Below are 110,350 nucleotides of genomic sequence, written 5' to 3' on the forward strand. Positions count from 1 at the left end.
TTTGGAGATGGAGTCTCACTCTGTCACCTAGGCTGGAGTGCAGTGGTGCGATCTCGGCTCACTGCAACCTCCGCTTCCTGGGTTCAAGCGATTCTCCTGCCTCAACCTCCCAAGTAGCTGGGACTACAGGCGCATGCCACCATGTCTGCTTAATTTTCTTTTTTTTTTTTTTGTATTTTTTTAGTAGAGATGGGGTTTCACCATGTTGGCCAGGGTGGTCTTGATCTCCTGACCTCCTGATCTCCTGATCCACCTGCCTCAGCCTCCCAAAGTGTTAGGATTACAGGCGTGAGCCACTGTGCCCTTGCAAAAAAAATTTTTGTTTAATTAGCTGGGTGTGGTAGCATGTACCTGTAGTCCCAGCTACTCTGGAGGCTGAGGTGGTAGGATTGCTTAGGTAGGAAGATCGCTTGAATCTGATTGAGGCTTCAGTGAGCCCTGATTGTGCCACTGCACTTCAGTCTGGGAGACAGAGTAAAGCCCTGTTTCAAAAATGTAAAAATAAAAGTAAAGTATAGATGCAATTGGGGAAAGAAAACCAACTGATACGAGTAAACAAAAGTTCATCACCATTAACAAAAAATAAAATGAATTTTGTGAATTATATACCATAGTTCTATGTTAATAACTAAAAATTAACCTGGAATATGTTTGGGAAGTTTCTGTGGGATTTCCTTGTTTCTTACTTGTGTAGCCAATAGGCATTATACATTTTTGTCTTTTTCCTACCATTACTTGTAGTTTTTAATATCACAAAAACTGCAGCAGCATGCAGCAGTTAACAGGTTAGCTGTGAAGTTGCAAAAGTTCTTTTCTGCACAAGTTAACCCCTCAATACTTTTCTTTCTTTATTTGTTAAAATAGTTCTTATCTCTAAGGCTGTCGTGAGGAGTAAGTAAGTTAATGAATATAAAATGCTTGAAACAGTGGCTGGCAAATTGTATGAACTCAATAAGTATTAGATGGTGCTTCTGGTTTTGTTGTTCATATTTACTGTGGGACTTTTGGCGGTTACTTAACTTCACCAAACTTCAGTTTCCTTCTCTGTAAAATACTTACATAACTGGTTACTGTAAGGATGAATAGACATGGAGTGTAAAAGGGCACAGAATCCTTGTGTTAACTCATGTTACTACTATGACTAGCATTAGTAACAAAAGTGGTGCTAGAGGTAGTGCCACTGAGGATTCTATGAAATTCTCAGTTCCATAAATTAGAATGAACAAATTGGCAATATTTAATTCTCAGCAACAGAGTAATTAAAAGCATTGTAATTTTTGTTCATTAAATTACACTCCTTTAATTTTCAGACAGTGCTACAACAAGTAATTGAAGATGGCTCAAAATATGGATTAAAAAGTGAACTTTTCTCTGGTCTTCCCCGGAAGAAGATTGTGGTTGAATTCAGGTGAGGGTGCATCCCTTATATGTGTTGCTTAATCAAGTTGACTGGGCGGAGGAGTGTTATTACCATCATCATTTGGGGTCTTAATAAATAACATATGGAAAACTTGAAAACCAGTGCAATTATATTATTTATTGAAATCACAGTGAATCAATCATTGAACTATGAATAAAACATATTTTGGACCTCTAAAAAATGTCTAATAATAAATGTTTATTTTTTTATTTTATTTATTTATTTTTTTTTTTAGTATTAACAGTTCCTTTTTTGGAAGAACTAGTTATTCACTTTAATAGACTCTTAAGGCAGAGGTAATGGTTACTGCCGTATTAGGAATTTTAAAGTGGCCAGGCATGGTGGCTCAGCCTGTAATCCTAGCACTTTGGAAGGCAAGGTGGGAGGATCACTTGAGGCCAAGAGTTCGAGACCAGCCTGGGTAACATAGTGAGACCCCACCTCTTAAAAAAAAAAATAGAAAAAGTAGTTGTACATGGTGTCACACTCCCGTAGTGACAGCTACTTGGGAGGCTGAGGAGGAAAGATGGCTTGAGCCTAGGAATTCAAGGTTACAGTGAGCTGGGATTGTCACTGCACTCTAGCTCTGGTGAGACACACCAAGACCCTGTGTCAAAAAACATTTTTTTAAGTAATTTGATTACCAGAGAAACAAGTCTTTTAGTATTTGTAATAAATGTATTTTTTAATTACCAGAAAAATAGCTTGAAGTTTAATGTGCCTCTAAATAGTCTTCATAGAACTTTCTAACATGCTGTCAGTATAACTGTCTGGTATTTGGACTGTTTGAGGTAACCAAGAGAGAAAAGAGAACACTAAAAACTAATACTTTCATTGTACAGCTGACAGACTGACAACCGTAGGAAATTATCAGAGATGTTGCATTTGTCTTCCTAAAGCTGAAGAACAGTCTTGATGAACTGTTTTTCTACTTAGAAAGATAGAACTTGCTAAGAGCCTTTTGTCTTCTTAAGTATTTATGTCTGTGGAAGATTTTTTTTTTTTTTTTGAGGCGGAGTCTGGCTCTGTCGCCCAGGCTGGGGTGCAGTGGCCAGATCTCAGCTCACTGCAAGCTCCGCCTCCTGGGTTTACGCTATTCTCCTGCCTCAGCCTCCCGAGTAGCTGGAACTATAGGCGCCTGCCACCTCGCCTGGCTAGTTTTTTGTATTTTTTAGTAGAGACGGGGTTTCACTGTGTCCACCAGGATGGTCTCGATCTCCTGACCTCATGATCCGCCCGTCTTGGCCTCCCAAAGTGCTGGGATTACAGGCTTGAGCCACCGCGCCTGGTCGTCTGTGGAAGATTTTTAAAAATCTATATGGGAAGTATTATGTTTACTAACTCATTATTGCAGTTTATGATAATAGCCTTTAAACTTAGTTATGATTAGCACCTGTACAGTCAGTGAAAGAGCGGGTTTTATGCATGTGTACTGTCTCTGCCACTCACTTGTCTTCTTAAAAAAGACAGACCCTCTAAGACCAAACTCATGAATTTATGATAAGGACCAATTACTGAGTAAGCTTCTGCTCCTATGGAGTAGACACTTATGAATGACTCTTGTACTGCAGTACACCACAATTATGATATTTAAAGTTGAGTTTAAATATTTGTTGCATCACAAAGAGTAGAGGGACTTCCTACAGTCATCCTCATACCGCAGAGGAACTACACTAAGGCCATCTCCTAAGGAAATTTGCCTGTTTTATCTCCTCTTGAATAAGAAACCACTGCAAACCTTAATGTAGGGATTGTTAAACCTCAGCCCATAAGCAACATCCAGTTTGCCCCTTGTTTTTGCAAATAAAATTTTGTTGGAACACAGCCATGCACATTTGTTTACATCATCTACATTGGCTGCTTTCATATTGCAATGGCAGTTGAACAGAGTAGAGCTGAGTTGAATAGTTGTGACAGATCAGATGGTCCAAAAGCCTATTAAAATATTTACTATCTGGCTCTTTAAGAAAAAGAATTGTCAGCTTCTGATTAGTGTCTTAAAACAACATCCATGTTGGTACTTATGACACCATGTATGAGGAAATGGGGAGAGAGGAGTATTTCAGGCCAGTGGTTCTTCTGTTTGCCTGAGGTCATTTATGTAACTGTGGTCATCTGGAGACTATTGGAGCTAGAAATCAAAAGTGGCTCATTTACTTCTCTGGCCAGGCATCTCTCTCTCCCACCACATTGTTTCTCCAACAGGGTAGCAAGACCTCTTTACAGAGGTACTCAAGGCTCTAAAAGATAGTGAAAACATCTAATCTTGGAACAGGCATGGCATCATCAGTTTTGTCACTTTCTGCTAATGAAAGCAAGTCACAAGATCACCCCAGATTCAAGGGAAGAAAAATAGAGTACATCTCTTAATGGTGAGAGAAGCAAAGAATTTGTGATCGTCTTTGATTATTTTCATTCATGTCTTTAAATTAATGGACATACTGCTTTCTTCACTGGGGAAGCACTTCATTACCATATTACTCTTAAACCCCTTTCAATTACCTAACCGACAAGTAAAGGAAAATCAATAGGGAGGCAATATATTACCTGTTGCCATACATTCATCCTTTAAGTAATGCCATTATAAGTTTCCTAAAACTTGAAAAGTTGCCACCATTACTTACCTTCTTTTGCATTTTTTTTCCACCTTCACCATCCTTTTACTCCAACTAAGCTCTAGAAATACTGTGGCATCAGTCTTCCTTACTCATTGATTCCCTGGCTTTCCTCTTAAGTTTTGGTTTCCCATATACTGCTCCTTTTTGTTTATGCTTTTAAGAAGTATCTAAAAATAACCTGTTCTATGCAAGTTGTATTCTGTAGGCTTTTTGTATGGCAGTTAATTTGCTTGTGGATTTGCTTCTCTTAGCCTTTTTCTAAAGCAGTTAAGGAAGGCTTTAAATGAGTGTCTGAATGCTGGTGAAGGCAGAGCCTGTCTATCTCCTAGCAGCCATCTTTGCTCTCTGACAGTTTACATGTGGCATTGTTGTGAGACCATTGCTTCTCTCTCCCTCAGAGGTTTTCCAGATGCTGCAGTTCTTGCTGTTGTGATTTCAAAGTAGAGACAAAATAGGTGGAGACAGGATCAAAATTGATAGAGAACATTATTCTTGGATTTCTTCTGAAAATGAGAGAGATAGGAGAAGAGAATTTTTAAAATATGCACACATGTCGTAGGATCAAGTTTTTAAATCGTAGTACTCTGAAGGGTATATAACAAGGCTTTGGAGACAAACCAGAATTAAGCTCTAGTTTTGCCACTTTTAACCAACTATGTTCAATTTTTTTTATAATTGATAATATAAAAGATAATTTATCTTTTTTTAATATTGAGAAACTTACGAAATTTTCAAACATTCACAAAACAGGGAACAGTATACTTAACCCCTATATGTTTGTTACACATATTTAAGAGTCATCAAGATATTGCCACATTTGCTTCATCATCTCTCTTTGTTGTCCCAGTTCCCTCATCTGTAAAATAAAAGTTAAGAGTACCTTACCTCACAGCACATACGAGTATTAAATGAGTTAATACACGTGAAGTATGTGCAGCTGTGCCTGTCAGGTAGTGAGTGCTCTGGAAGCATTTGCTATGTTAAATGATTGATTACAACTTCTTGAGCACACACGGGAGTGATAAATGTGTTGACTGGGAATTTGGAGTGGTGAGTCACATTCCGATTGTTAAAGGTTTTATGCATAATTATTTTTCCTTTTTTTTGTTTTGTTTTTAATTTTACAGAGTCTCACTCTGTCACCCAGGCTGAAGTGCAATCATCATAGTTCACTGTAACTTTGAACTCCTGGACCCAAGCTATCCTCCTGCTTTAGCCTTCCGTGTAGCTAGGACTACAAGCATGCACCACCACACCCTACTAATTTATTTTAATTATTTTTATTTTTATTTTTTTGAGACAGAGTTTTGCTCTTGTCACCCAGGCTAGAGGGCAATGAATGTCGTGATCTCGGCTCACTGCAACCTCCGCCTCCCAGGTTCAAGCCATTCTCCTGCCTCAGCCTCCCAAATAGCTGGGATTACAGTCATGCACCACCACACCCTGCTAATTTTTTGTATTTTTAGTGAAGTAAGGGTTTTACCATGTTGATTAGGATGGTCTAGAACTCCTGGCCTCAAGTGATCCATCCTCCTCGGCCTAAGAAAGTGCTGGGATTACAGGTGTGAGCCACCGCACCCAGCTACCTGACTAGTTTTTTGAAAAAAAATTCTGTAGAGACAGTGTCTTGATATGTTGCCCAGGCTAGTCTCAAACTCCTGGCCTCAAGCAGTCTTCCCACCTCAGCCTCTCAAAGTGCTGAGAGTACAGGCGTGAGCCATTGTGCTGGGGTATTTTACATTTTAAATTTTGATTTCTGATACAGTAAATAGTAGCAGATATTACCTATATGAAAAATATTTCTTTGAGGCCCTCAGTGATTTTTAAGAGGGTAAAGGATTTGCACTAAACTTAGTAATTTGTGTTGGTTTTGTCAATCCTTAAATGTATCTACTTCCTAAGTATACCACTTACGTGAACGCTATTAGTTCAGGAGTCACAGGATCAATTTCATTAACATAATGTCAAAATTTTGAGTTCTAATTTATCTTTGCTGTAAATTTTTGACTTTTAACTTATCTTTGCCCTAATACCAAAGGCTTTACTCCACAGTTTTGTCAAAGTATGGAGGCATGACCTAGTTGATTCTTAGAAGTCTTAATTCTTAGAATAGAGAAATAACTTTTCCCTTTTTTTTTGCAGTTCACCTAATGTTGCCAAAAAATTTCATGTTGGACATTTGCGTTCTACCATCATAGGTAAGTGTTTAGTTTCACATAAAATACTAAATGTGCCTTTGAGGAAGTATTTGATAGTTCAATTTAATGGTTTAATGCTTAAATAACAAAAGAACAAAAAACAAAAAGTTTAAATTTATATGAGCCTCATGCTAATTCAATATTACATGAAATGGACAACATTGTTTAATAACAATAGAAACAGAAAATTCATTTCAAAACCAAAGATTCACTGAGAAACTAATTTTAACTGCTATCTATGTTATGATTTTATTTTATTTATTTATATTATTTATTTTTTATTTTTATTTTTTTTTTTGAGATGTGAGTCTGGGCTCTGCCGCCCAGGCTGGAGTGCAGGCCAGATCTTCAGCTCACTGCAAGCTCTGCCTCCGGGTTCACGCCATTCTCCTGCCTCAGCCTCCGCATAGTAGCTGAGACTACAGCGCCGCCACGCAACGCCCGGCCTAGTTTTTTGTATTTTTTTAGTAAGACAGGTTTCTTTTTTTTTTTTTTTTTTTTTTTTTTGAGCAGAGTCTTCACTCTGTCACCGGGGCTGGAGTGCATGGCCGGATCTCAGCTCACTGCAAGCTCCGTCTCCGGGTTTACGCCATCTCCCTGCCTCAGCCTCAACCGAGTAGTCTGGGATACAGGCGCCCGCCCACCTTCGCCCGGTCTAGTTTTTGGTATTTTTAGTAGAGACGGGGGGTTTTCACCGTGTTAGCCAGGATGGTCTCGATCTCCTGACCTCGTGATCCGCCCGTCTCGCCTCCCAAAGTGCTGGGATTACAGGCTTGGAGCTACCGCGCCCGGCCTATGTTAGGATTTTTAACTTTCTAAAAGTAAGTATAAATATGGAGAAGACCTCAAAGATACAAAAGTAAAAATAGTTATGTGGGGATATATAACCCTTCAAATTTTTTTGCTCATATATTTTGTGGTTTTTTTGTTGCCCAGGCCAGAGTGCAGTGGTACAATCTCAGCTCACTGCAACCTCTGTCTCCCAGGTTCAAAAGATTCTCCTGCCTCAACCTCCCAAGTAGCTGGGATTACAGGCATGCGCCGCCACGCCTGGCTAATTTTTGTATTTTTAGTAGAGACAGGGTTTCACCATGTTGCCCGGGCTGGTCTCGAACTCCTGACCTCAAGTGATCTGCCCACCTTGGCCTCTCAAAGTGCTGGGATTACAGGTGTGAGCCACCACGCTCTGCCTATTCATATATTTTGTTTATATAAAATACATAGCAATTTTTGTCAAAATTATAAAGTGCAAATAACAATTTTTGTTAAAAATTCACTTCAGTCATGTGAGCACTTAGTAGAATGTTCAAGACTGGAAATTAGAACAAGACTATTTCTGGCCAGGCACAGTGGCTCACACCTGTAGTCCCAGCACTTTGGGAGGCTAAAGCAGGCAGATCATTTAAGGTCAGGAGTTCGAGACCAGCCTGGCCAACATGGCGAAACCCCATCTTTACTAAAAATACAAAAAATCAGCCAGTGTGGTGGTGTGCACCTGTAATCCCAGCTACTCAGGAGGCTGAGGTGGGAGAATCGCCTGAACCCGGGAGGCGGAGGTTGCGGCGAGCTGCACACCACTGCGCTGCAGCCTGGGCGACAGCTGGATTTCGTCTCAAAAAACAACAAAAAAAGACTATTTCAATAAATAGAGATTACTATGTAGTACTTCATAGTTGTAATGCTTCAGTGTATAATATACTTAACAATTTTCATTTATTTAACACGTGTCATGCAGCAGGTGAATTTAAAAACTGAAAATAAAATTATATAATATTGGAATTAGAAGGGACTTCGGAGTTTATCTCAATCTAATCTCACTTCCAATGTAGAAATCTGTCCTATTGCATGCTTAAGAGAAAGTTGTTTAACCTGTGCTTCAATACTTTTCAGAATTGGAGAAATTAGTACTTGTGGCATAGATTGTTGTGGGGTCAGCTCTCATTGTTCTTGGGCAGCATTTTAAGAGAAGAAATGACAGGACTTGATGAAAAAGTATAAGAAATATACAATATAAGAAAAGCTATGTGAGTAAGTCAAAAGTATAGGAGTGGGTAAATGATGGGTAGGGTATGATAAAGTTGTTTTCACAGTTGAGGGAAATATTTGGACCAGTTAGAGATAATATTTGAGAACTTACCATGCTATGTCTTCATGTATTATATAATTCAATTTTATAACAACCCAGTTTGGTAAATACTATTAACTCTGGTTTATGGATGAAGAAATTCAGCTACGAAAAGTAACTTTCCCAAGATTCCGAAGTATTGTAGCCAGGATTTGAAATTAGGCAGTCTAATTCCAGAAGTCTAGGTTCAGACATTTAATTGGATTTGTGATATAACAAGGGGCTAAGAAAAAAAAATAAGAATATGCTATCTTTGTACCAGCTGGAAAAACTGGGGTTCCAATTGCTGGGACTTTACAGATTGGGAAAGTCTAGAAGTAGGGAAGCTGGAAAAGAAGATAGCTGCAGTAGTTTAAGACGGGTATGGATATTGGTGAGGGTTTATTTGCAAAAAACTAAATCCATTCTTAGTAAAGGCAGGAGAGGATTTATTATAGGATATTGAATGGTTTACAAAGTTGTTGGGAGGGCTGCAGAAGCTTTGGATTAAGCTGACATAAATAACTCCCAAAACTGCACTATAGAACTTTGTCATCAAGGGAGCTCCTGCCTCTTCTGCAATCACTTCCACTGCTGTAGAACCATGCTGCCACTGCCGTGGTCAAGAAAATGCCACTACTCCTGCCATGCCATCTAGAATCCATACAGTCTTAAGAGGCAGCCCCATATACTTTCAGTTTCTTTGGTGGCCATCATGGAATACTAGGACCTCTGTTCATGGTGTCACATAAAAACAAAGCCTCCACAACTGTGCTTGTCATAAAAAAATAGAAGTAACTCCCCTTCTAAATCTTACACAGACTGTATCTGATTGCCCAAACCTAGAAGACTTATGGAACTCTAATAAAAAGAGACTCTGGGAATTGTACTTTTTAGGTTTTCAGCCTTGGCAGTAGATGAGGGCACACAAGAAGGAAAGTGGAATAGATGTTGAGTGTGAAACCAGCATCAGCAGTATGGGAAAGTGAAGGCTTTAGATTATTACATGCTGTTAGGGAGCAGGCATGCAGAGGGTAGATGTTAGTGATTAAAAGGAGGTAGAATGAGCTATTTAGAAAACACAAAAAGGGAAAATACAGCAGTGAGGCTTCGGTTCTTAGGACACAGACAAATATATTTCTTGTTAATTACTGGGATTTTTTTTTTTTTTCTCTCCTTGAAATTGACTAGAATAGCAATTACTCTAATGTGTTCTAAAATCCTATTAATGATGTTGATGAAAATTCTGTTACTGTGAAATGTGAGATTCTTTGGAATAACTGCCCTACAAGTAATTTCTTACTCCCTTTCCATAACATATATGAAAACACAATGGTGAATATTTTGGTAAAAAACAGTGAGTTGGTAAATTTTGTGAAAAGAATTTTTTACTTATGCTTTGATAATAGAGAAGTACATGGTTCTTATGTCAAAAATGGATAACAAGAATGAGAAACTATACTTTATTGATTACTAGGAAATTTTATAGCAAATCTCAAAGAAGCTTTAGGACATCAAGTAATAAGAATAAATTACCTTGGCGATTGGGGCATGCAGTTTGGTAAGTACGTCTGAGATTTTGTTTTTCATTTCATTGTAAAATTCAATTTTTAAAAGCTTTGATCTTCTGGACAGAATATAGGCAGAATCCTGTTGGATGAAGTAGTATGTCCTACCTATTTTTTTTCCCCTAATGGCTTTTTTGCATAAAATCTGTTTACTTGAGTAATTCTCACCACACAAGTTACCTTTGGGGAAGGTAACTTCACACATTCAAAGAAGACCTGGGCCAGGCATGGTATTTCACTCCTGTAATGGTCAACATTTTGGGAGGCCAAGACGGGTGGATCACTTGAGCCCAGGAGTTTGAGACCAGCGTGAGCAACATGGTGAAACCCTGTCTTTACAAAATACAAAAAAATCAGCCGGACTTGGTGGCATGCCCATGTATTCCTAGCTACATGGAAGGCTGAGGTAAGAGGATCATGTTAGCCCAGGAGGTCAAGGCTGCAGTCCACTGAACTCCAGTGTGGGTGGCAGAGCAGGACCCTGTCTAAAAAAAAAAACCCCAGAGTAAGACCTGATGTAAGCTTTTGTGGTTTTAATAAAGAGGAATTGCCTGCTTTTATTAGTTAAATGTAGAAGTGAGTATACAGGGAAGAAGTAAGTCTAACTGTGTACACCGTTCTCAACCACAGCCCTGCCATTTTTCAATCTAAGGACATCCAGCCTCCCTGGGCCATCCTACATGAAGTAGGATCCACTATTATACCATGGCCAGTGGCCCAGAAGATAAGCAAAGGGTGATACTTTGGCTTCCCCTTTAACTGTACAGTGAGGGGCAGGAGTGGGGTGGGGAAAGTCCAGAAGGAAAAGAGAAAAAGAGAGGAGTGCGATCCAAACAGTTAAGTACTACCACAAATTATCTTTCATATAATGAGTTTACTCAGAACCATTCCTAACTCATGTAAACCAGTAATCAAGGTGTAAGAGGGCAAGGTAAATGAAGTTGTTATGGTAGTGAAGGACGGGGTAGATTGTGAGATACAAACTTTTTTTTTTTATACTTTTTTTTATTATTATTATTATACTTCAAGTTCTAGGGTACATGTGCACAACGTGCAGGTTTGTTACATATGTATGTATACATGTGCCATGTTGATGTGCTGTACCCGTTAACTCGTCATTTACATTAGCTATATCTCCTAATGCTATCCCTCCCCCAACCCCCTCCCCACAATAGGACCTGGTGTGTGATGCTCCCCTTCCTGTGTCCAAGTGATCTCATTGTTCAGTTGCCACCTATGAGTGAGAACATGCGGTATTTGGTTTTCTGTTCTTGCGATAATTTGCTGAGAATGATGGTTTCCAGCTGCATCCATGTCCCTACAAAGGACACGAACTCATCCTTTTTATGGCTGCATAGTATTCCATGGTGTATATGTGCCACATTTTCTTAATCCAGTCTGTCACTGATGGACATTTGGGTTGATTCCAAGTCTTTGCTATTGTGAATAGTGCCACAATAAACATACATGTGCATGTGTCTTTATAGCAACGTGACTTATAATCCTTTGGGTATATCTCCAGTAATGGGATGGCTGGGTCAAATGGTATTTCTAGTTCTAGATCCTTGAGGAATAGCCACACTGTTTTCCACAATGGTTGAACTAGTTTACAGTCCCACCAACAGTGTAAAAGTGTTCCTATTTCTCCACATCCTCTCCAGCACCTGTTGTTTCCTGACTTTTTAATGATTGCCATTCTAACTGGTGTGAGATGGTATCTCATTGTGGTTTTGATTTGCATTTCTCTGATGGCCAGTGATGATGAGCATTTTTTCATGTGTCTGTTGGCTGTATGAATGTCTTCTTTTGAGAAATGTCTGTTCATATCCTTTGCCCACTTTTTGATGGGGTTGTTTGTTTTTTTCTTGTATATTTGTTTGAGTTCTTTGTAGATTCTGGATATTAGCCCTTTGTCAGATGAGTAGATTGCAAAAATTTTCTCCCATTCTGTAGGTTGCCTGTTCACTCTGATGGTAGTTTCTTTTGCTGTGCAGAAGCTCTTTAGTTTAATTAGATCCCATTTGTCAATTTTGGCTTTTGCTGCCGTTGCTTTTGGTGTTTTAGACATGAAGTCCTTGCCCATGCCTATGTCCTGAATGGTACTACCTAGATTTTCTTCTAGGGTTTTTATGGTATTAGGTCTAACATTTAAGTCTCTAATCCATCTTGAATTAATCTTCGTATAAGGAGTAAGGAAAGGATCCAGTTTCAGCTTTCTACTTATGGCTAGCCAATTTTCCCAGCACCATTTATTAAATAGGGAATCCTTTCCCCATTTCTTGTTTCTCTCAGGTTTGTCAAAGATCAGATGGCTGTAGATGTGTGGTATTATTTCTGAGGACTCTGTTCTGTTCCATTGGTCTATATCTCTGTTTTGGTACCAGTACCATGCTGTTTTGGTTACTGTAGCCTTGTAGTATAGTTTGAAGTCAGGTAGCGTGATGCATCCAGCTTTGTTCTTTTGGCTTAGGAAATACAAACTTTAAGAACATCTCTGATGTTACCGCCGTGTATATTTTAAGAAACATCTCTAGTATCATTTCTATAAAGCATTCTCTGACACGCAGACACACCCTTGCCTATCTTCTCACATCACCAGTTTCCTAGTATCCAGCTCTATTCAAATACGGTAAGCCTCCTGTCTTATATTCTTATTTGTGTGCTTCCCTGCCCTACTGAGGCATGTTCCTTGAAGGCGTGAACTTACTTTTATATCTACAATGCTTGGCACGTAAGAAGCACTCTGAGAAGAGTAGACGTTGAATCTGTTAATAGTACCCTTACTGTTCACTGTGGAAGAATCAGAATACTTGCCCTGCATTTAGAAAATCAACCTGTAGTTCACAACAGCTGGTAGTCAGAGGGCTCGGCCCTAGGCTTAACAGTCAGACTTAATGGATGGCACTGATTTTTATTAGTTTGACCAATTTAGACATTTCACAGGCATTAGCAAATATGTGATTAGGGTATTCATTACATTTTAGCTGCAGGATTTCGTTATAGCAGTTTTTCTCTAAAGGACTGCTATGGTTAATGATCTGTCAACATTTCCATTATAACCATAATTGTTAAAGAATAATTTTGCTGTTTCAGCTATTTCCATTTGAAAGTTGGCAGTTTCTAAGCACAGAATTAGTTTTTGAAAATGTATTAGGCTGAATGTTAAATGGAATTGGCCTTTACTTTTCCCATTTTTGTGTTTTGGAACACTGAGCATCTTTCCACACACTGCTTCAGCCACCCTGAATCATAATCACATTTGCTCTTGCTTGAAAGTGAATAGAGCTTCAGTCATCCTTCTTGTTCCTAAGTTCCAAAGTATTGTATATTCCTGTCTCTTGTGTTCAGTCACGTCCTAATTTCTACTGAACCTTGTATAGAAAAATGTGTATCAGTAAAGCCCTTTAGATCTGAAGCTTGGTAATTGATATAGAAATATTTTTTTTTTCTTTCCGAGATGGAGTCTTGCTCTGTCACCCAGGCTGGCATGCAGTGGCACCATCTCAGCTCACTGCAACCTCTGCCTCCCAGGTTCAAGTGATTCTTCTGTCTCAGCCTCCCAAGTAGCTGGGATCACAGGCATGCACCACCATGCCAGGCTAATTTTGTTTTTTTGTTGTTTTGTTTTGTTTTGTTTTTGAGACAAAATTTTGCTTTTGTTGCCCAGGCTGGAGTGCAATGGCACGATCTCAGCTCACCGCAGCCTCCGCCTCCCAGGTTCAAGCGATTCTCCTGTCTCACCCTCCCTAGTAGCTGGGATTACAGGCATGAGCCACTGCACGCAGCCATAAATTGGTGTTTAAAGTAATAAAACTAATGTTCCTCTTACCCCAGACTGCATATATCCTTTCAAACGGAAATTATGATCATCTTTATGCAGAATATCTTGAGTCTACATACTCCCAAACTGTACTAGGAATTTTAATTTGTAGTTTACCAACCTCAGTTTTTGGTGGTTTTTTTTTTTTTTTTTCTTAAGGTACAAATTAACACTATCCCTGAACTCTGAATTTATCATCAAAGACTGAAAAATTATACACGGTCAAATTTAAGATTTTTGTTGCTTGGCTACCTTGAACTTGAGAAATAATCAAGGATGTTCCAAGTTTTACCTTTTGTTGTTTTCCTCCAATTATTTGTTTAAGAACTAATATAACAACAAAACCGTTGCTGTCTTCACCTTAATGCCTACAAGTTTAAAAAGAAAGTTTGAAAACACTTTCCATCAGTTTTTTTATATATATATATAAATTTTGAGTGCCTAGTGTCTAGCATCATGATGTCACTTCAACAGAGTAGCTGCATAATAAATGTTTATTTTTTAATGTCTGCTAGGGTGGTGTTTGGCACTCTTAGTACAAAGATAAATTAGTCCAGACTCTACCTTTGATGAGCTCATAACCTATTGGTTTCTGTGAACTTAATTTCAGTGATCTATTCAGTATGTTGAATTTATGATTAAATATATTTAATTTGACTTGTGTCAGTTTATGGGATCATAGAAGGTAAAAGTGTGTTTTGTAATAGTTCTCAGGATACATAATATGACAGGTTGCTCTTTTTATAGAATTATGCATAGTCCTGTCATGCCTATTCTCTATTGTTCAACTTGATAATTTTTCATTTACGGATTATCATGGTAGGTCTTCTGGGAACTGGCTTCCAACTGTTTGGCTATGAGGAAAAACTGCAGTCCAATCCTCTACAGCATCTCTTTGAAGTAAGTTGGCAAGAAAACGTTTCAAAATTTTTTCAGAGTACTGTGTAGCTTATAACATTTTTAATCCCAGAGGTTTATTTTTATTTATTTTGAGACAGGGTCTTGCTCTGTTGCCCAGGCTGGAGTGCAGTGGTGCAATCTCAGCTCACTGCAACCTCTGCCTCCTGGGTTCAAGAGATTCTCATGCCTCCGCCTCCCAAGTTGCTGGGATTACAGGCGTGTGCCACCATACCCAGCTAATTTTTGTATTTTTAGTAGAGATGGGGTTTCTCCATGTTGGCCAGGCAGGTCTCAAACTCCTGACTCAGGTAATCCACCCACCTTGGACTCCCAAAGTGCTGGGATTACAGGCATGAGTCACCATGCCCAGCCTCCAGAGGTTTAAAAAATATGTTATTTAAAACAAGGAACCAAAACATAGTTGAAAATGTTGCTTTTGGCTGGGCACAGTGACTCACACCTGCATCCCAGCACTTTGGGAGGCCAAGGCAGGAGGATTGCTTGACACCAGGAATTCAAAACCAGTTTGGGCAACATAATGAGACCTGGCCTCCACAAAGTAATAAAATATTAGCCAGGCACAGTGGCCTGTTCCTGTAGTCCTAGTTACTTGGGAGACTGACTGAGGCAGGAGGATTGCTTGACCCCAGGAGTTTAAGGCTACAGTGGTCATGACATTGCACTCCAGCCTGGACAACAGAGCAAGACCCTGTCTCAGAAAGAAAGAAAATGTTGCACTTATTTTACTGGATTATTTTTATTTCCTAATCTAAGATTTTTTAAATGCTCTTTTAGTTGATTTGGGACAGTATTTCTTCGGGTATAGAATCTTTTTAGAATAAACATGTAAGATAATGATTCAACACAGAAATTTCTCAATTTTCTGCCAGTTAATATGTACTACAGCTATTTTCATGGTAATAACTGTATATCAATTAGACTTGAAAAATTAATATTTTTGTTCTTTCTCTGGTGTGGGGAATGGCATGTCTATTTCTCTCTGAAATCGTGTGTGCTTTTCCCATTTACATCTTTCACCTCATTTTCATGGCTTTTGTCCAATGTGAATTTCTGTCTATTTCATTTAGTCCCTTGGATACTTTGCTTCTTTATCTTCAGTTCTTCCTGAAGTTTATTAATAAAGTCCTTCCTGTCCAAACAATCTCCAGGGATGTGTTTCCTTTTCGTTGTCCTTGTTGTTATCTCTGCCATTTCTGGGCCTCGCAGTGGAAACACAGATACGAAGTCAGCCATATTGGTGACAGATCAGGGGATCAGACTAAAGATGTTCTGCTTGTGTGTGAGGAAGAGCACTTGCAAAAATAATGCTTTACTTCTCTAGCTTAAGCCACACAGAGTGCTTCATCATTTTCCTTTCTGTTACGTGATTTCTCCCCTGCAGCTGGCTTTGCAGTTAAATTGAACAAAAACGTACTCCAGTTTTTTGTTTTTTGTTGTTGTTGTTTTTTTTTTTTTCTGAGGAGCCTCACACTGTTGCCCAGGCTGGAGTGCAATGCCGCAATCTTGGCTCACTGAACTTTCACCTCCTGGGTTGAAGCAGTTCTTCTGTCTCAGCCTCACGAGTAGCTGGGATTACAGGTGCCCACCACCACGCCAAGCTAAATTTTTTTTTGTTTTTTAGTAGAGATGATGTTTCACTATGTTGGCCAGGCTGGTATTGAACCCGTGATCTCGTGATCCGCCCGCTTCGGCCTCCCAAACTGCTGGGATTACAGGTGTGAGCCACCGCACCCAGCCCATATTCTAGTTCTTAAAGACCTTTAAAGGTTTGCCATTTTCCCGAGTCCATGCCAATACTGCACTCTAAATGACTGCATTTTGATTTATCATGTTAACCAAAAGATTTCTCCTCTCTTTCCCATTAAGAGTTTTATTGATAGGCAGGAATTTAAAAATTAATAATTCTTCATGGTTGTCTATAAATAAAGCATGTTCCCTTAGTGCCTGGAGTTTTTACTGTATTTATTTATTTATTTTACACTTGAATAATTTTACCTCAAGCTTAACCTTGCATGAGATCCAGGCCCAAAGATGTTATATGTAAAATGTTTATTTAAAATAGAATGCTTGTTCCCCAGTGCCACAAAGAAATAGCCTTGAGCATAAATTTAATTCTCTCAGCAAGGCCATTTTTACTCTGCAGAAAGGGTACACTCGCCAGCAGTTTTGCCACGAGAATACACCGAACAAAGGAGACAGGGTCGTTTATAACTTGATACGTCCACCCTACTGCTGTGTCCAGTTTCCATTGGCTGGAATGGGACCTCACATTCTGTATTTGTCGCGATTGGCTAGCAACTTAGAACTTTTCAAAAGAGGCAAAGGCAGGGGAGAACAAAGGAGGAAGTTACTTGTGGAATGCTGAGAAAGGTAAAAACACCTCCAAATAAGGAAGAGGAACAGGCTGTCACCTAATGCTTGCTTGGACCATTGTAAGCATGCCAGGGTAGATATTTAGACTAAATTGTGGGAGCTAAGAACACAAAGTATATTGATTTCTTTATTACGGCTAGCAGATATTTAAGAATGTTAGCACAGGTGTTTGAATACATTTTACTTCTAAGAGAAGTCACTATTTGTTCTTAAGGGAGGAAAGTGTCTTTGAAGATGAACCCCTACTTCACTTTTTACACAGAGACACCCCATGATGCAGAAAATACACATACCTGCTTGGAGACCTTGTGTCGTTGATTTAAGAGTGCAGCATGACATGTGAGAGTTACTCTTTTTATCTTTCTTCTGCCCCACCTCAAAAGATTTTGTTTAATCTTGCAAATAGTAAACCCTTGTCTTCTATGACATTTTATTTTTATCATTTATTTATTTAAGACAGGATCTTCCTCTGTTGCCCAGCCTGGAATATGGTGGCACAATCACGGCTCACTGCAGCCTTGACCTCCCAGGCTCAGGTGGTTCTCCCAACTCAGCAACCCAAGTAGCTGGGACTACGGGCACACACCAGCACACCCGACTGATTTTTTTATTTTTGATTATTTGTAGAGACAGGGTCTCCCTATGTTGCCCAGGCTGGTCTCAAACTCCTGGGCTCAAGCAATCCTCTACCTCAAACTCCCAAAGTGCTGGGATTATAGGTGTGAGCCACCACATCCAGCCTATTTAATTTTTTAAATAGCAATAGGGTCTTGCCATGTTGTCCAGGCAAGTCTCCAACTCCTGGCTTCAAGTGATCCTCCCACCTCAAACTCCCAAAGTATTGGGATTATAGGCATGAGCCACTGTGCCTGGCCCTATATAGGTAGGTATAGGTTTTGTGGGGATTTTTCGCCATTTTGTGGAGGCGAAGTCTCACTGTGTTGCCGAAGCTGTACAATATTTTAAATATTTCAGGAAAATCTGTTTTCAAACTCCACGGAAACCTAAGAGTATATTTCTTTCTATGCAGTTTAATATAATTTCCTGCCTTTAGAGACTCAAAAATAGTGGAAGATCAACATCTGTGTTAGAGGTTATTTACTGATGAGTACACTTATAGAAGGCCTAAGGGCAACAAGGTACTTCTGTGAATAACTAAAAAGTCGAATAATAATTGTGTTGCTTTCATTAGTGTTCTTTTGCCTAATAGATTCACCAGGAAACTGCATTTAAAGACAAAAGAAGGCAAGTCAGATACACCCACTTTGCTATTTGTAACAGACGACAAGACCATTACTCACTTGCTCTTTTCCTTCTCCTTTTGCAGGACAGAAAACATGCAAAGCCTAAAATGGCAGCCTACAGGTTATTATATCTTTATGCGAATTTTGTAGACTCAGTTTGCATTTTAAAATTACATTTGTCACTTTGGATTACTTTCAAAAACAACTGTTAGCATAAATGAGGAATTTTTTTGAGCTGTAAGCAAATGTTAATAAATGATGTTATTCTCTTTCTAAAAGAAAATAGCGTAGGTGGTAATACAGAGGCTCTGCCACATGATTATTTCTGGTCACCAGAATAGGTGACCAGAAAGTCAGAAATAGTGATTCTAAGCTTGGAAAGTGCTTGGTGTATTGGTAAATAATGTTGGTTGATATTCGAAGGAAAACTTTAAGACGATCTGCATTTACTCTTTCTTATTTGTGAAAATCTGTTTTCTCAAAGCTTTGGTCGAACACTTGTTTTTTTCCTTATCGAGTTATAGTTAGTAGTGAGTTCTCTGAGAGGAAGGACCATGTCTTCGTTATCTTCCTTATCCACAGCCCTAAATACTATGGCTTGCAGTAAATGCCTGAATGAATTTGCTCTTACAGTTCTCTTTTGCCCCCTTCTCTAATTATATGTAAGTTGTGGAATATAAAATGTATTGTTTGTCCAGGAGATAAATAACTATTATAGGATACACTAATTACCATTTGTCAGAATTTAACTTACTTTGTTAACACAGTTTACTGCAGAGGAAACCACGGACCAAACCCAGGATTCTGGCACAGGTAGTCTGGCTCCTGAGTGCTCTATGCGGTGAATGCCCACACACCCCCACTATAGAATGGCTTTATGAGCCTTTGATTTCCATTGGTTTAATTATGTATATAGAATTTTCCTATCTTTCATCCCCTGAGTTGCTATACCGGGGACACAATTTGTAGTTGAGTTTTGGCACTTTCAGCCTTCTGGCATATTTGTTTGACTTTGGCAGAGGCCATCCAGAAGCAGATTTTATGGCCTGCCTTCCTCTAAATTGCACTATGATCAGTATTCTCTAAATTGTACTATAATCACTATTAGTATATTCAGTTTCTCAGCTAGCTTGGAAATGATATGATAGTTGCAGAATTTCTTTGATGAAAATATTTAACACCCACAGTCATTTATTGCATTTCCATTTTGGTGCATATGTTTCACTACTGGTTTTTCTCTGTACCTTATAGCATTTTTTTCCCATGACATCTAGCTGTTTTGTATATGGACCTAGGATTTTGTTGGCCAGCATTTGAAACTTTAATTATTCTAATATTTTTTTTTTCAGTTACAAAGCAGGGAAGTAGTTTTGTTATAGTTCCCTCTTACCTTGTGAATTGGCTGTTAAATAACTAATTTTTTTTAATTTAGAATTCACATTAGTGATTCAGGAAAATATTTGCAGTAAGCTTTAGACAATATGTCAAAAAGCCTTTCCACTTAATTGAAAAGTAATTTCTTTTTTTTTTCGTGATGGAGTCTTGTTCTGTTGCCCAGGCTGGAGTATAGTGGTGCGATCTCAGCTCACTGCAACCTCTGCCTCCCGGGTTCAAATGATTCTCCTGCCTCAGCCTCCCGAGTAGCTGGGATTACAGGCGCGCACCACCATGCCCAGCTAATTTTTTTGTGTTTTTGCTAGAGATGGGGTTTCACCACGTTGGCCAGGCTGGTCTCAAACTCATGACCTTGTGATCTGCCCACCTTGGCCTCCCAAAATGCTGGGATTACAGGTGTGAGCCACCACACCCAGGCAAAAAGTAATTTCTTATGGTGAAAGTTCACAAGTATTAAATCTGAATCATGGATATGTGGGTGTCATCATTTACTTTTACCTATTTTAATAATGCTTTTAAAGGTAACTTATCAGGCTTCCTTTTAGATTTAAATTATTTGAATGGACTTTAATATCTAACCATATCGCTAAGCATATTAACCACTTTTTTTGCTACAGAAGGTTTTATTAATAGAACTTGACTCATTGCATATTGCCTACTAATATGACTTTTGTAACCATAGTCATTCTTATGAAATGTAAGGGCAGCATCTTATAAGAGATAAATGTCATGCCAATAAAATATGCATTAGCCTGTATCCTAGCACTGACATTAAAAAAGGTTACATAGGCCAGGTGCAGTGTGCAATCCTAGCACTTTGGGAGGCTGAGGCGGGTGGATTGCCTGAGCTCAGGAGTTTGAGACCAGCCTGGGCAACATGGCAAACCCCATCTCTACTAAAACAAAAATACAAATAATTAGCTGGGCGTGGTGGTGCATGTTTGTAATCCCAGCTACTCAGGAGGCTGAAGACAAGAATCGCTTGAACCCAAGAGATGGAGGTTGCAGTGAGCTGAGATCACACCACTGCACTCCAGCCTGGACAATAGAGCGAGACTCTGTCTCAAAAAAAAAAAAAAAAAAAAAAAAAAAGTTACATAATAACACAAGTAGTATAAATTTTTTCAGTTCAAAATGGCCTTCAAAGGTTCTATTTCAGTATTTCTACCTTAACCCTTTCTAACAGGATTTAAGGTAATTACAGTGATGGGCATTTAATAAAAGAAAAATAGAAAGTCAGGGGTTAATGTATCACTAGATAATATTACATAATAGTTTTGACCCTGAGCTTCCCCATGTCAGTAGACAAAAAAAGTATTTAAAAAAATAGGACAAGATCAATGTACCAATTCAGTGAGTGATAAAGTTTACTTGCTCTCATTTTTTAAAACGTAGAATTAGTATCTATTCCTCAAGAGACAGTGTTTTTCCTAACTTTAGAGTCTCCAATTTCTCAACTTTAAGTAAATAATTCAAGACTAAATTCTTGTCACATGTAGGGATATTTATGCAGTTGAAGTTTTATTTTATGAAAATTACGTTCAAGATTTCATCATTTAAGTTACATTTCTTTTTCCAGGGAATGTTACTGTTATGGCTAGTATTAATTTTGTTTCTTAATGACATTTATATGCAAGAAATAGTTTTTAAATTATAAGTATAAGAAAATCTGATTCCAGCCATCACTTTTGAGAGTAGTCAGTGTAAGTCATTGTTAAGAATTTCCCATCTCCCAAATCATGCAAAGTTCCCCAGGCTCTTAGGTGCCTCCTAGGACAGTCCTAGAGGACTCTTGTCTTCAGTGCACACTGGTCTCTTATATGTTTAGTATCCCAGCCTATATGATGCTTGGAGGCATGCAGCTCTTCTTGTGTGACAGACATTAGCTGGTTGTCCTTGCCCTGTCCACAGGCCTAGAGACCAGGTTGCTATGTACACACACCGTGAATCATTTCCCACTGTGGGCCTGCCTGCACCATTCTACTTCCTAGCTTCTGCTCCTCCTGGAAGTCTTCCCCATCTCCTCCCCATTCTAGGTAATTCTCCTTTCCTCTATCCTGGCATTTCTCCACTTGGCCATTGTTCCTTGCTGTCCCTTCCCAACACTGCTTGCTTTTCTACCCTCTCTCTGCTTGTTTGGGACAACACTACAGTGTCTCATTGTCCTCTTAGTCTTCCTCTTAGAATGAGTTTTGAAATACCTAGCAAGGACAAAGTACACATGAATAGCTCAGTAAATATCTGACACCATTGAAATGTGCAAAAAATACTTCTGTCAGCATAAGAAATGTTAACGTTTATTAAGGTGCTAGTGTGTGGTGCTCTTCAAGGAGTTAATAATTATCATCCCTTAATAAAGATATAAGATATAATGAATGTGGTTATGTATGTACACAGAGTAAAAGTAAGAGATTCCAAGTATGAAAAGATGAATGGAAGGTGAAATGCAGTTCATGTACTACTAATAATGTATTAAGGAGGAGAAATTTGATAACTCATGAATTAGCTCAAATTAGTTATTTTTTTACCTACCACATTTTGGCTTTATTGTTAACTGTTTGCAATATCGACATATTCAGTTTTAATTATGTGAACTCATTTGAATGTCTTTAATTTTTCATTTCATATTAGGAATCAACTAGCAGCTAAGAAATTTCTGATCAAGGCATGAAACAGCATTAAATAGTGAAGTTGTTTGTTCAAATTATAATCATGATTATTTTTACATACTCTTTTCTAAACAACGAGGTAAAAATTCAATGCATTTTAAGATGACAAATATATTAAAACAGGGTCTGTGGTTTCTAAGTTTTGCTAACCATCCTTAGCAGTTGTCAGTATTTCTAAGACAAGCATGGCTATAAGTGGGGTTAGAGCCCCCATCAAGGAGTTGAACTGTGCCCATGTGGCTAATGGTATTCTAGGATCAAATTTAAAGGGATAAGAAAGGTTTATCCTACTACTTTTAATTTTCGTGCTTAGTTCTTTATATTTGGGCAGATCAGCCCAAGAGTTTACTATAATTATCTCAGTTAAATTCAAAATAAATTTTTATGCTTTGTGGCAGGCCCAATATCTAGAAATAGGGAAAGGGGAATAATTTTTTTTAAAGAAGTCTAAGACATTTAGTTTATTCCCTAATGGAAACCAACTGGTTTTTGTGTTTTTTTTAAAGAAAATTGTGTTTCCATCCTCAAAAACTTTACTAAGACCATGCTGTCCTTATTATCAAAGCCCAAATTAAAATTGCCTTTTAATCTCTTTGTGTCTAAAATCTAGCTTAAAAGGAAGATATCTTCAAAATGCGTAATTTCCTAAGGGTAAAAAAGCTTCATACTAACTGTATAGGTTTTATATTGGGCATTTATAGGTATATTGGGAAAGTGCTTATTAAAGCTCTTCTCTTTGATAGTGTCAGTTGATTTTCACTAATGTTTGTTTATAACTACATATTGGCAGAAATATAAGAATATTCCACATGTTTTTAAGGGCTTTTTGATTTATTATTTTTATTTTTTTAAGAAGAGAGATTCTGGTGAAGTTTTTTCCTAAAATAGTCCTAATCAGTAGCTTGAATGCATAATAGATTTAAATGTTTGGTTATTTGAGTTTAAAGTCCTAGATTTAAAACAAAAAAACTTCACCCTGGAGAAAGGCTTTATGAAAAAAAAAAAAAGTTTTTTGTGAAAATAAGGACATTTTGCATATGTTTGCTTATAACTTGTGTGAGATAGAATCGAAAACCATTTGTGAATATATTTTTATGTTTTTAACATCTGTATACTGGACTGTTAAGCAGTTGGCAATGGCTGGGTCATTCAAAAATCAAGAAGTCTGCAGTTTACTATCTTATGGGGACCCTCTTTGTTTTCCCACACCTTACCAGAATCTTCTTTGTTTTCTAACTGACATTGTACATATTATTCTGGACTTACTAATAGGACTATGCAAACGTCACCTTTTTATGATATGTGTCAGGTATCCCAAGGCCACCCCTCTCCCCGATTCAGTGATTCACTTGGAGGACTCCTAGAACTCAGCATAGTCTTACTTGTGGCTATGATTTATTACAGTGAAGGAATACAAAGCAAAATCGCAGAGGGAAAAGGCACATATGGGGTAAAGTCCAGAGGAAACCAGACTTTCCAAACTCCCAGATTTTCCCAGTGGAGTCACACAAGGTGCACATACTTCTAGCAGCAAATTTTGAGAGTACATGTGAAATGTCCACTGGCAAAGTTCATTAGATACCCTGTGTCCAAGGTTTTTATTGAGAGTTGGTCATGTAGGTACCCTCTGCTTAGAATGTCCTAAATCCCAAACTCCCAGAAGGAAAGCAGAAGTTCAGCCTAAGCTGTATTGTTTGCACACACAGTTTAGGCACAGTGACCACTTTTATCTGTTAAGTTGGTGGAAACATTCCCAAAAATCTAAGTTAATCAATGCCAGCCGGTGGCCAACCTTGCAAGCAGGATGTTTTAAATATAATAGTATCAGGCCTGCTATGTTAACTCTTTTCTAGGGGGAAAAAAAGGTAATTTTAACTTTTATTTAGCAGTATTTATTTATTTAAGTCTGTCATTCGAGTAATTAACATAAATCATCTATGAAAGGTGAAACTTTCTTACCTTGAGAGATGTTTAATGCCCTGTCCCATTTGTTGGTAGTATCTAGTGGGTATAAGCCAGTGTGTCCTCCAGCAGTAAAATCATTTTTTCTATCCAAATACTGCTGTCCGGATATTTTGATAACAACACTGTAAGAGTTTAGAAGCCTTATTTTTTCATAGTTTACTCACCCATTTTTATTGCTTTCATGAGACTTTAATAGCTTTCTGAGAATAATGTGATAGTAAAGTTATTGATGTTTCAACCTGCAAGTGAGTTACAATTTGTAAATAAAATATTTGTAGTCCATATGTATAACTTTAGTACTACTTGAACTGTAATATTAATATTTTAATGTCATTTATTAACATTATATTTTGGAGACTGGAAAATGATTGAAACTACATTGGGAACCCAGATTCCTAGAGCTGGAAGAGTAAGCCTGAACCCTTAATAAACCATCAACTCCACCCTAGTCCTTGGCTGGGTATGGAACTAAACCAGCTAAGACAGGTGATGCAAAATAAAACTCCGGAAGAGGCGCTCCACACAGTTTTTAGGATCCTGAGTTTAGAGTATAATTACACTAACTATCTAAAAGCTGTCTTTTTTACTAAGATCACCTATTTTATTGGTCTTTACATAGTAAGCTGTTTAGAGAACAGTTTAAAAATATTCGATTAAAACAAATGCTAAATCATCCTTTAGCTGTTTTCTTTGCCAGATCGAGCCATCCTACTTTATTCAACCTTTCTCAGTGAAGTTACAGGATAATAATACGGCATTTCGAAAAAAACAGAAGAAATGCCAGCTTAGTCTTAAATAGATATTCTTACCCTGGGGGTCTGTGGATTTGGACGGAAAGAAAAAATTATACTTTATTTTCCCTAACCTGTCTCAGAAATTGAGTATTTTCCTCCATTACTATATCACAAATTAATTTTCGGCTATTTGGTTATTTCAAAGTAATTCTTTTCTTCGTTACCCTGTGTATTTTATTTTATGAATTTAGAAACATTTTGAGAAGGTGTCAATAGGCTTCACCAAGGGCCCATGGCAAAAAAAAGAAAAGTTACACTCTGTAATGTACCCAACTTGGAAAATTTTCAATGAGAATTCTCAGAATGTGCTTTTTTGCTTTCTTTCTGTGTTAGAGATAACAGTGACTGGTTATATACTTCATTTAATGTACTATTGTACCTTTAGGTTTATGTACAAGTTAATAAAGAAGCAGCAGATGATAAAAGTGTAGCAAAATCAGCACGGGAGTTCTTCCAACGATTGGAACTGGGCGATGTGCAAGCACTTTCACTGTGGCAAAGATTTCGGGACTTAAGCATTGAAGAGTACGTTCGGGTTTACAAGGTACTGGTTGACCCTCCCTTCTGCTTTCCCATGATGCGGTGCAGCTCTTGGCTGTAACCTGCATAGTAAAGTTGCTTGTGTTTTAATAATAGATCCATAGATGAATTAAAATTAGGACTCAAATTTTGTTTTTTGGGCTGAAAGAACTGCAAAATAATCCTAAACCAGTATCAGGTGATATTCTCATACTTCATTTTTATCTGGCTTTTCTGTTCTAGCATTCCTTCACTCTTTCGTATTTATTTTTTGTTCTTTCACTTCCTTAAACCGGTATGTGATAGTTAATAAATTGATTCATTTAATAAACATTTGGTGAGTAGGGAATAATACAACAGCAAATAGAAGAGGGAAAACCATTGTTCTCGTGGACCTTACATTCTAGCCTAAAGACAGAGCACAAACTAAACAAATTAAAGATAAAGCAAGAAATAACTATTTTTTTATTAGATGGTGTTAGATGCCAGCTGAGGAGATCAGATATGGAGTCTTTAGGTGGAATGAGGAGAATTTTGTAAAGAAGCCCATGTAACTGGAGTAAGTAAGCAAGATGAACGACAGGAGAAGGTTGAAGAGCTAGTAGCATATGGGGCATAATTCTAGGATTTCTCTAGGGCTATCCATTGCTTTTTGTGGTGATGGGAATCTTCTGTATCTGTGGCCGTCTCCTTCAGTAGCCACCAACCACACGTGGCCTGAAGTGTGAATAGTGTGACAGAACTAAATTCTCAATTTTGCTTAATTCCAGTTTAACAGTTTAGATTGTCACTTGGGCCTAGTGATTACTATATTGCAGAGCATGGTACCACTGTGAGGACTTGACTGGTATAGTGAAAACTATTAGGAGGTTTGAGGAGAGGAGTGATTTTTTTTTTTTTAACAAAAATAAAGAGACAGGTCCTCACCATCTTGTCCAGGCTGGTCTTGAACTCCCGGGTGCAAGTGATCCTCCTGCCTCAGCCTCCTAAAGTGCTGGGGTTATGGGCATGAGCCACCACACTCAGCCCTTAATTTAATTTTTATTGTGTTCATGTGTATGACAGGTGGTAGAGCATCCTTAATTTTGCCTTAGGGTAAGAATAGGAGATTCAATTAACATTTCTTTGTCTTTTTGTTTCTGAACTCTTTTAGCGTCTGGGAGTATATTTTGATGAATATTCAGGAGAATCATTTTATCGTGAAAAATCTCAAGAAGTCTTAAAGTTGCTGGAGAGTAAAGGACTCCTGCTGAAAACAATGTATGATCAGGTTTCTATTCTTTAGTAAAATTATTTGTTCTTTGAAATTGTTATTGATGTATCCTTTGAGTAAGGACAACAGAATGCAATGCGCAGCTTTCTTGGGATTTTTTATAGTGCTTTTTCCTTTTCAGAGTACTTTCCCACATTCTGTATTTTGCTGCCATAGCAAAAGCTGTTAAGGTTTGGAGAAACAATGTTACTTGTTTTTTTATAAAGATGGGAACTGAAGCACAGAAAATATAAGTGACCTTCCTAACGTCATATAACCTAATAATGGTATAACTGAAAAAAAGAAATAAATCTTATTATCTTCTGACTCAGTTTTACCTTTTAAAAGAAATCCCTGCCTTTTCAAAAAATATTTAAGGCAGCATATGAAAATAAGTATACTACAACAGGCTTATAAATGAGGAAAATGATGAAAACAGGAAGTAGAGGCAGGAAAAGTAATATAAAGTCAGAGATGATGTTAGCATATCCCTCCTGGAATTCTGTTTCCTTGCTTATGGTAGATTTTTTTCTTTAAAAAAAAGTTGTGATTGATGAATGACACATTGTATATGTTTATGGTGCACAACATGATTTGATATTTATATGCATACTGTGAAATGTTTAAATCAAGCTAATTAACATATCCGTTACCGTTACCTACTTACCTATGATGAGAACATTTAAAATCTCTGTTAGCAGTTTTCCAATGTACTATGCATTATTGTTAATTATACTCACAATGCTGTACAATAGATCTCCCAAACTTACTCCTGTTTAACTTTGTAGCCTTTAACCAACATCTCCCCATTCCCTGCCCTTGGTAACCTCCATTCTACTTCTCTGCTTCTATGATTGGAATTTTTTAGATTCCACACGTGAGACTATGCAGTATTTGTTTTCTGTGCATCGTTTATTTCACTGAGCATAATGTCCTTTCAGTTTATCCATGTTATCACAAATGACAGGATTTCCTTTTTTTTAAGGCTGCATATTACCTGTTGTATATTACCTGCATATTACCTGTTGTATAACATTGTATAGTTTAAAGTCCACTCATCTGTTAAGGTTAATTCACATCTTGGCTATTGTGAGTAATGTTACAATAACCATGGTAGGGCAGATTTCACTTGGACATACTGATTCCAATTTCTTTGGATGTATACCCAGATGTGAGTTTGCTGGATCATATACATGGAGGTTCTGTTTTCAGTTTTTTGAGGAACCTCCACATTGTTTTCCATAATGGCTATACTAACATTCCCACCACTAGTATACAAGGGTTCCCTTTTATCCACATCATTGCCAACGTTTATCTTTTTTTTTTTTTTTTTTTTTTTTGATAAAAGCCATCTTAACAAGTGTGAAGAAATTTCTTATTGTGGATTGTGGTTTTAATTTTGCGTTTCCCTGATGATTAGTGATGTTCAGCACCTTTTCATATACTTGTTAGTCTTTTGTTTGCCTTCTTTTGAGAAATGTCTGTATGGGTCTTTGGCCCACGTTTTTGTTTTCTTTTTTTTCTTTTTCTTTTTTTAAGTTCCCGGGCATGTGTACAGGATGTGCAGATTTGTTACATAGGTAAATGTGTGCCATGGTGATTTGCTATTTGCTGCACCTATCAACCCATCACCTAAGTATCAAGCCCAGCATCCATTAGCTATTTTTCCTGATGCGCTCCCACCACCCATCCCGCAACAGGCCCCAGTGTGTGTTCTTTCCTTCCTTATGTCTCTGTGTTCACATTGTTCAGCTCCCACTTACAAGTGAGAACATACCGTATTTGGTTTTCTGTTCCTGCATTAGTTTGCTGAGGATAATGGCTTCTTTGGCACACTTTTTAATTGGGTTTTTTTTTGGTGGTGGTGTTGGTTTGGTTTAGTTTTTTGTTTTTGTTTTTCCATTGAGTTGAGTTCCTTATATATTTTCCTATTAACCTCTTATCAGATACATGTTTTCCACATATTTTCTTTCATGCTCTAGGTTGTCTCTTCACTTTGTTGATTGTTTTCTTTGCTGTGCAGAAGCTTTTTTAGTTTTATGCAATCCTATCTGTGTATTTTTGCTTTTGTTGCCTATGCTTTGAGGACTAGCTCCAAGAAATCTTGGTGCCAAGACTTCAGTGTTTTCCTCTAATAGTTTTACAGCTCAGGTCTTAGATTTGTCTTTAATCCACTTTGAGTTGAGTTTTGTACATGGTGAGAGATAAGGATCTAGTTTCATTCTTCTGCATATGGATATCCAGTTTTCCCAATGTCATTTATTGAAGAGACTGTCCTTTTATTTTTTTGAGATGGGGTCTCGCTCTGTTGCCAAACTGGAGTGCAGTGGCATGATCTTGGCTCAGTGCAACCTCTGCCTCCTGGGTTTAAGCGATTCTCCTGCCTCAGTCTCCCAAGTAGCTGGGATTACAAGCACACGCCACCACACTCAGCTAATTTTTGTATTTTCAGTAGAGACAGGGTTTCACCACGTTGGCCAGGATGGTCTCAATTTCCTGACCTTGTGATCTACCTGCCTTCGCCTCGCAAAGTGCTAGGATTACAGGCGTGAGCCGCCGCACCTGGCCAAGACTGTCCCTTTCTTACTGTGTTATTTTGGCACCTTTGTCAAAAATCAGTTGACCTGGCTGGGCACGGTGGCTCACGCCTGTAATCCCAGCAATTTGGGAGGCCGAGGCGGGCAGATCACCTGAGGTCGGGAGTTCGATACCAGCCTGACCAACATGGAGAAACCCCATCTCTACTAAAAATACAAAAATTAGCTGGGTGTGGTGGCACATGCCTATAATCCCAGCTACTTGGGAGGCTCAGGCAGGAGAATCATTTGAACCCAGAAGGCAGAGGTTGCGGTGAACCGAGATCGAGCCATTGCACTCCAGCCTGGGCAATAAGAGCGAAATTCCATGTCAAAAAAAAAAAAAAAATTCAGTTGACCGTGAATTTGTATCTAGGCTCTCTATTCTATTCCATTGATCTCTATGTTTTTGTCTAGTATGATGCTGTTTTGATTACTATAGTTTGTAGTAGATGTTGAGATTAGGTAGTGCAATGCCTCCAGCTTTGTTGTTGTTGTTGTTGGAGACAGGGTCTGGCTTTGTCGTCCTGGCTGTGGTGCATTGGTGCTTTCTTGTCTCACTACAACCTCCACCTCCAGGTTCAAGCTATTCTCCTGCCTTAGCCTCCCAAGTAGCTGGGATTACAGGCATGTGCCACCACACCCAGCTGATTGATTTTTGTATTTGTTAGTAGAGATGGAGTTTCACCATGTTGCCCAGGCTGGTCTTGAACTCTTGGCTTCAAGTGATCCACCTGCCTTGGCCTTCCAAAGTGCTGGGATTATAGACGTGAGCCACTACAGCTGGCCCAGCTTTATTCTTTTTGCTCAATATTGCTTGGGGTATTTGGGGGTTTTTTGTGGTTCCATATAAATTTTATGATTGATTTTCTATTTCTGTGAAAATGCCACTGGAATTTTGGTGGAGATTGCATTGAATCTGTAGATTGCTTTTGGTGGTATGGACATTTTTAAAATATTGATTTTTCCAATCCAGTAATACAGGATATCTTTCCATTTATCTGTGTTTTGATTTCTTTAATCAGTGTTACATAGTTTTCAGTGTACAGATATTTTACCTCCTTGGTTAAATTTATTCCCATTTTGATTTTGTTGACGTTATTATAAATGGAATTTTTTTTTTAATTTCTTTTTCAGATAGTTTGTTGTTGTGTATAGAAATGCTACTGATTTTTGGCCGGGCGCGGTGGCTCACGCCTGTAATCCCAGCACTTTGGGAAGCCGAGGTATGTGGATCACATGAGGTCGGGAGTTCGAGACCAGCCCGGCCAACATAGTGAAAACCTGTCTCTACTAAAAACATAAAAATTAGCTGGATGTGGTGGTGCATGCCTAATTCCAGCTACTTGGGAGGCTGAGGCAGGAGAATTGCTTGAACCTAGGAGGCGGAGGTTGCAATGAGCTGAGATCGTGCCACTGCACCACTCCAGTCTCAGTAACAAAGTGAGACTCTATGTCAAAAAAAAAAAAAAAAAAACTACTGATTTTGTATGTTGATTTTCTATACTGCAGCTTTACAAAATTCATTTATTAATTCTAACAGTTTTTTGGCGGAATCTTCAGGGTTTTCTACTTACAAGATCATATTCAGAGTTTTCTATTTATAAGATCATATTGAAAAAAAAATCATATTACCTGCAGAGACAATTTAACTTCTTTTCCAATTTGGATAAGTTTTATTTTTGTTTCTTGCCTGTTTTCTAATTTAGCTTTTAGCTCCCTGTCAGCTAATCAGAGAAATACCAGTGAAAGAAGCCCAGACGTCTATAATGTAGAGGCAAACCAATTGCTTAAGAGACATGTCACTTTTCATAGTACCAAAGCAAAATTTCTCCTGTCATATTTATAAGGAAGATGTGAAACGTAGTTAATAGCATCCTCAGTAATGTCCCTAAGGAAAATTTTTAGATTGTCATATACAGATGCCAAAGTTTGGTCATACAGGAAAGACAAAAATCTGTAGTTTTAATACTTGGGTACTTTGTGGCATGTTAAAAATTAGCCCAATATTGAATGTTATAATACCGTAGAAGGAGAATGTGTGACATTTCATAGTTACGATGCAGCTGCATCTCATTTTTCAACTGGGTGTATTAAAGATTTTATTTCTGAGTACCTTATCCGGAACTACAGATTTAAAAGCTAAGATAACCAAATATTACATCATACCCATTCGTAAGAGATTCTTGGTCATATTCTTGTTTTTTACCATTGTTGGTCAAAGCTTGAATTGGCATTGCTTATTGCAACGTGGGTAATAAAAATAGCTTCTGGTTTGCTGAAGATAATGTTTTAGATATTACAGTTTTAAAGGTCTGAATTTATTATGTTGCTTCAAAGTTACCTTTTTGCATTTCTAGAAAAGGAACGGCTGTTGTAGATCTCTCTGGGAATGGCGACCCCTCCTCAATTTGTACTGTAATGCGAAGTGATGGTACTTCTCTCTATGCAACCAGGTTTGTAGCCTCTGTGAGGGTAAACATTTGGTTCTAAATCTGTTGCTTTCAGATGAAAAACTATTTACAATTAATTATGCATTATCGAACTCCACAGCTGACGACATTATTCTATAAGCTGTAAAACTGAAGTACTTCATAATCAACTAAAAGTATTTTACAATGGCATGTTGGCAGGAAATGTATACTAAAAGATGACCGTATTAGCTCAGGGGTTTCCTCATGCTGTAAAGAACATCTTACATGCACATAAATACCAGACCTTGTTGGGATTTGGTAAAGCAGGCTGAGGGAGAAGGCAGCCATGTCACATTTTTTTTCCATCCGTCTCCGTGACTGACCTTTGTGGAAGGGCCAATCTCTGTTCATCAGTAAGAAGTGGGTTTATCAAGCACTCTTATTTCTGGGACAAAGCTAATAGGAAAGAGAAGCACTGGTGGCAAAAGTGTCTCCCCAGGCCAGAATTTTATATTAGGTCACAAATCACTTTTGTAACATAAAGTCACAATATTTTGTTGTTGTTATATTAACTACCGTAATTTATTCCAAACAAATTATGTACCTTAACACCTGTACTTTAAGCAACCAATCAAGTCTCTTAATTTCCCCTTAGGAAATTTTTATTACTTTTCGACATTTCCCTTTACCAATTCTATGCAATTGGGATTAGGAAATGAGAAGAGCTTATATATCTAAGAGGTACGTTGTTTTTCTAGATAAGCAAATATGTATATTAGAAAAGTTTTTTGTATCAACTAATTATTGCTAGACAGATTAAATAAATAAACCCTTGCACAGTAGTTATAAGAAGTATCCATTGAGAACAGAGGCTCTGTAAGTATTCGGGTCTGGTTAGTGCCTTTTTTGGGCTATCATTAGGTCTCAATTTTTCAACACCTATATTTTTCTTTGGAAAAAGAAACATCCCGTCAGAAAAGGGGCCCTATGACATGAGATCTCTATAACTATCCTGATTTGGTGTTTTTTCAGGCTGCCATTAGATGTGGACTTTTCTGTGTATTTACCTTAACACCTGTACTTTCTTTTTTTCTTTGAAAATAATTTTCTTTTTGCCACTTACTGAAATGTCAGATTTTTCGCTTTGCTTTAATGTCAGTTGCTTCTGCCTTCTAGTGGGTTTTGTATAGAATACCTTTGTGTGGGGGTTGTAAATCAAAGTTGTTATAGCAGACAAAAGTGCAGGAGAATACTGAAAAGAGCAGAGTGTGAGGCTGGAGACCTGGGACTGTTGTTTAACTCTCTGGGCTATGATTCTCTACTTTGTGAAATGAGAGATCTGGATTAAATGACCTGGCACTTCTTTTGGCTTTGAAATTCAGTTTCTACAAATTCAACCTAGAAATTGTTCTTATTCTTTTGTGTTTTTTCATTGGATCAAAAAGTTTCCCTTTGTTTTGTCCTTGTCTCAAACCAAAAAAATGTAACACAAGTGTCTATTTGTGACATCATTTTTGTGATAATCTGCTATACAAGTTTCTCAACATTTTAAAATTATAATCCCTCCAAGCAACCTTTTCAGCCATATTTTTCCTAATTGCCAATTCTCATGAAATTTTATCCCACAGATATTCTGTATCTGTGTATATATTGTATGTATATCTGTGGTTTATGCATGAAGAATAAGATTTTTTGTTGGCCAACTGTAGTGGCTCACGCCTGTAATCTTAGAACTTTGGGAAGCCAAAGCAGGAGGATCACTTGAGACCAGAAGTTTGAAACTAGCCTAGGCAATATAATGAGACCCATCTCTACAAAAAATATGCAGTGGCTCTTGCCTGTGTTCTCAGCACTTTGGGAGGACGAGGAGGGTGGATCATCTGAGGTCAGGAGTTCAAAACCAGCCTGGCCAACATGATGAGCCCCTGTCTCTACTAAAAACACAAAAATTAGCCAGTTTTGCCTCCATTGAGAACGCATGCTCTTTGCAATGTTAGGATCATGAGATAGGTACTAATGACATTTTGATGATCCCTAACATTTCAAAAGATCGAGGAATTTTTTCAGTCTTTCCAGTATCATGTTGTTAATCAAAAATAGCTCTAATTTAAAACTTCAATATTTCATAATCCTTGACTTGCAATTTTGGTTTATTTTTCATTATTTCGTATGCCAACTAGATACTTGTATCTAATCAGAGATAAAAGAGAAATTCTGTCAAAGGACTTTATGGCCTTTTTTTTTTTTTGGAGACGGAATCTTGCTCTGTCGCTCAGGCTGGAGTGCAGTGGCACGATCTCAGCTCACTGTAGACTCCACCTCCCACTTCCTAGGTTCAAGCGATTCTCCTGCCTCAGCCTCCTGAATAGCTGGGATTACAGGTGTGCGCCACCACGCCCAGCTAATTTTTGTATTTTTAGTAGAGACAGGGTTTCACCTGTTAGTCAGGCTGGTCTCGAACTCCTGACCTCAAGTGATCCTCCCACCTCGGCCTCCCAAATTGCTGGGATTACAGGCATGAGCCACCACACCTGGCTGACTTTATGGTCTTTTAAATGCATTAGAAGGTATCCCCCTGACTGACCCAAGACTTTGAAAGTCCTTAGTAATACTAATAGGAGAGTATCTAGACAATACCTGTTTACTACATCATCTATATTTTAAATATGTTCGTTAAGAGAATATATTGCAGAGAAGTAACGGGTGATTCTTTTTAGTAGAGACTTAATCATAAAACATTTACCTATAAGACACTTCACCCAGAGCTATTTTAGTTGTTATTACTACATGTTGTAGAACTTTTATATATTAATTTTATTTATTTATATTTATTTTAGGTTTTACTTTTGCCAGTGTTTTATTGTTGTTTTCCCCAAACCTATTTTTATCATTTTATATCAAAATGTGGTATTTGAATTGTCTAAGTGTGGTTGGAATTCCTCAGGCTGTGGGATAATTTAAGTTCTTAATTAGAAAATGCTCATTGCTATTAAATAGGTAAAATCAATTATTACCCAGATCTACTTAGTAACTGTTGGTTTATGGCCACTTTTTCAGAGATCTTGCAGCTGCTATAGATCGAATGGACAAGTATAATTTTGATACAATGATATATGTGGTAAGTAATCAGAACAAAAAGTTACGATCTCTAACTCATGAAAATTACAGAGGTAGAAATTGGATGCCATGTTGAAAAACTATGGAAAACTAATTATGTCAAACTACAGAGAGAAGTCAATATTAAGTATGTTTAAAGTGCGCAACTTCTATTTAAAAGTTTAAACACTTAGAAATGAAAAAGTTTACATTGCTTCATAGTAAGAAAAAATTACCTGAATCAGTAAAATGGTTATGTGAAATTAATATATACAGATCACCATAATGCAAGGTTTTTTTTGTTTTTTAGTTTTTAATTCTGAATTGGGGTCAATAGTTGTTTTTAAATAACTTTATTTTGAAGTAATTTAATACTCACAAGAAGTTTCAAAATAGTACAGTGTTTCCCCCCAAAGATAGTATATAACCATAGTACTTTTATCAATATCAGGAAATTAACATTGATAGAGACCTTACTGAAATTTCGCCAGCTTTTACATGTACTCTCCTGTAGATGTTTGTGTGGGTGTGGTTTTATGAGACTTTATCACATGTATAGATTCATGTAACCATCACCACATTCAGAATATAGAACTGTTCCATCACAAAACAAACTCCCTCGTGGTCAACCACTTATCACACCTTCACCCAATCCTAACCCCTGGCAGCCAGTGCTCTGTTCTTCAGCACAATTTTGTCACTTTAAGAATGTTGTATAAATGAAATTATACAATATGTAACTGTTGAGATTGGCTTTTTTCACTCAGTATAATGAATGCCCTGGAGAACTATCCAGGCTGTCCTGTGTGTCAGTAGTTCGTTCCTTTTATTGCTGAGTGGTATTCTAGTATCTTTTTCCCCTTTCCTTACTTACCATGTGAAACCTTCCTTTTCACTTAGAAGAAAAGTTGCCATCAAATATTTATTTAGAGCTGAACTTTGGTCTCAGAGACCAGGGTCATCATAGCCGAGAGGGCAGAAATTTAAATGGAATACTCAGAAGGTTGAAGTTCACATTTCCTACTGACTCGGTGGAGTGCTACGGCTCTTATTCCCCTCCCTTGTAGAGCACTCTACTTAGACACTCTTCTTGTGGCATCCTCTTTGTGTTTACTTAAAACGTATCGATTGACAAAGACTTTAGTCTGTCAAACCTCAAATATCTTAATTTGATTCAAGTCCAACCTATTTTTGTACATTAATTTGTAACTGTTCTTTTATTTTATATATGTTTTCTTTCCAAGACAGATAAAGGACAAAAAAAGCATTTTCAGCAAGTATTCCAAATGCTGAAGATCATGGGATATGACTGGGCAGAAAGGTAATGTCTGCATGGTTCTTAATTGTGCAGGGTCAGCTGAGCCTGAAAATGTACCTAGTGGTTAAAAGTTTTTCATTCAAATTTCAATTCTTTGTTTCAAGATATTAGTATGGAAAAGTAGATTTGATGTTTGTATTATGTCTTGGTTATAATAATTTCCACCTTACAAACATTTAATAACTGTATTTTTATTAGTTATCTGCTCTCCATGGCTTAGTTTTCAAAATTCTTAATCCACATCTCCTTTTTCTCCTAAAGGCAACTAGTAGTTTAATCACATGCTGTTGATTATAAAGTGAAAATGTGCTTAATGTCCTTTGTAGCATACAAATCACATCAATTTCATTTTATTAATTTTTAAAAACTCTGAGGGTTAAAGTTCAAACCACTCTCTGAAAGGTATTATATGCTTTCAGCAGCAGCTCTTGTTTAACTTTCAGTTAACTAGATGCCCACTCTTTTAGGTGCCAGCATGTGCCCTTTGGAGTAGTGCAGGGAATGAAGACTCGAAGAGGAGATGTCACTTTCCTAGAAGATGTTTTAAATGAGATTCAATTAAGGATGCTACAGAACATGGCTTCAATTAAGAGTGAATTCAGTTTTTTCTTATTAAAGTCATAACTTACATGCCACTTTTGTGTTACTCTGGACTTTGGGCAGTGTGATTTATTATGTCTGTCCCTCCGTTGAAGTGTCACTAACTTTGTCAAAAATAGCTTTCACTAATTAGAGGTGCCAGAATTTTTATACTTGCTGCTCGGGAATTGGTCACTTCAATAATCTGAATTGCTATAACCTTGGTCCTCTTTTCATGAACAGCTTGAGCATTGTCATTCTGTTGTCTGGGTGGTCATGTGAAGTTTCTATGTTATAATTTGGATTCAAATCACAAGTCCTTATGACTTTAACCTTCATCCTTGAAAAGCTAAGTATCAGATATCCTACAAGTATCTTTTGAATAAATAAATTTGGATTTCTTTTCCTTTAATGTAGGCAGGGGAAATGTCATTATCAAAGGTAAAATAGCCTAAATTAGGAAAGTAAATTACTCATTCTAAATCTGTTCTTGATTGTCAGCATGCATTTTTGGCAGATATTACCTTCACTTGGATCCATGATTGGCACAGTGTCATGTAGAATAAAGATAGCTGCCTTTGTCTGTTTCAGCAACTAAAGAACTCAAGAACCCACAGGAGACTGCAGAGAGGGTTGGGCTCGCAGCACTCATTATTCAGGTCTGTTAAGACTCCTATCTGTGAGGCCCTTTTGTTTGGTACTAGAGCAAATCCCAGCAGTGAAGATTTCCTCTGTCGTTTTAGGACTTCAAAGGTTTACTCTTATCTGACTACAAGTTCAGCTGGGATCGTGTTTTCCAGAGTCGCGGGGACACAGGAGTCTTCCTACAGTACACACATGCCCGCCTCCACAGGTGAGAAGAGGCTGCAGGGAAACCTTGTACTGCACTGTGCTTCCCTAGGTTGGGTCCTATGATTCTAAGACCAGGGGCCCTGTTTTCTGGGCTTTTCCAATATCTTCTATTCAGATCTGACTAGAGTAGGCCTTCTTTTAGGGAAAAAAAAATTTTTTTATTGAGCATCTATGTTAGAAATACATTTATGTGTATTATGTTAGTCCTCAGAATAACCCTGTTGAAGAATATACTATTACCTCCATTGTGTATGGCTAAAGAAATAGATTTAGGAAAATTAAAGTATCAGATCAAACAGTGTTGGCATCAAAGTCTAGGGCTGTATTAAGGAGACCAAAATTGTGTATTAGAAGGTGATGTTCATCACTTGGAGCTCTGTGCCCTTGTATGACTTTTTAATCTTTTGATGTTTTTAACTTTAAACTTTTGATAACAGTTTGGAAGAGACTTTTGGATGTGGGTACCTGAATGACTTCAACACTGCTTGTTTACAAGAGCCACAGTCTGTTTCAATTCTTCAGCATCTTCTCAGGTACGATGTTTTCTAGGGATCATCAAGTGTGCTTCTGCTTATCAAAATGGCTATTAGCATTTTTGCTGCCCAGTAGAGTCAACAGGCCAGTAGCTGCCTTCTGCCTCTAGACTTTTCCCAAAGGGATACCTAAAACGTGATTATTTGCATTTTGAGGGCAGAGGGCATAGATTAACACAATGCTCAAGGAGGACAGTCTTCAGGTCTTCAGAATATTATCACTGATGAATAGCACACGTGTCTAGCCGCCTCGGGCTCACATAAAGCCTTATAAAAGCATAACCTTTTAGTTTGAGAAAGAGCATCTTCTTGCCCTCTGTGATAAGTGAAGGAAAACACCTGCCTTTGTGCAGCTTCCCAGAGACCGTAAGTCCTTCATTTGCCTCTTGGTTTCGGTTCATAATCTCAAATACATGTATCTGATGCTCCCATGCTAGGCAAGACACCACACATTTTCGCTCTGACGGGCATTGTTGGTGAAGCTAAACATGCCAGAGCTTAATCTCTAGAAGGGATGTGGGTGGTTATGAACAAGGCGGTTTTCTTTGATTGCTAAATAGTAGTTAGTGGTTCTTTCCTGGGATCAGAAAAATTTACTCACATGTACAATAGCTAATGTGAGGAAAAATAAGCCACCTGGGTTTTCTTAGCATTGAGGGTAGACTTTGCTCATTTATATTTTATGTTCCTAAACATGGCTGGAGGCTTTTTACATTCACCAGCCATGATTAAAAGTTTTGCTGTGGACTAGGTCTAGGGAATAGCAAGATGATTTAGAAGTCCCTGCCATCAAAGAATTTGTAAGAAAGAAAAATGTTCCTTTGCCTGCAAATGTACACACAGTTTTTTCATATCCTTCTACTTTTTTTTTTTTTTTTTTTAGACAAAGAGTCTCGCTCTGTTGCCCAGGCTAGAGTACAGTGACTGAATCTCGGCTCACTGAAACCTCTGCTTCCCGGACTCAAGCAATTCTGCCTCAGCCTCCCGGGTAGCTGGGACTACGGGCACTGGCCAACACGCCTGGCTACTTTTTGTATTTTTAGTCGAGGACGGGGTTCACCGTATTGGCCAGGCTGGTCTCAAACTCCTGACCTCGTGATCCACCCACCTCGGTCTCCCAAAGTGCTAGGATTACAGATGTGAGACACTGCGCCTGGCCATACCTTCTACTCTTAATCATGTCAAGTCAATCTTATATTCATGATCTTTTAATGTCTAATGTCTTAGTGTAACATGTACAGTCTTTTCCTGTTCAGTGTTCCTGTCATCTTTTAGGTTCGACGAGGTGCTTTATAAGTCATCTCAGGATCTTCAACCCAGGCATATTGTCAGTTACCTTCTAACTTTAAGGTACTTTATAATCTTCCTGTTTTCAGATGTTTAATGGCATTTGAGACCTTTCTTTCATCTAAAGGTTTCCCATAAACAAATTCCTTGGTCTAAAATTTGATGTGCTTTTAGTTACAGAAATTATTGCTTCATCTATACAAATTAGCAGTTAATGTTCCTTCATTCATTCAGTGATACAAGGTACTGTCACTAAGACTGGAGAATGGGAACTGACAACTCCACAGTTACAGCACAGTGCATGTGTGTTATGTTAGAGTGAACATAAGAAACGGTGTTAGGGCAACCAGCCGAGCCTTGAGAGATCAGAGAGGGCTTCTCAGAGGAAAGGAGATATTAATCAGGAGAAGGAATGTGGCTGGGAAGAAGAAAAAAGCCCAGAGTTGAGCAAGAGCATAATAATACATTTTAAAGGATCCGTAAGCATTGTCCTGGGAGGCTGATAAATGAAGCGTGTATAAACCTGTTTGCCATGTACTGAGGCATTTAAACTTATTTTCAGGGCAGTGGGGTCCATACAGGGATTTTAAGCAGAGGCACAGAAAATAAGCTAGAAAACTTAATTTTCTAATCTTTAATGACAATTTCATGGTGTCTATTTTAGAAACTTGAAATCGAAATTATTGAGTCCACCCTTGTGTAGCAGCAGCTGTATCTTCCATAAAGCTATTTAATAAAAGAAATTTTGCTTTTACTCAATGTTTATTGAAATCAGACACTTATCAGGACTGTTTTCTTGATTATACTTTTTACCTTGTCTTCTCTAGATTTATGTAAGGATTTTTTTCTTCCTTTAAATGACACTTAAGACATATAAAGATGAAGAAGTCTTTTTTTTTTTCTTCTTCTTCTTTGAGACAGCATCTCACTCTGTTATCCAGGCTGGAATGCGATCTTGGCTCACTGCAACCTCCACCTCCTGGATTCAAGTGATTCTCCTCCTGCCTTAGCCTCCCTAGTAGCTGGGATTATAGGCGTGCAACCTCACGCCCAGCTAATGTACAAAATCTTATGAAATGTCATTTTATCATTAAAACTGATATCTTAAGTATCATTTCTTCAACACGTTGTTATACTTGATGCCATACCTAAATTTAAAAAGATACTTTAAAGAAGTGTGGCCAGTGTGTGTGGAGAGTGGATAACTAGTTTCTACCCACCTCACTGTACAGAGGAAAAGGCCATGCTGTGTTATACATTTGATTGTAGGTTGCCTAAATGAGGAAAAATGATTAGAAAAGAATCCTTTATATTTGTAAAATTAACAATGAAATCATAATCTTAAGAATTGCCCACCTCTTAGTAGTAGAATAGGGCCAAGATCTAAAGCTTGAGTTTTGAATTCCAGTTTCAACTTTACAGTTTCGAATACATCCTTTACTGGTTCTTTGCTTTATTTATTAAGTTGAAGGAGTAAGATTAGGTATCAAGCTCATATCTTACAACAGGAAATTACTGCTGGTACCATCGTGATTTCTCTCTTCCTGTTTCAGTCATCTTGCAGCTGTGGCACACAAAACACTACAAATAAAAGATAGTCCTCCTGAAGTGGCTGGGGTATGTTATGTTGAATATTTTCTGTATAATCCCTAGCTCCTCAGACTAATATTACTAAGTCAGTCTTGTAAATTTTTCTAAAATAGCATTCTGTTGTTCAACTGTAGTAGTGTACTTCCTCAGCTAATAATTAGGCTGTAACAATCAATGTTTATATACTTCCCAACATACTAGACTATGAAGCACATTTTCCTACATGAAATATTATAGTGATGTTTCCCTTATCTGAAGGCATACTGTATAATACTGTCACTCCCACTCCATGACACTTTATGTACAGGTCTTACTATAAGGGATGCTAGGAATTTATCTTCTCTTGCCTATAGTAACTCGAGGGCACTTTGACATATTGTTCCTGCTTTAAATTAAGAAGAATTACCTTGAAAACCATTCTCATGTATTGAATACATTCCTGTTATTGAATATTTTAAATCATTCTTTATTTTGTAGGCCAGACTTCATCTTTTCAAAGCTGTCCGTTCTGTCCTAGGCAATGGAATGAAACTTCTTGGAATAACACCTGTATGTAGGATGTAATTTCCATTAAAATGGCTTTTAAAATGTCAAATGAACTCTAGTTATCTATTCTTAGATGCCTTACTGTTCAGAATAATTTTTTTTTTTGAGATGGAGTTTCTGTCGTTGCCCAGGCTGGAGTGCGATGGTGTGATCTTGGCTCACTGTAACCTCTGCCTCCCGGGTTCAAGCGATTCTCCTGCCTCAGCCTCCTGAGTAGCTGGGATTACAGGCATATGCCATCATGCCCGACTAATTTTGTATTTTTAGTAGAGACGGGGGGGGGGGCGGTCTATGTTGGTCAGGCTGGTCTCGAACTCCCAACCTCAGATGATCCGCCCGCCTTGGCCTCCCAAAGTGCTGGGATTACAGGCATGAGCCACCACGTCCAGCCAAAGTTAAACTATTATTCTGTGTCAGAATCTGTATTAAGTGTGACTTGTCAAGTTATTCAGTCTTTATCCTTAAATAAATAAGTCATCTGAATTATCTTATGGTCAGTAGGTATTTAATAGACATTGAGTTTTTTTAAACCCAAAGGTTTGTGGTCTAATGGGGCTAAAGGATTTGAATTTAAACTTTGGCTTGAAATTTCTTACCATGTCATTCTTCCAGAAACTATTCTTATATATGATTCTATAGTAGATTATACATGGTTCAGAAACTATTCTGAAATGATTTAATGTTTTCATGAAATAAAAGAATTGGTGGGGGGGAAAATTATCAGTTTTCTTGTAATTGTGGCTAGTTTGGAATAAACATAGGGAGATCAAAAATAAGCATCTTTCTGTTAATATAGCTGACAGCTACTCCTAGAGACAACAGACCTCATGCTTCCCTTTGAGTTAACATATACAGGTAACTCTTACTGTGTGAATTCAGGAACTAAATACATTTTAATAGCAAGGAATTACTTGTAAAGACATTGAATTAGGATCTTTTTGTAAAATGTAGTCCATTCAACCGTAATTTGAAATGGAGTTTCTTACAGTTTCCTTCATATATCTTCATATTGGTGACATACATTTTGTGTGGCTTCATTAGATAACATGAGCATGGCTTAGGCAACAAGAGTAGGATGTGGTGTGTTTGATCAGTACGGCCATCCTCATCAGCCAGCATTTCCATTCAGGTCTGCTATAATTTATTCTAAATGTTGCTAGTAGTAGTCTTTTGAATATCAGTGACAGTCTATTTTTATGAATAAAGAAGCAAATTAGCATAAACTGAAGCTTCTCTAGAGTGAAAATTATTTCAGATTAGCAATTATGACTTACCTTCTTAGTCCTAGAAAAGATTCAGCCTTGCAGTTCCAATTTAAGTGAAATAACTTCCAGATAATTTTCAACTGTCAAATTTTTCTTAGCATAAACCAGCCAAGGGATAAAAATGTAGAGACATGTTTTACACATCCAATATCCCTCTCTACTTGAAGAAACTTTCCCCTTCCAAGATCAGTAGTGTCTTCCTGAGTATTTGAATCTTGAGTGAAACCATACAGGAACAGTAATGGGTAGAGCCAAATCTTTACAAAAGCTAAAAAGACTTTTCATTAATTCTTAGAACCTAGACGCTTGTAGCCCTGATTGTGGACCTTCTTAAAAATTCTTTTTTGCTTAAGGCTTGCCCAGAGTTGATTTGCAGCCAGCGAACCCTAACCAATACAATTCTACATATAGAAAATAACAGTGCATTATTTTAATGGTCACATGTATAATATAAAAAAGTGATTAAACAGAATTCAGAATTCATATAAATAAAGTTTATTGCTGAATTTCCCCATTAACATTACAGAAAACACTGAAATTTCACAAATTATTGAGAGTCCAACAGTTAAACATACTTTATTTAAAAAAGTACAAAAGTGACATTAGAAATTTTTTTGAAGAAAAGTACATCATCTAACAGCAAAGAAATATGAACCAGATAATGAATGGCACAAATATAGCACTAAAGGGGTACTCAATCACCACTGAGAAATCATCTGAGTTATGAAATAGATTCATTTTGAGAAGTTACACATTCAGTTTGTTGATGAACTAGTCTGTCTTGTTTCTGCCTCTTGTAAGAAAAGGACTAGGTCTTTACTGCTGCTAGGACAAAATACTGTACATGAATTGGAGAATAAGGAGGGGGTCATCCTTCTCCCCTGGTACCTGAACAAGAGAACAGTTAGTACAGAAATGGCTTTGGCACTTTAACCCTTAGACATTGTCCCAAACCTTGTTACTTGAGTATTGTAGCCTCACCATGATTTTTTTTTTAACACCGTATCATCTCCATACTTCTTATGTACAAATTATATATATACACAATAATAAAATTCCTTCATTCTAAAACAATAGTTTGACCCCAAACAGGTCCACATTAAGTTTCTGTATTAGCAGTTCACTCCGATAGCTTTGTTTGTTGTTGTTTCCACATACAGCACTGATCTTAATTCTTATGCCATATAGTTAATTTTTTATTTGTTTATGCTACCTTCTGGAATTGACTTAAGGCTCTAGTTTAATGCAAATGGTTTAGTCTTAACAGGAGTCTCACATGAGGCTAAAATCACACACCAATAACTCTCTCCTTTGAAGCTGTTTCTCCTTGATGGATGGATGTAGTGTCTTGTCTGGGTAATCCATAGAGATATATGGAAACACATACAAGAAGAGTACCCAGGGCAAAGGTGAGTGCTGAAAAGGAAAAAAAAAAACAGCTTTATCTGTATGTGTGTCTTTAAAACTGCCTAATGATCAGTTTAAAATTTTGAAAACTCTTAATTGTGGGTTTATGCTATCAGATCATATTTATATGATGGCAAGGTTTAGAAAGGTCTTCTATTACAGCAAAAAAAAAGGAGGGGGGTGGCAGGGCGGGTAAAATCAAGGCAATGTTGATCACTGATTAGACTTTTTAGAACATGGGTATGCCTAACTGACACCACTCTGACAAAGAACATACTAATTTCCCTATAAAATATATAATTTTTTAAAAATGTAAGTATAAATATATATATAAGTACAAAAGAAAATGTGGTAGAATTGGCGAACCTGTGAAAGTTTAGAGTAAAAGATAGTTGAGCAAAATTCAGTTAGGTGACCATTTAAACAAATCAACAAAATCATAATTTCTTAATAGGAGATGAGGCGATAATTTACTACTAGTCTTAACCCTTTTTTCATCTTTTTTTTTTTGAGACAGAGTTTCGCTCTTGTTGCCCAGGCTGAAGTGCAAAGGTGCAATCTCGGCTCACCGCAACCTCTGCCTCCCGGGTCCAGACGATTCTCCTGCCTCAGTCTCCCAAGTTGCTGGGAGGAGCATGCTCCACCATGCCCAGCCAATTTTGTATTTTTGGTAGAGACAGGGTTTCTCCATATGGATCAGGGTGGTATCGAACTCTCAACCTCAGGTGATCGCCCGCCTTGGCCTCTCAAAGTGCTGGGATTACAGACATGAGCCACTATGCCCGGCCCCTTTTTTCATCTTAATCTTAAAAATCAGGATACAAGAAACCAAAATATAACTTGTCCTGACTTGACAAATACATTTCTATGACATCACGCTTTATTTTAGTTCACTCCTAACTGAAAAAAAAACCAGCTGTGCCTTCAAAAGAGGGGAAGGTAGGACAAAAACTTACATCTAAACAGTTAACTGAAAGATTGCTAAGACATGCTAGTTGACCATCAGTAAGAACATTAAGCAAAAGCATTTTATACTGTTCCTATGTACTTCTTATGAGCAATGCTATAAGGATTTTGTTGAACATAAAGATAGATCAGAATTACAACTAAAAGTTTACCCAAATCGGGTAGAAAAATATCTAAGGGAAACCTTATAAGTACCTGATGACTGAAATGGTAAGTGGTTGGTAAGTAGTGCCAGGCACTACTCTAAAGCACTTCACCTGAAAACAACTCTAGGCAATAGGTGATATTATTCCCATTTTACAGATGAAGAAAGTGTCACCCAGGGTACATAACTTCCCCAAGGTTGCACAGTTAAGAAATGGTACAGGCAAGATTTGCCACACACTATACATGGTTTTCTAAAATTTCTAAAACACTGGCTTTTCCCTATTTCCATTTATAGACAGGAGTCAACTTAAAAATGAAATGTAAATATAAGCCAGGTCTCTTTTACTTGATATATTTAATAGCTATTCTTCATATATTCGTTTGTTATAATAATTGATCAGTAAAGAAAATTATTACTCTATAAAAGCACCCTGAAATGTTAAGTCAGTATCATTGCTTAAATAATTTAGAAGCCAAATTAATGCTGGGTGTGTTATATTAGGACTAGCAAAGCAGTGGTACTGGAATGCCAGCTATATTAGTGAGTTTTATATTAATTACATATTGAATGAAACAAAGATATAAAAGACAAAATCTAGATTTTGATTTTGTTTTCAAAACCATCTCATACCCGAATCCAAACCAGTTGGAAAGTACAAGCTGAGGGAGGAATAAAAGGTGTTTTCTACATTCTTCTAAATAATGAGCCAATCTAGTTTAAACTGACTGCTGCAAATAATTTCCTAAAGTCTTTATATGTATTTCCTTGAGTACCTTCTCACATTCAGTCACTCAAGTTGTCCTATATAATACCTATAAAATACAGGGAGGCCTTGACTGCAAAAAAAGTCCCTTCACTTTCACATAGAACCAGTACCCCTCGTCTTAAGCTCTAAGACCACTTAAACAACCAAAGTACTGCTTAGCCACATCCCATACAACTGTGAACAGCGGTACAGGTAGAATAAACTGTAGTAACAAAACTAGGAATTTCTGTAAACAGTATGGCCAACTGCCACTTTTAAATAAAGGAATACATGAATCAAGGAAATGAGAGGCTTTTCCATGTTAAAACTCAACACAAACTAAGACATACTTATCTGTAATCCAAACAGCATTACTGAAGCAATGGTGGAAAGGACAATGGCCGCCGCTGCAGAAAAGCCTTTCATGATGTTGTCTGTGTACTTAACCACAACAGAAGTGTAGAGGCCACCAACACTTGCAAGAACTTGTATACAGAAAGAAAGAAAATCTTATCACTCAAATAAGTGAAACATTACATAATGGTGAGGCAATTTTCATCCCCAGAGATGCCATACTAATTTACCTAGGAAAAGGAAAACACTGTTTTCCTTAGGAGTCATCTGAGAGTTTGTGCTAAAATTGAGTGGTAGTTCCTATATAATACTGTTTTTCCAAAACAATGCCCAGAGGGCTATGTGGTGCACTAAATTTTACACATTTTTTGCTAATACATTAGATACTTTGGGGCATTGCTATCCCAAAGCAATTTTGCCTTCACAATCAAAACTCAGTCAGTAAAATGAAAATATATTCAAACTGGTATTTACAGTATCAAAGGATTAATTTCAAAATGTTATAACAGCTTAAAATGGACATCTAACTTAAAAAAGAAAATAAAAGATCTACTAAGAACCTTTAATTCCTGGATACTTACAGATGACAAACCAGACATAATATGTGTAACCATAGAAAAATCCTTTTTCTTTAATTTCAGCTCCATCTGACAAGTAGACGCCAACTAATGTCACAATAATCCCTGATAGGTACATTTGAATGTTTCTCACCCAAAGAGAAGTATCTGAACTCTTTAAAACTTTTTCAAAATATACACCTGAAAGAAGAAAATTAGACATGCAAATATTAAAGGTTACTATAAATTAATTTAAAATGTCTTTCCTTTAGAACAATATCCTAGAGATATATAAAGTATATGATTTGGGGAACAAAACATACTTTAATTAAATGTGCACTTATTATGTAGGTTGTGACACATGGCATACTGTACATTATAAATTTATGTTTTTACAAAGTATATAGAATAACAGTGGAAAGTTTATAAGCTACATTTAACAGAGGGCTAAGACAGTTTCTGCCTTTATTATAGCAGTAAGATAGACCACAAAAGCTCTCTGTACTACTTAATGCCAGTAAATTATTTGCTTTGGTCAGCTGAAAAACTACACTATTAAGAGTGAATTATAAACACACCCCTGTAATATCTGCCTACTAATGAATACTCCTAATTCTGCAATATAGTCTATAATCACCACTAGGAATCTTTTCAGAGTAACAACCAAAATGTAAGTAGAATTTGCTGTGTGAAGCCATTTTCCTTTAAAGCAGGGTTCCACAAGCCAAGTTCATACACAAGGTCAGAAGGATCATGAACTCCCCAACTGGATAATAAATTTTGTGTATATGTGCATTTTTCTGGAGTTGAAGGTCCATAGATTTTTTCAGATACTTCAAAGGAGTACATGATACCCCTCCCCCACAAAAGTCCCCTGTCTCTCGGGATTTATACTTAAAATGAATGCATATTTTACAAAGCCATTAAATATTTTAGTTATAAACATCACGTTAGAGACTTAGGAATTGCCAATGAAGTATTTATCAACTAAAAGTCTAACGAAAACAAGATTATTTTGATGAGTCTGTGTTGGAATGGGAACATAAAATAGCTATTCTTATTTTCACCTTTGATTTTACCTTCTGGGAAAAACATTTATCCAGTGCCCAGTTACCCCAAACACAGAGAGATATTAAACCACCCTGTTTCCTCAATTGTGTATTAAGATAGTGAGTTAATAAAATGTTGAACATAATCATTTATTCAAGATATTGCAAAAAATCAAATAGTATATTTTTTAGGTAACTCAATTTTTGTTCCCAATTTGTTGGTTTCTAGAACACAATGCTATCATTAAGTATATTCCTGAATCTATATTTTCCCCTCCTATACAACATCTTTTTTACAAGCAGTATTTTACTTCTGTATTCAGCCTGCTTTCCTAATCAAAAATAGAGTCCTGACTTGAAATAGGTACAAATAAAGATATATAATAAAGATATATAGCCATAACTAATAAATTCCACGAAAAGCTTTAAGCAGAATATATTAAAAACTATCATCTCTGCTGGAACTATTTCTAAAAACTTTTTTTATGTTACACTTAATATTCATACTTTCTTATCTTGATGCATTGCAGGAGTGCTTGTCCCTACACGTACAACTCCAGACTTCCATGGATTTTTGATGTTAGTGATTTTGTGTTGTCTTTCCTCCCTGTTTGGTTGTTAGTTTTATGTTTTATGCTTTCTAAGGTACTCTTGACCCACCTCATCATCCTACTCCATAGCTCCTAACCTGTTAAAGCAGAGAAAGAACTTGAGGTTACAGGGAAAAAAAGATATTTAGGTGGCAATATTAACAACCTAAAGCAGCAGGATCTGACTTGACGATAGTGGCAGTTCCAGAAAAAAGGAAAGGGCTTTCTGAAGGCTAATGTTCTCCATTTTCAGAGGTCTTTTTTCATTTACTTTTGGGTTTTGGGCCAGACTGAGATGGTCAAGGATAGATAACAGAAGTAGTTAACTGCAAGTATGAATAGGGATTAAGTCTGAACTTAGTTGAACGATGCTATACATTTACTGAAAAAACAGCTGACATAAAACTAAATATAAGCAAGAAGATAAAGTTTAATGGGAATAAAACTGAGAAAGTAAGATAAACTAGACTGGTGTCTAAAGTTTGATGTTTTTGAAAAATATGACAAAAGAATAAAACGATGCTTTCATGATTTACCTGCAAATCCTGAGCACAATACAGCAATAGCTATAGCACCAAACCCTAATAATGGATTTTGTTCCACCTGCAATATTAATTTTTAAAGTTATTTTTAGTGACTAATAAACAAGAGTTCATCCAAGAGTCCAAACAAATAAATACAAACACCTGTGTTACAGTCTTACTAAAAGTATATTCCACATCAGACACAGCTATTCTACAGAATAGGACAACTAAACAAACAAAAAGACCATTCCAGAAATTAACCAGGGCACTTGGCTTAAGTGAAAAATGTGTTCCTCAAATCATAGACATAGTATATGCTTAATATATTGTGTGCCCACTGTTTCCTAATATCAATAAGCACTCTAGCATGAACTTTTGAACAGGCCAAGTCAGCATGCTACTTAATTTTAATTTCTACTATCACTCTAACTTAAAAGCTTATACCATCAATCCTGAAAATGATAACAATTTAACTTATTTATTCCTCATCACCTACAGGATAAAGTGCTGCTTCTTAAGACTCCCCAATTTATTGAATTTTTAGTATACCTTCTGTGTACCAGATAAACATTGTCTATACACATAGCTATGGTTTGAATGTCCACTTCAAAATGCGTGTTGAGATTTAATTGCCATTGTAACAGTATTAAGAGGTGGGCATTTAAGAGATGATAAGGTCATGAAGGCTCTGTCCTCAAGAAGGGATTGATGCCATTACTGAAGGAATGAGTTAGTTATCGAGGGAGCAGGTTTCTGATAAAAAGGATGAGTTCAGCCCACTTCCCTCTTTGTCACGTGGGATCGCTTCTGCCTTCTGCCATAGAAATGACCCTCACCAGATGCCAGCACTGTGTTCTGGACTTCCCAGCCTCCAGAACCATGGGCCAAATAAACTTCTGTTCTTTATGAACTACCCACTCTGTGTATTCTGTTATAGCAGCAGAAAATGGATGAAGATACATACTAAATGAATAAAGAAGATTATAATACACAGCTCTGGTTCTTAATGTCTTATGTAGGCAAAATTGACAAGTATATATAACCAAAATAGTGTGAGACTAGTGCTAACAGATCCAAGTATATGGGTCCTAACCCTCTGTTTCACTTTATTTTCTCTTTTCTAAACTGTCAGGATCTTTCATCAGTCTTTCCTGAAAGATAAATACTATCTCAATAGTATCACTGAAATTAGAGGGTTGAGATTCATGACTGTAATATGACAAGTATATACCTTGTTCAAAATAAATAAGCCTGATATAAGAAAAGTACCACTTTATGGTACCTGAGAGAGCAAGCTTGGTCTAAAATGTTTGCATGAAGATAAAAGGAGAAACAGAAGATACTGTAGACCAGTGGTTCTCAAAGTATGGACCCTGGATCAGCAGCAGTGGTACCACCTGGGGGTTTGTTAGAAATAAAAACTGTCAGGCTCTACCCCAGACCTACTGAACCATAAACTATGGGAATGGGCCCAGCAATCTGTTTTAACCAACCTTCCAGTTGATTCTGATGTACACAAAAGTTTGAGAACTACTGCTATAGACTACACATTATTAACAAGGATACCTTCCTAATACAAATTTCAGGACTGACATAGATAGAATAAAATCATACTGAGATATCACCTATCCCAACAATTCTTGACTTTCCTGCCAGTTTAATCTCTCTACGGTTAGGAAAAATAGTGATGGAAACGGCTTATCTGGACTTGATTCTGACAAGAAACTACTGGGTGATGAAGTAGATGTGATGGAAACTTTGGAAGAAAGCAACCATGTGATCTGAGCGTGAGCCAAACACAGCACAGTTAAGAGACATGTGCTCCAGTCCTGAATAAATCAAAATTCAAAAATGTAAAACTTTAAGTTAGAATTCCATGGCTCGTGAGAAGATGATTCAAGAAAGATTAAGAGTTACTGAAGAAGGAGGTTCTGGTGAAGAGTAAAAAAAAGAATACATAAGGAAATCAACATGTTTAAATAAGGGCATCTTCACTGAATTGATTTTACAAGAACAAAACTCAGGTATAGATCACCAAGAGGACTCTAACCAGGAATTTAAGAATAGTATCAAGAAATCGAAAACTCAGAATAAGTTGAGGCTTGCAAAAATACTGTAAGGCATTAAATAAAGCTTTTTTTGAGACAGGATCTTGTGGTACAATCATGGTTCACTGCAGCCTCAACCTCCTCGGCTCAAGTGATCCTTCCACCTTAGCTTCCTAAGTAGCTGGGACTACAGGCATGCATCACCACATCTAGCTAAGTTTTAAATTTTTTTGTGGAGACATGGTCTCACTATGTTACCCAGGCTGATCTTGAACTCCTGGGCTCAAGCAGTTCTCCCTGCCTAGACTACCTAGCTAAATAAATTTAAAAGACTATCAAGAAAAGTAGGTGAGTTGGTATATATAAAGCATTTAGATAATGCTAGTATTTAGTGCCATATAAATGATTACAGCTGTTATTATTACACTGATTACCAACAAAATGTTAGAACAGATTTAGAGATGACTTGTACTTAAAAAGTTTAACGGTCATCAGTGGAAAGTAGCGTGACTTCACTAAGTGTGAAACATACCAGATTTCCTTACTGAAATGACTCCTAATGTTAAGTGATGAGGGGAATTCCATAGGGATAATGTTTGGCAAGAAATCTGACAGACTGCATATTATTATTATTATTTTTTTTTTTTTGAGACAGAGTCTCGCACTGTCACTCAAACTGGTGTGCAGTGGTGCAATCTCGGCTCAGTGCAACCTCTGCCTCCCAGGTTCAAGCAATTCTCCTGCCTTAGCCTCCTGAGTAGCTAGGATTACAGGCGCCCGCCACCATGCCCAGCTAGTTTTTTGTATTTTCAGTAGAGACGGGGTTTCACCATGTTGGCCAGGCTGGTCTCGAACTCCTGACTTCGTGATCTGCGCGCCTCAGCCTCCCAAGGTGCTGAGATTACAGGCGTGAGCCACTGCGCGCAGCCGCATAGTATTTTTATAGACAACACAGAAATGTAAGGATAAAGATACAATCCATAAGTGCATGAATGCTCATACAGAAAAATGCTAGTTAATGGAACAAAATCAAGCTAGACCATCCACCAATACCAACTTGCCAGGCATTAAGATAAGCCACGTTAGAAACAGATCCTCCAGCCGTAGTCAAGCCTTCAGCTGACTGCAGCCCTAGCCAATATCTTGACTGCAACCTGAAGCCAGAACCAGCAAGCTAAGGCACCCTCAAATTCCTGACCCATAAAAACTATGAGAGATGATAAATGTTCAGTAAGCAAGAAAAAGATCAAGTTAGAGACAATTCTAAAGGTACAGCCACAGAGCTCTGGTCCTGTTCTATCTAAAGTTTTCATTAAAGACCTAGAAGGCATATCTTTTTTGACTCTGGAAAGCATAATACCCAAAGGAGAAGCAAATAATGGATAAGAACTGGAAAGAACCCAAGGGGCTGAGCAATGACCCAAGGCTAACAAGATAAGCTTAATAAATACAAACACAACCTGCATTCTGGTTTAGAATGAGCCAGAGTTTGAGTTCTAGTGTCAACGAGAGTCTATTCCAGTCCTGACACTTGGAACCCACTTAACCAGTATTGGAGGAGTGCATAGCAGTGCAGACATATTGAGGAAACAGTGGGGTGAGATGGATACAAGATACATTTGAGACAAACTATTTGGGTGACACATTTACATATAGTGGTTTATGATCAATTGTAAAATAGATTGCCTGCCCCCTAGAAATTAACAGTCATGTACCACATAATGACATTTCAATCCATGATGAACCACATATAAAACTGGTCCTGTAAGATAAAACTGTATTTGTACCTTTTCTATGTTTAGGTACACTAAACTTACCACTGTTACAACTGGCTACAGTATTCAGCACAGTAACATGCTACAGAAGTTTGTAGCCTAGGAACAACAGGCTATACTGTACAGCCTAGATGTGTAGTAAGTAATCTATACCATCTAGATTTGTGTAAGTATACTCCATGATGTCTGCATAACAATGAAATCACCTAATGATGCATCTCTCAGAACGCTGAACTTATATTCTTTGTTAAGTGACGCATGACTGTATAACAAGTCTCCAGTATTCAGAACAAAGGGGTAATTACCAAGTTGTGCCTCATACTACTTAGACAACATCGGGAGACAGAGAAGTTTTAGGATATATTGAGGAATAATTATACATGAATGCATCTAGGAGAGAAATATAAGGAAAAGCGTAGGGGCAGAAGGCAGGGATCAGGAAGTCTCTGTCTAGAAACCATATTATAGAAAGAAACAGTAGGGTTTTAATTGGGGAAGGAGGAGACCTGGAGGGTGGGGATATGATACTGTTCACAAGCACTGTACATCCCAGCCGCCTTCCATTCCTAAGAGAACCATAGTCCGTTTGCTAAAAGTTAAACACAGTAAATATTCAACTGTAGGAAACGCCTGACCTTTACAAACTATTCACTGGCATCCCATTTCCTGTTTCTCTTTGGGGAAATAACTGATTGAGGCATAAAATATAAGAAAAAAAATCATGTATGTATCTTAACATTAACTGTTTAAAAATCAGTTATGTACCTTCACATTAACTCTTAAAAACTAGAGATAATTATCAACTATCAGTAAGAACACTCCTCCCCTTGTCATCCCTATCACTGACAGTAAGGAGATGTGCCAGAGACTGAGAGTTGAGGGAGAAGATGAAAACTAGATGCAGGAAAACCTTGCCCAGTGTTTCTGAGATGTTTGAAAGAGGTCTAGAAGTTCTAAACATATACAGTATGGAAACTGGCACAGTTGTGGTCACAAGTTAGCTATTAACTAATTTAGGACAAGTTCCTTCACCTCTTTGGACTGTCATCCATAAAATGGAGGGGGTGGGATACATTATTTCTAAGGTAGCTTCCATGTCTAACATTTTTTATGCATATTCTCCTCTGAGAAACAACCAATAAGTAGTAGTATCCCTAATAATATGCTAAAGAAAAAAGGCCTATCTATAAGGCAAAAGTTACTTTAAATCAAAGAAATGTAGTCATGCTGCATGCATCAATGTAACTGAAGGGTATAAGACTTAAGGAAGTTTTCTATTTATGGGAAGTTATGGTGTGCATTTTGTTTCTTACCACAACTTTTGTAGCTTGGGCTGGTTTCCACTGTACAAGCGTGACTCCAGCACACAGCATAAAAACTGAAACCCACTGTAATTTGCTGAGTGTCCGGTTTAACATTAAAACAGTGCATAAAGCAGTACACGGAATCTTTAACTGGTAGGTCACCTAAAAACAAAAGAATGAATTAATAAATTCAGTTAATGTTAGTCTCTGATACAATTGTCTTATTTCTGATATCATTGACACAATTATCAATAAAAAATATTTAATAATGGCTGGGCACGGTGGCTCACACCTGAAATCCCAGCACTTTTGGAGGCCGAGGTGGGTGGTGGATCACGAGGTCAGGAGATCAAGACCATCCTGGCCAACATAGTAAAACTTCATCTCTACTAAAAACAAAAAAAATTAACTGGGTGTGGTGGCACATGTCTATAATCCCAGCTACTCAGGAGGCTGAGGCAGGAGAATTGCTTGAACCTGGGCAGCAGAGATTGCAGTGAGCTGAGATCACGTCACTGCACTCCAGCCTGGGCAACAGAGCGAGACTCCATCTCAAAAAAAAAAAAAAAAACTTGACAATATGATAGTTAATAAAAACTCTTTTTACCATCAAAGATTCTGTGCTTTTCATTATCATTAACTCCACTTACCTGGTACACTGCTGCATCCAGATTGCTAAGAGCTAGGAAAGCCATGTTGTTCTGAACAGCATACACTAATGATGGCACACTTAACTTCAACAGTTCCTTGGGGCTCCCCAAGACATTTTCTCTTAAAGATGCTTTGAATCTACCCAGACTACCAGTTTCTCTTTGAAAACAAAAGGGGGAGATGAGAGGATGGTGAGGAAGAAAATTAAAAAGCATTCTTTTAGTAAGACTTCTTCAAACACAGGACAGGCATACTATGTTTGCTGTAATTTAGTAAACTAATAATTTCTAACTAGTTTTAGATTAAAAGAAACATACCAATAATGTATCCTCTTTAAAAAATTATAGTTCTGTTTGGGCAAATATGACAACAACTAGATTTACCACTATCAATCTCTGGTCAAAGCTCTGAGAGATTTTAGTATATTAAATAATGAGATTAGGAAAACAAAATTGCTGATATTACCTATAAAAATATTGCGATATTACCCCTGCTACTTTAACTGTATTTCATCAAGTTCACTCTGATTTCTTAACTGATCAGTTTGCATATCCATTTTATTTTACTTATTTATTTTTGAGACAGTCTCACTCTGTCGCCCAGGCTGGAGTGCAGTGGCGCTATCTCAGCTCACTGCAACCCCCGCCTCCTGGGTTCAAGTGATTCTCCTGCCTCAGCCTCCTGAGTACCTGGGATCACAGGCATCCACCACCATGCCAAGCTAAATTTTTTGTATTTTTAGTAGGGACAGGGTTTCAAACTCCAAACCTCAAGTGATCTGCCCACTTCGGCCTCCCAAAGTGCTGGGATTACAGGCGTGAGCCACTGCACCTGGCCTATTTTTAAAGTTTGTTTTTTTTTTTAATTACAATAGATTTAATTGCAAATAAAGAGGCTTTGATAGTTCGTTAAGTGGGTCAGGAATAGAGTGAGTCAGGTCAGTATTATTTATAAATTAATTTAGTACTTATGAAATATAGTACACAATCCTTATGTAAGAATATTCTCATCATACTTAATGTCTGTATAATTCTGTAGCAGATCTGAAAAATTTACTAACTCCAACAAAAGTAAACTATATCTCTAATGTACATAAAGTTTACTATTTGACTGCATATTGATTATGCATGCTCTTAACTATTATTTTTGCTATTACTATTTCAGGAGGATGTGGCTAATCTGGCCTATATTTCCTGTATTATAAATCAGCTCACTGATTTCCTGAAAATAAAAATAAAACAATGTTTTATAATAAGCACCAATACCCCAAAAAAGTGCTTTATAATAATGGTCCTAACTGCAGCTCACGATATCCTTAAGAAAACCATAATACTTTGCTGGTGAAAGAGCTCTATTCCAACTCAAAGTTTGATAATCACAAGGAGATTCTGTATTTTTGGTTAGAGTATTAGAATCAACAGTTGTGAGTTGAATTTTTTCATTTTTAAATGCTGCAAATATAATTACCTAAGTTCTGAGAGAAAGCAAAAGTTCATTATATTAAATTGACTAACCTGTGCCTATTTATTTGCTGTAGAACATTTAACTCCAAGAAAATGCTTAATTAATAAGACAGGAACTTTGACCTAAGCCACAGAAACAAAAGACATCCTTCTTAGTTACAGATCTTTTTGTGTTACCAAATCCAACACCCACACCACAGTGTTAAATCTATATGCTGAAAAGCAACGCACACAGCCTGGTGGTGGACTACAAACTCTATTCGAAAAGCAAAAGAATACCAAAAATACCACAGATTGTCCACCAAAAAATCTATACAGGAGAGTTTTCCAGGAGTCTGAAGATTGGCTCTTTAATGTTTGGCTTTTTTTTTAAACTGCTTAATGCAATTCTAAGATGCCCCATATACTTTCCTTACATCTTTGTTGTTTTGCTTTGTTTTTTTTGAGACACAGTCTGTCTCTGTCACCCAGCCTGGAGTGCAATGGTGTGATCTTGGCTCACTGCAACCTCCATCTCCCAAGTTCATGGATTCTCCTGCCTCAGCCTCCCGAGTAGCTGGGACTACATGCACAGTCAACTATGTCTGGCTAATTTTTGTATTTTTGGTAGAGACAGGGTTTCGCCATGTTGGCCAGGCTGGTCTCAAACTCCTGACCTTAAGTGATCCTCCCACCTCGGCCTCCCAAAGTGCTAGAATTATAGTCATGAGCCACCGCACCTGGCCAACATCTTAAATAGAGTATAAAGAATAATTGTCAACATGTTTTCTCCTCAATTATAAAATTGATGAAAAATTAGAGATTAAAATGTAAAATAATCACCTTAATAAGGTGATGTATCAGAGAAGATAACTGAATATTATAATTATCTCTAGTATCATGATAGCATAGATACAAATTTTACAGACCGTGTGAAGTGCAAGTTTTAGTGCCCTTCTAAAATGCTGACTCATACGCTGATGATGTGTCTTCAAGGTGATACCCAAAAGGAACTGCTGAGAGGTGGCTGCTTGTGCCCACACTTCACACTCCACCTCCTCCCATACTCATTTATCTCCTGGTGTAAGATTCTTCACGCTAAACATTCAAAAGCTACAATATAATGGCTATTTATCCTTTCCCTAATCCCCAGCTATGGGCAATGCCACTTTACCTCCACCTGTTAAAGATATTATAGCCTTGGTGGGTGTGGTGGCTCACACTTGTATCCCAGTTATTCAGGAGGCTGAGGCAACAGGATCACTTGAGGCCAGGAGTTGGAGACCAGTCCAAGCAACAGAGGAAAACCCCTTCTCATAAATAAATAAATAAATAGCCAGGAGTGGTGGCCTATCATCCCAGCTACGCTTGAGACTGAGGTGGGAGCATCACTTGAGCCCAGGAGTTTGAAGCTACAGTGAACTATGATGCCACCACTGCATTCCAGCCTGGGTGAAAGAGTAAGATACCATCTCTTTAAAAAAAAAGAAGACATTAGAAGCCTTCACTGGTAACAAATAGTGTTTTAGCTCTCCAAGGAACAGGGTTGGTCTCTTTGTCCTGTCAGAATATGGGCTACTTAAGGATCCAACTGCTACTCCAAATAATTACCATACCTGCACCAATAAAGGCTGCTGTGGTCCTTTTCTCCCCTCACTTTTCTTTCTTATCGCTTCTCCCTTTTCAGCTTTCACATAAAAAGAAGGGCTTAGGAAACAAATTAGCAGCCAATCTCGGTACTCCTTTCCTTCAGTGGAGCAAAAAGTAAAGTACAGTGTGTCAGGATTAACCTTCACATCTATCTCTTTTGGCCATATCCTTTTTGTTGGATGCTTAGGAGCTATTTTTTCACTGCCAGGATGGCCAAGGTATATTTTTCTGGTTCCTTCTCTAATGTAGACATTAAAGAAACCAAGGTATACCAGAATGTTAAGTGCTGGAAAGTACAATTATCACTGTAGTACCAAAAGATTATAGCAATGTTACATATTTTGAAATAAGTTACAAAAAAAAGCAGAGGATGCTAAAGGAACGAGTAAAAGAATAACAGGAAAGTATCAGAAAGTAGACAGAGGAGATTTAGGAGGTATTGGAAAGAATATGTGGGAATCTTACCACACAGAAAGTTTTAAAGAAGAGGGTAAATAATTTCAGTATTATCAGGTTAAATCCTGCTTAAGTTAATGTATTTATTAAGAATACAGCCCTTAATCTTATATTTAGCTTTACTCACTGAAGTTATCCCTTAATCTTATATTTAGCTTTACTCACTGAAGTTATATAAAAGTAACAAGAGCAATGTATCTGCTAGGAAACACTAGTAATCATCTGTCTTTTTGTTTTACTATGAGACAGAAACAAATGATCACTCATAAATATACTGTAATATACTGTAAAAGGTTACTTTTCTTCTTTTGTCCTGAACTTATATTTTCTGTTTTTGGGATTTTTTGTTTTTTGTTTTTTTGAGATGGAGTCTCGCTGTGTCACCCAGGCTAGAGTGCAGTAGTGTGATCTTGGCTCACTGTAACCTCCACCTCCTGGGTTCAAGCAATTCTCCGGCCTCAGCCTCCCGAGTAACTGGCAGTACAGATGCACACCACCATGCCTGGCTAATTTTTTGTATTTTTAGTAGAGATGGGGTTTTTCATCATGTTGGCCAGGCTGGTTTTGAACTCCTGACCAAGTGATCCACCCACCTCGGCCTCCCAAAGTGCTGGATTATAGGCATAAGCCACCGCGCCTGGCCCTGAACTTATTTTCTTAGAAATCAAATCACAAGCACCTTAATGAGCACCTCTGTTAAAAACAAATTTATTAATTATATAAATGACATTGCTAGCTAGGAGAAAGAGCATATATAATCAAAAGCATATATTAAATTTCTTTTAGATATAGTCTTCCTTGTTAAGTTTTCTATTTGAACAATTCTTTTTATTTTTATCATTGTAATAAGACTCTGTGCAACCTTTGGTTACCTGAAGAAATTCTGAAGCTCCATGTTGACTGCAGAGATTCTGCTGCTGCCTCTCCCCCTAAATTTCCTATCAACCGACTGAAACCAATTATTTCTGACCTATGTTTGGTCAAAAATAGGCCTCATTCTTCCAGCTACTGATCTAACAAGAGGCATAAAATCCTTGGCTAGGTTACCGACGCACTGTACAAAATGGAACACAGCAGAAGTTACTCATGAGCTTAAGAAAGTTAAATTTTGTTTATAAATTTCTTATCTACAAAGTTAAGTATAATTAACTCACTTAAAAGACTTTGAGGGGCTACGTTAAAAAACCAACAATGAAGTCAACTTGAGGACAAAAATACACTTCATATGAGGGACATGATTTTTATTTCCTCCCCAACACCCTGAACCCATTATAGCATGGGTCCAAAAGGGTACTGAAAATGTAAACCAGAAAGAGAAATAAACAGAGTTGGATAATCTATAATATACGTATTTGACAGATACATTAATTTCTCTAGACAATACTATGAAACAGTAAAAGAATTTTCTCTGGTCTCAATATGGATATGTAGTTCAAAGTTAAGATATACTTGGTTTGTTACTAAACACACCCGAAGTATATGTACATTAACATTTACACATCCTGCTAGGGATAGTCTTTATAAACTATGGTGAACAGCAAACAATAAAAAGTTGTTTGACCTGGCGCAGTGGCTCACACCTATAATCCCAGCACGCTGGGAGGCCATGGCAGGCGGATTGCTTGAGTCCAGGAATTTAAGCCCAGCCTAGACAACATGGTGAAACGCCATCTCTACAAAATTAGCTGGCTGTGGTGGTGTGCACCTATAGTCCCAGCTACTGGGGAGGCTGAGGCAGGATTGCTTGAGCCCAGGAAGCAATGGTTGCAGTAAGTCAACATCATGCTACTGCACTCCAGCCTGGGTGACACAGTGATACCCTGTCTCAAAAAAAAAAAAAAAGTTGACTTTGTTCCTTTGTTCTAAGGCAATATGAAAGTGTTTTCACTTCCTTTTCTTTATACTAACAATGACAGATTTAAATCTCAACTGTTGACAGCTGTGATAGGGTTTAGTAAAGCATTATAACTAACAATTTTCCCGTGAATTGCAGCAGTAATTAATTTTATGAAAAAGTATTTTTAAATGTTGTATTATCTTTCAACCAAATTATAGCTCAGAAATTGGTAACTTAAAATTCAAATACTTGGCCGGGCACAGCGGCTCATGCTTGTAATCCCAGCACTTTGGGAGGTCGAGGCAGGCAGATCACGAGGTCAGGAGATCGAGACCGTTCTGGCTAACACAATGAAACTCATTCTCTACTAAAAAATACAAAAAAATCAGCCAAGAGTGGTGGTGGGCACCTGTAGTCCCAGCTCCTCAGGAGGCTGAGGCAGGAGAATGGCGTGAACCTGGGAGGCGGAACTTGCAGTGATCTGAGATCGTGCCATTGCACTCCAGCCTGGGCGACACAGCGAGACTCCGTCTCAAAAAAAAAAAATTCTAATATTTAAAAAAATCATCTTACTTACATATACAGCTTTCACAATATCCAACTGCTAATCTGCCCCTCCCTCAAAACAGAATTTACTAATTTCTCTTTTAATTTATAAGTTACCTGATATAATCATTCATATGCACAACAGTATATTTACAAAGATAATTACTACATCTTTGTGTTGGAGTAGAAGACTGGAAACAACCCAAATGCCCATCAACACAGACTGGTATATATGGTACCTATATATAATGGAATATCATGCAGCTTTTAAAAAGAATGAGATAGATTTCTATATACTGACATGAAACCACCTCTAAGGTAAAATATTTGTGTTAAAAAAAAAAAAAGAAAGCGGGGTACAGTGTACATCACACACAGTGCCCAGCAATATCTTGCACGTAACATTTACTACTTTGACCATGTCAACCTTATCTATCAAAGTAGCCATCCATTAATTCCTTCCCACACTCCCTTTTTTTCTTCCAGTTCTAACTTCTTATTGAAATAAGTATAATTTCACACGCCAAAACTTCCAGGGTGTTTTAAGTATAATCAACAAGGATGGGGGAGGGGGAGGAATCTCAAGTTAAATACAAATAGAAACCAAAAATCACTGTCAACAAAATTACACTTGCAGAAAAAGAATGTTTTATTGTATGTGTAATGTGCTATGGGCTAAATGTGTTACCCCTTAAAATTCATATGTTGAAGCCCTAATCCCCAAATGTGATTATTATTTGGAGGAGGGTCTTAGGTTTAGTGAGGTGATGAGGGTAGAGTCCTCATGATGGAATTAGTGCCTTATAAGAAGAGAAAGAGGCCAGAGTCATCTCTCTCTCCAACACATGAAGATACAGCAAAAAGGCAGCTCTTGGCAAACTAGGAAGAGGGCCCTCACCAGACACCTAATCTGCCATGAGCATCTTGATCTTGGACTTTCCAGCCTCCAGAACTGTAAGTAATACGTGTTGCTTAAGCCAACTGGTCTATGGTATTTTATTAGAGCCGCCTGAATGAAGACACATGGCAAAGTGTTAACATTTGGAAATAAAACGGTAAGAGAAAAAATTATTGTAAACTACTGAAATGTCTAACAATGCCACTGTGCTTATCTTTGTCTTAATCAAAAATAATTACTTCATTGTTCTGAAAGACTCAGAATTTGAAAATTAGAGTTCAAAAAACTTGTCTTCTAATCCTATCACTGCCAATTACTTTCTAGATTCCTTTGGCAAATTAAAATTTCCCTCAGCCTAAGATTTCTCATCAAAGAAAAGGAAATAATAGTTTCAGCCAAAATGAAAATAAAGGTTGGAGTAGTCCAAATCTGAAAATTCAAAATCTGAAATGTTCCAAAACCTAAAACTTTTTGAGTGCCAACATGACATTCAAAGGAAATGCTCATTAGAGCCCTTTGGATTTCAAGTTTTCAGATTTGGGATGCTAGTATCAAATTAATATTCATGCAAATATTCCAGAATCCTAAATATTCTGAAATCTGAAACACTTCTGGTCCCAACCATTTTGGATGAGGGTTAGTCAACATGTACAAGAATGAAATGAAAATAAACTGCATTTACCAGCTTGTTTCCCTCACTTGTTTCTAAGGCTGGACATCAAAGAGTGTTTCCTTAACACTTTCACTCTCTGGCAGTCTGCCACTCTCAATAGCCACAATTCTGAATAACTGAAGGCAGCAAATATAATCTTAAAGGAGGATGTGTGGCATTTTACATAACACATTATGACAATGATTACTGGTTGGTATTCTACAGAGTATAGTTACCGGCTTTCTAAAGAAGACATCTACTCATGAGGTTTTCAAAAATATTTTTCACAAGTCCCAAAAGGGGGCATTATTCTTTGGCTTTTCTAGGGCATTTTAAATTTATAGCAATAATACACTTTCAGTGATTTCCTCATATTTATTGCCTAGTTTTCTTGCAAACTGCAGCAACATATGCACCTCTGCCTTCTGTTCTTTTACCCCAACATGAAAGAAATTATTTTTTTCCTTTTTTTCTTTTTTTTTTTTTTTTTTTGGAGAACGGACCCCTGTCGCCCAGCGGAGTCAGTGCCGGATCCACTCACTGCCCAAGCCCGCCTTCCCAATTATGCCATTCTCCTGCCTCAGCCCCCGAAGTCTGGACTACAGGTGCCCGCCACCCTCGCCCGCGAGTTTGTATTTTAGAAAAAACAGTTTCACCAGTAGCCAGATGGTCCTCCGATCTCTACCTCATTTTTGATCCGCCCCGTCTCGGCCTCCCAAAGTGCTCGGATTTACAGCTTGAGCCACGGCGCCCGCTTTTCCCTTTTTCAAATAAAAAATTACACTGGGCCAAGCGGTGGTCCAGGGCGTCGAGACACCTGGCCAACAGGTAAACCCCCATCCTCCAAAAAACAAAATTACCTTGGCCCATGTGTGTGCATCTGCTTAGAGGTGCTAGAAGCGAGCAGAGAACACTGCACCCGGGAGACAGAGTTCCAGTGACCGAAATCTGCCATGAGCACCCGCCTGGGGCAACAGAGCAAACCCCATCTCAAAAAAAAGAAAATACAAAATATCAGGCCCTTCACGAAGCAAGTCTTATTTCTTTCAAGAATTAAATATCTAACATTGTTCAAGTAAACTTGCATATATATATATAATTATATATATAGTATTTATTATTTATGTTGTTTTTTTTTTTTTGAGACAGGCTCACTTTGGCCCCCAGCTAGAGTACAGGCAAATCTGGCTCACTGCCCTCCACCTCCCAGGTTCAAGCGATCCTCCTGCCTCAGCCCCTGAAGTAGCTTGAGACTAAAGGTGCACACCACCACAACTGGCTAATTTTTGCATTTTCTGCAGAGATGAGGTTTTGCCATGTTGCCCAGGCTGGTCTTGAACCCCTGGTCTCAAGCATTCCACCCTCCTCTGCCTCCCAAAGTGCTGGGATTATAGGTGTGAGCCACTATACCCAGTGTGCATTTATAATGTTTAATGGAGTTCTCTTTTAAATATTTTAAATACTGTCTTTGTCTGCTTTGTGTTGCTGTAAAAGAATACCTGAGACTGGGTATTAAAAAAAAAAAATTTTTTTGGCCAGGCGCAGTGGCTCACCAGCACTTCGGGAAGCCGAGGCGCACAGATCACAAGGTCAGGAGTTTAAGACCAGTCTGACCAATATGGTGAAACCCTGTCTCTACTAGAAATACAAAAATTAGCCAGGCGTGGTGGCATGTGCCTGTAGTCCCAGCTACTTGGGAGACTGAGGCAGGATAATCGCTTGATCCCTGGAGGCGGAGGTTACAGTAAGCCGAGATTGCACCACTGCACTCCAGCCTGGGTGACAGCGAGAATCTAAATATATATATATATATATACACACACACACATATATATATATTTGGCTTACAGTTCAGCAGGCTGAGAAGTTCAAGGGCATAGCCCTGGCTTCTTCGAGGGCTTTCCTGCTGCATCACATGGCAGAGAAGGTCTAAGGGTAGGCGGACACGTGTGAAGAGAGCAAAACGTGAGGAGCATCCTGGCTTTATAACCCACTCTCGAGAAATAATCAATTCCTGCAAGAAGTAATCCTGTCTCTTGAGAGCCACAGCTCACTACCAGGAAAACAGCACCAAACCATTCATGAGGAATCTGCCCCCACAACCTAAGCACCTTCCACTAGACCCCACCTCCCATCACTACACTGGGGATAGAATTTCAACATAAGCTTTGGTGGAGATAAACCACATCCAAACCACAGCATATAACCAGGACAAGGAAAATATTTGGAATTAGAATTAAGCTATTGTATTCCAGTGTTTTAGCAAACCAGTTATACCCTTCAGCCTACAAAACTTTTACCATACTAATGTGAATGTTAGGATATCCATGCCTCATGGCATGCAACCCATCTACAGGTACCCTAAGGAAGGCATTAAAGGCAAGAGAAAGAACCAAAGACAATGGAGTCTCAGCCATTTGACCTAGATTGCCATCATGGGTTCTGTCCAAATAGGACTACCTGGTTATAGAACCTCTCTACCACCTCAAATTCTGAAAAATAAACTGGCATTTCATTTAAAACATGGATCTGGAACCTTGCTGATCCATTTGGTCACACAAAATTTTTAGTCAGAGATTGCATGAATTAGTCCCTTTCCAGGCTCAAAGTTCTTACATATGAAATAAGTTTGACTAGACTAGATCTCCAAAACCTCACCAAGAACAATGCATGGAGCTACAATTGCCTCTGCTTAAATTCTTGGGACCCGAAGATTCTAATTTGCACACTTGATTGAAGTTATACTTACCCTGGCCTGCTTAATTTAACTCTTACAAAGTTCTAGGGCAATGCCTCAGTACCAGACTGATTCCTTTGTTTTTTGAATATGGAATGCTTTATGAATCTGCATGTCATCCTTGTACAGGGGCCATGCTAATCTCTGTATTGTCCACATTTTTAGTATTATGTGCTGCCAAAGCGAGCACTCCTTTGTTGTTTCTTAAACAAGCTGCCTTCCATTTCTATCATGTATTCCTCTTTATATTAGTCCTGGGGTTTCTAGTTATCCTGTCCAGAAAACAGCAGTCTTTAAGGTATATGGAATCAAATGACATTACAAATAAGATTGTTTTTACAAGATCACTGTTTTTTAACAATGTCTTCCAATCCCATGAGATTAAATGCTTTTATGTGATAAGAACTCCCAAATTTACATCTCTAGCCCCGACCTCTCTTCTGAGTTCCAGACCCATTTAATCCAACTGCCCATTCTCCATGCCCATTTGGATATCTCGAGACACTAAAAACTTTACATTATTCCTACCCAAAGTCAAACTGTTGATATCTTCTTCCCCAGATCTGTTTTCCTGTCTCAGAAAAAAAAAAAAAAAAAACTACCCAATTATTTATACTAGGAAACATAGATATGCTTCCTGATACCTCCCTTTCCTTCACCTACTACAGTTGATCATTATTATTCATGGACTGTATGTGTGACTTCTCTTATTAAAATGTATCTGTAACCCCCAAATCAATGCTTGTAACACTTTCAGTCATTGGCAGACATGCACAGAGTGGCAAAAAATTTGATTCAATTCACCAAGCATGCACATTCCTGGCTGACACCGAACAAGTTAACATTCTGCCTTGTTTCAGCTTTTAGATAATAAACAAGTGCAATCTATTTAGTGCTACATTTTTTGCATTTTTGTGCTTTGTGTTGGCGATTTTGTTTAAATGGCTCCCAAGCATTGTAGGGCTGACGCGCTGTCTGATGTTCCTAAGCATAGGAAGGATATGCTATATGTTATGGAGAAAATACATGTGATAGATAAGCTTTGTTCAGGCATGTTATAGTGCTGCTGGCCATGAGTTCAATGTTAATTAATCACTAATATACATTAAATAAAGTGTCTTTAGACTGAAGCACACATAAAACAAGGTTATTGTATTGAATTAATTGACAAAAATGTGATCAGTTGCTCACAGGAAGCTACCCTATATATCCCCAAAGCAGGGGTTTAGTATTCAGTAGTTTAGTGTTGGTGGTGACTTTATAGAACATAACTACTATGATTAACCAGAACTTACTATGTATCCAAACCCATCACAAAGTCCTACAGATTCTACTGCCAGAGCATAACTCAAATCCATTAACTTCTCTTCGTGACCTGTGCTGTCATCCTAGGTGATTATCTCTTGCCTCTATTAAGCTTCCCTACTTCCAAATCATTCTCAAAGAGGTCAAAGTGACTCTAAACATGGGTTCTATGTTAGTTTGTGATTTAAACCATTTAATGACTTTCTTTTCTTTTTCTTCTTTTTCTTTTGAGATGGAGTCTTGGTCTGTCACCCAGGCTGGAGTGCAGTGGTGCGATCTCAGCTCACTGCAACCTCCGCCTCCTAAATTCAAGCAATTCTCCTGCCTCAGCCTCCAGAATAGCTGGAATTACAGGCATGCGCCACCACGCCTGGCTAATTTTTGTATTTTTAGTAGAGATGGGGTTTCACCATGCTGGCCAGGCTGGTCTCCAACTCCTGACCTCAAGTGATCCACCTGCCTCAGCCTCCCAAAGTGCTGGGATTATAGGCGTGAGCCACCGCTCCTGGCTCCATTCAGTGATTTTTCTAATGCACTTCAGATTAAATTTAAAATCCTTAACAGGCCCATAATACTACTGTGATACCCTGATGACCTCTCCTGCTTCATCTCAGCACCAAAGTCAAGGACTTTTCTGCCTCAGGGATTTCAAACACACAGTTCTCTGCCGCCTCTCTGCTCTTTTCTTGCCTAAAGTCTACTCAATTGACAGGTCTAGGTTTAAATGTAACTTCCTCAAAGAGGAAACCCTCTAATCCAAATGCAGGCCCTCTATTATGTGTGTTTGTAGCACCCTCTACTTTTCCCCCATAACATCACCTATTTATTATTTAATATTTGGTTCTTCAATAGACTATAAGTCCATGAGGGCAGAACTACACCTTTTTAATTTGCAGTGTTCTAGTGAAAACACTAGAACAGTGTTGAGTATATAATTGACATCTGATAGGTATTTTCTAAATAAATAAATGAATGCATGAAACTATCCCATTATATCTTATTAACAATACCTTGAAACGACTTAGAATGACTATTTGCTTCCAATGTTTGGAAGGAATGAAACACAGATTTGAATATGGCAGTGATATGTTATTATATAAGTGAACCATAATTATAACCAAAACACGGTTTCAGGTGCTACTTCGCTAAGTTTCTGCCCCCGCCTCCCACTCCCATATAATATATGTACTTACTTTATATAATATATGTACTTACTTTAACAATTAGCCAAGACTATTCACTAAGCAAAGAACATTACTGAGCAAACAGCATCAGAGACCATACTAAATAAACAAACTCAAATGGACTGCTCTATAATGAGGTTAAGCTTTGCACAGTTCCAATAAAATTGAAGTTCTAGTATATATTTGTATCAACCCTATAAAGTTATTATACTTTATCACAGTGTAAAGAATGGGCAAAAAGGAAGAAGCTTTTACTTCATTTAATCATAGTTTTAAATGAAGTTTAATGGGTTTTTTTCCATTTAAATAGTAAAAATTTATTTTCCTTTCCCTGTATTCATTCTCCAGAAAACTCAAATCAACATTGAGCAAACGTTACTAATTTTACATTAACTGTGCAGTATTTTCTGGAAATATGGGGAAATACATTATTTTAATCATCAAGATTTAAGTTCTTCTAATTTTTTTTTTCTTGTTCTGAGACAGAGTTTTGCTCTGTTGCCCAGGCTAGAGTACAGTGGTACAATCATGGCTCACCGCAGGTCCTTGCAAGCTCAAGCAATCCTCTCACCTCAGCCGCCCAGGTAGCTGTGACTACAGCCACACACCACTACACCCAACTAATTTTTTTATATTTTTGTAGAGATGGAGTCTCACCATGTTGACAGGCTGGTCTCTAACTCCTGGGCTCAAGAAATCCTCCCACCTTGGCCTCCAAACTGCTGGGATTACAGGTGTGAGCCACCACACCTGGCCAAGATCTAAGTTCTTAATTTTTCTCCTCTGAAGAGAAATTTCAAGTTCTAAACCTTTAGTTATTTCTAATGTAATTCTTCCACAGCCTCCCATAATATCCTGAAATTGTCATCCTTTCTGTGAGATGATAAAGTCTTCTCTAACTTGAAAGCAAAGAAAAAAGTCTAATTTCATTTTTTTAGCTCTACACAATTATTTTAACATTATATGGGAAAGAATTTTCAAGCAAATATAAATTCAAACATGAATCAACTTTGGTTTCCTGTGCATATAACAAATTATAACATTTTTGTGTAACAATTATTTTCTGGTATTTAGAAGCCTCTCCATCACAGCACTTACATCCAACCTGTGTTTTCACAGACTACATAACATCCTGTTTGCCTTTCATCTACTTCCTCTTTTTGAATTACTGATTTTAATGTGTGTACAAAGAAATGACAACACTGAGAGTACCTGGAAAATATTTTACTTTTTTGCAAACACTAAATCTAAAAGACCATTATAAAGCTCTAGCCCCTTTCATTTGCGGCTCCTCTTAACTGTTCATATCACTCTTAATGGCCCATAGTCTGGCCATGTATTTTATTCATCTGTTAGATATGAGTTCTAAATTTCTCTTCAAAGAATCAATATGTCAGTATGCTCAATTCTTTGCCTTCTACTTTTAAACTTAACTTCTTCATAAAGCAACCTTTTCCAATTACCCTCTCCACACTGACTCATTCCGATTACCTGCTCCAACCTGACTTATTCCGATTACCTGCTCATTCTCCACCCTGACTCATTCTGATTTCCTGCTCTGCCATAATCATTTTTCCCGCCAAACCACTTACCCCGTCACTCTCTTTAAATTAGCCAATTGGAATTAGTTTAGCCTGTGCAGTCTAACCCTAGCCAATAGGGAATGACACAGCAGCAGGGGCCACGTGTGTCAGGAATAAGACCCCCTTTTCCTCCCTTGTCCAGGTGTGTGCTCACCATTGCTCCATCTGTGAGGGTGCACCCTTCTATAGAAGCAAACTGCCTTGCTGAGAAGAAGAAAATTTTATATTCAAGTGCTATTTCTTTTGTGGCACCAAAACTTTATAACAATTTGGGGGCTCATCTGGGATTACATTCCCCTCCAGGGGCGGTCTCTGGTTCTCTCTCGTGAGAACCAGAGATCTTGTGGCAGCCTCAGGGGTGAGAAATCAGGACCCACCCAGTGTGAGGAATAACCCGAGCTCTCAGCAATGCAGAAACTGGTCCTCAAATCAAGCGGACATGGAGTGCATGGTAGCTCTTTTTCAAGATTCCACTGCCTGGAATAACAAATTGTGCTCTCTTTTTCTCTGCTATTTCCTTAAGTCCAATACCCTGCAGGTCAGCCCAAGGGCTATCCAGCCTCCATCTTCCAAAACCAATTTTACCTCATGTCTCTAATAACGACAAGGGGAAAATTTTGGCATTTCTTGGAGACTTAACAGGATGCAGTGAAGTCTGGCACTTCCAAGAGCTGACCCATCAATCTGCTCTTATGCATCCCTGAGCGGATGTATGGTGGTATTATGGAGGACCTTAACTGGACACTCTGCCAAATAATTAGAGCAGTACTTATGCTCTAGTTCAACTGGCTATCCCTTTTATTCTGGCATTTCATCAACCAGAGGAAGAAAATATGACACTGTAAAGCGACAGAAGCTCCTTATGGGTCTTTCAACTCTCATGTCTATTTAGACGCAATTGGAGTCCCATGGGGAATACCAGATCAATTTAAAGCCCGAAATCAAATAGCTGCAGGATTTGAGTCAATATTTTGGTGGGTGACAATTAATAAAAACAGATTGAATAAACTACATCTATTACAACCAACAGTGATTTATTAACTACACTAGAGATGCTGTTAAAGGAACAGCTGAGCAATTAGGGGCTAACTGCCAGATGGCTTGGGAAAATAGGATAGCCTTAGACATGATATTAGCAGAAAGAGGAGGAGTTTGCATCATGATTAAAACTCAATGTTGTACCTTCATCCCAAACACCACCACCCTTAATGGATGTATAACAAAGGCATTGCAAGGTCTGACTGCTCTGTCCAGTGAGTCAGCCAGCAACTCAGGGGTAAATGACCCCTTTACAGGATGGCTAAAAAAGTGGTTCGGTAAATGGAAAGGAATAACAACCTCAATTCTTACTTCCCTCGCAGCCGTAACGGGTGTACTTATTCTTGTCAGGTGCTGTGTCATACCATGCATCTGTGGGTTGGTGCAGAGGCTCACAGAAATGGCACTTACTAAAACCTCCCTTAACTGTCCTCCACCTTATCGAGAGAAGCTTCTTCTTTTGGAAAATCAAGCAGAACTAAGCCAAGACATGTTAAAGAAGTTTGAAGAGAAAGAGCTGTAAAGAAAATGCAAGAGGAGGGGATTGTTAAGATATGAGTTCTAAATTTCTCTTCAAAGAATCAATATGTTAGTATGTTCGATTCTTTGCCTTCTACTTTTAAAATAACTTTCTGGTAAAGCAACCTTTTACGATTACCCTCTCCACCCTGACTCATTCTGATTACCTGCTCCACCCTGACTCATTCCAATTACCTGCTCCACCCTGGCTCATTCCGATTACCTGCTCCACCCTGGCTCATTCCAATTACCTGCTCCACCCTGACTCATTCCGATTACCTGCTCCACCCTGACTCATTCTGATTACCTGCTCATTTTCCACTCTGACTCATTCCGATTTCCTACTCTGCCATAACCATTTTCCCCACCAAACCACTCACCCTGTCACTCTCTTTAAATTAGCCAACTGGAATTAGTTTAGCCTGTGCAGTGTAACCCTAGCCAATAGGGGAACGACACAGTAGCAGGGGCCACATGCATCAGGAATAAGACCCCCTTTTCCTCCCTTGTCCAGGTGTGCACTCACGATTGCTCCACCTGTGAGGGTGCACCCTTCTATAGAAGCAAACTGCCTTGCTGAGAAGAAAAAAAGAAAATTTTGTATTCAAGTGCTATTTCTTTTGCGGCACTGAAACTTTATTTGTAACACATCTTTTTCATATTCCAACTACTTCAAGTGGATTAGTATAAGCCTTTTCAAGATCTAGAACCAATTTTCAACACTTTCACTGGATAGCTTTCCCAAAATGATAGCCATGCTTGTAGCTGCATTATCAACTGTCTCATCACATATTGCTGAAGCTGAAGCAATCACAATGTCTTGTAACATTTCAATATTTAAATGTAATGTGTCTGTTTCTACATAAAAGCCTACAGACAACACTATTCCTCCCTGCTTCCCTTCACTCACCAACACACATCTTGAAACCTGTATGACTTCTTAACTGCCCCAATGACTCAAATAGGTCCCCGTCTCATAAATCTTTCCCCAAGTAATTTACCTATTTAGATTTTATTTAATTTTCACCACCCCATATTATTTTCTCAAATTAAAAAAATGAAGAAACTGAAGCTTAAAGAGGTTACAAGTGTGTATGCAGCCACAATCTTGGTCTAGGATTAAAATTAGGTCTATCTCCTCCAATGCACCTAATTCTTAACTCTCTCATACCACATCCTTAACTAAGCAATTCTTGCGTGATGTTTCTGATTCAAAGCCCAGTGCTGCCACATATTAACAGTGTAATCTTAAGGAACCTCAGATGCTATGTTAATAAAACAGGGGTAAAGTACTTACCTTGAAAATGTGTAAGGAGTAAATGAGAAAACACGAAAAACACATAGCACAGTGCCTAGCACTTAACACAGGAAACACTCAAGAAATATTATTATTATATTCATCCAAAACACAAGTCAGTAATTTTTTCCTATAAGGGTCAAACAGTCAATATTTTAGGTTTTGCAAGCCAGTCAGTCTCCATTACACCAAAACCAGGGAGCAAGCTGGATTTGGCCCATGGGACATAGTTTGCCAACTCCTACTCTACCGTAGCGTTCTTCAACCTCAGCAGTACTGACGTTTGGGGCTGGGTAATTCTTTGTTGTGAGGCTGTCATGGGGATTGCAGGATGTTTAGCAGCATCCTTGGTCTCCACCCACTAGATGCCAGTAGCATCTCTCAAGTCGTGACAACTAAAAAATCTTCTGGGGGGCAAAATCACCCCTAGTTGAGAAACACTGGCCCAGAGCAATTAAACATATAAAGATGTAGCTTGAATTTTCTAACAAATACCCTCACCAGGTGGAAAAATAATTTAACACACTATAAGTATTTATACTCACTTAGCTAAAATTCCCACACTTAGCAATAACTTTATAACTTCTGTGATACACACGGCTGTGGTTGAAAAGTAGAGTTCTTTGTCTGATGTCCTTGTGTATCTTAAAGCTATGGTATAGGCTGCAGCCGTCACGGTCATCACTGCCAAGCAGTATAACTTGAATAATAAAGTGACATTGTCTGGAAAATACGTGCAACAAAGACATTACTTAGTAAACAATATGTGTATATATAAGTTAATAAACTAGTTACAGCCCAAAAATACTTTCTAATTCCAAGCACAAAATATTTTCTAAAACTCATGTTTAAAAATTTTTTCAAAATGCTTGCCAATTACATGAGCGCGCGTGCACACGCACACGCGCGCGCACACACACACACACACACACACACACACCCCATAGCTGACTTTAAACATCAGCCAATTAGGCATAAGTTTTGTTCCTGGGGAGTGCCCCAATTGCAAGACTATGTAGCATACTGATTCTAGTTTAGGATGTTATAAATCACATTATATATATATTGGTGGTGGTGGTGGGTTTTTTTTTGAGACAGGATCTCACTCTGTCCCCCAGGCTGGAGTACAGTGGCACGATCTCAGGTCACTGCAACCTCTGCTGCCCAGGTTCAAGCGATGCTCGTGCCTCAGCCTCCCGGGACTACAGGCGTGGACTACCACGGCCAGGTAATTTTTTGCATTTTTAGTAGAGATGGGGTTTCACCATGTTGGCCAGGCTGGTCTTTAACTCCTGACCTCAGGTGATCCACCCGCTCGGCCTCCTGAAGTGCTGGAATTACAGATGTGAACCACCGCGCCGGACATATATTTTAGGACAGGGTCTCACTCTGTCACCTAGGTTGGAGTGCAGTGGCACGATCTTGGCGTGATCTCGGCTCACTACAAACTCCACCTCCTGAATTCAAGCGATTCTCCTGCCTTAGCCTCCTGAGCAGCTGGAATTACAGGCATCTGCCAGTACACCTGGCTAATTTTTGTATTTTTAGTAGGGACAAGGTTTCACCATGTTGGCCAGGCTGGTCTCGAACTCCTGACCTCAGGTGATCCTCCCACCTCGGCCTCCTAAAGTGCTGAGATTACAGGCATTAGCCATCACGCCTGGCCCCAGCACATATTTTAAATATTTTTATGATTACAAACTTGTGGATACAAAGCATGAAACCAACTGCAGTCATGTATATTCTAGATTTAAAGGCAGCAGAAAGAAAATAATTGAGAAATGAGTGGGGCTTAATATAAAACTTTATCACAATAAGAACTTACATCGAGCTACTCATTTCACTGCATTATACAAAACAGTAATTCAAAACACAGGAAAAGAATATTAAGAACACAGCTCTATAAAACTAGAAATGCAGGAAACATACAAACACTCAAGAATTGCCTGCAAGTATATCTGAGCAGCAGCCATCTCAGGCACCAAAGCCTGTCCAGGACCTTTGGTAAAACCATAAGCACTGGGTACCAACTCTCCCTCATACTTCCTTATTCCCAGACCTACTCAGAATCTGCCATCACCCAAGGATCAAACTATTTCTACTTTCCTTACCCAACTCCCACCTATTATCCAACAGTCCCCTTAAGCTCCATTCAAATCTTTAGGCTCAAGGTTAAACAGGGACCAGCAAATTTTTCTGTAAAGGGCCAGAAACAAATATTTTAGGCTTTCCAGAGCCATACTTTGACAACCCCAGGTTAAGAACCAGAAGGACACCGGGTGACTCCAGGCTGCTACTTTAACTACATTATATGCTAAGTACGATTTTGTTCACTGTTTTGGGAGCCTAATTACAATTCAAAGACTGTTTTCATAGGAAAATAAAACAGGAGTTTCAAATACATTATCTTTAGATATGGTATGGCTGGAACTTCCAAGGAAACAGGTTCTTCAATATAAATATTTTCCCGAGTGAATTAAAGAATCGTTTCTGATTTGTTGGCAATTTTTAAAAATCATATCAGGTTTAAATAAAAGGTAAAACAGAAGAAATATTTTTCAACTGCTTAAACTTTCTTTCCAAAAGATCTGAGGAGCCAAAAATCAGTGTCTATAAAAAAGGAAGTGAAGGAGATCACTATAATACTTCCTTTGTTCTAAAACTTTGCTACACAAGGGAAAAAATATGACTTCAAAAATAAACAGCAATAACCTTTAATCAGTAGAAGAGAAGGCATTTCCCATCTTCTAGATAAGGGGTGAACAAACTATACATGTCACTAGTTTACATGAGGCCTGTGAACTCACAATGGTTTTGCATTTTTAAATACTTGATAAAAAATGTAGTAACATCTTGTGATACATGAAAATTGCATGAAATTCAAATTTTAGTGTCCATAAATAGGTTTATTAGAACATAGCCATACTCATTTGTTTCTAAGTTATCCGGACTACTTTTTTTTTCCCCTACAACAGCAGACCTGAGTAGTTATGACAAGAGACTATCCAGCCCTTTACAGGAAAAGTTTGCCAACTCATGTCCTAGATTATCAACATTTTCATAAATAACAGAGATTAGGACTGATAAACTAAAAAGTACTTTATTTTAGGTATTGTATAGGTTCCTGATTCCAAAAACAACATAGTGAATATTTAAACACTAAACCAAATTGATGGCCTACAAACATATTTTGACTTATAATATTGTCATTAACTTGAAAAAATAGCTTTTTGCATAGTGATTATATGGGAATATATATTATACTCTTGAAACTACTAGATCTAAGTGGAAGGGTAATCAAATAAGTTTAGGTATGTGCAAAACAGATTGGGCTTTGATATGGAATACCAGTTTTAAACGTATTTCAACTTTTAAATACTAAACGTTTTTAAGTACGATTTTCTCTGGCAGTTTAACATCAGACCAAACTATTTCTTGTTCACTCCATTCACAAATTCTCCAGTATAAAATTTCAGTTACTAGCAATTTCAGTTATTTCAGGGTAATATCAAAAGTCCATATGTAATCACTTCAAATTGGGCAAATCATTCAAACCACACCCAATGCCAGTAACTATAAACCTAGCCGACAACTCAACTCGCAGTCACATCTTAACCCTGCATTGTTCTCTGCTTCTCACGAAGTTCTGTTTACTCCCACACAGTATTTGTGTGGAAATGTCCCCCAAAAGAAACTTACAGTTTCAAATTTTTTTCAGTTACGTTTTACTATAGTTTATGGGGACATTACTTGTAATACCTAAGAACTTAGAAATTCAGGAAGTCCCAGATAAATCTTTTGTGGATATTCGGAAGCTATGGAAACTGTAATTTTGTTAGGATTACAATCAAGGCTCAACAAATATGTATTGGCAATAAGCCTAAACCTTTACATTGCTGCAGCTATTTCAAGTAATGATTTGACTTCTGTAATTTATAAGTTTTCGTTCGGATCAATTTTGCTATCCCCACTCCATTTCAGTTATCAAAACAATTCTATTTCTTTTTCCTTTATTTCCTGTGTTGCTACACAAACGGCTTTTAAGATTGAACTTATTTGAAATGAAATAGAAAGAAGACATAAGAGAAGCATATGCAACTAAAGACAATGCCCCTGGGCAGGGCCTGATGATAAACATTGACCCCGGAACAGGGAAAATAACTTGACACCCACGTAAGAAGATATTAGGTATTCGTTCAATATTTATTCAAGGATGAAGCCAAGTGTTCTATGGAGGAAGGGTGGAGCAAGAATCCGAGTGTTGTCCAACTTCTTCTAGTTAATGCACCACAGTCAAAAAATCCACCTCTGGTCCCAACTTACACTGCTCAGCAAAAGTGGTGCGGAGTCAATTAGACTCGCCCTCCTTAAATGGCAATTAGTAAACAAATACGCCTTCACCCGAAAGTGCCATCCCTTGGGAGGAGGGAGGTGGATCTCACCTTCCACCACAAATATCAAGAGTGTTCCTTCTAACTGCATACAGCATTCTCTATAATTACATACAGCACACAGGTGGGAACTGTTAACGATTGTTATCTTCCTTTCGTTACGATTTCAGTGCTGTTTTGACGTCCCAATGATGTCTTTACTGGTTGTTGCATGGCCCAGCCGCCGCGTGGGGTCTGCGCCCGGAGCCTGCCTTTAAGTCTCTGAGCATCCGCATGGCAGGAGGCGCAGAGGACACCGAAGTCGCGGGGCCAGGGCCAAGAACTGTCCTGCCTCGCTGGGTGATGCGGTCCAGCCCCGGACCCACGCCCTGGCCCCTCTCCGGGTCCGCCGCAGCCCAGGCCTGTCAGAATTCGGTTCCCACCCACTGCCAGCTAGTGGAGGTCAGTGCGGTCTCGGAATGCCGACTTGCCAAACGCGGAGTCAGCCCCGGAGACTGCGGCCGCAGGGGGAGGCCGGCTGCCCGGACTGCCGGGAGCGGCTCCACGCAAACTCCTGACGCCTCAGCCCGGCTCCAGAGGCCGTGGGCAACCAGGGTGCTCCGCTGCCCGACAGCCGCGGACCAGCGCAGATGCTAGCCCGCCACCCCCCTCAGACTCCCCACTCCCAGCAGCCCCAGTTCTCACCTCTCGGGGCAGCCATGGTTCCCCGATAGCCCCGCGCGGAACTGACGCCCGCCCCTCCGTGCCCCGGCGCAGGACACTAGGGACCGCCCCTTGTGGTCATAGAGACGAAGCCGCTCGGCCTAGAGCGCCTCGCCGGCCTCCCGGTCCGCCACGCTCTAAAACTGGTTTCAGGAATCTGAGCTACACCCCAAAATGGGGAGAACGCGGATCGAAGGGAGGCCTTCCCGGCCGCGTCCTAGGTGACAGGTGTGTGAAATTCGGTTGGGGAGGTGGTTCTGTAAACTGCGGCTCCCCGCCGGCTGAATGAAGGGAGCGCTGCCTTCTGGGAATCGTAGTCCTCACAAAGGTGTGAGTAGGCGGCCGATAAGGATTTGGGTTTAGCCTTAGGGATTCACTCCTGTCAAAGCTGTTAGAGAAGCTCCCAGAACTCGTTAAGTAAAAAAAACTACTTGCAGCAACATTTGTAACTTCCACCTAGCTCATTATCTTCCACTGTTACCTTGTGTTCTAGATAAGTTATAATTTATGCTACATATTGTTCAGAAGTCTTGTGCCTGTTCCATATCGTCAGCATTGTCATTGGTTATATTTACCCAGCCAGACATTCTAACGAATGATCTTCGGACAACAAAAGGGCCTTTTAAAAAAAATTAGATGTATCGGCCGGGCGCGGTGGCTCACGCCTGTAATCCCAGCACTTTGGGAAGTCGAGGCGGATGAATCACCTAAGGTCAGGAGTTCGAGACCAGCCAGGCCAACATGGCGAAACCCCGTCTTTACTAAAAATACAAAAAATTAGCCGGGCGTGGTGGCTCGCACCTGTAATCCCAGCTACTCAGGAGGCCGAAGCGGGAGAATCACTTGAACTCGGGAGATTACAGTGAGCAGAGATCGTGCCCCTGCACTCCAGCCTGGGCGACACAGCGAGACTTCGTCTCAAAAAAAAAAAATAGATGTATCAACAGGCATTTTAACCACTATAATCTCCACTTTCACTAGGGGATGTTAATTATCATAATTGATATTAGAAATAATTCATTGGTGAAATAAATGATGTTCAAGATATGTGTATTGGTTTAAAATACTATGAAAATACCTCAGCACTTACAGGAATAGGGATGCAAGATTCTGAGCTGCCCAGCAGCCCACACCTTCTGCAGCATGTTCTTTCTCCAAAATTGTCCTTTTAGAGGGTTGAGTGGTGAATGTTATATACCATTGTCTTGTTAAATATACATATAGATATATCTGGTCTGTTAACATTCTTGGAACATTTTGCATGCCTTATTAGCATCATATTAATATTGGGAGGGGCTCCAAGGAGACCAGAGTTGACTTTGTAGAGGCAGACATTTGATGAATCTCATTTTGGAATAGTGTTGGACTCTTCCTCTACCTGGTAATGAGTGTGCTCACTGGTACTAATCTTCCCTTACTGTAATTGGTATAGTTTCCACTTGTAGAATTATTCAGTTCTCTTCTGTGTATGTACTTATGCATACATTTAAACAGAAAAGTCATATATGTACTCGAAATTAATTTTAAAAATTAAAAATATTCTATCATACAGTCCTTCCTTTGTTTTACAGCTACTGCTTTGTATGGTTTCTCTCTTCCCAGTTTGGGCTATCATTATAGTGTCAACTTACCTCAATTAAGTGTAATTTCTAAATGCTCAATTGTTCCAAAAGGCCCTTGTAAGCCTGCCTCTGTTTTTAAGCCTGCACCGTGTTTACTATTTTTTTTCTTTTTGTCTTCTTGTAGAGATTGTGGGTGGGGGCATCTCACTTTGTTGCCCAGGCTGGTTCTCAAACTCCCCATCTAAAACAATCCTCCCACCTCAGCCCCCCAAAGTTCTGGGATTACAGGTGTGAACCACCACACCTGGCCTGCACTAGCTTTTTGAAGCATGTTTAAATTTCTGGCAACAACAAGAGGTTTTGTTGTTTCCTGTCCTAGGTGGTAGAATCAACTAGGAACTATCATTCCTTCTGGTGAGGAAGAGCATTTTACAGACACACACACACACACACAGAGAGAGAGAGAGAGAGAGAGAGAAAGAGAGAGAGAGAGAGAGAGAGAAAGAGAGAGAGAGAGAGAGAGAGAGAGAGATCCCAATTAAGGTGGTGGGTCAAGCACTGCTGAGCCATTTTTGTGACATTTCTGGTTCACATAACATCATGCTGTTGAATCCTACTTTTCTTATACATTTTCATTGCCTCAAAAGACTATTATACTTCATTGGCATCAACCTTAACTAGATTTTGATGCCTCTTTGTCCTAACCCAGTTAGCCCAAGACCCACAGGGACAAACCTGTCAAACTATAGTCTGACAAAGTTGAGCTTACTGATGCCTTCTGATATAATGTGGACATTTGTCCCTGCCCAGATCTATGTTGAATTGTAATCCCCAATGTTGGAAGTGGGGCCTGGTGGGAGTTCTGATCATGGGGGCAGACCCTCATGAATGGCATTGGCCATCCCCTTGGTGACAAATGAGCTCTTGCTCTGAGTTCACAGGAGATCTGGTGTTTTAAAAGTCTCTCTCATTTCTCTCTCTCCTACTCCAGCCATGTGATGTGCCTGCTCCCACTTCGCCTTCTGCCATGAGTAAAAGCTACCTGAGGCCTGCCCAGAAGCATATGCCAGCACTGTGTTTCCTGTACAGCCTGCAGAATCATGAGCCAATTAAACCTATTTTCTTACACATTACTCAGGCTCAGGTATTTCTTTATAGCACTGCAAGAACCAGCTAATACACATTCCAATGAGGGAAACTGAACACCACAGGTATCTCAGGAAACAAAGAAAAAGATAAATTTATAGAATTTTAGGGAAGGATGGGATTAGGTGAAATTTAAAGGAAGCAGTGTTTGATAAACTCAAAGCAGGACAATATGTATCCAATAGGGACTGTAGAACAGTCTCAGGATCCTGTTTCTTGAAAACTACAAAGTTACCATAGATGTGGAACGTTGTATTCAGGAGCCCCTTAATTGAGGCTGCTTCTTTGTATCAAAATGATGTAGATCCCCCCAAGCAAGAGTAAGGTGTTACATTCTTACTGATGTAATTTCAAGCAGCACCTTTTCCTAGAGTATACGATTTTAGAGAACAAAGTTTTTCAGTGAATTAGACAGCAAACACTCAAAGAAGGGCCTTGCTATTATACTTTATAGTGTCAGCATATCCTTAGGAGAAATATAATTTCCCATTAATTTTGCAGCTGGTCTTACCTGGGTGTGTTATCCCAGCTCAATTAATGACCAAGCAGCTATTTAGTCTTACTCTGAGCTAATTTTTACTTTCTCACTCTGAATTATCCTCAGTCTTGGAGGAAAAAAAATACTGATTTAATGTCTTTCTTGTGCCTAGTTTTCCTTACAACTCTGGTTATAGCAGAAAGCAGCAATCCTTAACATGTGAGATACAAGGCCCTGTGCCTGATAAGCTAACCTTACAGTACTTCAAGCAGCCACTGCTATTGCCACTTGAGTCCCTGATGATTTCTGATTGTCACTAGAAAACTACAGTATTTGCCTCAATCCCCTGCTCTCTTCTATTTCCTGCTCATGTATCAGAGCTACCCTAGTCTCAGTGATGTGTATAAAAAGAAGCCCAGTACTGTATCCATTGGTAATGAAGTAAAAGTATGAACTTAATTAAACAAAAAGGCTGTGAGGAAGCAAATACCAAAAGGCTTAAGGAGGTTATAATTGAATTCAAATATGGCAGCTATACATTAGATTATTAAACGTGGTAATGTTCAAAGAATAGTAAACAGTTAACCATAAAGAACATATAGACAAGATATAGATACCAAATTGTTTCCCTGACAATTTAAGCATATTACTTTCATTGTGCTATTAAGCATCCGAAACCTATTTGCTAACTTATTGTTTTTTTTTTTTTATTTATTTTTATTTTTTGAGACAGAGTGTTGCACTGTTGCCTGGGCTGGAGTGTAATGGCACAATCTTGGCTCACTGCAACCTCTGCCTCCAGAGTTCACACGGTTTTCCTGCCTCAGCTTCCCGAGTAGCTGGGATTACAGGCGCACACCACTACACCCAGCTAATTTTTTGTATTTTTAGTAGGGACGGGGTTTCACTATGTTAGCCAGACTGGTCTCAAACTCCTGACCTCGTGATCCGCTGCCTCGGCCTCCCAAGTTATTGTTATTTTAAAGCAATTATTTCCTATGGTATAATATGACTAAAAAGAAGCCAATAATTGTCACATTTTATAATTGATAAAAGGATACAGGGAGATAATGTAAAATTCAATGTCTGGATTGGGAATTAAACATGAGTAATAATCATCTGTATCCAGACATTTCATATTTGAGCTTAACTCTTCCTTGCCTCTCTTTTCTTTTTTCATTACCGTAATCTCTCTTTCTTTTTCCTGCCAGTCACTGATGGTTTGTACCTATTTTTACCATTTTATGCTTGCTGTGCTTCAGTGGTATTTCCACTCAAGCCAACTCTATGAAAAGAGAGTTTGGCAATTGCCTACTCCATTGATGACTCTAATCCATCATCCTCTTTTGTTATTCACCATTTTTTGAAAGTCATAATGTGTAAAGTGTTATTCTAGGATTAACTGAGGGCTAGAAAACAAAAAGTAAAGAAAAATGGGCAAGGGGATACAATAGACCTGAAACATTGGAGAATCTCTATTCTCTTAGCTAATAGTGACAAGGCACTTACCAGGTAAGTGTTTTGCATGTGTTAACTTCTTTAATCCTTATAACAACCCAATCAATGAGTTTGGAACTATTATTATCTCATTTTTATGATACAGAAACTGCAGCAGAGAGGTGTTAAGTGGTACAGCTAGTAAGTAGAAGAGCTAGACTTTTCTTCCATGATCACAGAGCTTACTTTACATCTTTTTTCTACTCTTCTGACTGCTACTCTGTCTTATTTTGTCTTCTCTTTCTTCCTCCTCATTTAACCCCCATTCTCATGGGGATGACCTCCCAAACTATCTTTGTGCAGCCCAAATTCCTATTACCTCTGCTTTACTATCCTTGTCATCCCTTAAACTCAAATTTTCTAGTGCTGAACATGTTATCTTTTTTGATAACCAGCTCCCCTTCTCAGTTATCCTTTATCTCCTAGGGCAGAAAGCCTGAGGTCATACTTTGAATTTTTCTTCCTTTTCCTGAGATATTATATCCTGTCTGCTTAATTTAATCTAGCATTTGCCCCTCCACTTCCCACATCATGCATTCCCCAATTCTTGCAGGAGCTTCCTAGCCGTCTCTCCAAAGCGAGTATCCCTCTTCCACAATCAATATTCTACTCAAGAATCTGCCATGATTTTCTAATGTTCTACCACAGGAAGGCAAAATGTTTCTCTGCTTGGCTTACAAAGTCCTCTAGAAAGTACACCATCCAACTCTGTTTATTCAACTTTATTTGCCAGCACTTCCTCAAAAATAATCTCCCCTTCCCTCTTTACCATTTTTCTCCCTCTTCTTTTGCAATAACTACTTTACTGCTGAACTCTATTAGCTCCCACCTTGACTATTCAAATAATCACTCAACCAATACCCTGCTTCCAGTTTGCCCTTTCATTCCTTCTTTTTTTAATTCATTCATTTATCCAACAAGGTACAAATGCCAGGGGATATAAAGATGACTAACACATAATTCAAATCTCAAGAAATTCAAATCTAACAGGAAGAATACAGATGCACTACTATCTATACATCAATTTATTTTAAGCGCTATAATAAAAGTAATAATAAAATCCAATGAAAACTTAAAGAAGGAAGCAATTAACTTGCTCAAAAGAAATGGGGAAAACTTTCATGGAAAAGATAAAGTCTGATCACACTCTTTGAGGACTGTACCTGTGGACTACATTCCAGGGCACAGAGTGAAAAGCACAAGTTAAGAGTTGGGGGTATAAAAGACCATGACCTATTTGGGCTGGGCTCACGCCTGTAATCCCAACACTTTGGGAGGCCAAGGTGGGCTGATCACTTGAGGTCAGGAGTTTGAGACCAGCCTGGCCAACATGGCAAAACCCTGTCTCTACTAAAAATACAAAAATAAGATGGGCGTGGTGGCACATGCCTGTAGTCCCAGCTACTCAGGAGGCTGGGGCATGAGAATCACTTGAACCTGGGACAGTGAACCAAGATCACGCCACTGCACTCCAGCCTGGGCAACAGAGCAAGACTCTATTTCAAAAGATAAATTAACTAAATTTTTAAAAAAGACCATGACCTATTTGAAGAGTTTTGGTTCAATCTGGCTAATGTGTGTGGTGTGTGGAGAGAGTATGGGAGGGGTAGGAGAGGAAACTGGAGGATAAATGGAGATCATATTTTGAAAAGTTTTACATAATACATGAAGGATGTTTTAGTTCATTCCCTAGGAAGTGGACAAGAGTCTTGGTAACTTTTAAGCAACTGAGGCAAAGGCTGGGGGGAGGAGGAGGCCAGATGACACAATCACATTTATGCATGAGAAAACATCCGGATGAACCATATAAAAAATGGAGGCAGCAGTGACCCAGGCAATAAGACAAAGTCCTGCAGGGGAGGTGAGAATAGGAAGACATGAATCTCAATGACAATTCAGGTCAAATGAACAGAGCTTGAAGGCTAGTAAAACAGGAAGTTTTAACTTATGCTACTGAGTAAGGCATTGGTGCCTTTGAAAATAGAAAAAAATAAAGAGAAAGAAACATGTTTGGCACAGAAAGTTATTTTGATCTGTGACCTGCTGAAATGGGGGTGACCATCAGACATTAAATTCAGCATATGGTTGGAAATCTTCAGAAGGATGGGGCTTGAATAGATGGTGGAGGTCCAGGGAGAGGATGAGTTTTCCATTGGATGTAGCTCCCTTTATTCTGTTGTACTTACCAGGTGACTGTCTGATACTAAGACTGGCTTTTCAAATTGGATTTGGTATTTTTATTCACTTGGCCATTCTACTTCCAAGCCTTAACTTGATAAGCCCAAATTGCAGGTTACAGCCATTCTTTTCTGTGTTTAGGAATCTTGCAGAATCAAATAACGGTTAATTGAACAGATAAAATGACATTCCTGAATTTGTAAATTTTAGTATCACCCCACTCCTCCAGACCCTGCCTTAACAGCCAGCCAGTCTATCTTAAACATCATTTGTAAACTACAGGTATGAAAATCACAAAAACTTAGAAGTAGGTTTGTTTGAAGTTTACATGCAGAAAATGGATTTCAAAGCATATTCATAGTATAAATCACATTCAAACAGCCAGGCACAGTGGCTCATCCCCATAATCCCAGCACTTTGAGAGGCCAAGGTGGGCAGATCACTTGAGGTCAGGAGTTCCAGACAAGCCTGGCCAACATGGCGAAACCCTATCTCTACTAAAAATACAAAAATTGGTCAGGCGTGGTGGTGCACACCTGTAATGCCAGCTACTCGGGAGGCTGAGGCAGGAGAATCGCTTGAACCCAAGAGGCAGAGAGTGCCATGAGCTGAGATCATGCCACCGCACTCCAGCCTGGGCAACAGAGCAAGACTCCATCTCAAAAACAAACAAAAACATTTAAGCTACACAGAAAGCAAATTATACAAATGCTTTAGTAAAAAGTCACCTGAGCAGAAAAAATATGCCAAATGACCTCCTAGCTACTAAAGCAAGTCAAACAGCCCCTCCTAGAAGCTTTATTATCCATGAATTGGTATTAGAAGTATGTAAGACAGTAATAAAACCACAGTTCTAAAATACAGCTATCAGTGATTCATGGGAGCTTTAAACACAACTGCCTATGCAGTCAGGCAAATAAGGCAAAGCAGTGATGTGGGAGGCCCATCAGGCAGCAGGAACTAGATTAGATAGTGGAGGATTGAAAGCACCTGCCTTGTGAATGGGCAAAGCTACTACTTGCAGGAATGCTGGCCAAGCATTAGCAGATATTCTGATTTCTTCTTTTTTTGAAAGGCCAGAAATACAGATTTTATGTCAAATTTCTAGATTTTGAAAAACATCCTGTGAGGTGGGCATGGTGGCTCATGCCTATAATCCCAGCACGTTGGGAGGCCGAGGTGAAAGGATTGCTTGAGCCCAGGAGTTCGAGACCCGCCAGGGCAATATGGTGAAACTCTGTCTCAACAGAAAATTGTTTTAAAAATTAGTCAGGTGTGGTAACACACGCCTGTGGTCCCAGCTACTCAGGAGGCTGAGGTAGGACTGCTTTAGCCCAGGAAGTTGAGGCTGTGGTGAGCTGTGATTATACCACTGCATTCCAGCCTAGGTGACAGAGCAAGGCCCTGTCTCAAAAGAAACAAAGAGAAAAAAACATCACGTGGACTTTTGCTCCAGTTGTTCCAAATTAGCAAGGTTTTGTTACGTATCAATTTAATCTATGGTAACATTCAATAGCTAATCAAGCTTAAAATATTGATTAGGTTTTAAGTTTGTAATGTTTAACACTAAATATGGTTTAGAAATAGACTTCTATTACAGTAATAATCTTATAATTTTTTTTTATTATACTTTAAGTTCTAGGTAATGATAGCCTAACGTTGCAGGTTTGCTACTATGGTATACTTATGGCCATGGTTGGTGTGCTGCACCATTACTCATCAGCACCATCATTCATCATTTATATCTTATAACTCCCATGCAATCCTCCTCCCTCCCATGATAGACCCAGTGTGTTGATGTTCCCCTCCCGAGTCCAAGTGATTCTCATTGTTCATTTTCCACCTGATGAGTGAGAACATGCGGTGGTTTTGGTTTTCTCTTTCTTGTGACAGTTTGCTAAGAAATGATGGTTTCCAAGCTGCATCCATGTCCCTACAAAGGACGCAAACTCATCCTTTTTTTATTTGCTGCATAGTTTCCATTGGTGATATGTTGCCAACTTTTCTTACTCCAGGGACTGTCACTGAATGGACTTTGGGTTTTTTGTTCCAAGTCTGTTGCTATTGTGAATAGTGCCGCCATAAACATAGTGTGCATGTGCTCTTTGTGTTAGAATATTTATAATCCTTTGGGTTATAACCGTAGTGGATTGGCTGGTCATATGGTACAGTCTAGTTCTAAGATCCTTGAGCGAATTGCTCTGGTTTTCCATAATGGTTGACTAGTTTACAATCCCCACAGGTGTAAAAGGGTTCCTATTTCTCACATCCTCTCCAAACCTGGTTGGTTTCCTGACTTCTAATGATTGCCATTGTCTAACTGGTGTGAGATGGTATCTTCATTTGTGGTTTTTGATTTGCATTTCTCTGATTGGCGAGTGTGATTTGAGCATTTTTTCATGTTGGTCTGTTGGCTGTATGATGTCTTTTTTGGAGAAATGTCTGTTTCATATCCTTGCCACTTTTTGATGGGGTTGTTGTTTTTCTTGTATATTTGGTTGAGTTCTTTGTGATTCTGGATTTAGCCCTTTGTCAGATGAGTAGGTTGCAACAATTTTCTTCCCATTTGTTAGGTTGCCCATGTTCCAATCTGATGGTTTTCTTTGCTGGTGCAAAGCTCTTTCGTTAATTAGATTCCCATTTGTCAATTTTTTGGCCTTTTTTGGCTGCCATTGCTTTTTGGTGGTTATAGCATGAAGTCTTTTGCCGCATGCGCTTGTCTGAATGGTACTACCTAGATTTTTTTCTAGGGTTTTATTTTATGGTATTAGGTCTAACATTTAATCTCTAATCATCTTGAATTATCTTCGTATAAGGGGTAAGGAAGGATCCAGTAGCTTTTACTTATGGCTAGCAATTTTCCCAGCACCCCATTTATTTAAATAGGGATTCCTTTCCACATTCTTGTTTCTCTCAGGTTTGTCAAAGTCAGATGGTGTGATGTGTGGTATTATTTCGAGGGAACCTCTGTTCTGTTCCATTGGTCATGCTCTGTTTTGGTACCAGTACCATTGGTGTTTTGGTTACTGTAGCCTTTGTAGTTAGTTGAAGTCAGGTAGGTGGCGCCTCAGCTTTGTCCTTTTTTGATTAGGATTGTCTTGGCAATGCGGGCTCTTTTTTGGTTCCATATGACTTTAAGCAGTTTTTTCCATTCTGTAAAGAACTCATTGGTAGCTTGATGGGGGTGTGCATTGAATCTGTAAATAACCGGGCAGATGCCATTTTTCAGATATTGATTCTTCCCTATCCATGAGCATTTTTTGAGACGGAGTCTGTCTCAGTCGCCCAGGCTGAGTGCAGTGGCTGATCTCGGCTCACTGCAAGCCTCCGGCCTCCGGGTTCACGGCCAATTCTCTGCCTCAGCCTCCCAAGTAGTGGGACTCAAGCGGCTCGCCGCCACGCCCGGCTAATTTTTTTTTTTTTTTGCATTTTTAGTAGAGATGGGGTTTCACCGTGTTAGCCAGGATGGTCTACGATCTCCTGACCTCATGATCCGCCCGTCTCGGCCTCCTAAAGTGCTGGGATTACAGGCTTGAGCCACCGCGCCCGGCCTATAATATATTTCTATCTAAATGTTATAATTTCAATCTTAATGCTGACAAACTATTTCTAACAAATAAAAGATAAATGGACAGTTTTATTTTTCAACTTCAAGAGAATGAAAACTGTGTTACAGAAAACAGTTTGGTAAAATGTGGGAACCCAATAAACAGTCATACAACCAATGAATGTGCCACCCCACAAAATTAATTTTTATAGATGTTAATATACCTTTAAGTACTTGCTAGTGTTCATAATTGAGTAGCATCTACTTTAAAACGTCTCTAATTAGGTTTCATCCACAGCTCTAGTTAAGTTCACCTTGACCTCATCGGTGATTTCACTCTTTCCTCCACGAAGACCAGCCAGGTAAATCTGAGGCCTGGGCACCCCAGTGCTGTCTTCCCTCATGGACTGGGTGCTAGTGTCCTTTGGAGGGTACACCTGGGAACAATTTTCTCTTCTCAAGTGACTGAGATCAGTTTGTACTGAGTGAGTAACTTTCTGGCGCAAATTAGCCTAAAGAGAAAGAGAATACAGGAATTAACATTTCTCTAAAGAATAACCTAAAATATTATCAGATACCAGTTAATATCTGCCTATTTTTGTCTTCAATCCACAAGAAATTAATTCCATAACATAGCATTTTTTTCTATAAAACACTGGAAAATCTAGAACATAACAGAAAATTAAATATCCCTTACCAAGAAGTAGAAAAATATGTAAAATGTTGAAAATTGACCTCAAAAAACATACAGATTCAAAATTACAGTGAACTCAACCAGTTATTTATTAATATAATCTAATTCCTTCATTATTATACTTTGAGATTCTTATAACTTGGATTTTTCCACTATATTTTTTTGACAAAATTTAAGATTTATATACAGTATTATCTTTTAAAATGGGCTTCACCCTAGATTTTAACATAAAAGGGTCTGATGCTTTCCATTTGTATTTTACAGTATTCTACATTTTGCTTACTCCCTTTATAGATTACTAGTAAACGTGAGGTTAAACAGATTACTCAGGCTGGGAAGCAAGGAGGAGCTTATAAAAAGAAGAATAAGGTTGCTGCGATTATAGTAAAGGCCAAGAAAAACCTTAGAAGGCATTATAGCATGTGAGTGAAGAAGGAGACACCTGGAATTAGAGGAAACATTTTCAGAGTTTGAGATACTGCAGGTGACTGAGAACCGAAACTACTTCCCAACACCCAGGTTATTGTCCACATTAATAAGACTTTACTATTCCACTGTCTTCATTAGCATAATTTTACCATTCCAAGAGACTCTCGCCTAAGCAAATAACTTGATTGCTCATTTCAGCACTACCTCAAAGATGTGTCAACTCTTCAGTAGTAAGCATCAGCACACAGTTTCAGTCCTAAGAGTCTGCATCCCTTGCCTCAAAAAATCTTCTTGCTATTCCCACCAATGCTGGACTGCTTTTTCATGATCCTTACCCAATCCGATTCAAATCTCCATCCTACCCCCAGTCCACCTCAGTCATTGGAAGACCTGCCTTAGCAAACTTCAAATTCTCAATAAATTCTGACTTTGCAGTTCCTCTTCTGAGACACTGCTAAAGCACTGTTGAGGTGGTGTTTTCCCTTATGGCTGTAAGCAGTAAACTCAGCTTTGTCTTATCCACAGGTTGGGTAGGTAACACTTGGGGAGCTGGCATTCAATATAATAACAGTTCTAGGGAATAATAAGGCCCAAGGTGAGAGTCAGAATTAAGTGGAGATTGAGGAATGTGAAGAGAGGGCTCAGTCAGTGTGAAGTTCAGACCCCTGAATACCCCCATTCTCTTAACATTTCCAGTCCATACCTATGTTGCCACCTCTATCTCTCATATCCTATCCAGCCATCATTTCCCTCCTCCTCTTTGCCTATTTGTATCTCAAAAGCTACCTAAAATATCACCTATGTTAATTTAGTAGAATTTTCATTTCTGTTACACCACTTACAAGGAGGTACTGAAGTATTTTTAATATAACAATATCACTTGCTAGACAATTAGTCCCTGAAGAACAAAGTAGTGGGATATATATGTTACCCAGTAAGTCTGATGAACTCAAGTGAGTTTAGTAGATAATAGAAAATAATATGGGGGTTGGGCATTTCATGAACTACAGAAGAGTAACTGATAGGAAGGAATACTAATGGAACAATGATCTGGAAGATATATAGGGAAACCAATCCTTCCTCATGTCAGGGAACTGAAAAGCTGCCACCAGAGTGAGTAGCAAAGGAAATAATGTGGTCAGTGGGAAGCCTGTGAGAGACTGAATATACAAATGGACAAAGGCTAGACCATATATGACAATAGAACTCTTTAACTTGCAGCCTCTGTATTGACCAGTCGGGGAAGCCAGTCTCAACCTCTGTAGCTGTAGCAATTGACCCAGAATGTTGAGGACTTAAGCCAGCTTCTCCATCTTTTGGCTCCTTCTCCCCCAACTCAGGACCAACCAGAGAAACCTAGATATGCTCACCAAACCAATCACATAAAATGCCCTGCTTCTAGTTAGCCTGCCTCCAGTTTTCTCATGTTAACAACCTACAATCAGAGAACACCTAAAGGCTTCCCCCTTTTCTGACTATAAAGCTTTCCCACTCCCCTGCATGCTTTGAGTCTACCAAACAACAAGTGACAGTGTCTGACTCCCTTGCTATAGCAAGCTCTAAATAAATAGCCTCCCTTTGTTCTCATTTGGGTAGGCATTTTATTTCCACACCTGATTTCAGTTAAAGAGATGGATAAAATATACTAAAAAGGGGCTACAGACATAAAATATTTTATTTTTTCCATACTATAAATATTTGTTGTTTAAAATGACAAGATACTATAAAGAGGGGTTGGTGGGGGGAATTTCACTGAATTGGACAGGGATGAGAGTTTCAAAGACAGGCTTTAAGGGTAATACGTTGTTCAGAGGAAATACGTTTAAGGGTAATATGTTGTTCAGAGGAAAATATCTATGCTTTAATAGAAAAGGTCCAAAAAACAAACAAAAAAAAGAATGGTATACCTTAAGTGATTAAAGGAAGTTGAGAATGCTTTAAATACTAGCACCAAGTTTTAAAACTGATGATAGATAGATAGATAGATAGATAGATAGATTACCATTGTTCTACATATGCTTAAAATTAGAAGACAATCTGATAATGTAAACCTAGCAAATTATAAATTATATTTTTGTTAGCAAAGAACACTGTATAAAACTCATTATTTTATATAAATAATTTAATTTACCAATTCTTTGAGTAACAACAGATTAAAATTCCCCAACATATAATTTTAGAAAATATTGTTACAAACCAATTTTATAGCTTTTCTTCTTAATTCCCATTCATTCCACTCATATGATCTCACAATTGTTGGTGGCAGTATGTGTGTATCCGTCTGTGTGCTACTTTCACATTTTGTAATTGGTTTTATATAATGTTTGTCAGCATCTCTCATCTAAAGAAGTGGAGTTTTATAATTAGTGCTTGGAAAAAATAAATATTATTTACCGATAACTAAAATATTTAGCTAAAACTGACAAAACACTTAAAAAACAAGAATTTTTGGACATGGAATATACTTGTAAATACCAACAAAGAAAATAAGCACATAATTAATGAGCTGAATATAATTGTTTTCCTGGGAATTACGGCTTCATGATTTTGTTTATGTAGGGGGTGTTGATTTTTAACTTTCATTTTAGATTCGGGGGGCACATGTGCAGGTTTGTTACAAGGCTATATCACACCATGCTGAGATTTGTGGTAGGATTGAACCCATCACCCAGGCAGTGAGCTCAGTACCCAATAGTTCATTTTTCAGCATATGCCCCCCTCCCACTCTTTCCACTGTTGCAGTCTCCAGTGTCTACTGGTCCCACCTTTATGTCCATGCATACCCAATTTTTAGCTCCCACTTATGAGAACATGCGGTGTTTGGTTTTCTGTAGGACGTGTATTTTGGAAGCAGAAAACATCCCTCATTCCCAAGTCAAATATCCCTCCCCACTTTGCACAACTGATAATATAAGTAAATACCTGTTGAAAATGGATAGAAATGGAAAATAGCTATTAAACATTAGGTAAAAATCACATCTATTTAAACTACCAAAACCTCTTCAAGACATATGTTGAACTCAAGCTATACATACATAGCAGGTTGTCAACCAAGGTTTTTGCTTTGTTTTTAGTTGAATATACTGATTTTCTTCTGGGGAATCCAATATTAAGAATTCACTAATTCCAGGCTAAACAAGATATAATAGTGCTGGACATGACATTGTTGACGTTGTTGGAGGGAGTGGTAGACGTTTAAGGAACTTAGGTCACAGTAAAAAGGAGGGAGAAGATATTCTTTCCAAACAACAGATAATCACTGAGTGTCTAACATTTGATATAATATCTGACTATAAAATTATCTTATGATATAGTTAGGTAGATTTAAAAAATGCTAAAAAGATAGTTAACAATACTGTACCATACAAGTAAATGGCAAGTAAATAATCAGACAGTAAGGACTACATGAAAAAGACAGGGAGAAAACTCATTCTGCAGATATTAAAGGTCAGCTGGGAATTAAATATCCAGAAAGACAGGAAAAAACAAGACCAGGTGTATAGGAAAAAATTATGCTTGAGTGGAAAACTATGCATTATCCACATACAACATACCTTTTCAGTCATCTGATTCTAGCCTTTCACTGTCCTTGGGCTATCTTACAACTCTGTAAGTTATAAATGAGTGATAGCAAGACCAAATAATTTCTGTCTGTAGACATGCAGTCTATCCTGTCTGTAGAAGTTCAACTGACTCCCTTTCCCCACGTGGAAAAATCAGTGTTGCCTCCATTTACACATTCATTTGAATATTCCTGATCTATAAATGTGTCTGTTCTTAGGGTTCTCATTTGAACTGGTTATAACATCTACCTGGTCCCCTCATTTATTAATGAATAGATTACTCTTAACACATGTTCAGTTTTATATCTGCATATCCACATGACAATAATTTTACCCATTTTTGAAAACTATCTTTTAACAAATAGAAGACTAGGGCATATCAGGACAAGTTTAAGACCAGTATGTAACTCACAGTTTTTCTGACAGAGAGGTCATGGAGGAAATTAGTAGAAATAGAAGGATAAAAAGACATGTATGCCTCAAACACCAGTCCCCCAAATTTGGATTTCATCTTACAAAAAACAGAAGAGTTTGGAATTCGGAGTAAAATGAAAGGCATTTTCTAATTTGCAGAAAAATTATTAAAATTTTCTATTGTAAATTTTCCCCTCATCATTTTTCAAAGTAGTTGGCTCCTGCAATCATTTGTTCTAAATTAGAATTTTGTATAACATCTAATTAAGCAAAAAATTACATGTGTTAAACTTAAGATAGCAACATTTATAATACTCACCAAAATGAATTGCCAGCTCCAGGAACTCTACAGTTTGAACAAATTTGAGAACTACTGACTTGGCAAACTTAATTTGGTGGTATTTTTTAATTTTTATGGGTACACAGTAGGCGTACATAATTATCAGGTACATGAGATATTTTGATACAGGCACACAATGTGTAATAATCACATCAGGTAAATGGGGTGTCCATCACCTCAAACAGTCATCATGTCTTCATGTTATGACTATTCCAGTTGTGCTCTTTCAGTTATTCTGAAATGTACGACAAATTACTGTTGACTATACACACCATGTTGTCCTATCAAATACTGCATCTTAATCCATTTATTTAACTATATTTTTGTACCCATTAACCATCCCCATTTCTCACTCCCCACAACTACCTTTCCCAGCCCTCTGGTAATCATCATTCTGCTATCTCCATTTCAGTTTAGTTTTTAGCTCCCACAAAGGAGTGAGAACATATGAAGTTTGTCTTTCTGTGCCTGGCTTATTTCACTGAAAATAATATTCTCCAGTTCCATCCATGTTTTTGCAAATGACAGATCTCCTTCTTTTTTATAGCTGAGCAGTACTCTGTTATGTATATGTACCACATTTTCTTTATCCAGTTGTCTTTGATGGATGCATGGGTTGCTTCCAAATCTTGGCTACTGTGGATAGTGCTGTAATAAATATGGGAGTGCAGATACCTCTTTGATATACTGATTTCCTTTCTTTCGGATATACACCTAGCAGTGGGATTGCAGGATCATACGGTATTTCTATATTTAGTTTTTTTTTAGGAACTTCTATACTGTTCTCCATGATGGCTTACTAATTTACATTCCCACCAACAGTGTACTAGGGTTCCCTTTCTCCATATCCTCACCAGCATTCGTTATTGCCTGCCTTTTTGATATAAGCCATTTTAACTGGGGTGGGATGATATCTCATTATAGTTTTGATCTGCATTTCCCTGATGATCAGTGATGTTGAGCACCTTTTCATATATCTATTTGCCATTTGTATATCTTCTTTTGAGAAATGTCTATCCAGATCTTTTTCCCATTTTTCAGTTGGGTTACTAGATTCTTTCCTAATTCAGTTGTTTGAGCTCCTTATATATTCTGGTTATTAGTCCCTTATCAGATGGACAGTTTGCAAATATTTTCTCCCATTCTGTGAGTTGTCTCTTCACTTTGTTGTTTCCTTCGCTGTGCAGAAGTTTTTTAACTTGATATGATCACATTTGTCCATTTTTGCTTTGGTTGTCTGTGCTGGTGGGGAATTACCCAAAAAATCTTTGCCCAGTCCAATGTCCTGGAGAGTTTCCCCAATGTTTTCTTGTAGTATTAGTAGTTTCATAGTTTGAGGTCTCAGATTTAAGTCTTTAATCCACTTTGACTTGATTCTTGTATATGGCAAGAGACAGGGTCTAGTTTCATTCTTCTGCACATGGTTAACCAGTTTTCCCAGCAACATTTGTTGAAGAGACTGTCCTTTCTCCAATGTATATTCTTGGCACCTTTATTTAAAATGAGTTCACAGTACATGTATGGATTTATTTCTAGGTTATCTATTCTGTTCCATTGGTCTGTGTCTTGTTTTTATGCCAGTACCATGCTATTTTGCTTACAGCTCTGTAGTATAATTTGAGGTTAGGTACTGTGATTTCTCCAGTTTTGTTCTTTTTACTTAGGATGGCTTGGCTATTCAGGGTCTTTTGTGGTTCCATATAAGTTGGGTCTTTTGTGATTCCATATAAGTTGTAAGGCTATTTTTTCTATTTATGTCATTGGTATTTTGATAGTGATTGCATTGAATCTGTAGATGCTTGAGTAATATGAACATTTTAACAATATTAATTTTTCCAATCCATTAATACGTTGCTTTGTGTCCTCTTCAATTTCTTTTTTCTTTTTTCTGTTTTTTGTTTGTTTGTTTGTTTGTTTGTTTTTTGAGACGGAGTCTCACTCTGTTGCCCAAGCTGGAGTGCAGTGGCGCCATCTCAGCTCAGTGCAAGCTCCGCCTCCCAGGTTCACACCATTCTTCTGCCTCAGCCTCCCGAGTAGCTGGGACTACAGGTGCCCGCCACCACACCTGGCTAATTTTTTGTATTTTTAGTAGAGATGGGATGTCACTGTGTTAGCCAGGATGGTTTCGATCTCCTGACCTCATGATCCGCCCACCTCAGCCTCCCAAAGTGCTGGGATTACAAGCGTGAGCCACCGGGTTCAGCCAACTTCAGTTTCTTTCTTCAATGTTTCATAGTTATCTTCATAGAGATCTTTCACTTCTTTGGTTAAGTTTATTCCTAGGTATTTAATTTTATTTGTGGCTATTGAAAATGGGATTACTTTCTTGATTTTTTTCAGATTCTTTGCTGTTGGCATACAGAGATGCTACTGATTTTTGTATGTTGATTTTGTATTCTGCAAATTTACTGTATTTGTTTATCAGTTGTATTAGTTTTTTGGTGGAGTCTTAAGGTTTTTCCAAATGTAAGATCATATCTGCAAACAAGCATAATTTGACTTCTTCCTTTCCAAGGTGGATGTCTTCATTTCTTTCCACTGTCTGATTGCTCTAGCTAGGAATTCTAGTACTATGTTGAATAACAGTGTTTAAAGTGGACATATTTGTCTTGTTCCAGATCTCAGAGGAAAGGCTTTCATTTTTCCCCGTTCAGTATACTACCTGTGGGTCTGCTGTATATGGCTTTTATTGTGTTGAGGTATATTCCTTCTATGCCCAGTTCTTTTTGAGGTTTTTAAATCATAGAATGATATTGAATTTTATCAAATGCTTTTCCAGCATCAATTAAAATGGTCATATGGTTTTTGTCTTCATTCTGCTGACATGATGTATCACATTGATTTGCATGTGTTGAACTATCCTTGTGTCTATGGGATGAATCCCACTTGGTCATAATGAAAGATCTTTTTAATGTGTTGTTGAATTCAGTTTGTTAGTATTTTGTTAAGGATTTCACATGAATGTTCATCAGCAATACTGACCTGCAGTTTTCTTTTTTTGATGTGTCTTTGCCTGGTTTTGGTATCAGCATAATACTTGCCTTGTAGAATGAGTTTGGAAGTATTCCCTCTTCCTCTACTTTTTGAAAGAGTTTGAGTAGGACTGATATTCATTCTTCTTTAAATGTTTGGTAGAATTCAGCAGTGAAGCCACTGGGTCCCTGGCTTCTGTTTGCTGGGAGACCTTTTATTAAGGGTTTCATCTCCTTACTTGTTATTCATCTATTCAGGTTTTGTATTTCTTCATGGTTCAATCTTGGTAGGTTTGATGTGTCTGTGAATTTATTTCTTCTGAGTTTTCCAATTTATTGGCATGTAGTTGCTCATAGTAGCCTCTAATGGTCCTTTGAATTTTTGTGATATCAGTTGTAATGTCTCCTTTTTTATCTTTGATTTTCTTTGGGTCTTCTCTCATGTTTTCCTAGCCTGGCTAAAGTGTAACTATTGGCTAACAATTTGTCTATTTTATCTTTTTTTAAAAAGTACCTTTTCATTTTATTGATCTTTTATATTTTTTTCATTTCAATTTCATTTATTTCTGCTCTGATCTTTACTATTTCTTTTCATCTACTAATTTTGGGTGTGGTTTGCTCTTGCTTTTCCAGTTTTTTAAGATGCATGCTTGGGTTTTTTATTTGATATCTTTCTACTCTTTTCATGTAGATGGTTATTGCTATAAGCTTCTCTCTTAGTACTGCTTTTGTGTTTCCACTTTCATTGTTTCAAGAAATTTAATTTCCTTAATTCCTTCACTGACCCATTGGTCATTAAGGAGCGTATTGCTTAATTTCTATGTGTTTATATGGTTTCCAAAGTTCCAGTCTGGGTGTGATGGCTCACACTTGTAATCCCAGCACTTTGGGAGGCCGAAGTGGGTGGATGACTTGAGGTCAGGAGTTCGAGTCCAGCCTGGCCAACATTGCGAAACCCAGTCTCTACAAAAATACAAAAATTATTTTGTATTTTGTCTTATCCTTGAGACTGATCCTTGTGCTAAGGAGAAGAATATGTATTCTGTCGCCTTTGGACAAAATGTTCTGTAAGTATTTGGTCAATCTGGTCTACAGTGCAGATTAAGTCTTATGTTTCTTTGCTGGTTTTCTGTCTGGAAGATATATCCAGTGCTGAAGGTGGGATGTTGAAGTCTCCAGCTATTATTGTATTGGCGTCTATTTCTCTCTTTAGCTCTAATATTTACTTTATATGTCTGGATACTCCAGTGTTGGGTGCATATATATTAATAACTATTACATCCTCTTGCTGAATTGATACATTTATCATATAATGACCTTCCCTGTGTCTTTTTATAGTTTTTGTCTTAAAATCTATTTTATCTGATACAAGTATGGCCACTCCTGCTGTTTTTTGGTTTTCATTTGCATGGAATAACTTTTTTCATCCCTTTATTTTCAGTCTATGTTTGTCTTTATAGGCGAAGTGTGCTTCTTGTAGGCAACAGATCATTGGGTTTTATTTTTTTAAATCCATTCAGCTACTCTGTCTTTTGACTGGAGAGTCGTTTAGTCTATTTAATTCAGTGTTACTATCGATAAATAAGGGTTTATTATTGCCATTTTGTGATTTGTTTTCTGGTTGTTTTGTGACCTTCTCTTCCTTCCTTCCTTCCTGTCTTCTGTTTTGTGAAAGTGGTTTTCTTTGGTGGTATGTTTCAATTTCCTACTTTATATTTTTGCGTTATCTATTGTACGTTTTAAAATTCAAAGTTACCAAGAGGCTTGCAAGTAACATCTTATAACCCATTATTTTAAACTGATGACAACTTAACTCTGATTGCAAAAACAAGCAAAGAAAAAACTGATTAAAAAACCCCCCCCCCCCCCACTGCCACTTAACTTTTTGTTGTTTCTATTTAAATCTTATTATACTGTCTATGTCTTTAAAAGTTGTTGTAGTTATTATTTTTGATAGGTTATTCTTTTAGTCTTCCTACTTGAGATATGAATAGTTTACACCCCACAATGACAGCGTTATAACATTTTGTATTTGTCTGTGTACTTACTATTAATGAGTTTTATGCCTTCAGAGGATTTGTTATGGCTTGTTAACATCCTTTTGTTTCAGACTGAAGAACTCCCTTTAACTTTTCTTGTAGAACAGGTCTGGTGGTGATGAAATCCCTCAGCTTTTATTTGTCTGGGAAAGTCTTTATTTCTCCTTCATGTCTGAAGGATATTTTCACCAGATATATACTATTCTAGGATAAAAGTTGTTTTTTTTTTTCTTTTTTTTTTTCCTTCGGCACTTTAAGTATGTCATGCCATTCTCTTCTGGCCTGTAAAGTTTCCACAGAGAAATCTGCTGCCAGATGTATTGGAGCTCCTGTATATGTTATTTCTTTCTTTTCTCTTGCTGCTTTTAGAATCCTTTATCCCTGCCCTTTAGGAGTTTGATTATTAAATTTCTTGAGGTAGTATTTGGGTTAAATCTGCTTGGCATTGTATAACCTTCTTATACTTGAATTTTGATATTTTTCTCTATGTTTGGGAAATTCTTTGTTAATATCTCTTTGAATAAACTTTCTACCCCTATCTCTTCTCTACCTCCTCATGGTCAATAACTCTTAGATTTGTCCTTTTGAGGCTATTTTTTAGATCCTGTAAATGTGCCGTATTATTTTTTATTCTTTCTTCTTTTGACTCCTCTGACTATGTATTTTCAAATAGCCTGTCTTCAAGCTCACCAATTGTTTCTTATGCTTGGTCAAGTATTTATTGAGAGGCTTTGGTACATTCTTTGATTTGTCAGATTTTTCAGATCTAGAATTTCCTGTTTTTAATTATTTCAATCTCTTTGTTAAATTTATCTGATGGGATTCTCAATTCCTTCTCTGCATTATCTTGGATTTCACTGAGCTTCCTCAAAACAACTATTTTGAATTCTCTGTCTGAAAGGCCACATATCTCTGTCACTCCAGAATTGGTCCCTGGTGCCTTATTTAGTTTGCTTGGTGAGGTCACGTTTTCCTGGATGGTCTTGATGCTTCTGGATGTTTGTCAATGTCTGGGTATTGACAAGTTAGGTATTTATTCTAATCTTAGCAATCTGGGCTTGTTTGTACCTGTCCTACTTGAGACGGCTTTCCAAGTATTCAAAGGGAATTGAGTGTTGTGATCTATGTCTTTGGTCATTGCAGCCATATGTATATTAGGGGGCACCCCAAGCCCAGTAACACTATGACTGTTGCAGACTCATAGAGGTACTGCCTTGGTGGTCTTGGGTAAGATTGGGAGAATTCCCTGGATTACTAGGCAGAGGCTCTTGTTCTCCTCCCTTACTTTCTCCCAAGCAAACAACATCTCTCTCTCCATGTTGTGCCAAATGGAGTGGGAGGAGAGGTGATGCAAGCACCCCCTTGGACACCACCACTGGGGCTGTGCTGGGTCACACCTGAAGCCAGCACAGTACTGGGTTTCAGTACTGTGGCAACTATTTTCTGGCTACTGCTGATGTTTATTCAAGGCTCAAGGGCTCTTTAGTCAGCAAGTGATAGATCCTGCCAGGACTGGGCCTCCCCTTTCAGGGAAGCGGATTTCTTACTGGCCCAGGACAGATCTAGAAATGCCCTTCAGGAGCTAAGGCCCAGAATCAGGAACTTTAGGAGTTTGCTTTGTGCTTTATTATACTGTGACTGAGCTGGTACCCAAGTTGCAAGATAAAGTCGTTTTTACTATCCCTCTCCTTTCCTCAAGCAGAAAGAGTCTCTCCTTGTGGCCACCACAGCGATGAATGTGGTGGATCACACTGAAGTCAGCATGTACTGGGTCTTGCCCAAGGCCCATAGTGAGTGCTGCCTGGCTACCATTGATATTTATTCAAAACCCAAGGGCTCTTTTGTCAGCAGGTGGTGAATTCTGCCAAAACTGGGTCCTTGCCTTCAGGGCAACGGGTTACCTTCTGGCCCAGGGTGGGTCTAGAAATATCATCCACAAACTATGGCCTGGAATGGGGCTTCAGGACTCTGCTTGGAGCTTTATTTTACTGTGGCTAAGCTGGTATCCAAATTGCAAGACAAAGTCCTCTGTACTCTTCCCTTTCCTCCCAGAACTCCAAGCTGCACTGTCTAGAGTTGGGAAAGGGGTAATGCAAGCACTCCCTTGTCTACTGCAGCTGGTGTCTCACTGGGTCACATGTACCCAAGTCCACTGGCTCTGAGCCCAGCATGGCACCAGGACTTGCCCAGGAACTGTAGTCAGTGTGGCCTAGACTGCCTTTCAAGTTTATCAGGACCCTAGTACACTATAGCCCATGATACTGGGGCTAGCCAGAACTCAGGTTCCAACTACTGAGATGGACAATTCCCTTCTGGCTAGGGCTAGTCTAAATGCTCCCGCCAAGGGCACTGGCCGAATTCTACCCTGTACTGCTTTATGCTGTGACAGGGCAGCACTGAATTCCAATGCAAAGTCCCAATAATCACTCTACTCTCCTTCCATCAAGTACACAGATTCTCTCTCTGTGTCACGTGACCGCTACTGGGGCATGAGGGAGGGGTAGTATAGGCAATTAAAGACTGTCTTTCCTACCCTCTTCAGTACCTCTTTCCTTGATATGATGTTTACAAAAGGTACTGTGATTGCTCTCCTGATTTTTAGTTCTTTTATGAAGGTGCTTTCTTATGTAGATACTTGTTCAATTTGATGTTCCTGTCAGCGGATGATCACTGGAGGGTTCTATTCTGCCGTCTTGCTCTGCCTCTCAATCTGGTGGTAATTTGAAGGGTGAAACATACCTTTTTTTTTTTTTTTTGCCATAAGTAGCTTTGAGACTTTTTATGGTAAGTGGCTATATCATAGCTCCAAAATTACACACACACACACACATACACACACACACACATTTTCATTTTTTATTCAAAGGAAATATATACACACATTTATAAAGAAATGGTATATTAAAAAGTCACATGATACTACCCAAAGCAATCCACAAATTCAACACAATCCCTATCATAATACCAATGACATTCTTTAAGAAATAGAAAAACAATGCTAAAATTCATGTGGAACCACAAAAGACCCAGATTAGCCAAAGAGTCCTGAGCAAAGAGAACAAATCTGGAGGCATCACACTACCTGACTTCAAAATATGCTACAAAGCTATAGTAACCAAAAGAGCATGGTATTGGCATAAAAACACAGAGACCAATAGACTAGAATACAGAACCCAGAAATAAATCCACACATTTACAGCCAACTGATTTTTCAACAAAGGTGCCAAAAGCACACACTGGAGAAAGGACAGTCTCCTCAATAAATGGTGCTTGGAAAACTGGATATCCATATGCAGAAGAATGAAACTAGACCTCTATCTCTCACCTTATGTAAAAATCAACTAAAAACGAAGACTTAAATGTAAGAACTAAAATTATGAAATTACTGGAAGAAAACAGGAGAATGCTTCAGGGCATTGGTCTGGGCAAAGATCTTTTGTATAAGACCTCAAAAGCCCAGGCAACAAAAGCAAAAATAGAGAAATGGGATTATATCAAACTAAAAAGCTTCTGCACAGCAAAAGAAACAATCAACAGAGGAAAGAGATAACCTACAGAATGGGAGAAAATATTTGCAAACTATCCATTCAGGGATTAATATCCAGAACTTACAAGGAACTCGGCTCAGCAAAAACAAAACAAGAACAACAAATAATCCAATTTTTAAAAGGGCAAATGATCTGAAGAGACATTTCTTAGAATAAAACATATAAATGGCCAACAGGTATATAAGAAAATGCTCAGTGTCACTAATAATCAGAGAAATGCACAATCAGCTGTCATCTCATCCCAGTTAAAATGCCTATTATAAAAAAGACAAAAAACAACAAATGCTGGTGAGGATGTAAGAGAAAGGGAACTTTTTTTTTTTTTTTTTTTTTTTTCGTGAGACAGAAGTCTCACTGTCCCCTCCCAGGCCTGGGAGTGGCCAGTGGCCACAATCTCGGCTCACTGCAAGCTCCGCCCTCCTGGGTTATGCCATTCTCGCCTGCACTCCAGCTCCCAAGTAGCTGGGACTACAGCACCTGCACATGCCAGGGGGGGGGGGCTAATTTTTTGTATTTTTAGCAGAGACGGGGTTCACCATGTAGCCGGATGGTCTCAATCTCCTGACCTCGTGATCCGCCCACCTCGGTCTCCCAAAGTGCTGGGATTACAGGCGTGAGTCACCGCGCCCGGCCCAAGAAAAAGAACTCATACACTTTTGATGGAAATGCAAGTTTGATGGGAATGCAAGTCATTATGGAAAATAGTATGAAGGCTCCTCAAAAAAACTAAAAATAGAAATACCATATGATCCAGTAATCCCACTGCTGGGCATATATCCAAAGGAAAGGAAATTAGTATCTCAAAGAGATATCTGCACTCCTACAACCTAAGTGTCCACCAACAGGAGAACAGATAAAGAAAATGTGGATTATTTACACAATAGAATATCATTCAACCATAAAAAAGAATGAAATCCTGTCATTTACAGCAACATGGATTGAACTGGAGGACATTATGTTAAATGAAGTAAGCAAGACACAGAAAGACAAATACCACGTTTCACTCATGTAGGAGCTAAAAAGGTTGATCCCATAGATCATGCCCATATAAGTAGGGAGGAGAATAGTGGTTACCAGAGGCTGGGAAGGGCAGTGGATGGGGACAAAATTACAGTTAGAGAGGAGGAATAAGTTCTAGTGTTCTAGGGCACAGTAGGGCAACTATAGTTAACAAAAATGTATTTTATATTTCAAAATACCTACAGGAGAGGATTCTGAATGTTCCCAACACAAAGAAGTAGTAAACATTTGAGGTGATGGATATGCCAGTTACCCTGATTTGACCATTATACATTATATACATGTATCAAAATATTACATGTACCCCACAAATATATACATTTATTAAGTATCAATAAAAAATTTTAAAAATTAAGGGCACATGAAAACTCAAGTTAAAAAGAGATTCTAAAACCAGGCCCAGTGGCATGTGGCTATAGTCCCAGCTAATTGGGAGGCCAAGGCAGGAGGATTGCTTGACAGGAGTTTGAGGCTGCAGTGGGCTATGATCACACAAAACCAAACATCGCATGTTCTCACTCATAAGTGGGCATTGAACAATGAGAACACATGGACACAGGGAGGGGAACATCACACGCCAGGGCCTGTCGGGGGTTGGGGGGCTAGGGGAGGGATAGCATTAGGAGAAACACCTAATGTAGATAACAGGTTGATAGGTGCAGCAAACCACCATGGCATGTGTATACCTATTTAACAAACCTGAACATTCTCCACATGTATCCCAGAACTTAAAGTATAATAATAATAAAAAAGAAAATCTAGAAGAAATGGATAAATTCCTAGACACATACAGCCTACCAAGACTGAATCAGGAAGAAGTTGGATCCCCGAATAGACTAATAATGAGTTCTGAAATTGAGGCAGTAATAATTAGCCTACCAACCAAAAAAAAGCCCAGGACCAGACAGATTTCCAGCTGAATTCTACCAGAGGTACAAGGAGAAACTGGTACTATTTCTTCTGATATTCTTCCGAACAACGGAAAAGGAAGGACTCCTCCCTAACTCATTTTTTGAGGGCAGTATCATCCTGATACCAAAACCTGGCAGAGATACAACAACAACAACAAAAACTACAGGCCAATATCCCTGATGAACATTGATACAAAAATCCTCAATGCAATCCTGATGCAAACTGAATTCAGCAGCTCATCAAAAAGCTTATCCACCATGATCAAGTTGGCTTCATCCCCGGGATTCAAGGCTGGTTCAACATACGTAAATCAATAAATGTAATTCATCACATAAACAGAACAAAAGACAAAAGCCACATGATTACCTCAACAGACACAGAAAAGGCATTCCGTAGAATTCAGTATCTCTTCATGTTAAAAACTCTCAATAAACTAGGTATTGATGGAACACACCTCAAAATAATAAGTGCCATTTATGACAAACCCACAGCCAATATACTGAATGGGCAAAAGCTGGAAGCATTCCCCTTGAAAACCGGCACAAGACAAGGATGCCCTCTCTCACCACTCCTATTCAACATAGTATTGGAAGTTCTGGACAGGGCAGTCAGGCAAGAGAAAAAAATAAAAGATATTCAGATAGGAAGAGAGGAAATAAAACTGTCTGTTTCCAGATGACATGATCCTCTATCTAGAAAACCCGACTGTCTTAGCCCAAAAGCTTCTTAAGGTGATAAGCAACTTCAGCAAAGTCTCAGGATACAAAATCAATTTGCAAAAATCACAATTTTTTGTTCATCAAATTTGCCTGTTCTGCTTGCCAACAACAGGCAAGCAGAAAGCCAAATCATGATATGCACTTCCATTCACAATTGCACAAAGAGAATAAAATACCTAGAAATACAGCTAACAAGGGAAGTGAAGGACCTCTTCAAGGAGAACTATAAACCACTGCTCAAGGAAATCAGAGAAGACACAAACGAATGGAAAACATTCTATTCTCATGAATAGGAAGAATCAATATTGTGAAAATGGCCATATTGCCCAAAGTAACTTATACATTCAATGGTATTCCCATTAAACTACCATTGACATACTTCACAGATTAGAAAAAAACTACTTTAGAATTCATATGGAGCCAAAAAAGAGCCCATATAGTCAAGACAATCCTAAGCAAAAAGAACAGAGCTGGAGGCATCATGCTACCCAACTTCAAACTATACTGCAACCTGCAGCAACCAAAACAGCATGGTACTGGTACAAAAACAGACACATAAACTGATGGAACAGAATAGAGAACTCAGTAATAAAACTGCACATCTACAACCATATGATCTTTGACAACCAATGGGGAAAGGATGCCCTATTTAATAAATGGTGCTGGAAGAACTGGCTAGCCGTATGCAGAAAATTGAAACTGGACCCCTTCCTTGCACCTTATACAAAAATTAACTCAAGATGGATTAAAAACTTAAATGTAAAACCCAAAACTAAAAAACTATAAAAACCCTAAAGGAAAATCTAGGCAATACCATTCAGGACATAGACACGGGCAAAGATTTCATGACAAAAACATCAAAAGCAACAGCAACAAAAGCAAAAACTGATGAATGGGATCTCACTAAACTAAAGAGCTTCTGCACAGCGAAAGAAACTATCATCAGAGTGAACAGACAGCCCACAGAATGGGAGAAAATTTTTACAATCTATCCATCTGATAAAGGTCTGATATCCAGAATCTATAAGGAACTTAAATTTGCAAGAAAAAAAAAAAAACCATTAAAAAGTGGGCAAAGGACATGAACAGACACTTATCAAAAGAAAACATTCATGCAACCAACAAACACATGAAAAAAAGCTCAACATCATTGATCATTAGAGAAATGCAAATCAAAACCACAATGAGATACCATCTCATGCCTATCAGAATGGCGATTACTAAAAAGTGAAGAAACAACAGATGCTGGTGAGGCTGTGGAGAAATAGCAATGCTTTTACACTGTTAGTGGTAGTGTAAATTAGTTCAACCATTGTGGAAGACAGTGTGGTGATTCCTCAAAGACTTAAGAACCAGAAATACCTTTTGACCCAGCACTCCCATTACTCAGTATATACCCAAAGGAATATAAATTATTCTATTATAAAGACACATGCATGTGTATGTTCACTGCAGCACTATTCACAATAGCAAAGACATGGAATCAACCTAAGTGCTCATCAATGGTTGACTGCATAAAGAAAATGTGGTACATATACACCATGGAATAATATGCAGCTATAAAAAGGAATGAGATCGTGATCTTTGCAGGGACACGGATGGAACTGGAAGACATTATCCTCAACAAACTAACGCAGGAACAGAAAACCAAACACTGCGTGTTCTCACTTATAAGTGGAAGCTGAACAATGAGAAAACATGGACACAGAGAGGGGAACAACACACAGCGGGGCTTGTTGGAGGGGTAGGGAGAGGGAGAGCATCAGGAAAAATAGCTAATGCATGCTGGGCTTAATACCTAGGTGATGGGTTGACAGGGGCAGCAAACCACCACAGCACTCATTTACCTGTGTAATAAACCTGCATGTCCTGCACATGTATCCTGGAACTTAAAATTTTAAAAGTAATAACAAATTTTAAAAATAAAAAAGAAAAGGGAGATGAAAATGCAGAGATAACAGATGATGGATCAGGCAAATGATAAGAAAGTGGCTGCCATTGAAGCCCTAAATGATGGTGAACCACAAAAAGTCATCGACTTATTCACAGATGCTTTCAAGCTGAATCTCTTGACCATTCTGTATGCTAATGAGAGCCAGTGTCTTCAACAAATTACAGAGGCCAAATGCTGCCATCTGATACTGTAACAGAGACATTGAAATAAATCCTGATTCAGCCCAGCCTTACAAGTGGCAAGCCTTACAAGTGGTTTTCGCACACAGACTTCTGGGCCACTGGGGAGAAGCAGCCTGTGATGTTGCCCCTTGTCTGTAAATTGGATTATGAAGATGCTAGCACAATGCTGAACGTTCAACCTAGGGCCTAGAAAATTGCAGAACATCAGAGAAAGTATGAGCAAAATCATAAAGAGTGAGAGATCAGAGAAAAAATAGTTTAAAAGGCTCAAAAAAAGCATGAGAGAGCCCAGAGGGATCAGGAACTCAGTAGGCTCTCTTTCCCAGCTGGCCTTTCTGTGGAAAGCCCTGGTAATATTCACGGAGGAATGCCTGGAATGGCAAGAATGCCTGAACTCAATGACATTCTTGGTGATCCAGAGGTCCTTGCAGCCATGCAGGGTCTAGAAGTTATGGTGGCCTTCTAGGATGTGGCCTAGAACCCAGCAAGTATGTCAAAATACCGGTACAATGGAAAGGTTACAAATCTCATTAGTAAATTGTCAGCCAAATTTGGAGGTCAGGCATAATACCCTTCTGATTAAAAAAAGCCCTTGGTGAAGGAAACGCAACCTGGACCACCTAATGGATGTCGCAATAATACAAACCACTCTACCTCTGACTTTCTCATCAAGAGAGCTGGGGTGCTTTGAGGATAATCCCTACCGCTCTACCCCAAATGCAGCTGAAGCATTTTACAGTGGTTTGCCATTAGGGTATGCATTCAGATAATGTTTTCCTACTAGGAATTACAAACTTTAAACACTTTTTAAACCTTAAAAATATTTAAAACAAATTTTAGAAGTCTCTTGGATTCTTTTTAAAAATTAGATATTAATAATAGCTTTGCAATGTAAAATGGAAACTCTTTGTGAGTAAACTAACAAACATAAATAGCCTGTAGTCTAAAGAAGAAATGCTAAAGAGAATTAGAAAATATTCAGAACCGAACTATGATGAAAATAACTATGTTTAAAAGTATGCTGCAGAAACATGGATGCAGCTGAAGGCCATTATCCTGAGCAAATGAATGCAGGAACAGAAAACCAAATACCACATGTTCTCACTCAAAAGTGGGAGGTAAACAATGGACACTTATGGACATCAAGATGGCAACAATAGATAATGGGGGCTACTAGAGTGGGGAGGGAGAGAGGGCAAGGGCTGAAAAACTGTTGGGTACTATGCTCACTAACTGGGTGACAAGATCAATCATACCCTAAACCTTGGCTTCATGCAATAAACCCATGTAACAAACCTGCACATGTGCCCCCTGAATCTAAAATAAAGGTTGTAATTTTTTAAAAACTTAAGTGACATACAACTCTCATAGTATAGTAAAAGGAAATTTATTGCATTAAGTGAAAAGAAAGGCTAAAAACTAATGAGCTAAGCATCTATCTTTAAAAGTTAAAAAACAAATAGAATAAAATAAATGAACTAGATAAAGGAAAATAATAAAGATCAGAGAAGAAAATATAAAATGAAAGCAGTCATGAAATAGGGTCAATAAAGTCAAATGCTGATTCTTTAAAAAGACTGAGAAACTAGTGCTCTGGCAAGATTGATCAAAATAAAAAGAGAAGGCTGAAATAAACAATATCTGGAGTTTAAAAGAGAGCATAAGATAATTTAGAGATTAAACAAATAATAAAAGGATATTGTGAAATCTTCATGAGAATAAGTTTAAAACCTTAGATGATTTGAATAAATTCCTAGAAAAATACAACTTATTCAATCTGATACAAAAGAAATAAACTACCTGGAAAAAATTCCTGTAATCACAGAAGTAGTTAAACTTATAGTTTAATTTAGCATAGTTATAATGTTTCCAACCAAAGAAGCCCAGAGAGCTTTATCAGCATACATTACCAGATAATTCCACTTATACATAAATTATTTCAGAGAAAAGAAAGTGTAAAACATTCATACTCATTTATAAGACATGTATAACTTTCACATCAAAACAATGGCCAGTAAAAGAAAGGAAATGCATAGGTTAATTGCACTGAGGAATATAAATGTAAAACTGCTAAAGAAAAATTAAAAAGCTGAATTCAAGAATGTATTTTTTAAATAAATAAACCATACCAAGTTGGACTGATTCCAGGAATGCAAAGTTGGCTTAATTTTAGAAATAATATAATTCACCACATTAGCAAATTAAAGGATAAAGGCCAATCATTCATCTCAAAAGATGCAGAAACAGTATTTGATACAATTCAATAATTATTCATATAAAAAACTCTCAGCAAATGAGATTAGAGAGGAAACCCTTAAGAAAACGAAATCCACAAAAAGCTACAATGAGCACTGCAATTATGAAATATCAGAAATATTATTTGGGGGGATAAGAAGACGAAGCTGCCCAATTTCGCTACCTCTATTTAATACTATACTAGAGTTGCTTGTCAATGTAGTAAGATAAGACAAAAGTAGAGTATAATGACATCTACAGTCCTCCACAGTACAGACTGCAACATTAGCTAGTGCTGACTGTACTCTCTAATGGTGAAACAACAGACTACAGGAGACTGAACTGTATCTGCCTCTATTTCCAGTCTTAAGTTCAACTTTTACTTACCAAAAAAAGAAAGAAAGAAAAGCCAGGAAGAGTTTTAATCCTTAATAAAATCAATATAAAATTATAGCAAAAAAGGAACCGGAATGTAACACATCCTGAACAATTTGCAGCAGCAGCAGCAGCAGAAGAAAAAGGTATTTCATTTAGTTGATTTACTGTGGTTGTTGATTGTTCTCTAGCCTCACGATGATGGAAGTTGCACGGTTTTTCAATGGGACCTAGAAGCTGCTGGAGGTTCTCCTGGCAGCAACCCAATGCAAACCAAAAATCTGGAAATCTTTTCACCACTCCAGGATCTGAGGGTGACATATTTTGGAAGGATCTGCAATGTTCCATCATAAGTGTAACAAAAACTGACAATCAGGAAGCTTATGTACTCAGTGACGGTAGCAAGTTCATCTCCAAGAGACATTTTATTTGGAAGACATATGGGACCAACTTTTGCTGAAAGCACTGGTTCCCCTGTTGAAGCCTGCTAGGGATTATAGCAGATTTGGCTCAATGAAAAGCTTCTCTTATTTGCCTGAAATTTCATGAAGCCTTCTCACCAAGTGTGCCCACACCAGAATTTCCAGGAAGAAACAGTTTCTTAATATAATTTTCCCAAGTGGAATAGCATATTGTATGGAATGTGTGAATTCTGACTGTTGGTACTTGTACATACTCTGGATTTCCCAGAGAATCTGGCAAGCAAACAGATTAAACCCTGAAAATTTTGATAGTGAGCTTGACCAAGCAGTTATGAATCAGTCCTACATGAAAGATGGCATCACTACAAAGGATGTCACTCACGACATCAATGGAGTGAAATCGGATGGAATTTACCAGACTATTCACATCACTCCAGAAACAGAATTTTTCATGTTAGCTTCAAAAGAACCTTAAGTCAGACCTTCTATGATGACCTGGCTGGGAAAGCTGTGGAAGTCTTTCATGCAGGAAAAGTTTGTGCTACCTTGCTTGTAAATCAGTTTTAAATGTCACACACTACTTTCTTTGACCCTAGAATATGGAAGGTTTTAAATGTCCTGATTGCCAGAGTACTATGTTCAATGATTACAATTTTGTTCTTAGCGGTTTTGCTAAGAAGCAGCCAACAGCAGAGCTGATTAAGAAAAAACGAAGAAAAAATGCAAAATGAAAACACACATAGAAGGGTGGTGGTTCCATGCTTTCTGTAACCACCACCTTGTCATTGTCAAAAGCCCCACATGGGCCAGGCGCGGTGGCTCACGCCTGTAATCCCAGCACTTTGGGAGGCCC

General features: G+C 38.3%; 2 protein-coding genes and 1 pseudogene across 5 annotated transcripts in view; 2 read left to right on the forward strand and 1 right to left on the reverse strand.

Annotated features, from left to right (window-relative positions):
• The window catches only part of RARS2 (arginyl-tRNA synthetase 2, mitochondrial), a 75,153-nt gene extending 33,019 nt beyond the window's left edge, over positions 1 to 42,134 (forward strand). Inside the window, exons 5-20 of one of the 2 annotated variants that reach the window (XM_017862515.1) lie at positions 1,311 to 1,408; positions 6,181 to 6,236; positions 9,818 to 9,901; positions 14,552 to 14,628; positions 25,475 to 25,633; positions 26,762 to 26,868; positions 31,797 to 31,892; positions 34,908 to 34,968; positions 36,191 to 36,267; positions 36,732 to 36,856; positions 37,435 to 37,502; positions 37,587 to 37,696; positions 38,133 to 38,228; positions 39,504 to 39,578; positions 41,069 to 41,132; positions 41,583 to 42,134. In XM_017862515.1, the coding sequence (XP_017718004.1) occupies positions 1,311 to 1,408; positions 6,181 to 6,236; positions 9,818 to 9,901; positions 14,552 to 14,628; positions 25,475 to 25,633; positions 26,762 to 26,868; positions 31,797 to 31,892; positions 34,908 to 34,968; positions 36,191 to 36,267; positions 36,732 to 36,856; positions 37,435 to 37,502; positions 37,587 to 37,696; positions 38,133 to 38,228; positions 39,504 to 39,578; positions 41,069 to 41,132; positions 41,583 to 41,669 (1,440 nt within the window). In that variant the 3' untranslated portion in view covers positions 41,670 to 42,134. Of the gene's footprint in view, positions 1 to 1,310; positions 1,409 to 6,180; positions 6,237 to 9,817; positions 9,902 to 14,551; positions 14,629 to 25,474; positions 25,634 to 26,761; positions 26,869 to 31,796; positions 31,893 to 34,907; positions 34,969 to 36,190; positions 36,268 to 36,731; positions 36,857 to 37,434; positions 37,503 to 37,586; positions 37,697 to 38,132; positions 38,229 to 39,484; positions 39,579 to 41,068; positions 41,133 to 41,582 lie in introns of those variants that run through there. The other variant, XR_001883438.1, reaches the window with a different exon arrangement.
• Positions 42,135 to 43,395: 1,261 nt separating this feature from the next.
• SLC35A1 (solute carrier family 35 member A1) lies at positions 43,396 to 91,173 on the reverse strand. Of its 3 annotated transcripts, XM_017862517.1 has the most exons (9): positions 91,000 to 91,173; positions 87,904 to 88,191; positions 72,724 to 72,901; positions 55,034 to 55,193; positions 54,393 to 54,545; positions 49,269 to 49,335; positions 47,118 to 47,294; positions 46,533 to 46,667; positions 43,396 to 44,332 (listed from the first exon to the last, which is right to left on the reverse strand). In XM_017862517.1, the coding sequence occupies exons 3-9, from the start codon at positions 72,858 to 72,860 to the stop codon at positions 44,205 to 44,207; spliced, it is 957 nt and encodes a 318-aa protein (XP_017718006.1). In that variant the 5' UTR covers positions 72,861 to 72,901; positions 87,904 to 88,191; positions 91,000 to 91,173; the 3' UTR covers positions 43,396 to 44,204. The 3 variants fall into 3 exon arrangements, with proteins under 3 accessions (XP_017718006.1, XP_017718005.1, XP_017718007.1); XM_017862516.1 differs by lacking the exons at positions 87,904 to 88,191; positions 91,000 to 91,173 and adding an exon at positions 77,254 to 77,354; XM_017862518.1 differs by lacking the exons at positions 72,724 to 72,901; positions 87,904 to 88,191; positions 91,000 to 91,173 and adding an exon at positions 77,254 to 77,334.
• Positions 83,752 to 107,033, forward strand: LOC108522365 (hsc70-interacting protein pseudogene; annotated as a pseudogene).
• Positions 107,034 to 110,350: the final 3,317 nt, after the last annotated feature.

This window comes from Rhinopithecus bieti, unplaced genomic scaffold (genome assembly GCF_001698545.2).
Source record: "Rhinopithecus bieti isolate Rb0 unplaced genomic scaffold, ASM169854v2 scaffold_64799, whole genome shotgun sequence".
NCBI classification, from domain to species: domain Eukaryota; kingdom Metazoa; phylum Chordata; class Mammalia; order Primates; family Cercopithecidae; genus Rhinopithecus; species Rhinopithecus bieti.

Bases quoted from the DNA above. Each gene is read 5' to 3' on its own strand.
- SLC35A1 (XM_017862516.1), bottom strand. The intron at 55,194-72,723 runs GTGAGTATAAAT...TTGTTTTCAAAG, and splicing joins AGTGTGGGAATTTTAGCTAA to AGAAACTGGTAGTCTGGGTA. The intron at 46,668-47,117 runs GTAAGTATCCAG...TCTGTATACAAG, and splicing joins TTATGTCTGGTTTGTCATCT to TTCTTGCAAGTGTTGGTGGC.